At 39.8% G+C, this 144,179-nt stretch overlaps 6 protein-coding genes and 1 pseudogene across 6 annotated transcripts; 3 read left to right on the top strand and 4 right to left on the bottom strand.

The window, feature by feature from the left end:
- Nucleotides 1-3,326: 3,326 nt before the first annotated feature.
- On the bottom strand, nucleotides 3,327-19,193 carry LOC139741306 (thymidine kinase 2, mitochondrial-like). The gene is made up of 6 exons (XM_071651894.1): nucleotides 19,188-19,193; nucleotides 18,186-18,317; nucleotides 16,952-17,115; nucleotides 16,306-16,394; nucleotides 15,043-15,203; nucleotides 3,327-3,619 (listed from the first exon to the last, which is right to left on the bottom strand). Exons 1-6 carry the CDS (start codon nucleotides 19,191-19,193, stop codon nucleotides 3,521-3,523), a joined length of 651 nt encoding a protein of 216 aa, XP_071507995.1. The 3' UTR covers nucleotides 3,327-3,520.
- A 9,967-nt stretch (nucleotides 19,194-29,160) lies between these two features.
- Nucleotides 29,161-41,190, top strand: LOC139741305 (aqualysin-1-like). Its single transcript, XM_071651893.1, has 8 exons — nucleotides 29,161-29,268; nucleotides 29,952-30,089; nucleotides 34,996-35,137; nucleotides 35,843-35,952; nucleotides 36,399-36,540; nucleotides 38,476-38,660; nucleotides 40,080-40,251; nucleotides 41,057-41,190. Exons 1-8 carry the CDS (start codon nucleotides 29,161-29,163, stop codon nucleotides 41,188-41,190), a joined length of 1,131 nt encoding a protein of 376 aa, XP_071507994.1.
- A 4,379-nt stretch (nucleotides 41,191-45,569) lies between these two features.
- On the bottom strand, nucleotides 45,570-60,957 carry LOC139741304 (monomeric sarcosine oxidase-like; annotated as a pseudogene).
- A 4,810-nt stretch (nucleotides 60,958-65,767) lies between these two features.
- Nucleotides 65,768-76,988, bottom strand: LOC139741302 (monomeric sarcosine oxidase-like). The gene is made up of 8 exons (XM_071651891.1): nucleotides 76,892-76,988; nucleotides 75,104-75,173; nucleotides 73,945-74,136; nucleotides 71,633-71,843; nucleotides 70,218-70,384; nucleotides 67,710-67,899; nucleotides 67,299-67,432; nucleotides 65,768-65,936 (listed from the first exon to the last, which is right to left on the bottom strand). The coding sequence occupies exons 1-8, from the start codon at nucleotides 76,986-76,988 to the stop codon at nucleotides 65,768-65,770; spliced, it is 1,230 nt and encodes a 409-aa protein (XP_071507992.1).
- A 2,324-nt stretch (nucleotides 76,989-79,312) lies between these two features.
- On the top strand, nucleotides 79,313-101,312 carry LOC139741315 (monomeric sarcosine oxidase-like). Its single transcript, XM_071651902.1, has 8 exons — nucleotides 79,313-79,479; nucleotides 79,836-79,905; nucleotides 81,615-81,806; nucleotides 93,596-93,806; nucleotides 94,093-94,259; nucleotides 94,653-94,842; nucleotides 99,500-99,633; nucleotides 100,393-101,312. Exons 1-8 carry the CDS (start codon nucleotides 79,386-79,388, stop codon nucleotides 100,559-100,561), a joined length of 1,227 nt encoding a protein of 408 aa, XP_071508003.1. The 5' UTR covers nucleotides 79,313-79,385; the 3' UTR covers nucleotides 100,562-101,312.
- A 5,768-nt stretch (nucleotides 101,313-107,080) lies between these two features.
- On the top strand, nucleotides 107,081-115,647 carry LOC139741314 (monomeric sarcosine oxidase-like). Its single transcript, XM_071651901.1, has 8 exons — nucleotides 107,081-107,174; nucleotides 107,474-107,543; nucleotides 109,189-109,380; nucleotides 112,297-112,507; nucleotides 113,139-113,305; nucleotides 113,908-114,097; nucleotides 114,465-114,598; nucleotides 115,479-115,647. Exons 1-8 carry the CDS (start codon nucleotides 107,081-107,083, stop codon nucleotides 115,645-115,647), a joined length of 1,227 nt encoding a protein of 408 aa, XP_071508002.1.
- Nucleotides 115,648-121,405: 5,758 nt separating this feature from the next.
- Nucleotides 121,406-128,600, bottom strand: LOC139741313 (cytochrome P450 10-like). Its single transcript, XM_071651900.1, has 9 exons — nucleotides 128,412-128,600; nucleotides 127,754-127,979; nucleotides 127,031-127,224; nucleotides 125,905-126,109; nucleotides 125,018-125,192; nucleotides 123,903-124,069; nucleotides 123,204-123,282; nucleotides 122,221-122,424; nucleotides 121,406-121,588 (listed from the first exon to the last, which is right to left on the bottom strand). Exons 1-9 carry the CDS (start codon nucleotides 128,596-128,598, stop codon nucleotides 121,475-121,477), a joined length of 1,551 nt encoding a protein of 516 aa, XP_071508001.1. The 5' UTR covers nucleotides 128,599-128,600; the 3' UTR covers nucleotides 121,406-121,474.
- Nucleotides 128,601-144,179: the final 15,579 nt, after the last annotated feature.

Raw genomic sequence — 144,179 nt, 5'->3', positions numbered from 1 at the left:
ATGGAATCGAAATTGGGTTAGAAATGGCGAAGGAGTAGCATTTTGTAGCCAATGTACAATAAAGGTCAAAAATCAAGGTCAAAGGTCAAAGAAGACAAAGGTCAAAATTCTGTGTAGAAGTTTTGAAGCCCTCACCTAGTGCTATCACATAAAGCAAACGGAATCGAAATCGGGTTAGAAATGGCGAAGGAGTAGCATTTTGTAGCAAAATGCACAATATAGGTCAAAAATCAAGGTCAAAGGTCAAAGAAGTCAAAGGTCAAAATTCTGTGTAGAAGTTTTGAAGCCCTCACCAAGTGCCATCATATAAAGCAAACGGAATCGAAATCGGGTTAGAAATGGCGAAGGAGTAGCATTTTGTAGCAAAATGTACAATATAGGTCAAAGGTCAAGGTCAAAGGTCACAACTGAAATTCTGTGAACAAGTTTTAAAGCTCCCATGTAGTGCTATCATATAAAGCAAACAGAATCAAAATTGGCTCATAAATGACAGAGAAGTAGCAAATTTAACATTTTGATCACACACGGACGGACGCACGGACGCACGGACGCACGGACACACACACGTACGGAGCCCGTTTCATAGTCCCCTGCTCGAACTCGTTCAGCGGGGACAAAAATGAAATAAGTTTCCTTATTCTGAACATTTGTGGCGTTATACCAACGGTTTGTAATTCCGAAGGTTCGTAATTCCGAAATAGAAATAAGATTAATTATTCCGAAGGTTCGTTCATCCAAAAATGAAATAAGGTTCGTTTTCCAAAGATTCGTTAATCCGAAAATGAAATAAGGTTCGTTATTATGAAGTTTCGTTACTCCGAAAGAGAACTCAATGCTAATCTGAAAACATACGTGTTAACAAACATTCGTAATTATGAACTCTTTTTTACTTTCGGATTGACGAACCTTTTCAATTACAAAACTTGTTCCATTTAAGAATTAACGAACCTTCGGAATAAAGAAATGTAACCGACTTTTAACATGTTCTTGAATATGATTATCATTTTTTTATTTTTGCGTAACTTCTTTACGAGGTGGATCCAACATGTTTCGAAGAGACGATAAGTTTAAATGACCAATGTTCAAACAATCTGAGAAAAACTGAAAGGTGAACAAAATGGCATACCCACATACATACACAATAATCCACGCATTATGACACATGGTATCAAAGTAAATCAAAGTATCAACTTAGATTTAACAGACATCAAGCATTTATTTCACAGTTGTTTGAAGAACTTTATGCAAAATACAGTGGTCTTTACTGTTTTCTCTGCTTTATCTAAAATACTGGTACAAATAAGTGCTTTACGTTCACAAATTATAACTGCATAACAATTGCTACAGAAATTTATGCGCAAAATACCTAAACACGAACATCTACAAGCATGTTAAATGAAGATATGGTAGAAGTTTCACTGCATGCATATTGCGTAATAATGATGGGAATAAGTGAAACATCTTGTGCATACAAACATAATACAATAGAATACAACATGCATCAACATACACACTAACAAATTCAATATCTCTGATCACAGGAAAACAGACTACATTGCAAACGGCCTCTCTGAAGCTATACTCTGGCAACCTGACCTTTGCACCCTGACCTTCAACTCATCTGTCGCTTCGCAACTGAACACACACACACACACACACACACACAAACACACACATACACACACAATTTCAAGTGATTGTCCAAGTGATCAGTTAAAACTACAGCCTATTAAGCACGTGCTTCTGTTTTTGTTGTCCTTTGAAAATAGTGAAAACAGTCACTATTTTCTAATTCTCTTTCTCTGAGCCATATAAATCGCCTTTTCACTGAAAATCTAGCTGAAACATATAAAAATTCACTGTACATACTAAAACATGGGCATAAACAATGTTACAGTCTGACTGGCTGGATGACAACTTCACATCATGCTACTATTCTTCTTCAATGTAAGGTCACTGACTTCTTTCAGACGGTACCCTGGCTTTAAGAAAACAAAAACAACACGATAAGAAAATGAATGGAGAGCACTTGTGCATCACAATCAGCAGCCCATCTTTTTAACCTCTTGTGAAACAAAGAAAGCATGTCGAATCCATGCACTGGAATAAGACTGATAGGGACACTTTATGTCATAGCATGTCCTTATATTCTATTGCCCAGCATATTTTTGTGTCTTACTGAACTCCTGCCACGGACATTACTCCTGCCCATCACACAACATCGCAGCCGATGGTGTTATGCTTTGGACACACCACTTCATAATATCATCATTAAACACTATAATTTAAAGTTAAACAAAGTTCCAGGGTGTTGAATAAATTAGCACACGGATCATATCTTTGGTATACATTAAATCACAGAATAAAGCTTCTATGCACACAACTTTAGGAGCATCGACATTATTTGGACACATTATGCAGTAAGCTGGAAACGGGCAAATTTTCTTTCGGCCTCAACTGGCCTACTTGCTTCATGTTGACACTGTTGTGCTACATGTAACTGTTATTATTGTTGGCGATCCAGAAAAGACATCAGTTGCAACCTAAATAATTCATACGCCCAAATATGAAAAGTGCTTTGATGTTTTTAAATATCTTTGATGGTTCCTAATATCTACTGGACCGCAATGTTAGACTAAGTCTTGCCGAAAAGATATTACTGGAGTCAAGAAAGAACATTAGAGAACTATGCAAATCTCCAGAAAATGAAATACACTGTAACTCAAACCATAGTACAAAACCTGTAATGTGCATTTCTGCCTGCATTTCAAGTACATCTGGAACACTGCACATTGATAAATGTTACTTTTCGATGACTTGGCATTCTGGTCAAGGCTGCTGCCATGACTACATGACCTAACATGAGAGCAGTGCGATCAAATATCACTCCTGCATTTGGGTGATGGGTTAGCAAATCTTGGTATGTTTCAGCATGTTCCTCACATTGCACCAAGGCTTAAAAAGGGGAATGAAAGGTTCACTGTTTTACATAAAATTGCACTATAGAGAATGATTACAGAAGCTATATACATCACTCATTATTACTACATCATCTTGATCATGCCGCTTATCATCGTAAATCAGAACATTGTATAAAAACAAACAACAAAGGAAACATGCAAACTATGCAAACGAACAAATAACTTACTGTATCAATCAAATATAAACTGACAAAAATCAACATCTCTTTCCGTTAAAAAAAATCCCCTGAGAGATGTATCAAAAGATTCCGTGGGTTTGATTCATCATAGATGCATTCCTCCGAGGAATAGATGCGCGTGAGACTCAGTGATACTTGTATCATGAGAGCACACTTCTGTCCGTGCCTACTTCGCGACAGTACGAGCTGCAAATACCACTCATCTGACCAGATTAAAGAGTGGTAAATGCCGGCCAAGTCCTGCAAAACGTTATTGATGATTACGCGGCACCGGCCCTGCCAGTCGAGGGGAAGCACGCGCTGGATTTCTTCCAACCAACAAAGGTGCTATGACGCAATCCCTTGACTTTTAACCCAGGATCAGGTCTGGTGTATCTCCTTCCTTGGTATCAAGATGTCGTCAGAGTGCTCCTTGTAAAAGTTCATCATTTCCTCGATGGGTCGATCGGCATCAATAACCTTAAGAAGGAACAAAGAAATCAACAAAATATTTGTCCTCATTCCAAGCATTCGCTATCTATTTGTATTAATAGAGGGATATGCATATTGATAGACATCTACGATACAACTCTCATGTAGACTACCTGGTACATGAATACAGATTTCAAAATGCATTTGTATTCTGTATAAACCTAGATATTTTTACCATTATAAACTCTTCCTACTCTGCACAAATGCTCTGATATTACCCTATCTTCCATACTGTAAACAATTGTGGGCAAATGCAAACAGTCCAGATAAATGTAGAATTACTGAAATTGCAGAAGAAAGCAGTGTGCATATACACGTGTACAGGTAGTCACTATGTTGCTCACTCTCACTGAAATTTAATTCTAAAAAAAAAAATGCACTTTTGAATATCATGACACTCATACTTCATAGCTTGATATTTTCGGTTCTTTTTTCTTTCAGAATCTATCATCATCAAATTTGATACAATCGTAGGTGGCAAAATCCATAAAGAAAAAAACAATCCGAAATTTCGAGGCATTATCACAAATGTTTAGCAGAAATCACTAACGTTTAGCCTAAAAGGCAGTGTTCACCATCACAACATCAGCAAATATATTATGATGTTCATCTATTCACAAAAAAAAAATGCAGTTTATATTTTTTTTTTTAATGGAGTTCCATACTGAGTGAGACACGCTAAAAAAAAATAATACACTTATCAAATTCTCTTGCCTCAATATTGATTATCATAAATTATCTTATTAAAACCTCGAGATTTTTTTTTTCATGTATATGTTTGTGTGTGTATGTGTCGTTTGTGTGTTCTGTTTCTGAGTGCTATATCATAGGCCTAACTTGTTACTTGCGCCCACATCTTGCTATAATGTTCAACAGGACTTTTTCCCCGCATAGCCTCTAAGCCTCTTCTAAAATTCTCTGGTCTTTTCACAATGAATGCAAAGGACGATTTATTTTAAGATTGCTAGCAAAATGATGCCAAAGTATTGTGTATGTTTGCATTTACTGTACCTTTTTTAATGGAAATGAATGTACAAAGCGATATATATATATATATATATATATATATATATATATATATTATACACTCGATTTTATGTAAAATGGAAAGTATATATAATGTAAAATAGATCATAAATATCTCATATTATACCTGGAAACATAACGCATAATATTCATTATTTCTGATAAGCAACTGTAAATATTTCATTCTAGTCAAATATCTTCCACTCACTCCACTTGTAAGACACCACGGCAGTCACTTTTCATTTCAGATTTTATCTCATACCATTTATTGTAACCGTAATGCTTGTTAAAGGTAGGGAATCCCATTTGCATGCCTTAAATGAAGAGTTGTATAAATACAGTGGTATGTTGAAGAGAGTATTATTTTAGAAACTCCCATAAAGTATTGAAAGTAGAAGGTAACATTTAGTACATTTTTATTGACCGTTAGATTTTGAATTGAATTTTTTCGGGGCTCACCGTAAATTCCAGTACATTACTAGGCTACCTTTGCAGACCCATGCACTGCATGCGTGTCCATCATGTATATTTTGTGAAGAAAGTTCATCAAAACTTACAAACATTTATATATACATTGTTGCCACACACTCTATATGTTATTACATCAGCTCTTATACTTTTAGATTTGTGTTTATAGACAAAAAATACAGAAGACTGCAACAAAAAGGCTTAAGTGTGGCTGACACACAGAACTACTGAGAAGTTGAGTTTTGTGCATTATTCAAATTGTAGATAACTGTTGACTTCCAAATTTCTCAGCAGTGGCCTAAACAAGTCCCCTGAGGTTCATATTTAATGTTTTGCTGCATTTTGGGAGGTCTGTAAAAGGTATCCCCTACCTTTAAGGGAAATTTATTTCGAACACGTTATGTGGATTCTTTGAATGCAGACAAAGTAGTGAAAACAACAATCAGAAAGTTTGAGGACATCGGACGAACTGTTCAAAGATTATGAATTTTTAAAGGCTTGTCAAATTCATGTGCTTATCGCAGTGCAGGAAAGCTAAGAAAACGTGATGTCACAATAGTATACATTATTAACAGGGCTCGACACTAACGGTGGCCCGGTGGCCCGGGGCCACCAAAAAGGCACGTCGGGCCACCACAATTTCAGAAATGATGACTTTGGTGGCCTGATCGGGCCACCAAAAAAGGTCGGATATTTGCCTTTGGGCCACCAAAAATAAAAGTTAGTGTGGAGCCCTGCATTATACATCAACAACTTATTACCAAAGTGGAATTAATAATATACATTCATAAAAAAAAATTGTGATAGAGTGGACTATCGTTATAACGAAGTCCTCAGGACCGGCAATTTTCTTTCGTAATATCGAAATTTCGTTATAACCGAACAAATAAACAACAAAAACATAGAGCAAATGATGTTGTGGCCCAAATTTTTACTTCGTTGTAACCGGAATTTCGTTAGAACCGTGTTCCTTTTAACGGGAGGGCACTGCATACAATTATTGAGCCTTTCACACATTGACGCCCTTGATATCTGTTACATGCGTATAAAAAAAAAAATGACCTACTACTCTACATTATGGCAATGGAGGAAGTCCACAGACGATAACGAATAGCTTTCAACGGTAAGGTAATGATACTTCATCATTCTAATTATTATCATGCAATACTATGAATGAGTCTCTCCACGTAATAGTTAAATTGAACATACAGTGTAACGGAAAAGTTCATTAAAGATGCACTAGAAAAGAATGTTGTGTTACGTCATGTTTGACACGCGTTCAACGAAAGAATAAGGTCGGTAATACAGCATTTAGTATCAATGATTCACTAGGGAAATGAAGTGAACTGCTGACATTAATGACAGGCACATCTATACACTGGAGTAGTTGGCTCATTACTTTAACCACAGATACATTATCATTGTTATATCAGTACATATATACTCTATTTTTCTATATAGATCTTGTCACGTACCTGAAGACTTTATACATTGACATCGTAACATTGCCTATCCACCAGCCACAACCCAAAGGAAACTTCCTGTGTCCAGTGGAATGAAACAATATCCACGAGGATTAAACACACGCGGCAAAATCGAATTGTTTTTATTTTACTTTTTTTCTTTACATACAGACAACGTTGATGATGACAATCAAGTCGATATCAGTCAAGCAAACAATGTATCAGGCCAAAGCCCTGGGTCTCAGCAGATATACAAATCTTGTACAGATCATTAGTGTTAGCATAAAGATCGTGAGTCTTATTTGAAAGAACTTGCTACCCAATAAATCCTATCTTATCACCTATATTTTTACTTTCTTTTAGCGTCTACTTTTTCAGTGTTTAATAACGTTGGGGTACATGAACACGCGCGCAATAGTTTTGACAGTTCCAGTCTCCTACGTTTCATGTTGTTCGAGCAATTTCGCGACCTTCCTTGGACAATATGCCTACTCTTTCTCCTTTATACCAAAAATGTATGGAATGCTGCAAATCATACATATATAGTCATCTCATTGTTTGCCCTGTTCGGACACGTAGCTTGATGTCACGCGATAAGGTCTATAACATAGGTTACAATATCATGCAAGGTGAAGTATGGTTGGTCGCCTATAAACTTATCTAAATGGAGTCAATACTATTGGGTGCTCTCCACGATGTTCGAAGTAGGCATCAGCAACCTTATGCTGCATTTTCATCCAGGGTACAAAGAATTCTCTCAGATCCTTGACGAGTTGTTCCGGGACGGTCGGAATGGAGCGGTTCAAGAAAATGGGCTCTTGACACGACCCGACTTCATCTACATTAAAGCACAGTTTGCCGCTGGAAAGATCGAAGTCAAAGAAACTGCGATCAAAGAAGGGCTTCAGACCAAGAAACAGTTCTACTAATGTCATAGTGTTTACTGGGTTCCTGGCGAATGCCTCTGCGTCTAAGACCAAGAGGCGAAAACCAAGGAAAGAGAGGAGTCGAAGTCTTGAGCCGTATTTACTTCGTTCGATCAAAAATTGTGTAGGATTGACGTTGCCGTACTTATCGCTGATAGTATCCCTAAATGTACCTTTGAGATCTTGCTGTAACTTCCAAAGTTCGTCAGTGTCTGGCTGCTGGTCGTCAGCATTCCGCTTTTGTCTGCGATGCTTTTTGCGTCTCTTCGCCTTCGACTTCGCCTTATGCTTTCTTTTCTTGTGAGCGGAAGGTACGGCTCGTTTTCGTGCGCTCCGTTTTTCTCTGCCATCGTAAAGCCTATAGTTCATTTTTTTCAAGACGGTAATATCAGCTTCACGGAAAACGTCTGACTGATTGACCGTAATAATCACGCCTTCGTCGTAGTATTCTCTGGCAAAATTTGATGATAGCACCAAATATTCGGTCATTGCTCTGGCTACAGGATCTCTGATGAGAATGATCACTTTAGTGTCATGCCCTGGTAAGTTCTTTTTCAGAATTAAGCGAAACTTACTGCTATACATGTATTCTTGTGAAGAATCGACAGTTATTTGGTGTGGAAGCGAATACGGCATCGACAGGCGATAGTTACTGTCGTCCTCCTTGCTATTCACATTGAGTAGGGCAGGATCACTGCCTTCGCGAACGACAACGTCCGGATGAAAAGAGAGTGCACTCTTGAAAGTCGCCGTGCCGCAAAGTGCGCCCCCTGCGATCAAGACTGACGGGAGCCTCTGCCGACAGTCCCGTTCTGCCAAAAGCCGACGCGAATGCCGATGCTGAGCCATATCGGCCGTCAGCAGGTAGCATCCCTTGTCGAGTGCGTCGACGACGGGGATGTCGTGATCAGGAACAATCACTTCAGACACTCTCGGTTCACTTGCAGTCGAGGCGGATATAAAAGTCGTCCTGTGGTTGGCGAGGAGAATCGCTCCACATAACATTGTGAGCCCCAAGACCAGGAGGGACAGGCGTTGTTTCTTCGCCAGTTTGACCAGGTGATAAACAGTCATCTTCATGGTCCTCAATCGCCTCAATTTTGCGAAGTAAAAGGGGCTCCCAAGTTATCGGAACATCACGAGAAGGAGCATTCAAGTGCACAAAACCCTTTTTACTGAAAACAAACAAAAGCGAAATAAGAGAAATAAAAAGATATGACGAGATAACATCAAAAAGTAGATATGGATAACTGTGGCAAATGTTGATTCTTTTTAATCGTATTTCATTTTTATGAAATATTCTTATTTCAATTCTTGCAACTTTGACAGTTCGATTAGTATAATACGAAAATATAGAAAAGTTACAATCGCTCACATGATGATGATAAGCATTTGTTAAATAGGGACAAAATGTTACACAAAAAAAAAGTATTGGTTGCTTGCTTACAAGCATTGCTTTCTAAGCGGTCACGTAAATTTCAAAACATACACTGTAATTCAAATTTGAATAATTAAATTGATTGGTCCCCACTTTGGTCCCGCATCTATGCTGATCCCTAAAGCGACTTTCTGTCAAAGATAATTTTTTTAATAACTCGTACAGAATACGAATGATGATAAACAGTATAATGATGTCGATACCTGTAATGACAACAGTAATGATACCACTAATGAACTTCTCATAATGATCGATTGTAACAACGATGATACAATTAAGACTGCAGTCATAATGACACTTCTACATATTTTTAAATTTCTAAAAATGAACAAGCATACAGATATCAACTATATTCGCACTAGTCCATAACACTCTAAACTCATATTCAATAATACAGGTCTTTAAAAGAAACACTGCGTCTATCCAAGTTGCTGTGCTGAGACACAAAATATTGCACACGTTACAGTCAAGAAACTTGGGGTATCTCGATCTTAGTAGCTCAGTCTTAGCATGGAGGTGGGAATCAATCTCTCCTGTCTAGGTAACATGTGAGCAAAATTTGAAGAGCGTATGTATCATAGGAAAAGCACCGATTCTCTTGATTCTACTTACCTTTAGGAGCTTGCTTTTTGAATGCAAACTTGAGTGCAGGATACTCATTTGGAACCACCACGGCTGCGCGGTCTTCGCTCCTTTAACATACTGTAATATACTTGGACAGACAGGGGTAGAAGGTATTCTGGCCTTCTGCGGTTTAGTTCGTGGCTGGGCGGCTCTATCCTCTTAGCGCCAAGACGCTTAAACGACCCTTATAGAGGAGTGCTATTCAAGAGCTGGTACTGAGAAAGACTTCCTTCTTCAAGCTGATGCCTGATTAAATGATTAAATAACTCACGGGTAGCCGTGCATTGGGACAAATAGGATGCGTTGTCGAAAATTACGCTCTCTGGTGAGCCCAAAGTTTTGAGGAAGCCACTTTGCTTGTGTGCTTTTGTTTCCTCGGATGTGCACTCCTGAAACATTAGCAGTTGCTTGGCCTTGAGGATATGAAAGAAAATCCGAGCGCTGTTTCTTTCCTCTTTTTTTTTTTTGGAAAACTTATGTAATGTCTAGGAAACTGCGAAAGTGTGATCCTTTAAAAACAAGCATTAGCTTCTCTTTTAAGAATACGAGATATGCGATCAGAATAACGCCACCAGCCGCGGATTTAACTCGATGATTGCTTTCACGCAAGGATTAGGGTTAGTTTAACTTGCCGAGATTGAATGTGGTGTTCATAAAGCCTAGCTAAGAGTCTTTCCATAGGTTTATCCTTATTCTTATTCAAGAAAAGACAGCAGAGAGGGTGACTGGTTTAGAAGTGTGTGTGGGGGGGGGGGAGGGTGGGTGGTGGAGATTTATTGTGACACTCGATTGCCTTCGTCCTACCAACCCTCCATAGCGAATAATTTGCTCATCAATGTAGACATGTTGGAAGGATAGATCACGTTACGTCGAAATTGAGCTGTTTAGGCCTATACTGTTGTTGCAATTTGTCATGGCGACGTTCTATTTCACAATGCCAGGCCCTAACAATTATAATGCTCTTAATCCTTATAGCTCTTTTTTATTCTTCCGAAAGATGATTTCAAGAGGTTGAGTATGGGAATTAGTGATTAACCACACAATAGGTTTTTGGAGAGTAAGAATTATTTTCCCACAAAGGCAGAATCATAGCATTGTCTAGAATAATAAGGGAATTCTGAGATACTAAGTAGTCAGTCGGTGTAAAATTCCCACTTATTTGACAGACAGGTAATAGTAGTAGCAGTAATAATAATAATAATAACAACAATAATATTTGCATTTTTTTTTTGCACAGATTTGCAATATCGAATTACACTGATTGATTAATGTGCTGTGAGGATTTTGAACATGATAATCAAGTCAATTTGGAGTCAAATACATTTCCCGAGACTTTGGTGCACATGGAGCTCAGATAATCTATAAATTAATGTCATAAAAAGTAGAAATTACGCGGTGCGTAATGTATGTCCCCGCCGGAAGTAGCATTTAGTAGCAAAATGTACAATACAGGTAAAAAGATGAAGGTCAAAGGTCAAAGAAGTCAAAGGTCAAAATTCTATGTAGAAGTTTTGAAGCCCTCACCTAGTGCCATCACATAAAGCAAACGGAATCGAAATCAGGTTAGAAATGGCGAAGGAGTAGCATTTTGTAGCCAATGTACAATATAGGTAAAAAAATCAAGGTCAAAGGTCAAAGAAGTCAAAGGTCAAAATTCTGTGTAGAAGTTTTGAAGCCCTCACCTAGTGCCATCACATAAAGCAAACGGAATCGAAATCGGGTTAGAAATGGCGAAGGAGTAGCATTTGGTAGCAAAATGTACAATACAGGTCAAAAATCAAGGTCAAAGGTCAAAGAAGTCAAAGGTCAAAATTCTGTGTAGAAGTTTTGAAGCCCTCACCTAGTGCCATCACTTAAAGCAAACGGAATTGAAATCGGGTTACAAATGGCAAAGGAGTAGCATTTTGTAGCAAAATGTACAATATAGGTCAAAAATCAAGGTCAAAGGTCAAAGAAGTCAAAGGTCAAAATTCTGTGTAGAAGTTTTGAAGCCCTCACCTAGTGCCATCACATAAAGAAAACGGAATCAAAATCGGGTTAGAAATGGCAAAGGAGGAGCATTTTGTAGCCAATGTACAACATAGGTCAAAAATCAAGGTCAAAGGTCAAAGAAGTCAAGGGTCAAAATTCTGTGTAGAAGTTTTGAAGCCCTCACCTAGACTGTAGTGCCATCACATAAAGCAAATGGAAATGAAATTGGGTTAGAAATGGCAAAGGAATGTTTACTTAGCATTTTGTAGCAAAATGTACAATGCAGGTCAAAAATCAAGGTCAAAGGTCAAAGAAGTCAAAGGTCAAAATTCTGTGTAGAAGTTTTGAAGCCCTCACCTAGTGCCTTCACATGAAGCAAACGGAATCGAAATCGGGTTAGAAATGGCGAAGGAGTAGCATTTTGTAGCCAATGTACAATATAGGTAAAAAATCAAGGTCAAAGGTCAAAGAAGTCAAAGGTCAAAATTCTGTGTAGAAGTTTTGAAGCCCTCACCTAGTGCCATCACATAAAGCAAACGGAATCGAAATCGGGTTAGAAATGGCGAAGGAGTAGCATTTTGAAGCAAAATGTACAATATAGGTCAAAGGTCAAGGTCAAAGGTCACAACTGAAATTCTGTGTAGAAGTTTCAAAGCTCCCATGTAGTGCTATCATATAAAGCAAACAGAATCAAAATTGGCTCATAAATGACAGAGAAGTAGCAAATTGAACATTTTGATCACACACGGACGCACAGACAGACAGACAGACGGACGGACGGACAGACAGACACACGGACACACACACGTACGGAGCCCGTTTCATAGTCCCCTGCTCGAACTCGTTCGGCAGGGACAATAACTACCAAAGCTTTGTTGGGGAAAAAAAAGTTTCCTACACATAGTAACCTTTGTTTTGTTTTGTTTTGTTTTGTTTTTTTGAGGGAGGGGGCAATTTTAGGAACAATCTATTGCATGTAAACAACTGAGAAACTTTGTCTATTTCAGTGTTTCAAAGTTCTCATAGGAAGAAAATATATTATTTTCATCCACAGTATATACCGGTATGTAAAGATGTCATAAGATGCCGGCTGGTGGTAAAAGCTTTCAACCTTAAGTCTTCCTCACCTTTATTGTCGGCTAGGTAGATGTGTGTGTGTTGCTTGGGTTGTGTTGTGGCTGTATACAACATATGGTGTGCGCGTGTGTGTGTATATACAAAATGTACATGTAGAGCTCTACGGAATTACGAATTATATCATACAATTTGAAACAACAATGGATCCAAAACTGATCTATGGGCAGCATAAAGTAGATACATTATTGGATTTCCAGGATTTATATGATTTGAATAATACATACTGCTTGCTATTGTACTGGATAAATAATCAATACCCGTAATCCATTAAGGTTCTAAAGCATGAACACCATATCTTTTTTAAGTTATAAATCAAAATATATTGATGTATTGCATCAAATGCTTTTGAAAGATCCATAAACATTTCAAGAGTATTCTTTGAAAGCAAAAGATTATTAAGCAGAGGGGTGAAGCTGAGGAATGAGTTTTCTTCAATTTGTCTCCCTCTGTGCAAATGAAAATTTGTAAGATCACAACAGCTGTCACCATATTCAGTAAACATGTCTAAAAAGAAGAGAGAAGGAACCAGCAGGAATCAGCCTGTCATCTACTGCTTTCCCCCGTACATCATATCTCCATCCCTCTGCCCAATAATCTCTTGCTTTCATTTAATATGCATTTGACTACTTAGCATAACAATGTCAGAATTTCAGAGCTGGGGTATTTGTTCCATGTTCATTGTGTCACTGCTGGCAACCAGGGATAGCCTGGTGGTAGTGTTGTTGCCCAGAGAGCAGTAAATAACAAGTTTGATTGTTAATTATATGATGGGTTCCATGATGTTTGCTCCTGCGACAATTACCCCTATGAGATATCTGCACGCTAAGCCAAACATAAATTCTACCAACAAACATACCCCTAGTCCATACCCTGAAACTCATATTAAACTAAACCTAAGAAACCTAAGGGAGGCAGATCATGTTCTGATTGTACAGTGAACTGAACAGATACCACATTTAAAGGTGTCATATCATGCACAAAGAACTGACTATATTTATGATCCACCTTACAATTATGGGATGCTTAACAATGTAACAAAATGGAATGTAGCCTACATACATCAATAGATAGTAAGTCTGTTAATTCGACAGCATACCTCAACTATCAATAATTTCAGCTGTTTGTATACTAATGTTACTGTATAAGCTGTCATTTTTGCATTTTGATATTTTTCCGAATGGGGAAGTCACAGACATTTTTGTGAGATGTTGTTTTCGTGATTTGACACTGAGGCTTATCTTTAGTACACTACTTTAGCTTAGTGTATGCATGGCAACATTTTCACACATTAAATTTGCAGTCCAACACTGATTTGCAAAATTTCGTGAAAGTTAAATCCTCGTGAAAATAACAGCTTATACAGTGTCTTTCAGACAATTGTATTTCCATGTGAGCTTGTCTACTGTGTAATTTCATCACAGAATGAATGAAAAATATTATCATGACAAAAGTGTTGTGTGTACCAACCACAAATCATCAGCCTCATGAATATCATCATCATTACCATCGCTTTCATCACCATCATTGTCAGCACCATCAGGAGGTTGTTTCATCAATTTAGTCACCGCTGACAAGTTGTCAGTCTCTGTCAATTTCAGCAAAATCCTTGGTTTTGATTGGATGAGATGCTCTGGTCATTGACTGTTACTATGGTTATTGTCAGAGACTGACAACTTGTCAGGACTGACAACTTTCATGAAATGGTACCCTGAAGTACCATCACCATCAGTACTACCACTATCATCATCATTGCTATCATATCAATCACATCATTATGAAAATATGGCTTCATCAACATGGTCATAATCATCATCATCATCACCCTCAAATTAATGATTCTACCACTCATAATACAACTGGCAACATCATTATCAGTATCATCAATAGGCGTTTTCACATCAGCCCGATAAAAATCCAAGCTCGAGATATTTTCCAATTTCCCAAGTCAGAAAATAGCGCGCTATTTCAAAACATCGGGCTGATGTGAAAACTCCTATTGCTACTTCATACTTGATGAAATCTTTGAAGGCTTCTGTGGCGGAAGAACGTTTGGTGGTAGAAGGCTTAACGGTGCACCATGAATTCTTTCTAAGGTATGTGTTTGGCCCTGAAAAGGGGCTACCCAGTCCCGACGTTTCAGCAAGCATGTTCTCACTTTTAGATCTTGCCATTCTCATTCCCTTGAGAATGGTGAGAACATGCTTGCCGAAACGTTGTGACTGGGTAGGCCCTTTTCAGGGCCAAAAACATACCCCAGAAAGAATACATGCACCGTTAAGCCTTCTACCATCATACTTCATACTTACATTGTACATGTACAACTTTGTGAATTGTAACTAAAATCTTGAAGTATCCTACCATGACTGGAGCCGGGAGAGGGAAAGATGTCTTGTCGATGAGCCATTCCTCATGGAGACGATCAAGCTGCATCAGGAGATCAAGAGTTATACCCTTCTCCTCTACACGACTCCTCTCCTTCAGCCTCTGGAGGCAGCACTCGGGCGATGCTTTCAAGTAAACTATACATACGCGATAAGGGGGAAAATAACAGCAACAACAACTTGGTGTGCGCCCAGAACTCACCTTGACGGCAATAATTGTAGCAGTTTCACATTACAAGTAATTTCAGTTGACTTTTTCAGCTTGAAAAGAATGTAATTTTACTCAACAGATGGTGAACTTTGAGAGGAAAAGTTGTGTTTCAAGGGGTCCAGTTTAGGTCTTCCACATAAAATCAAACCGTCCTCAACGGGTTAAGTCACAGGAAGATAGCAAGAGACCAGGGGGCCTCATGCTCATCTAAGGATCACATGTTCACCTTCCACACACTCTTGCAGACTGTCAACCAAGAAGAACAAAGCAAACTGGGGGGGGGGGGGGGGGGTTAGGCACTCAGGGGCCTTGGTTCAAGGCTCAAGTGAGCTGAAAATCCAAGTAGATGAATTATGAGCTACACTGTTTTCCTGTTTTCCATAGAATTTTTTTGAACTATATCGAACATACTAAAATTAAACACACATTCTTCACTCTTGCATTACCTGGGTGACACGAATGAACAAGTATATTAAATTCAACTCATTGCATCATCCAGTTCCCATCACTAGGTACCTTAAACATACTCAGTTTGTTCCTGATAATGCACTTTTTTCACACCTCACAGATAAACCTGCCCTTGCCATTTTGTTGGGACACATTGTAATTACTAAGATTCAGAATTTGTGTAAACATAACAATGTTTGCTGCAGAGGGAAAAACATTTAGGAGATCTTATTCATGGGACAGAATTTTTCGGAAAGAAGCAATGAGACTAATGCAATACAATGAGAACTTGCACATATTCCTTAAAAGTAGGCACAGCGTAAACTCCACGGGTCCCTTTCATACAAGTCTTATGAGAGACTTTTTTCTTGTAAGACACACTTATGAAAGACTTCATGAAATTAATTTGAAAGTCTCTCATAGCTATGTATGAGTAACTTTGGCCATTCTAAGATTAATGTAGACTTTTATGTGATGACTTCATGAAAGGGACCCCAGGATGCCACAAGGTCATCATACGTCTGAAGTCCAATAATCTCTTTGACTACAATTTCCTTTTAAAATCCATTGTGATACACTTACTGATGTGGTCCACATTGACATAGGAGCGAGTCAAGAGCCAATTAAACCACTCAGTGAGGACAGCATACTCCGCTTTGGTCATCATGTTACTAGTAGGGGAGAGATGATACAAGAAAGCAGTTGGTGAGAGAGAATGAGAGACAGCAATAAATGGGAGGGTGGACAGACAGACAGACACTCAAAGACACAAAGAGAGAGAGAGGGATGGAGAAAGTGTGAGATTTTAAGAGGAGACTACCACACAATAGGGACATTCTTTTTTTAACTCTGAATATGGCAAACACAGCATTCTTAAATAAATTTTGAGTGATTAGACGCACAGCTTTCATATATAAATATTCGACTAGAAAACATAATTATGATAAGCTTGCATATCCCCATTTGCATTCTGCAATCTTGCATTTTCACAGAGACATCTGTAAGACAGGAGGGAGACTGGAAAAAAAAGTCTCCTAAAAAAGAAGTTTCTTTCTCTCACTACTCTCTGGAGACTAGGCTAGTCTCCAGGTGAGTTGATGTCATGGAGACATTGCCAGGATGTCTCTGCGACCAATTTATGAGACTAGAGTCGCCAGTAAGTTGCCACCTTGTCTCCTAGCCAATGAGATATCCACTCTAGATTTCTATTCTAAAACAGCTTATTTACTTTCTCAGGTGGTTTTCGATGAAGCAGTACTTGGCGCTGTAAATAGACCGTTCCATCATTTTCAAGGGACGAGTGTGAGGAGCTTGATGAGATCGTAACATTGTGAGTTGCACGTAGGACTGGAAGAGAAAGCTCCACCGGGCTGGGTCTTCATACATCAGACCCTAGAAAGAGCAAAACAACACACTTTTAACAATTACTTTTTCTCTTCTGGTAAGCAAGAGTGAAGCAGGTACTGTCACAATGTGTATTTACAATACATGTACTAATTTAGATAGCACTATTGAGCATCTATTGAGAAATTGGCATATTACAAGAAAAGCATTTCTCAAATAATCACCACTTCAGAGACCCTCCCCATTTTTTCTCGTTGAAAGCTTCTGCTTACCTTTTGGGTTTGCATGATTCTGGTTGAGCAGTGAATCGCATGTATGGAGACTAGTTTGTGGAAAGGTTTCCCCAAAGGACTGTAATCTTAACACTGAATTTATTTTTCAGCATATATCATGCCCATTCTATATGTACATATTGATCATTTCTTCTTTTTTTTTCAATGTTCGCACTGTCAATTGTTCATCAAATTTGCACTCATATATCCAAGGTTTTGCAATAAATAAAGAGAGTATCAAGATAGTCTTTGGCAAACCTATTCCTGTTCTGTTCTGGTATACTTTGTTATTCAAAGACAAGCAATGCAACACAGCTGTTCTGACAGGGCAGGAAAAAAAAAGACTTGTACAGGGGAATCTCGTTATCACGAGCTGCTTGGGGCTAACAAAATTTCCAGTTATATTGGGTATCTTGTAATATCAGGGATAAAAACAGAAGAATATTACTGGAATGGGACTCATACAATAACACCGTACCTCATTAAATCAGGTAGTTTAAAATATCTGAATACATTATAACAAGGTTCCACTGTATCTTAACACAATCCTTACACTTCACACACTAACAATAGAGAAATTTTGCTTGTGGATTCTTTCAAGCATCGTTCAAAATCAAAGGACCTCAAACTGGAAAGCTGCAACATCAATCTGCTACATGACATTGTTTACTTTAGAACACAGGGAAGAAGAGGGGTAATGTTTCTCATAAGAACTAATCTTTAAAAAAACCTACAATGTACATGTAGATGTGTTCATGATGATCCGGGAAATGATGTGGGAAGGGAATTCAAGGTCCAGGGAGTTTCACACATAGATAAGGTCTAATAGGAGGGAAGTGGACTCACAAAGACATTGTTGCCATCTACATTTCTCCACATGTTGACTGGTTCCGGAAGCACTTGCACGTTGTCTGTCTGAGAGGAGAAGTAGTCCAGCAACATTGTCTTCCCACTTCCAATGTTGCCTTCAACACAAATCTGTGGAGTGGTAAGGTAACAATACCAAACACATTGACAAGACATCAAAGGCTTCAACATGCTCACATGGAACACAAGTAAATCTTTGTACATCTTGTTTCCATTTTCACAATTGTATAACAGATAAAAGTATGCAATAAGTATTTTAACTATTCAAATACACACAATCTATTCATTCATTTTACAGTTTTCAGCAATGTCATGATCATCATCTCTGCTAATCATGTAATGGAATGTCTCATGCATAAATTTTGCATTTCTCCATTTTACAAGTGTTTTTTTTTTAATTCATGCTTGTTGTACAATTACATAACATCATGAAGAGGAATACTGATACTTCTGCAAAAGAAATCAGTATAATGTCGCTTGCATCACTTACAAGACTGGAAGAGCTACTCTTTTTCCACACAGGTATCTATGGTTTCTTTTGGGGTCTAGGGTAATTACCCCCTGGGCAATTACCCCAGACCCTTCCCCTGAGCCTAATCTTAATCCTAACCCTCACCCAAACTCTACAGTATGTATACCCTAAACCTAATGCTAACCCTTATCTCTACCCTAACCTTATTTCTAACCAGTATTTAGCCTGGGGGGGGGGGGGGGGGGGGGGGTAGTTGCCCTGATACGGTCTTTTTGTATCTATGGTCTTCGAGATCACAGGCTCCTTGGGTAAGAATCTTTTTCCTTTATCTCTCACTCCAATGCCTGCACACATATCAGATGTGGAGCATTCTCAAAACTCATGAAACAAAGTAACAGGAAATGTATCAACTCATGAGGATCATCTCCAAAAGGAATTAAACAACAAACACTTTCACAAGTGGGTACAGCTTTTATACTTTGATGTTTACAGATAATGAACAAACATACCGTCATCTTATCAGCACCATTAATTTGTGAGAGCTTCTTTGGGATTGATGATGTTGACATTCTCGCAGTATTCTCACAACGCCGGAAAGACTGCAGAGAGTGAAACATTGCTAGAGTGCACCATGACATTTGACACCATCTTGAGGGGTGACTGTTTTGCACCATCTTCAGTGCTGACTGGCGTAGGACCGACTGCAGCATGATGACAGGCTGATAGGAGGCTCTTTTCATTCAGTCAATGTCTGGAAGAGGTAAACAATGCTGGTTAGTACAATGAACAGGAAAAATGGATAAGTAAAACAATACTTTTTTTCTTGAGGGACGCAGCTCTCCCTTTATGCTGGCAAATTCCTTACTAGCATCAAAATCCTGCAGATAAAAAGTCTGAAATATGTACAGCTAGGGTCTGTGAAGAAATAAAGAAAAAAGAAAAAAGAAAACTTCGTCTGAAATTGAGACATTTTGATATATGTACGCAGGGAATTCTTTTCCAACTTGAATTTGATTAGCAATTTCAGCTGATGAATAATATTCCAAATGGTATCCTGTGCACTTCTATGGAAGAAAACTGCCACACAAAAGATATAATATAAAATGTGCATAGCAAATTATGATACAATATCAGGAAAATTATTGCCTGGTATGCAGGAAATTCATGGAATATACTCTGAATTGTTCACTTTTACTAAAATGCAAAAATTATGGATTAGACAAAGCTACTTATCTTGTCCTACTGACAACATGCAAACAAACAACAATATTCTCATTTAATTCCTTTTTATGTTTGGCAACTTGAACTGAAGCAGCAAATTAGCTTATTTTCTTGGAGGACATTCCAAGCAGATTTACTATTAAAGATATGGACAATCTCCTCAGGTGGACAGATATCATGGGATGGACAGTGATGGTGTAGAGTTCTAGTAGATCAAAGTGAAGTGCTAAGGTGTAATTTAGTATTCTTTTTAAATTACAGACAAGCCAGTCATGTCTAGTACTAGCTATGTACACCAGACGCCGTGTGAAGCACAGGATGCTGTGCAGTGAGCGACAACGCTGTGTATAGTTACCATTGCACTAACCAGTTACATCCATAGTTACTGGCTAAACCAGGAATGCTGCCTGGTCTGGACAGTGTCTGCAGACTGTAGTTCATCTTTCTGAATCTATTCAACAGTTCTACGTAAATCATCAAGATGCCTACTACTGAGCTGATCTACTGATTCATCAGAAATTTGGTCTCGATTCTCAGTGATCTCATGGGGCAAGCAAGGCAGTCACAGCAGGGAGGTGGAAGGAGCTTTCCACCTTCCTGGTCATAGTGTAGTAAACACTCACCATTCACAGCTGGGACCTTGGTGTAGTGGCCATTCCTGTTTTGAAACCTGCATTGAAAAACAAAAAGATGCTCAATGGGCGATACTTTGGCAGTTTGATAATGTGGCATACGATGACATTGTACCACATCATGAATTGAGAGTATCTTTCCGAGCCTTAATGAGACCTAACGTCTGTTTGTTTATTTTCTTGTTGTGTTTTGTTTTTTGTTTTGTTTTGTTTTATTTTATTTTTATTTCATTTTTTTAAGGAATCATGAAATTGGAACTTCAACTAAATGCAGCACAGAAGAAAAGAGTATTACTTTGGAAGATGCCAAAGCACCTTCTTACAAACACAACAAGGAAAGAGAGCCAAGTACTGGTGCAAACAATGATGCTCAAAGAACTGATGAAGGAGACACTCTTGATCAGGATTTAGAAAGACTGAATCAGTTAAATCAACCTGATTGATTTCATAGCACTTTTTCCATGACCCATAGCAGAGACTGTACATTGTAGGTAAAGTGGAGCTCAAATTAGAGGGATATGACTGCTTTATGACAAAACACGAAGGGAGAGGTGTATGTATCCATACAAGAAAGTCGCTGAGATTAACAGCAGTCAGATGATCTGACAGATAGGGTTCAGAGAAAAAGTCTGGTGTGGGATCCAACTGAAGGAAAATGATCGATACACTGTTGCATCTATCGTAGTCCCAGCTCATCACAGGGATATAAACGACCAGATGTTTGATCTCATTAAGGCAGCAAGTGGAAAGAAATGCTCTCAAATAATGCATTGATTATGGGAGGTATCAGTTTCCTTTAAAGTGGACTGGGACTCTTATACATCATCTCCATCATGCACATAGCATGGTGGCAGAAAATTGATTGACTGTTTACAAAACCAGAAAGTCAGGCATGTGCAGCACACAGAAAAGAGAGGTACAAATTCCAAGTCTACTTGATATCATCACTGTCAATGCAATGATGATCAGATGATTGAGGAAATATCAGAGCAGAGTCCCTGTGGAAAGAGTGATCACATTGTATTAGAATTTCAACTGAAATGCTACCAAGATAGAAATGATAGTCACATATCCAGGTTTACAAGGGAGATTATGATGAATTTTGAAGAGTAAATCTCCAAGAATTGGGCTGAGCAAAACTAGACAGTTAAGAGTGAATGTTTCATGGGGCTTTTTTTTTTTCAATGAAGTGAAGAAGAAAGTGTACGACAACACACCCCAAACCAAGTCTTTTGGCAATGGAGGAGCTCAGAAAAGAAGGAAGAAGTCACTGTGGATGTGTAAGAAGGTCCAAGTTGTCAAAGTAAAGAAGAAACAACATGCTTGGAGGAAATATATGATCATTAAGCAGCAAAGTGACCATTAAAGTTATGTTTCAGCCAGAAATGAAGCAACCACAGAAGTGAGGAAGAGAAGATACAATCACTGTATGTCAAATTTCCACAGTTAATGGAAGTTAACTGAAAATGGGAGGACATTCCTGGGGCACGACAAGCAAGACAGACAGGTCAGGGCAGGCGAACACAGGTGAATATGTTAACAAGCCAACAAATCTTTTAGTAGACGGGACTACACAATGCAACGCGGTTCAAGCGGTTTTTGCTTTTATTAACTGAAGAAAAAATAGAGCATAAAATTACAATTATCGTTTTCAGCGTGCTCCTGCAAAAAGTCTCACATACCTTTCAATGTGCTTCTCTCACGCTCTCGTTCCTGCTTCTTCTCAGACTGAGTTGAGGTCAATTAAAATCTAGCTCAATCTTTCCAACCTCCCAATACACGCGATGTTGTGCAATCAATCATTGTTATGAAACTGAAGTCTCCACCGATTTCGATACGCTAACTAACTACGACCGCGACACGCGTTGCACGTTAATACAGTAACTTGTCCCAACACGTTGGTGTGTGTACATGACACTGCACCTTGACTGCGACCGCACAACTGCCGAGCGAGGTCTCGACAACACTTTTTTTTTCTATTTATATGTTTTATTAAATCAAATCAAAATCACATTATTTGCTCACAATTGGCAACAATTTGAAAAAGACAAGAGAAGCATTTGGGATAATCATACACATAACTCTTAACCATGGAGACACCAGGATAACTACCTTCCATGGTGACTACATGACGCATAATAATTAAACTCATGATTTATGAACATGACATACACTGCAAGTAATACATTTTGAGTGCACTGATAGAGAGGTAGTATGCATCAAGGTACTGTCACTTATATAGCAGCATGAATCTTGATAAGTACACTGACCACCAATAGAGTTTATCTACATGTATCAAAAATCAAACCTCCATTTTTTTAAATGAATGGGGAGCTCCTTATTCCTTTTCTTAGCCAAATGGTATTTTATTTCTTTTTTTGTTTTTGAACGAATGATTTAAATGCATTTATATTTGGAATGTTGTTTCTAAATTTACAAATAAATGTAAAATGTTTTATACCACTAGGATTAAATACGTTACGAATTTGTCAGATAGGTCTAATACACCAAACAACTTATTGAAATGAGTAAAATTAAAATTAGAATCATGCTTTTGCACTAATATACCTCGTATAAGTTCCCAAATTGGAGTGACCTTCTCACATTCACAAAATGAATTGGTCATTATCTCTTCAAATTTGTTTCAAAAAGAACAATTTGGAGAATCTCTTCTTTTAATCTTATACAAAAATTCGTTTAGGGCTATTGTTTTATGAAATAGTATCAATAGTGCATGTAAAATTTGTAACATATACTTTTTCCCAATCCAGATTGACCGGTATACTAAAACCTTGTTATCCCAATATTCATAACGCTTAATTGTTGGGAACTTGTTTGGAGTTCAGCAAATTGTATGCAAGACTGGGTATTTTCTTTGAACTCTTCAACTTAACAATGAGAGCTTCATGTACATCAACATCTTGCATATTGGGTTTTTTCCAGCCAGTCGTTTGGAATATTCTTTATCAATAAAATATATACTTTCTTCTGTGTAACTGATTGAGGGATATCAAAATCAAGGACTAATTCTCAATTTATGGCCAGGAAAGGGAGGATTTAGCAAGTCAGAGATTACAGATACATTCTTTATATTCCACAACTCATAATAAAAATACTTCTCAGATTTTGAATGTATCAATCGATTAAACCACAATGACTGACATGCTGGTCTCGACAACACCTCACTTACGTACGTAGGCCTAGGATCTCTCTGACGACGATCGTGCAAATTGTCCATACAATATACGCTAGTTACGAGGCCTACACGTCCCCCCCCCCCTCCCCCGTAGCCCCAACTATATCTTAATACTGTATCTGACTCAATGTAATGCAAATGCAATTTACACGATCACTTTGAACAAACACTTTAACAAAACAGAACAATAAATATTGTGCATATATTTTGCGTGAGTTTGAGGATAATAAATAATTTTTAGAGCTGAAGCCAATATAGGTTATGACGTACTAGTAGGCCCCTATACCAGGTAGCTAAAATCAACCAAAGCGAACAAAAAGCTTTACGTAATCTTTGAAAAAGAACAAACGACAACAACTCTCCTTGACCACATGCACCCCAAGTCTAAATCCTACCCATTCCCAAACATCATAGGCCTATATAAAGCTTACAGGGCTCGACGTATTAAGCGGTGACCCGGTGACCCGGTGGCCGTTGAGGGGCCACTTAAACTTGGTGTCGGGCCACCAATATCTATTGGTGGTCCAATCGGACAACCAAGGTTCAATTGAATCGTTCATTTCGGGCCACTTCATACCTTTTTTTCCCCAGGTCACTAATAATCTATTAGCGTGAAGGGGCCACCAGACAAAGAGGACAATCGTGCCCTTACAGGCCCTACCTAAGGATAGGCCCTACCAAATAATAGGCCCTATGAATTAAAAGATCATAGGCCCTATATACCCCCCATAATAATATCATACAGGGTCATTAGCAAATAGGGGGTCTATAGAATCGCGGTATCTTTGGATAATTCAATTTTTTACTCCAAAAGAAAGTAGAAAAATGACCAAAATGGCCCTTTCTATCTTCTATCCAATATATAGGAAATAGAAAATACAAAATTGGACCCTTCTCCAATTTTGTATTTTCTATTTTTTACCATTAATTGGTAGTAGAACACGTCAAAAAAAGCAATTTTCCATCTTTGTATTAATAGAAAGAGCAAAATACAAAATTGAAGCCAATTTTCTATTTTTCGTTATTATACCTTCTCTAAAAACGGACTCAAGTGCTTTAAATTAACCGTAATTACCATGCCCTGGCCCTGCATATTATGAACGAATAGCATTTCCACAGTGCACAAAATAGGTTAAGTTGGACTATGTTGCCGGGTTTGCAACTAAAATACAAATACAAGTTTTGGGAATTCCTCTCTGAATACATGTAGTTTCTGTCTTCATTGCAGCTTAGAATCCAACTAACCATTGAAAAATCTTTCCCCAACGTCTTCTCGAACGATTCAGCTCTGTATACTCTTTGCGATGAATTTCAGTGTTGTTATACTAACAGGGCCGGCGCAGTGGTTTCAAAAGCTCATCTCTCCCCGTCCACTTCCGGGTTTCTTCAGCTAACAAGCAAAAAAAAAAAAAAAAAAAAAAAAAAAAAAAAAAAAAAAAAAAAAAATGGTCAGCTCATTCTCTCCCCTCCCATTTTAGTGCCACTTACTTACTTTCGGGTTGAAAAAAGTGTGGAGTCTAAAGTGATGACACCTTATGTATTCCTTTGTATGGTGCACAAAAAGTGTGGGGGCCCGAGCCCCCACGGCCCCCACGGCTACGCAGCCCCTGTACTACACTGACACCGTATTGGCATATAGACAATCGGTCATGTATACAATCTTCCCGGTAGGCACGTGCTTTTGAATGAATTTTCTATTTTGTATTTGAATAGAAAATAGAAGATGAGGGCGCTCTTCAATTTTCTATTTTGCATTCTGAATAGGAAAAAGAAAGTAGAGGATGAGGGCGCTCTTCCATTTTCTATTTTGCTTTCGATATGCAAAATGGAAAACAGAAAATTTGCATAAATTTTTGTATTTTGCTCTTTCTATTAAGACACAAAGATGGAAAATGTTTTTGGACACGTTCTACTACAAATTTGTGGTAAAATAGGAGGGAATTGTCCAATTTTGTATTTTGCATTTTCTATTTGGGATAGCAGATAGAAAGAGCAATTTTGATCAATTTTCTGTTTTCTATAGGAGTAAAAAGTTGAATTATCCAAAGTTACAGCGATTCTATAGGCCTAGGCATCTGCCATCTCTCCTAACCGCGGGCACGTATAGACTACTTCCCTAAACCCAGACATCCAACCCAACCCTAAAATTTTGTCAAGGCCCTCGTATCTCCCTGTATTATGCAGTTTGTTGAGGATAGCTTGCCAGGGGTCTGTTTGATGCAAGGAAGTCATATTCACTAGACTTTTCACTCATTTTACGATTATACACACTTATGAGAGACTGCATGAAATGGATTTTACTTCTCTTTGAAAGTCTCTCATCATGAGCCACTTTTGCCATTCTGAGATTTATGTACAGACTTTCATGTGATGACTTCATTAAACGGACCCCGCAAAGTTAGGGTATGTCTCGTTTGACCCATATCACATAGGGCCTATACTTTCAAATAAACTTTGGGAGGTTTTGTGATAAAGCAGACATGTTTATATCGCTAGTCTTTATAATGAACGTGAATTAAATGCATGGAGAGCTAATGAATCAACTTTTCATATTCATTCTAGCTAGCGTGAAACACATAACTTCGCAGTAGATTAATGTTGCCTGAGATTTTTTTTTTTATTCGTTTTGAAGTCAAAGGAAAATTCAGAAACGTTTTGATGGCATTTTTTTCGCACAGGCGCATATCAGAATCACGTACCGGTAAAAGCCACGAGTTGGCTTATTCACGTGGCATGACAGCACTCGCACCAGCACAAAACATTTCTCTCTTGTGTGAATTTCACCGCCTGGCGTCTGAATGCTTATCGGTACCTAGACGTTCATCATCGATATTTTGGGATGTTGATGTCTAACTTGAGCTGCCTGTTACCGTATTGGTTAAGAGTTGACTGAAGTGGTGATATTGCACCTATTATGAATAGACAACATCTTGTTGTCGCTGGCAAAATGCTGTTCAAATAGAAGTTGAAACTCAATGGAAGGGAGCGACGTCATGATTAAGTAGGTAGAATGAGTTATTTTCCTGACGACGAAGATTTTTCGAAAAGTCATAGTTTTCCAAGGGCCCGGAGAGTTCCATCAAAAAATCACACAAAACGTAATTTCATCGTGGGATATGAGGATCCTAGGCATACGAATGTTGTGTGTTAGGATATGTCATTTTCTGGACAGTAAACGTTGTGTCACAAAACAAGGAGCATTTAACTATCTCTCTCACCTTCACACAACACACACACACACACACACACACACACACACACACACACACACACACACACACACACACACACACACACAATGTGTGCAGCAGTAATAATGTTGGTATAACATCATTCGCATAAGGCATGCGTATCGAGCTTTCACTGCGCTTATTTTGTATAGGTTGGTTTATTAATCTTATTGTGATATTGTTTGAGGGGGGGTTAGTCAAGTTTATGTTAGATCGACATTTTACCTTCAATTTAATTCACAGGTAATAGACAATCCTCTAGTCACACAAGTTCATTATTCGTATAGGACATTACAGTTTTACTACTATAGATAAGTAGGTGAAAAGGCATCCTCAACTCAGGATGTTGTCTACAGCACTCCAACATGCATTATAACATAAACGGGACCAGTTAAAGGCGTGATTTGTGAAAATTGATAAAGATCTTCTCACATACTGCGATGGCAAGATTCAACAGAAACGAAGTACACCTATCTTGTACTTGAAGGTAAGTTCTTCACTGCATTTTACGCTTCATATCAAATATACCTCACTAAACTTATGACTTTTCATAATGAAATAGTCCTCAGTAGTCACCTCTTTTCAAATTCTTTTTGTGTCGTGTTCATGTGGTTTAAAGCTGTTTAACCGCGAAATCAGACTCAGAAAGTTCAACGGTCTACGACAATTTTACATTTGCTGAAATTGTTGTCCCCACTTCATGTATTATTCCTATTCTCCAAAATGTCTAGTAAAGTGTTTGGGATTTTTTTTTTTTTTTTTTTGGGGGGGGGGGGGCAGTGTTCCTATGTTTTATGATTGTAGGCCTACTGTAGTGCTTTGTGTACATGTTCGATAGATATAGAAATGATATAAATGAAATTGCATAGCTTCATTTCAAGATATTCCTATTCTACTCCACTACTAGCGTTCCAGATCTTCAGAAGTATATACGCTGTATTCATTCAGTGAACATTACGTGCCTTCATAAGCACCTTTTTAGAGTACAATAAGTTTAAACCTTTAGAGTTAAAGGTAAATTCCTGTAGAACAAACTTCTCATACTTTGTCTCAAGGTGAATCATTAATCGATGTTTCAATAGAACACGTCAGCAATCCAACAAAAAAGACCAGTAAAGAGACATGACCCCGTGTATATAAGGGCACTGCTTTATCTACGGTAGATGGTAGTACCAGCTCGTATAACTTATCAATTATCTCCATTTTTTCTTGCCGTGACATTAATGTTTAATTTAAGTCGAACAGGTGCTAACTTTCGCACTTGCTTCAACCATGCTTAACCTAGGGTATAAAATAATGAGTATCCAGCAGAAGACAGTCAACTATCAACTGTCTTCCTCCGGTTGTCACTCTATCTTTTGCTGGGACCAGCATTGCAAGAAAGGTAAGACTGGTTTGTGTATAGACTACCAAAGCCTTGGACGAGATTTTGTGTCCAATTCCAGACTAAATTCAATCATATATGGCAAAGATTTGTTTATGCCGCTGGTTAAGTTCAATTCAGTTCCGTTCAAATTCATTTCATTGTTTTTGCACATTAAAACAATATATAAACATAAATCTCACTCTCGATGTCAGCACGGTAAATCTGTATTTTCATGTTTGCTATGTTAGCTTTTCAATACGAATGTTCATTTAACAGTTTGAACATGTTATTGTAGATGGTATGGGCTGACATATTTTACCCATCCCATACTGCTTTTATTTTAATCGGTTTGAAAGCCCAGACACCAAAGGCAGATAATTCTTAAGGCGTTGCGACGCGTCGGTTTTCATCCATGCTTCTTACAGGTTTCTCAAAATGTCCGGGTGTTGTTTATTTTTAATTCAGTAACATTTTGAATCAACCATTCTATTCGGTTAACATAATAATCACACAAACAAGTATTGAACAGAAATGTATTCATACGTTTGCCTTATAAGAAAGTAAACTTACGAAATCACACTGTTGCAAACATCTTTGCATGATATCGATTTCTTTTCACATCATATAATGAAATTAGAATGTTAAATCATCTATGTAGGTTCATTTTATTGGGTCATTTCTTTTTATCTTCCTTGAAAATAAATTGCTACTTGAACGTTGGTAAGTTTCTGTGTGGACCCCTTGACAGGGGATTTGAACACTCAATTAGTGCCACAGAAACTGGATAAAGTAAGAGCTTTCAATTTGTCTTTCGACATAAACGGAAGCTTTTCTAAGATGAGGTGTCTATTTCTACTCGCCTTTGTGGCTGCTGCCACCGCCTTGGCTCCGTATCACATCCCGGCCAAGAACCGGATCCAAGGGCGCTACATCGTGGTGTTGGAGGTGATTTTGTGATACAGCTTTGTCTTTGGACTAACTTCCTAGAAAAAAAAAATCTATCGCAAATGAGTAACTTTGCCTTTCATGATTATGTGATTTACTCTATAACCTCCTAGCTAATAGTGTCGTTGTTTGATATTTAACTTAAAAGAGAACCTTTCAATTTTGGCCTTAATTTCGATAAACCATTCGTTTCTGTCAGAGTCTGTTAAAGGAAAGGAAAATAGGCATGCTAGCACTTCATTAATTTCTTTACTTCCTACATATTTTTTTTCGAATTACTTTGATATGAATCACAAGTGCTGTCCTTCACTGTAATAGTATCAACAGTACAGCATAACTCCATCTATATTATTCCCATGTAAAGCGGTTGGCTACTTTCTTTTGTGTTTTGAACAACTCTTCTATTCATCACTCTTCTGTGCTAAAGGTTGTTGGTGTTTTTAACGAATTTGATAAACACATAAACAATTATTTTTTCTTGCAGAACAATATCTTTACTTGAATATTATTAGTGTCCTTAAAAATTTAAGTCAAAGTTATTTCGTGTAAACATACTCAAACATTTACCAAGCTTATTTTCTAAACATGTAAGTACTCACAACCCTTGAATTATTAAATTGCTCAGTTCAGAATGTCCATGAAAAACAGTTAACAGAAAAAGATACAAACTTGTTCATGTGTAGGATGGTGTTGAAGTAGACTCCTTCATCAGTCGTTTCGAACGAGATGTATCAGTGGAGACCAGGATCACGAGCAAGTTCTCAAAGGTGTTGAACGGATTCGTTATCCAAGCAGATGTTGCTGGGGTAGCTCTTAATCTTGTGAGTATATAGGCAGAAAATAACTCTATTTTTTTGCATTGGATTTGTAGTCTTTCAACTTATTGGTAGCATACAAACTATTCAATACATATGAAGCAGAAACAATCAGTAACATGTCATTCTTTTAAAGTGCATTTCTAATCTAAGTCCAGAATAACTTTTAATGGACGGTAATAATTTTACTCTTCTTGACTTTAATATCAGTTTCAATATGTGCATTATTCATAATCAAATCAACGTGCATGCATGCAGATATTAGGCCTTCCAGTAATTCACGAGCGGCCTTACTAATAGAAAACAATATGTGACGTTAAAACCGGAAATTCAGTCCATATATAAGTGAGTCTAACAAATAAAAAAAAATCTTACGAGTTTAACGGTAAAAATTTGACTGAAATCGGATGAGAAATAAGGAAGTTATGACATTTTAAGGTTTTGTTAATTTCTGCAAAACAGTTCTTGTATAGTGGACATGAATATGCAAATGAGTGAGCTAATGTCGTACCCGCACATTTTCCATGTACAAAAAAAAAGAAAAGAAAAGGAAATGAAGAAAATTCAGTGTTTCTGTCATTAAAGTCTGAAACATGATGCTATTTCTGGTTGAATAACACCAGAATAGTGATCGGTTAGATATTACAGGATTTGAGCCTCGGGCATACATTGCGTTTGAAAGAAAAACGGAAAATTTCGAAATTTCATGTGCAGAGTATATGGCAAGTTGTGAGGGGATGGCATGCTCACTTTTCCATTTGCATATTCATATTGACCATTCAAGAACTGTTTCCTGAAAAATTAGCAATTTCAATCAAAATTTTACCCTTGAACTCGTAATATTTTGCTCTTTCTTTCCAGCTTGAATATATTTGGACTGGATTTCCCCTTTTAACAATATAAACTCTCAGATGTTAGATATAGATTGCGGTGTTCCACTATAGGCAATTTGCTTGGCCCACTACTCTTTATAATTTGTATTGATGATTTTTACAGATCTTTGAAACTATAATCGTTTATCCTGTTTGAAGATGATTCTAATCTCTCTCTTTTTTTTCCGCTCAGCCTGATCCTCATATTTTCCTCTACCCTGAACTCAGAATTGATAGAAGTTTCATATAAACATATAAATAAACTTTCCCTTAATATCGCTATATCTAACTTTATGATCTTCTGTAATTCAGTGCCTGGTGATATATATGTTGATAACATTTCTCTCGAGCAAGTAAATAGTATAGAATTCCCTAGGATTTGTGTGGATAACAAACTGACATGGAAAGATTATGTTAATATTATCTGTAAGATGATTTCACGAAGTATATGGTAAGTAACAGACTTTAATGTTTGTTGCCATCTTCCACATCAAGTATGCTTTATTGCAGTTTTATTTTACCGTATTTGAACAATGTAATTTTAGTGTGGGGCAACATGCATCAATTACTTTTAGAGAAAATGTTATTACTGCCAAAAAATAAAAATCATGAGGCGTAATCTTCAAATTAAATCCGCGTGCCCATACTGAGAATTTGTTTTGTGATAACATCATTAAGGGTAAATGATTTATATCTATTTCAGCTGGGTCAACTGTGACCCTGCACCTCAAAACAAACAAAAAGTCGCCTGACATGAATTTTTAGTTAGATCATATTCTGAAAGAGCAGACTTTAGCTTTAAAATGATGTATAACTCAAATCAAATGGACTCTCCTAACCTATCTAAACATTGGAAAGAAAGCACAAACTCAGGAAAAGTGTGAACTGAGAAAAGAGGCTCTGAAGTACAGTGTCTATTCAAGCGCTTAATCTTTACCAAACCGTGCTGGCTGTGCGATGAATGGGACAAAAAACAGAAAGTAAACCATCAGAGTAACAACAATGAAGGGATTATCAGATTAAACTGAAATTAAGCATGCCTCATTAACATATTCTGTCCATAATTAATTCTAACTTTCAAAGCAGTAGCACTATCCTTTTAAAAGTTATTAGAGTTGAAAGTAAAGAGTGTGGACAAGGTTTTTCAGAAATGAAAAAGGGATTCTAAAGACACACCTACTCACACTATTCTACCAAAAATGTTCGAGATAAACTGCTAAAAAACACACTTTCCTGCCCGTTTTATGATTCCAAATTTTAGCATAATGTAAAAGAAGACCCGCTCTTTCAGAAAATTTGAAAAAGTCAAGTTCGGCTAGTTTGACCCATTTCACTTATTTTCAGTCCTCACGCAAAATCAGTGTGTGCGACTTTATCTTCGTTTTGAGGTGCACGGTCACAACTTGTATTTAAATACAATGATAGAAAAATTACCACAAAAATTTGATCAAATTTTTCGTCGCTACAATGGGGTACGCAATTACCCCACTCGACGTTCCAGTGAATATCATTTACCGCTATTACGAACAATAGCCCAAAAACATTCGTTTTTTTACTGGCCCAAGGATCTGGAACAGCCTTGACAACACTTTAAAAGATGCTCTGACTTTTCCTTCCTTTAAATCAAAACTGAAAAAAAAATTCTTCCGTCATCCTAACAAAAACAAACAAATGAATAAAGAAATAATCATTTTCTTTCGTCATCAGAAAAATAAACAAATGAATGAATAAATGATAAGTATTTTTTAATATTCAGAGTTTGTGTTTCAGCATTTGGCAAATTTCATTGAATTTCAAGTTTCTACCTATGCCTTCGCGACCTTTCTTAATAACCTAATTACAGACTACTCGTTTTTGTTTCTCTTTCTTTCTTTGTTATGCCTATCTTTAGTTTGATTTGCTGCCTGTTCCGTCCCTGCTTTCGTTTTTATCCTCGTCATAGTCCTTCCTTTCTGTTTGTATCGCTGACGTCAAGATATCAAAATTTCAAAACATATATAGTGTCACATTGAAAATGCATTTCCAGGTTGTTTCATGTACAACACCTATCGGTCATTCAACTAGACAAACATGTTTACGGGTAGGGATAACGAGACAAAAAGTGCGAGTGAGTGAGCGAGAGAGAAAGCGAGAGTGAGAGAGAGAAAGTGCTAGGACAGGTGTGAATGTTTTACAAGTCGCGCCATCGATGACCGAGAGGAGTTCATTTATTTTTGCATGTCAATTAATGTAGAAAGAAAAGACAGGAAATAGCTCCAGTTCCGGGAGAGTGCTGTATAGGTGTTTTCGTTCAAGTCCTTTTAGTTGTATCAAATATTCCAAATGCCTCGAAAAGGAGTGTCGTAGTCGAGTAGCAATTTAACAGTAGAGTTGGATTTTTTCGTGGCAGACACCATTTTGATTTCACCGAGAGAACATTGAGTTAGCTCCGTGATGGCAGGAAACCAACCTGCCACACCCAGGCGCCAGTTGGCAAGATAATTTTGTGTCTAAGCCCAATTTCGTTTGCGGCCGGGAGCCGTCCGTCCACCTTACCGTCAGCCTGTATACTGGCTGATTTGAGTTCAGATTTTGTTTGCTGCCAGAAGGCGTATTCCTTTTGCAGCCTTTGCAGCCTCCCAGTAGACAAGAAGAAGAGGCATTTTGGTCATATTACACCGGTCATTGGTAAGTTAAATTGCGATTTTATTTCTGCTTTGTCGTGTGTAAGGATGTGAATGTGTTTCAGGGCACCACATATAGCCCCGGAGAACCCCGTGAATAAGTGATAAAGTATATTATAATGGTGTACAGTTTTTGAAAACGATACGGTGATGTTTGATAAGCTATGCACTGTTATATTTCCAATGTTTGAAACATTTCATTATGTGAATTTTGTATGTTAATTGGATAATAATGCAGTTCTCAAATTTTCACTGTGATGTCAGGATTTTAAGCTGATAATGTTTGTGTGTGTGGTTAGAACACACCCCATTGGTATATGTTGCATTTAAATAATTTTGTAGATGGCGCCGAGGCCGAGGTCGAATCTACTCCCAGGCCGACGCATTCGCAGCGGAGCGACTGTGCCCGCCCCTCGCTAGGGAGAACTTTTGACGCCAATGAATACGGAACGCGGGTCCCTCGCGAGACTTTGGAGCTGGAACAGCAACCTCGCATACAAGGACGCTCCACCCACGAATCAGTTATGTTCTGGAAGCGAATAGTTTGACAATTAAGGTGACTCTGTGGACAACGCAGGTGAGCGATGAACCTGGCGGGTGCATGACACCCTGTTGATATGATTGGTTATGACGAGGAAGTGTCGCCGAAGTAGAGAGGTGAAGGTCATGTTAAATTGGTAAAATGATGAATACGATGTGCACATAATTCGAATGTTGGTATTTATACACTCCATGATAGTTGCGGGTTAACACAGAACCCGGATGTAAACGGAAGCAGTGTAATTGAAGGCAAGTGTTATAACCGCGGTAAACCGTCGTGCGTGCAGGCTGGTCATCTCAGGATCAGCACTACGGTGGTGTGAACCATATAGTGTTGCGCTTGATAGCAGATAGTGTATTGTCAGGGATAACGAATTAATAGTGAAGCTGTTATAATTATTCTGAAGAAGTGTCAAGCCAAAAGTACAGGTGGAACCGGACCAAGACAGGGTCCCGTTCACATGGTTGTCGAATATAAGAGTATTGTAATTTAATTTATCTCACTCAGAATTTTGATTTTGCATTTTATGTTGGTCACAACTCCTTGATTTCAGTCTTGTAAATATTCTACAAATGGTTTATTAAATTGTACATTAAAGTGAATGGCACGAGTGTGATTGAGTATTATTTAAGTCCGCCCATGTGACATATAGAGTCCGCTGGTAAGCCCTAGGTCAAACGTTTAAGGCTGCGCAACTTTCTGACTTAAATAATTCTTGATTCAGCACACTTTGGGAGCTGTTCGCTATAATAATGTGGACGGTGGTTTGATTCTAGATAGATGCCTGCAAAGTACATCGTCACGGTCCTTATTTTTCCATTTTTGTCCGCATAAAGCTCCGATCTCTTCAAGGAGTGAAATATGTAGAAGAAGACGAGGTCATCTTTGCCTATGGAAGAAACGAAAGTCCTGGCTCATGGGGAATCGATCGAATCGATCAGAGGGAGATGACTCAGAACGGGGACATGGATCTCAGTGGTACAGTTACAGTACTGCTTTACGAAACACACTTTTTTTGAACCGTGCAAGATTTTTTTTTTTTTTTTTAACTAAGCAAGTCACAGAAACCACATATGTGTTGTTTACTTTTGCAGTTTTATAACAGTCTTTATATTTCATTGTCAGTGTTTTAAAGGGTAGAGTAAACTGTATATATACGAAATACAAATTCTGTATAAAAACAAAAACAATCATTACATTTTCAAGTCATAGTAATGTAAACATATTCATTGTGGGGGACCAATTAAAACCTTTCAGGCTTGTTGGGAATAGGCCCCAAAGTAAATACAAGACTTTCTAAGTTTGCGACAAATAATGTGAGTGGGTTATGATACGAACAGCTTTTCTTTTTGCAACAAATGAATACGTTTCACATTCTTTTTAGTTGAATGGACCCAGACGAGAGTACAATAACTCAAATGAGATGAAATAAATGACTGATCTAACAATGTCAACACATGTTTAGGTATAAAATATCAGTTTTCGCAATATACCAATATTTCTCGACAGTGTGTTGCAAAGCATATAAACGTGACTATTTCAAGAGTGAATTTATTTACGTTATTTGTTCTTTCTACTTGCTCATTTTTTAATTGAATTGCTGAGATGCTCTTGAAAAAATAATGTGAAATGCTATGAATTTACTAATCATACGTGTCTTTCCATGTCACTTATCGTCATCAGGATATGGAGCTGGACAATATATCTACGTGATCGACACTGGAATAAACAAAGATCATAACGACTTTGACAACAACCGTGCCGGAAGCGCAGCTGATATGCTTGGGGGAAATGTGAGATTATTTACAAGATATTTTACTGACTTTGAGTAACAAAACCGTGGTTTTGGTACCAGCTGTGAATCATATTTGTTTGATCTATCTGGCTACCATTCTTAGAAGACATATGGAAGAAGGCGTACGCACGAACAAACAAACAAACAAACAAACATGCATAGTGCAGACATGTTCGTTGCTACTCCTACGACACAGAAACATTCATAGAAACAGATTGGAGTTAATCTACGCACACCCTTATTTATCCTTCTGTTGCCCACAGTCATAAACAAAGCCTTAGAAAAAAATGTTGTCAATAGAAGTGTACTAGATGTAATATTGCGATGATCACACATGCGAACAGAGAATGAAGTCTGCTTTTAATAAAGACTTTAAGTTTTAAATTTGGTTTCGTTCTATGCTTCAAATTCAGCATTGCTGTTGTCTTTCTTGATTCTTTGCAGGGAGACGACTGCAACGGTCACGGAACACATTGTGCCGGGACTGCTGCCAGTAAATCCTACGGAGTTGCAAACGAGGCAAACGTTTTAGGAATACGTGTCTTGAATTGCTTCGGGTCCGGATATAAGAGCGACTCCATTAAAGGTTAGGGGTAAAAACTTTGAAAAGGAGTGAGAACAAAATTATTAATATCATTAACATGTGGTCCATATTTTGGATGGAGAATATGATGATAATGGCATGCGAAGTTGATGTAGGTTAATTGACCTAATCTGTCAGACAGTCTTTGAGAATATGAAATGTTATGAGGTAGTTAAGTACAAATTAGACACAAAGCCTAAAAACTAAACATCGTACTTAATCCTTCTTTGGCATGACAAGAGATATTCAATTTTCTAGCTGACTGTGGTATTCCAATGGTGAGGATAATTGATCACCTTCCTTCTGAACGTGTTTTCTATTCAGTTGACGCGTTTCTTCCTGCTGCTTCACCTCAACTCACCTATAAACGTCCTTTTTATTCATTAATTAATGTATTCTTGCTTCGAATTGTTGTTTTTTATCGATTCACGTATGTTTTAACTGACAAATTGCTCTACTTATCCTTATAAAAATAATGCTGCGGGTACTGCGCAGTTATATTGCAACTAACTGATAAAGTATTCTATTATCTTATCCCTATACAGTTTATAATATTGCATGCGGCGGGCACTGCGCATCTATACTTAAATCAATGAATTCTTGGGTCGAGTCGTTTTATGGAGTACAACAGCGCTAGCTGTCAGTGATCAGGCGATTGTAGGTTGAGATCCTGCCCTAGTATATGCGTTCCTATTTTTTTTTCTTTAAATCATGACAACAACCAAAGCGCTGCTTAAAGAGGAAATCCAGTCCAAATATAAGTCAGTATAATAAAAAAAGAGTAAAATTATACGAGTTCAACGGTAAACATTTGACTGATATTGGAAAAAAAATAATTAAGGAAGTTATGACGTTTTGAAGTTTCGCTAATTTCCTGCAAAACAGTTCTTGTACAGTGGATATGAATATGCAAATGAGTGAGCTAGCCATGTCATACCCTCACAATTTCCTATTGATCGTGTACAAAAAAAAAATGACAAAAATTCAATGTTTCTGTAATTGAAGTCCGAAACATGATGTTATTCCTGGTTGAATGACTTCAGAATAGTGATCAGTTAAATATACGAGGATTCGAGCCTCGGGCATTACTGCGTTTGAATGAAAAACTGAAAATTTCAGAATTTTATGTACAAACTATATATGGTAAGTTGTGAGGGAATGAATGACATGCTCACTTTGCCATTTGCATGTTAATATTGACTGTTCAAGAACTGTTTCCACCCGAAATAGTGAAACTTCCTTATTTTTCATCCGATTTGGATAAAAATGATACCGTTGAATTCGTACTAGTTTACTCTTTCTTATCAGACTAACTCATATTTGGACTGGATTTTCCCTTAAAGGGGCCCTGAAATCCAAGGGTGGTGTTCGTTATTCCGAAGGTTCGATATTCCGAAGGTTCGTTAATCCGAAACACACAAATTCCCTAAACCTAGAGGTCCAGATCCTTCCAAACCAATATTCTTGAGATGAACTCATCTGTCAATCATTGCTAAAGTACTAAAGTCCCTCGCCGTGTCTTTTGTTAGTCACATTAATATTACAGAAATATGCAAGTAATGTTGAGTCGAGGGGAAGGTGCATTCCAATGTCTTTTGTTAAACATTTCACTACTTTAGCAATGATTTTCAGATGACGTCATCTCAAGAATATTGGTTTGGAAGGATTTTTTGTGGGCGTTCCCAAGTAATCTGAAGAAAAATAGAAGGAAAAAATTGTTAAAAATATATGGAAAGTTACTAGATATTCATTTCACCGCAAAAGTGATGTTGAGGGTATCATAAATCAAAACAAATCAACATGCATTTGGATTTCAGGGCCCCTTTAAATACGGTGCATATCTAAGTCGATTGGCATATCGAAGTCGATGTAACTAAGGGAAGTCGTCAAGCGCTTGCAATGTTCTTACTATAATTGTTTATTTATTCTTGTGAACAGCACTGGATTGGATTGCAACCGATGGTGTCACGCCATCTGTAGCGTCCATGTCTCTGGGTGGAAGCCTCTCAGATAGTCAGAACGAGGCTGTGGCGAATGCACGAAATAACAACATCGTTGTCGTCGTAGCTGCTGGGAACGACAACGCGAACGCATGTAATTACTCACCCGCCTCAGCACCAGAGGTACTTTTGCCTTGGTCATTTAGTTCTGGTAATAAGTTCTTGTAATGTTTGATTAGAATCTGAGCATTATCTTTGAGTGAAAATTTACCTATCATTCCAGATTTCCAGCAGAGAACAGACTTTGTGATCTATTGTCTTTTTTTTTTTTTTTTTTTGCTCAGAAAAATGTTTGGGTTATGAGGTTTCTTGAGTTTGTCTCTCTCTCTCTCTCTGTACAAATGAAATTTATAAGATCGCAACTTCCAATAATTTATTAACATTTTTAACAAGCACGTCGAAAAATAAGGGCTAGCGGGAATTGAACCTGTCATCTACACGAAGGAAAGAAGAACATGACAGGTTTGATTCCCGGTGGAACCCCACTGCTGAATAATTTCATGCTTAGCGATTCAGATTCTTGGATGGGAAATTATGTAGATTACGATTTTTGTTAAATTTTCCATCGCCAATAACATGGTATCTACAGTATAAGGGTATCATATATTGAACTGTAGAGCTGATGCTTATTTTGAAGTATACCCTGAACCCTAATCATGAGTTGATATTTCGTCGTGTCAAACTTTAGAGATTATTTTTTCTTCGAAAAAGGCATCTTGAACCACGTTGTATGATAAGAGTATAGAGACATGTGGAAGTAACGGAGACTTTAAAAAACAAACAAACTAAAAACTCCTAAAGAAACAAATCAACATCAACTTGGACAAAGGACGAAGACGAATGTCTCTTTTTTTTATCACACCTCACAACCCGGTAGCATGGGGGAAAAAAGGTTGGCCTGACTGAGATGATCTTCATTCGCCACTGTTCGCTGTCCGTCGGGTTATTATTCGATAACCATGACTAGTACAGGCCTGCTAGAATAGAATTGTCCGTCAGCGAAAAATATGCATAAAACCGTATGTGACATACGGTCATCAGTCGCATTCGACTCCAGTAGAGATTCTTCGCCTGTAGTGTACCTTAACACTTAGAGATCAGTGATAAAGATGGAGTATCAAATAATATATCCGCATCGTGTAGACATTTATTGGTATACCAACGACGTAGGGTCTTTAACACGCACGTCGTACCAATATATTGATGTTATCACACTTTTAATATAATGACTGGTTTGTTTTTGGTTTGCTTGTTTGTTTGCTTGATTGATTGAATTAATGCGAGAGAGAGAGATTTTATCCAGCATCTATTTTTTTTTTTTACATTTCATGTAAAGTCTTCCATAAAGACATAGTGTGATCGTCAAGAACATGTATGTTAATTTCAAAATAATTTGAATTATGCGGAGTGAATAAATTACGGTTATTTCATTAATTCAAACAACGTTAAATAATTATAGATTTGCGATAATGTTCCATTGGTTTGTCTTTGCATTATGGTCATCCCTGTCACAACGAAAATTTCATCCTTTTTTTTCCTAAGGCCATAACCGTCGGAGCCACCGATGAAACCGACACTCGCTCATATTTCTCAAACTACGGAAGCTGCGTCGATTTGTTTGCCCCCGGTTCCGACATCGTTAGCCTAAGTGCCTTTGATGACGACGGTACCAGAACACTGAGCGGAACGAGCATGGCCTGTCCACATGTCTCCGGTACGTGCTTCACACAATAGCCTTGGCCCTATCCAGGGCTCTCCCTTCCCTATTACAGATCAATGCAAGTAAAGGCATCTGCAATGAAGCTTTGTACCTCCGCCAGGGAAGGTAGAGGTTAAGTGATCATCGGCACTGGTTTGTCTGTTTGCAAAATAACTCAAACAGTTGTGAATGGATTTAAACGAAACTTCCAGGAAAAATTAATTGATAATAACACAAGAAACAGATGATTCAATTTTGTTAGTGAACTAGGATTTGTATGGATTTTTTATCTTTTGGCAGATAGGGATAATGAACTTGGGAGTTAAGCTGCTTCTAAACTTTATTTGAGATTTGCATAGGCGCTCTAAAGCGCGTACTTAGTACTTAGGACGCCGCCTTTGGGGCGCCGCATAGCTGGAAGCTGAAGACGTAACGAAAGGCTTCCATCTTGAGACATTGGGCAACTTTCAGCATGCGTGTATAATGGGTGGAAATGAGCTGCTTGGCGGAGGTCTGCGCTCTAAATACGAGTGCTTTTCTACCTACTCCTTATAAGCTCTTTGTTTTCTAGTTATCCTTCGACACGGTTCTGTGGTGTTGGTTCATCGCAACCGAATTAACTGATTTTTTTTTCTTATGCTTTTCTACCTTGTTAATTATTTTTTATAGATTTTAATCAGTTTATTGATAGTTCATCGTCAAGTCAAACATCGATTGAGGAGATGAATTTAACTACTGATGTTATTTCAATTGCACTCGAGCAACATCGATTGAGGTAATAGATTTCATCAGTTTCGAATTTGACTCTGTCTCTATACAGGTATTGCTGCTGTCATGTTGGGGATGGGACTTAGTGCGGAAGAGGTTTATTCCAAGATCGTAGACGACGCAACTCCAGATTGTGTCAACGACGCCGGGAACTCCAGTCCGAACTTGATGGCGTACTGCGACTAAATAACACCAAGTGTGGAGGTGGACACTACAACGCATTGACAAACCCTTGAATATTAACCAGACATCTAGCGACTTACACCTGACTTAATGACCGATCTTCAAGATTATAAACAATTATTATTGTCGAATCAGGTTCTGTACTATCTAAGGTGCTGTGCAATAATCACTCTCCATTTTTCGCAGATCAAAGTGTCGTGACAGCAAAATTGTCCGACGCTAATAAGTAGGTGAAATGCGCAGACGTTTCACAGGCTCACTGGCCTAAGTCTGATTACACAGAGATTGAACAAAGTATAATTTTAAAATTTTATGCATACATTTTCCAGCAACACACTCATCTTCTCACATTTTGGGGAAGAATAGAATGTGACTACAATAAATTTTGCCTTTCTCTTACCTTTCTCTGTATGTTTTACCGCTGTTATTATTGCCTGTCATTTCCCTTTAAAATGTACTCAGAGAGCACTGTATTCCATATCTTTTCGGGCTAGAAGACCAGAGTATGAAATAAACAGCAATTTCTTTGCTCTGCCATTGTGAAAATTGGGTTCTTGATTGGCCATGTCCCCCTAATGGTCGCAAATATAATCATCTTTTTGATCTTTAGCAACTGCGTTGCGAAATTCTCACGTAGTAAAAGGAGGAATGTAATCAAGGTTAACAGACGCCCGGACAAGCTCGCGTGATCAGAGATTATCACAATACTAGTAGAAGTTAATATCTCAAGAGGGAAATTGTACGAAATTTAAAAAAAAAGGAAAAGGGAATCTAAGGTGACTTGTAAAGAAAATGACAACCCTTCAATTTCAGTGATATTATCAACGCGTTTGTTCATTCACTCTGCTTTTGCTGCAGCAATGCCAATAATTCAAATAAACCATTCATTGCAACTTCTGTGTATTGTGGAGGTGAATCGTTTGTTGTTGCTGTTGTTTGATTTCGATTCGTGTGCGGAATAGTGTGACGTACAGATCAATTTCGAAGACTATTGTGCATTTGCTTAAGGTGAATTTTATGATACTTTTTTTTTGGGGGGGGGGGATACCGTACATCTCAATTAAAACAGATGAAACATCTAAGCCTAAAATACATATTTCGAACAAGGTACAGGGCACAGGGCACAAAATCAGTCCTATGTTTTACCAACAATATACATTTTATAGTGCTTCATGACCGGTTAGAGACAGATATAGGTTTTCTTTCTATACAGAGGATTTGTTCGAGGATTACAGAGGATAGAGAGCATTTTTTCACACACCATCCGGTCACACTTTTGAAAACCAATTAACCACATCGTCATAAGACATCGATTCGAGCTCCGCACAGGTAATTATACTTACCCCATTTTTAACACTCTCGCGTTATTAAAATTATTAGTACACAATTACCTCTTTCCGCACGCCTATGCAAGCCAAGGATGCCATGAATAAATCATAAATACATTATCGACATAATTCATGTACATTTACACATGATTCAATTTGTATCATCGTTTATTGAAACATGTTCATTCATCCGTTTACTTACATAGAATGATAAGTAAATGAATATGAATATATGTATACATAATTATATAATTACAATTATCTTTATAATTTCTACCACATAATTGTGTAGTACTAATACTACTATATACTACCATTATAATTATTATTACGTTTCATATCATTTTTCTTGTATATAAATCATCAAGCGATATCCATATACAACGTATGGTGCTTGGTAAACTCTGAATGTTTGTTGTGTGGGTGTGTGTGTGTGTGTGTATGTGTGTGTGTGTGATGTGTGTGTGTGTGTGTGTGTGTGTGTGAGTGTGTTCGCTAACACATAGCGGATGATTTCAATAACCCCATGAGATGACAATTATTGTCGATATTATCAGTTTCATCATTATCATAATGACAAGCGCGGTGATAATTGTTAATATTGTTCTTGTTAGTTTCATTACTATCATGATGATAAGTGTGCTATGATAAATTTAATATTGCGGTATCATTATCGGCAGCTTCAATGTTTCGCGGATTTTGAAATGGCGCCGCGGCGCACACTGGGCTGGAGCGAAGGCAATTCCAAGTTCGCCGTTGGTAACCTATGTTCTGTAGAACAATCAAACCCCGAAGACCAAGGCATGGCAAATACTTTTCTTTCAAGTGAGATTAAAGTGTTCTATTTCGCTCTAAGATATATGTTGTACACTGTACTTCTGTCCAGACGAAAGACTTAGACTTGCGGGGGTAAATGCAAGGATTTTGTCAAATGCACAAAAATGAACTGCCCACGCTTTCGGATAAGATACAGGTCTGCATTAAAAAGATTCAAAGCTATTGCTTTCAACGTACCCACAGATGCAGATTGCCTTGAAATTCATGTTAACTTCATCATAGATAATTATCTATCAGCCTGCATCATAGATCATCATTTATAACAGTATCATTTATGACTGAGCCGATATTTCAGCCCCATGTTGCCATGCAATTCAATGTACGTTAATGTGCCGTGTGTGGACAGTAAAAAAAACAACAACAACGATAGGGCTAATGTCTCCGTGTAGTGAACTCATCCGTACCCGCCGTTCGTCGAAAATGCACAATAAAAAAATTCCGACTATTCAACTGAGAATTTAGATGTGCAATAATTCTAAATTGTTGTAAAACAAACCAAATGAAATAAAAAATAATTTCAGCAGTAGACAATAGCCTGTTTGAGACGAATTTTCGCTCACCACCGCAATCGTACCATATTACAGTAACGGTGTAAGTTGTCGAGCAAGACAAGCATGATTGCATATTTCTAAAATAACGTCTGGCATCACTTAGACTTCAATAAAATATTGATCTTTGTGGCCTCAAGACACTATCTTGATCAAATTGTTGATCTACATTATCTATAACTTACCCACAAATTAACAGGTTTTTTCCTTCTTAACACATGATTTGCAAGAACATAATTCGATATAATTTTTGTGTGACCCTTGGCAAGAAAGAAAGGTGATGTCGTAATTCCTGGGGGTGCACGCCAGGAGATCAATACCCAGGAATCATCGAGCTCACGAGTCATATGCAGCGCATGAGTCATACAGCCCACGAGTTATACAGCCGAGTCATACCGCCCATGACAGGTCCATGAGTCCGACACTAGGCAAAGAAGGCCCACGTCGTATAGTTCGATACATTAAAGTCGGACGATCGTCACCCCTAATGGTACGTTAGTGCGTAACTCCTCCGAACGAACGAAATTTGTGCATGCAATTGCGCAATGCCAGACTGCAGTGCTATCCATAAACGTGAGGGACAATGCTGCCACTGAGACACGTGTGTGTGTGTGTGTGTGTGTGTGTAAGCATCATACACAAACATTGTGACCGCGAGCTGCGGTGATTGGAGGGAAGACGCTTGGCTCTTTTGGTCTCTCTTCATGCGCATGCGCACTGTGAATGTGCGTCCATTCGGATCCCTTCGGAAGCTCGCGTGGCTCGGACAGCCATTTTGGATCAGGTGACTTTTTAGACCAGTGTGTGTTCGCTGACCCATTGAGCCAGCGCCATTCTCATTCGGTGTCACGACATTTGATACAGAATGGGGAGAGGCAGCGTGTTGCCTTCGTCTCCGTGCCGCACACACCACTCGCCACGATTGGAAGGCTTTAAGCCCCGTGCTGTAATGTCGAACTCATTGGTCGTTTTTACATAGTGTGGAACTTATGAGCCTCTTTTTCTTAGTGTCGAACTCTTGAGCCTTGTTTGCCTAGTGTCGAACTCGTGGGCCTTGTTAGCCTGGTGTCGGACTCATGATCGGTCTCAATCGCCTAGTACAAAACTCATGGGCTAGATATAATGACTTGTGGTTTGTACGACTCATGGACCTCTATGCAATGTCGAACTCGTGGGCCGTATGACTCGTGGATGTTGATCGTTCTCGTGGGATGACCCCATTCTAACCCACGAATCATACAGTCCATGAATCATACAACCTACGAGTCGTACAGCCGTCGAGCTATACAGCCCACAAGCCATACAACCCACGAGCTGGACACTAAGTGAACAAGACCGATGAACTCGACATCTAGTGAAATAGGTCCACGAGCTATAAGGGCCGACAGCTTGAGACTATATAAGCAAATAGATCCCACGAGATCGACGCTAGGAAAAAAAAGCCCACGAGATCAACATTACATCACCGGGCTTACTGTGGACGCAGTGTCGGACACGGGCTTTTTTGCCTAGTGTCGAGCTGGTGGGCAGTTTTTCCTAGTGGCAAGCTACTTGGCTGTATGACTCGTTGGCTGTGCATCTCGTCGGCTTGATAACTCCTGGGTGTCACTCAAGATCGTGGGATGACCCCATTCATGCTACAAGGCCATTAATGACGAACCAGTGGTGATCACAGTTTCGAAATCGCCTTGGTGGCCTGATCGGTCCCGAGTTGGAAGTGTGGCACGTAGTTGGGGTCTTTTATGGCAGGTCTGTCCATGTTGAACATCGATATGTCGTAGTCAGTTCGACCGTCAATCGCTAGCTGGCTCAAAATCTTTCCAAACCCCGCCGCAAACCTAGGAAGTTGAAACAAAACCATAGTGACGAAAAAAAACTGGAACAAAAAAGGCGGATATTTATTAAATTTTTCGAGATTAAAAAAAAAAACCACTTAGATGTTATGTTTGTTATATTTTATAATGCACTTTTCAAATGCTCGAACGCATTATAGCTCAAAAGTCTTTTACAGTGTTAGTGACAAAATTGTGTACAATGATTTATAACAATTCGGTATCAAATCTCCAATAACTCTATCATTTCCTGTGTATACATTACACGTCATATCCATGTTTAATATTCCTTTATCACATTATCCTAGGAAAACTGGAAGCCGCTTTCACAAAATTCAAACAAGAAGGAAGGAGATCAGTTTGGATCCTCCTTCAGTGCCTTTCTTGAAGCTAAAAGCCGCAATAGATATGAAAGTGGCTTCTCAAGACATTTTTCATTAACAATCAATGACAAGGTTTAAGCGTGAGATGATTACCGGACATTGCATTTCAGACATGCCAGTAATGTCCATCATTAAATGTTTGATTTGCTTCATTTTTATAGTAACGTCCTTCACCTCCTCTTTTAGATAGACAGACATTGGACAGAGTTCGTTTGTCCGACGGTTTGTTATTTCAAAGATTCATGATTCCGAAGGTTCATAATTACGAAAATTAGATAAGGTTCTTTATTTCGAAGCTTTGTTAATCCGAAAAATGAAACAAGTTTCGTTGTTCCGAAGGTTAGATGATCCGCAAATGGTAAAAAAGGTTCGTTACTCTGAACGTTCGTTAATCCGAAAACGAAATAAGGTTAGCAAATCTGAATTATTTTCATTTTCGGGCTAACGTACCATCGGAATAACGCAGTAAGTGTTCTGATGAACGAATCCTATTAAATTTTCGCATCAACGAACATTTAGGTATATGGAATTTGTGTGTTTCGAAAAACAAGCCTTCGCGGAATAGCGAACCTTATTTCATTTTCGGATGAACGAATCTTCGGAATAACGAACATCATCCAAGAAATCGTTGAGGACTTAAGTTAGTTCGATGTCGTGGGTTAACGCTCACTTGTATGCGTTGGCAGCCCCACAGCAGAAAATGACGTCAGGATAACCAGTCTTACGACAGTTGTCAATAACAAAATGCCTATCCGGGGTCAACGCGTAGAGACAAGTCTTCGTGAGCAAGATTGGTCCAAGAGCCTGCAGAATGTAAAAGGAGACACAGATGTAGTATGCAGAAGGAAACGTACAGACCTCTGTTGTTTTCATATTCTAAGTGATACCTGTATTTGGTAAATGACATTATGGACGTCAAATCCTATTGAGGATTGATTGCTGCAGTAACAAACATCCATGATTTTAAATCGATAATTCCAGTTACTAAGATTTTTTTAACGTCTTTTTTGTATAAAGAACTATAAAGATTTTTCTTCTTACTCTGGGGCACAGCTCTTTCAAGTAATCGCTGGTAAGTTTTTCTCTCTTGGGATCAGGGGTGTAGTTCCTAGTCCTAGCGGTGACAACAGGACCCCCAACGTCCAAGCCGATCTTAAATCCCGTGTTGCCATGGATTGGTAAGAGGTACGGTATGGAAATTGAACACTGGGCACCTATGTTGTGGAGGAAACGCAATCAATGGAAGAATCATAGCTACCAACCAATGAACATTCAAGATTCCATCGTATTACCTCACATATGGAAATACAAATACAACAAACATACACGAAGTTGAACTACTGATGTATATTGCAATCATTTTTTTGTCATTGATAAATATTTCAAAAATTGTTTTGAGAGAAAAAGGAAAACAAATGTATAGAGTGCCTGTAAAAGTTTTGGACGGCAATATGTCTTGGTGCCGTGACAGATTTGAATGATTCTTTTATAGCTGCAAACAAGAAGAAATGCCGAGGTCGTCTTTGTCGATAACTTATTGTGATGCATCAGTAATTCACTGTCAATTGCCACTATCAGTTTTGTTAATTCGCTTGCATCTTACCTGATAGTGTACTATAATACCAGTAGCAATGTCTGTTATTTTGTTGAGTTTGCAGTTTTATGAAGAGTTCAATCAAACACTGCTTTTAAACGGAAGTACATAAAATTAATAACCAGTACTGAGTACTTGACCGCAGTGCTGAATGCAGATGTAAGAATAAAACCATTCCTTTGTACAAGCCCTGCAAGCGGGCGAAAAGCCAAGGTAGATACATACGTGAACTCAAATTTCAACGTTTGTTGCACACTTCATTTTGACTGTGCAATGGCGTATTCCTGGACTTCACGGCAATACACAATTAAGATGATACCTGACGTTGTCTATGGTATGTTTGTTGGTAATGATGGGCTATACACTTTCACCACGTAGTGGTTTTCCTTTAATGAAATTACGGTAGAAGGAAAGGGGAACAAACGGGAGTGGGAGATTTCATTTCTCAGTTGGAGGATAGAATTGATGAGTAGTGTAACAGTTATACTCTATCACCCATCAACTGCATTACAAAGATGATGCCACCCACTTGTCCTTGGTGAATTCCTTCATGTGGGGCGTGGCGTAGTAGGTGACCTGCTCCTGGGTGACGGTGAGTGGTATCTTCACCCCAACAGACGACAAGACTTCGTTCATCCAGGCACCTGCTGTGATCACTACCTTCCTGCACAGGAAATCACCTCTGGCCGTGCAAACCTATAGCGCGGAAATATAGGCAATAACCATTCGTTAAAACTTGGCACGATGACTTTACGTGTTTTATTTATGTTTATGAAAACGACATGTAGATAATATACAGAGAGTTTCATTTCATTTTATTTATAGTTTCTGAATGGTACAAGTATTCAACTATGATCAATTCCGGAAATACACACGTGGTTCATCATTTAATTATCAGTGGCTGATTTTGCACATGAAAGGTAAGCAAATCATTGTGACAGAGAACGGGGATATATAATAACAGAAAACATTGAATGCTCAAAAAATATGAATAAACAGTCTTAACCAACTATCGACTTACTTTTCTACAACAAAAGCAAACTATTTCACACAACAAAACATACAGGTCATGTACACAGGTGATGCTAAGAAAGAAAAACAAAGAAGAAAGGGATGGCAGTAATAGAAGATGGTGAGTTAATATACATAACATCTAAATGTTGACATGTATCATCCGGTGCACGTCATGAGTCCGATACCCACGAATCTTACAGTCCACGAGTCATACAACCCACGAGCTATAGACACTAACAGTGAACAAGCCCCATCAAGTAAAATACTACGAGCTACATGTATAATAATTAAAGTCCATCATCTTGATACTATATAGGTTAAAAAAAAGAAAACAAAAGAAAAAACACGAGACTGACAGTACATCAAGGGGCCTAATGCACGCAGTGTCGGTCTCGTGGGCCTTTTTTTCGTCAAGTGTCAGACTCGTGGGCCTTGTTTGCTTAGTGTCGAACTCCTTGGCCTTTTTTCGTAGTGTCGAGTTTAAGGGCTGTATGACCCGTAGACTGTATGACTCATGGACCTTTTTTTTCAAAGTCGAGCTCGGGGACGGGCTGTATGACTCGTGGGTGTCGGGCTGTCATGGATGTCGTTGGATAACCCCGAAAATTCACGTAACACACACTGGAAGAGTTAATTAGTATGACTAAGCTTCTTTTTAGAAATTTTATCAACTTAGATCTACATAAAACAATATTAGATTGCCATCACTTTAAAGTGATGCTGTTAATGAGGCAGACGCGCTCTAACCATGCATAATCATTGGTCCCTTGTATAAGGAATACGAAGCTGACTATAAGCTCAACATACAGGAACAAGCAATCTTTTTTGTGAATGAGTTATGTCTTTAAAGATACGATAGTCAAGCATCCTCAATCTTCATTGGGACTGGAATTGTCAGGGAGCGAATTACAAATAACAATTTGCATCAATATTTGTTTAATATTTCTTAACTTACAGAGACAGACAAGGAGGGGGGGGGGGGGGAGAAGGAGCAGGTTGTGAAAAAAAGAAGAAGGACGTTCTCATTTCCGAAAACATTTTGGTCATTTGTTCCTCTTCAACCTTCCCAATATTTGCTTCCCTCCCTTCAGCAATACTCTCGCACCTTCGTCAGATTGCCTTGCTTGACAATGTCCATGACGCCCGCGTTTTCTAGGATGGTAGCCCCGTGCTTGCGGGCAAGCTGAATGTGAACTGCGTTGCCCATGGCTGCGTCCACCAGCCCGCCGTCTTTTTGGTAAAGAGTGATCCATTCGGGGGTAGGGTTCAGCTGCGGAAATTTACTCCGAATGCTCTCCCCTTCAAACCTCTCGAACCTGGTACGATTATACAGGGACATTTCAAAGTGACTACATCAAGCTACATAAACTAGCAATCTGTGACATTTTAAGTTTCAAGTATCGAATTTCTTTTTTCAGGAATACGAAAAAGTGAAAGATGGTCCTTTATATACTTATTAAGTGATGATATTCACATAACTTTATTTTGAGACTCTGACCTATTATTCAAGCAATGTTTTCCATGAGCAGATGGCAGAGGCCTCATAAATGTTTATTGTCTGACTTATAGCTACCATGCAATCTCGATATTAGCGGAGATTATGGTATGGTTTTAACGAAAGCAAACATTAAAGATATGGTTCCCTATACATGGCAGTCTATATAGGGTATAGACGTGGGGATAACAGTTCGTTATTCCTACGGTTCGTTAACCCGAGAAGGACATAAGGTTCGTCATTCCGAAGATTCGTTATTCCGAAGGTTTGTTTATCTGAAAATGGAATAAGGTTCGTTATTCCGAAGGTTCGTTAATCCGAAAATGAAATGAAGTTCGTTATTCCGAAGGTTCGTTCATCCCAAAATGAAATGAATTTCGTTTTTACGAACGTTCGTCAATCTGAAAACGAAATAAGGCGCGTAATTATTGGGGTTTGCTAGTTCGCACATTATTTCCATTTTCTTATTGATGAACCATATGAACAACGAACCTTATTTCATTTTCGATGTGACGAACCTTCGGTATAGCATACCTTTGAAATGACGCCACAAATGTTCAAAACAACGTTTCATTTGTGGATCAACGAGCCTTCGGAATAACGAAAAATACTCAGGCGCGTGTGTACTAAGGGGTGATTAGAAGTAGACAGGAATTTGGATAACAACGTGCCCTGCTATTATACGGTACAGTACTTTCAGAGTGATATTATTTTGGCAAAATGGGGACGCAATGATTGCTAACAACACTTCTCGTTTAACGTTCCAATATGCATCCATACTTATAGCTGATCTTGGGGTGAGCCTCCTTCTTCCTATCCTCCTTCGAATCTTCCTTTTAGTTCTTCAGTTACTCCTTTCTTTTTATATCTCCTCCATCATCGAATTCTTGCCCATTAACTTTGTTACTCCTTTTGTCCTCTTCCATATCGATTTTTGCTATTACTCTATCTTTTCGTGTTTCCACGTTACTTTCTCTTGTTTCTTCACTTCTTCTTCGACTTTAATCACTTAACCTTCACTTTTCCTCCTTGTTTTTTCTTTTATGTTTTATAATATTGGCAAAAAGATGCCTCTCTTATGTCTTATATGTCATTTAAATGCTGTATTTGAAATTGTCTTGTATTTTTTTTTTTGAAAAAGCATGTGAACAAAACAAATATCCATGATATGGACAATAAATTATTGAATTGAATTGAATTGAATTGAATTGAATTGAATTGCCTCTTTCTATGAAACCAACTTTTTGAAATTGTTCATAACCAACAACATATCACTCCAGTGTGCAGTGTACTTATTTGATCACATTCTTCACCGTTACTCCAGCGCATATTTAAGAGTTGAATGTGGTCTGTCATTTGTACACGCATCAAGATCTTTAGAAATTAACACAATTAAGGGTAGCGTTTCTTTTGTTCCCATCGCGCCGATCGATACATCGATTGTTTCCATCCCTTTAATGTACAATTATGTAGAATGAGAAGGGAGTGCAAAGGCAGGTCAAAGAGATGATACTACAGTAACTGCCAAGCACAGCGAAAAATTATTCTACTTGTCATTTTACGCTGCTCATGACCTGTCATACACTACATGCAAACATGAGTTGAAGTGATCTTCACTATCGCAAGGTACAAAGCTATATTTTATACACTGGGTAATGCCGTTGTCTGGTGAATAGCAAACTTGATGTTATCTCACCGATTGATCGGAGGGTTATAGCTTCTCTGTCAAGAAAGTAAGAAGAGGTGAGACATGTGGTTTTGGAACCACTTTATGTTACAAAAAATGAATTGAAATGTTCCCTTGAAGCAGCGTCTTTTGGCATTATATAATGACCTTCCAACCCACAAAACATGGAAATCTTTAAAGCTGTGCTCAAATTCTAGAGGTATTCTTTGGATTAATGAAATATAAACTTATCAAAATCGGGTGTTTCAAACTTATCAAATTAATGATAGAATTCAAAATGTAAGAGTGACACTTTTGGGGGAAATGGGATTTTAAGTAATGAGGATCTGATCTATCCAGGTTCTCTGAGTCTACCTCTATTACGTTCATATACCAAAAGATTAAATTTAGAACTGCATGATGTGGAGAGTTGAAGATATTTAAAACAAAACTAAAATTAGGTACGCTCATTACGAATGTTATATTCCTGATGATGCCAAAATAAAAAAAAAAAACACCGTCAAATGCTTTTAAAGTTTCTGTACGGTTTTTATTTACAATGGAAGAATTGAGCAAACGATATTGAGGCCAGAAGATGAAATTGAGGGGAGAAAAAAAGTGTTTAAAAATAAAAACGCTAATTATTAAATTATCAAAATCTATACATTTTCAATTTCGACAGCATGATGACATAATCAACATTCAGGTTCAAATTGTCAAATTTCAAGTTTGGAGGAATTTTAGCATAGTGATCACTGAAAAAATAAGAAAAATAACGACAGCGTATAATGCTCACGACTCACGTTACATTTTGCTCAGTCATAGCCTTGGCGAACTTTTCGATGACTTCTTGTCCTGGGGTATTCCTCTTGCAAATATCCAGGCCACCTGTTTTGAAGACTACCTGTATACCAGATTCCCGTTCCGCCTCGCCCCATGCTTCGTACGTGCCCCGGGCTAAGGGGATGTACGCAGGGTTGCTGTAGGCCAGACGTCTTTTCCGCAAAATCATCACGAAACAAAGAAGCAATGCATTGATTTGCGAATACATTTAAAACATAAGGGTGCTTCGTACCGAAGGTTGTCAACAGCGATCCATATGTTAACTAAGCCCGACATAAACCGAATTTTGAATACGTGTGATACAAAGCAAACTCATCAGTAGAAAACGAATTAGGTTATACAGACAGAATACCTTATTGCAGAGTCATGAACACCAGAAAATTAAACTTCCCTAATTAGCATGGAGCTGAAGGGGCCTGTGTCCTCTTCTCTGTGGATATCATGGACAAAGAATACGATGTTCTAATTTGCCTTCATGCTTAGTTCATGTTTGAGGAATGTTGGCATCATCAAAGAAAGAGAATCTAGCTATATTCGGCTGCGGGATGGGATCTCCCCCCCCCCCCCTCTCCTTTGACCTCTGGTACTGCATTTCATTCTCCTTCCTAGTCATTTCCAGGAGCATAATGTTCCACGGAGTACTTCGGCGTCACAATTACATCCGACCTGAACTGGAACAAGCATGTCGACAATATCTGCCATAAGGCTAAACAACACCTATCCTATAGCTTGGCCTCATAAGAAGAAATTTACGCCTCAACTCACCAAAACTATAAGCAACAGCATACAGAGCACTGGTCAGACCATAATTATACAGAATGGTAGAATATGCCTCGTCTATATGGGTTCCATCAGCAGCAAGGAATTTCAGCAAGATTAAGGCAAGGGCGAATGTCAGGGATACTTGGAATGCCAAGACCCGCCCGAAGCTACAGGTCGTATTGCCACAGTGTAGGAGAGAGTCACTCTTCATTTTGGCAGCCGAGAGTCAAGTTGCGTTCTGAGGAGCCAACAGGCTATGGCCCTCGAGGTTGTGTTTTGAGGAGCCAACAGGCTATGGCCCTCGAGTTCGAGTACTGTTAATTTTGGGAGGAGTTGTGAGCCCACAATGGTGGTGAGTTGAATAGTTTTTCTATCAGTTTTACAGTCAGCGCTTAAGCAAGTGACAGCATTATTTTGTACTTTGAGAATATTATCTGAATGTCGGAAAATCTGAGAAAGTTGAGATAGATGTGCGTTAGAAATTGAAGAATAACTGAATTTAATTTTAAATAATTATGGTTGTGATAGAATCCGAAGGAAGTCTATCAGTAAATGTTATTTTACAGAGATATTTGATATTTATGATATATGCATGTTGATGTGGAACGGATAATTGAAATAGGGATTCGTGTCAGGGTAAGTGATAACTTATCCAGTGGTAAATTGAATTAGTCATAGGTTAATTTATGGCAAATGTATATGAGATTTATGAGGCATAGATTGAAAATGTAGAGATATTATATATATGGAATTTAGGTACGATTTTCAGATAGTGGAAATTTGTTCCAATTTCTTAAGGGTTTTATCCTGAGTTCATACTCCTACCCCGAGTTCTTGTGCTGCACCTACTCCGAGCAGAGTTCGTGCTTCACTTCGAGTCGCACTACATATTGAGTTCGTACTCCACATCGCAGAGAAAGAGGGGTCAACTTGTTTCAATGCCATGGTGCCGTCAACGCAGCGTTGATAAGCCGAGCACCACAGTATCTACCCACACTGGGGATGCAGCATGCATACTGCCTCCTGAACGCCGGATGTTTCTTTTGGGCCGCCGTCAACGCACGAGCTGCCATCGCACGAGCCGTCATCGCACGAGCCGTCGTCGCACGAGCCGTCATCGCACGAGCCGTCATCGCCCGAGCCGTCATCGCACGAGTCGCCATCGCGGTTACGCCGCTTCAATGATGTCATAACGCAGTCAACTATAATCGCTGAATGGACCGGACTTCAGTCGTCGATTAATACAGGAAAGTGCACTTATATTCTTTGGAACTCATGAGACTATGTAATTTCCGGAAATTGATGTTAATGTGATAGTAATTTAGTTGGAATGGCAATCATTAAATTGTGATACATAATTTAGTCATAATAAATGTAATTTTGTGATAATTCAACTGGCGATGTCATAGCTCTCTTCCATTGGTCGTGACACTACTACAACAGCGACGTGAACATCTCCGAGATGCACGCCCAGCTTGTACCGTTCAACAGTGAGGCTTTCATCACCAAATCCACCAGACCATCCGGAGGTGTGAACAATCAAGGCTACCTCATCCCGCAATCCCGGACTCAACTACACCAAAACTCGTTCTTTCCTATAGAACTGCTAGGTCTTGGAATGCCCTCCCAGACAATGTTGCGACGGCCTCTTCAGTCAACGCCTTCCGTCTCCTGCTGACGAAAGGCTACAGCAGCTAGTTTCAAGACAGTTTTTACCAGCACCTTGTAAATTATTGGCACATACACCTTACTCCATATGACACACATTGGTACCAAGTTCTGCAAGAATCTTCAAGGTTGAAGGAAGCAGGCCACGGACAAGAAGAAAAAGACTGTAAATTGGGACGCCCCCTTTTTTGCATTAATGTATACGTTACCTGTAACCAAGATTTTTGCTTATTCTTAGCAACCGTCCTCTATGGAAACTGATCGTATCACTCGTAATTGTATTACAGATATACAGATGATGTTAAAACGTGTTGAAATTGTACAAAATAATCATAACATAAAGTACCGTACATTGAGGTAATGTTCGCTGAAATTGCTAAAAATTGATGGAAGAGAATACATGAATAAGGAGAATGAATGTTGAACACAGGGAGTAGAATTCTTGGTCACTTTGCTTACATGATCCTCGAGTGGTCCTGGGAACCACCATGCTCGTGGCCTAGGTTAAACTGCTCCAGACCGAGGACACCTGTATAAAGAGCAGCAACAATGCACTAGAATTCATTGATATCGGGGATTCCAATCATTGAAAAGACCATACATATTTTCAGGATGATGTCTACTGTTTATACGCCGAACTTGTTAACGTAAAGGCCCCGTCACATTACAGCGAATGCCCAACGAATGCCCAACGTATATCCAATGAATTTGAAAATTTGAAGATTATTATGTTAACATCCATTGGTAATACTAGAATAGTTCGTAACATGCTTGGCGTTCTTTGTATTCATTAGTTATTCGTCGGGATTCGCAGAGATACGCTGGAGCCGATTTTATCATTTAAACATGTCCAAAATCTCCAGCGTATCTGCGAATCCCTAGAATAGCTAATGAACTTAAAGAACGTCAGACATGCAAACTGTCTTCACATTTTCGAATTCGTTGGGCTTTCGCTTGGCATTCGTTGGGCATTCGCTGTAGTATGACGGGGCCTTGAATGATGATCACACAGGGTAGCAGACACAATGTAGACTTAACTTATACCACACATCAAACACCCAGCAATCAACACAAACCAGGTATAATCACCCAACGAACAGTTCCATGTCATCATTGATACAATAGAGTATCATATCAGGGACACAGAATAGCATCCTCATTGAAAGAGTGTCGTATCATCAGTAATACAGTATAACAAATTATATCCTCATTGATAGAGTGTAGTAATGTTGTACTATCGATGATGCAGAACTATTACTGTGATGTTCGATATTTCGAAGAGAAAAAAGGTGCGATGTTCAGAACACTTAGGGCGTCATTCCGAAGGTTTGCTATTTCGAAAATTCGTTTATCCGAAGGTCCGTTATTTCGAAGGTTCGTTAATCCGAAAATGAAGTGAAGTTAAGTACTAATAAACTTTCGTGATTGCGAACCTTATTTTGTTTTCGGATTAACGAACCTTCGGAATAAGGAAACTCTTTTCTTTGTCAGATTAAACAATCTTCCGATTAACGTACCTTCCGAATAACACACATTCCGAGCAAATAAACTGTAACTGGTGAAGTACGGTATCATCATCGCTGGCACCGTATTTCATTTCCTTTTAATTCATTTCATTAAGTTAGTTATTAGTGACAATTATATGTAATGTATCAATTATCATCTGTGATACGGTACGGTAACATCATTTGGCAGGGCCCTCTAATAGAGCAGTGGATACCATCTGGGAGGTGGTATGTTATCATTGTTATCATCAATGTATCATCAGTGACACGGTACGATATCATCATTTACACATTATGGTATAATCAGTGCCAGTGAAGGGGGGTGACAGTGTGAATCTATCATCACAATTCAGTTTACGATTCGACAAAATCTTCGTTTGTTTAAATTGTACAACTCAAAAGGATTCAATCAAAATCTTTCTGCCATAACTAAAACTGATCAGCTGCGGGATATATTGTTGAATCCATTCCAATCCAATCCACGCGCATCTGACTTGTTCGCAAACCTATAAATGCAACATTCCCCGTCATAGCATAGAACCTTACCACTTTTAAAATACCAGGTAAGAGCAAACCTGTATAAATCTAAGACATTAAGCAACGGCGTAGCCAGGATTTGATCTTAGGGGGGGCGGTTAGTCTGCGAGGGAGCGAAGCGACCGAGCCCGAGCGAGCGGAGCGAGCGAGGGGGGGGGGTGGGGGGGGGGGGGGGGAGGGTGTGGGAGGGGGGTGTCCCCCCTCCCACGGTAAGAACTTTTTGCATTTTTGATGTTGTACAAAGTAAATGGTGCAATTTGATGCATGTTTTTGCGCGTTTAATCGACGTGAAACAGTCCCACTTGTTTAAGGTAGCAGTATATTCTAGTGTAGATTATTATTGATAAATATGCCTATAAATGGTATAAATTAAATACACTTCATGTATTAATTCTTTTCACTGAATATCATGAACGCGACTGAACCCGAGCGAGCGGAGCGAGCGAGGGGGGGAGGGGAGGGTGTGGGAGGGGGGTGTCCCCCCTCCCACGGTAAGAACTTTTTGCATTTTGATGTTGCAAATGGCGCAATTTGATGCATGTTTTTGCTCGTTTATCGACGTGAAACAGTCCCACTTGTTTGGTAGCAGTATATTTTATTGTAGATTATTAATGAACAATTTGCCTATAAAATGGTATAATTTAAAACGCATTTCTTGTCTTAATTCTTTTCACTGAATATCATGAACGCGACTGAACCCGAGCGAGCGGAGCGAGCGAGGGGGGAGGGGAGGGTGTGGGAGGGGGGTGTCCCCCCTCCCACGGTAAGAACTTTTTGCATTTTGATGTTTTAAATGGTGCAATTTGACGCATGTTTTTGCGCGTTTTATCGACGTAAAACAGTCCCACTTGTTTAAGGTAGCAATATATTTTGATGTAGATTATTATTGAATAATTTGCCTATAAAATGGTATCATTTAAATACACTTCTTGTGTTAATTCTTTTCACTGAATATCATGAACGCGACTGAACCCGAGCGAGCGGAGCGAGCGAGGGGGGAGGGGAGGGTGGGGGAGGATGTGGAGGGGGGTGTCCCCCCTCCACGGTAAGAACTTTTTGCATTTTGATGTTTTAAATGGTGCAATTTGACGCATGTTTTTGCGCGTTTTATCGACGTAAAACAGTCCCACTTGTGTAAGGTAGCAATATATTTTGATGGACACTTCTTATGTTAATTCTTTTCACTGAATATCATGAACGCGACTGAACCCGAGGGAGCGGAGCGAGCGGAGCGAGCGAGGGGGGAGGGGAGGGTGGGGGGAGGGTGTGGGAGGGGGGTGTCCCCCCTCCACGGTAAGAACTTTTTGCATTTTGATGTTTTAAATGGTGCAATTTGATGCATGTTTTTGCGCGTTTTATCGACGTGAAACAGTCCCACTTGTTTAAGGTAGCAATATATTTTGATGTAGATTATTATTGAACAATTTGCCTATAAAATGGTATCATTTAAGTACACTTCTTGTGTTAATTCTTTCACTGAATATCATGAACGCGACTGAACCCAAGCGAGCGGAGCGAGCGAAGGGGGAGGGAGGGAGTGGGAGGGGTTGTCCCCCCTCCCACGGTGAGAACTTTTTGCATTTTGATGTTGCAAATGGTGCAATTTGATGCCTTTTTTTGGGCGTTTTAACGAGTTGAAACAGTACCACTTGTTTAAGGTTGCAGTATATTTTAGTGTAGATCATTATTGAACAATTTGCCTATAAAATGGTATCATTTAAATAATCTTCTTGAATTAATTCTTACACTGAATATCATGAACGCTGTCTGCAGTTCAGCAATCAAACAGAAAAAGCATGCACACGAGGGTGTAGATAGGGGCATATCCCCTCCCACACGAAGGTGATTTTGCGTTTTCAGACCTGAAATTCAGCGATCTGGTGCAAATTTCTGGTGCAATACTTTTTCATCGAAGTGTTAAAATCACGGAATTTAGCTCTTATTCCGAATGTGCACCATCTGTGTGTATGTATAAAGTCTAGTGAGGTAGAGCTTATAGGGTAAGGGGGATTTCCCCTCCCGCTCGCGGAGCTTTTGTGTTTTTAACATTGAAATAAAACGATCTGGGTATAGCCACAGTCTACTTCTATGCATGGTGGAAGGGGGGGGGGGGTGGGCGACCAGGGAGAAGGCGTGGGCGAGTGTTATCTCCACCCTTCCCTTCCGATGGAGCTTTTGCCTTTTTAAGGTTGAAATTGAGATATCTCGTATACGCATATTATGATGGAATCAACATTTTTTGGGAAATCACAAAAAAAAAAACTGATGGGGGGGGGGGGGCTGAGGGAGGAAAGGGTCGATTAAAAGGGGAATTCCCCTTATACATGAGGGAACCTTGATTTTTCGGAATATAAGTGATAAGTCTTTGTGCACTCAGAATTATTCGTATTTTTTTTTTGTAAATCTAAAAAGTGTACTAAGCTATGGAAAGAGCACAGAGGGGGGAGGGTTTGGGGAGGGGGATACCCCCTCCCAAGCACGAGAGATTTTGCATATTTTGAATTGAAATTCAACGATCTGGTGCACAATTTGAGTGAAATATTCAAAAAAATATCTTATCTGATGAAAGGTTGCAAAGGAGACCCGCTTCATGTGCATGCACACAGTAAACACGCATTTTTTTCCGCCTCCCAAATCCCCGGTCCAAATCTTAGGGGGGGGCGACCGCCCCCATCGCCCCCCCCCCCCCCCCCCCCCCTGGCTACGCAGTGATTCTAAGCTGGATATGCACTGCAAGGCAAACCTACAAGGAGAAAAACTCAAACCTGATAGTTTTCACGTTTGTTTAATGCTTAGAGTCACACACGGCGGGTCACAAAACGGATTTGATCCGGGTGAAAATAAGCCGGATTAGTCCGGAATGGAGCGCAATTTATGCTAGAGTCACACATAGCCGGATTTCGAACCAGGTCCATAAAGAATTAAAACCGTATCGTCTCTGTTTGAGCCGTAGATACCCGTATTGACCCGTATCGAACTGTATAAAATTCCGCTTAAAATCCTTAACTGAATCCTTTTCGACCCCCATCGACCCGTGTCAACCTGCTTCGGAACCCGTACCGACTCGGATGTAAACCTTGTCATCATCCGTTTCATGAAGGAATGTGGTATACGGCAAGGGTCCATACGGTATTATGCTGCGGTTGCAGCTGGTCGATGCGAGTCAATGATGTTCGAACCGGGTCAATTCGGATATCAATACGGAATTGAAATCCGTGAGAAATTTTAAACATGACCAAAAATTTTTCACCGCCGTATCGAACCCGGAATCCATCAGGAATTGACACGGGTTACGATGCGGGTCAATGCTGGTCTCTACGGCTCGAACCGGGTCGATACGGTTTTAATTCCTTATGAACCCGGTACGAAATCCTGCCGTGTGTGACTCTAGCATATATACAGGGGCGAATGGAATGCTCAGAAATTACACAGAAAGCAGGTCGGTAATAGCGAGACATTAACGAGGCTGTAAAATAAATATGGCGTCAGTGAGAGTCTTGTCGAACCCGTTTATTTCTACACAGGAATCTCATCATCTTGGACCGATTAAATATTAACAGAAAGTCAAAACCAGCCACGTTCCTAATTGTGTAACATACGCGGAATCATATTCTTTTTTTTTAAAATATATATACATAAACATTACTGTGGTATCACATACGTTTTCCACACCGCTTTGCCAGCCAGTAGACAGCGCCGCTGCCGACACCTCCGCACCCCACCACGATGTAGTCAAACTGAGGCGTTTGCTGATTCATTTTCAGTGCTAATTTTAACAGGTAAGCCTTGATCTCTAATGAGGTCTCTGCCTAACCAAGTCCAATCGAAGAACTACAAGAAGCAACCCGCTTTTGATCACTCAAGAATGGGGCAAGACTCTTAAAACTCACACACGCCAGTCAATTCTTTGCGAAATGCAATACGTGACGCTTGATTGAGTTAAGTTTGCAAAGCAGTATTACTCCCCCCCCCCCTCTCTCTCTCTCTCACCCTGTCTCTCTTTCGGCCTGTTGTAACGATTAACCTGTTGTAAGGTAAGGTCATAGCGATTGATATCATACCAGAACATACCATGTTGGGGAAAGGTGCAAAAGGAAGTATACAGTATATACAGGCTAGCTGATGGCTATTAGTTTGTCTGCGCATGCGGAAGAGCAAGCTTCCGCCATGCCGATGATTTGTATAAATGTTTCACATACAACAGATAATACACCCCTCCCCCTCCCATTAGGCCATAACCTCATATATGAAGAGTTTGTTCGCAAAAACAGATAAGTCCATATATTTGCCAAATGGAGATATTTGCGATGAATGGTCAAGGAAAATAAAAAGAACAATAAGAAAATTTTTACTTCTTTCATGTCTTTTGACCTAATTTCAAAAATGTACCTTTATATGTAGTGACCAATATATCATTTAAAAGGTATTATTTTGTACTTTATGACAGAGACCGTACTTCAAAATTTTCAAAAATGGACTTATCGGTTTTTGCGAACAAACTCTTCATATATATATATATATATATATATATATATATATATATATATACATATATAATTGAATCCTGATGGGAGGCATGGAGTACCTTTCGATTCCAAGAGATTCCAAGAAGCATGCAGCATTGATGAAGGGAAGGTGGAATCGGAAATAGGCGCTGTTATTCAAGTAAAGAAAAAAAGATGACGCCGTTATTAAAATAAATGTAATAATGAATAATAATAATAATAATAATAATAATAATAATAATAATAATGATAATGATAATAATAATAATAATAATATGATCTCCAAGAGATATCATGTGACGATAGAGACAATAAGAACAATAATGATAATAATGATAATAATAATGATAGCAATGATAATGATAATGATAATAAAAACAGAGACACGACTGGCTGTTTCATTTCTGCACATGATGACTGAGAGTGTTTGGATCAAAATCACTCGACTTGACTTACTTCACAATGATAAACAAAGATTAGAGGGGGATTATTGCCATTGGATCGTTAGCATTTTTTCTCTAATTTTGAATGGAAGGAGAATAGACTCGATAGATTATGTGGATTGAGTGAGTGCAGAAACATTTTTAGTACATGTATCGGTACACATCAATGAAGTTTGAGGCAAATCGCTCAATCCGTTAAGAAGTTATTAATCTTAAAAGTTTTGGTTTAACCCACTTGTCGCCATTGCTGGATAGGAAGACCACAAACCCATATTATATCAAAATAAAGAAAATGAATTGATAATTCAATATACAATTAAATATATATACATATATATATATATATATATATATATATATATATATATATATATATATATAATGATTAGTTTCTGCTCGGAGTCCTAAGAAAGTATAGATTCACAACAGTAAGTCAATATAAAAACTCCGTTAAAGACGCAAATTTGACGAATTTTCGCCAATAGGGCTTTGTCAAGTCAATACATTTGACACTTCAAAAAGAATAGAGTGTCCAAAAAATAGAAGTATCAAATACATTGACTTGACAAAGCCCTATGGGCGAAAATTCGTCAAATTTACGTCTCTAACGGAGTTTTTATATTGATCTACTGTTGTGAATATATATATACATATATAATATATCGAGCACTCTTTCACCATTTTCGATACTATATATATATATATATATTTCATTTCATTTCATTCATTTCATTTTTATTTCATTTCCGGCCAAAACATATAATATGACAATTTCATATAAACAAATTAAGTACAATGTAACTATTACATTTCCAAATGAAATTTAGATGCACGTCATTTGTTTACATGACTCAATAAACATACTAGCTGAAAAAATACATGGGCAAAATGTGACTGAATCATAAGAAAGAAGAGGTCGGAAATGGAGGGGACTGCTAAAAAGCCAAGCTTGTAGAATGCAGTCCCCTCGTGAGTCGTGAAAATTATAGTAATAATGTAACAAGACAATTTGACATAGTCCTCGGGAAAATATATATATATATATATATATATATACATATCGAACATGGTGAAAGAGTACTCGACTTTTAGAAGGCAAAGAGAGTGATACTATCCTTAATGATAAAGCAGTCAAAGAAAATACATAAATGTACAATTTCCGTGCAAAAAATGAACACACACATATACACATACATACTCACACACATGTCAGAGTACACACAAACACACACGATAAGATACATAGTAGGTAGGGTGGGGGCGGCAGGGACGAAAATCATGACTTAAAGGGTCAATGTCTACACTCTTCCCCTGTAATTACTTCCAGCGCACGAGATTCCTTACCTGGGACCTCCAACCTCAGCACACTCGCAGGTCAGTCAAAATGCATGCACTCAACTTTGTAGGAAACTACAAGGTGTTAAAAAAAGTGATAAGATGGCAGTGTTTATGACTGGATTGTGATATGTTCTTTGTACCTTCGTACTCGAAGGGACCTATCACTGTAAATGTTTGTTGACTTCTGCTAATTAATAATGCACTGAACATTACTTTAATAGTGGCCAAATGACTATCTAAAATACACGCCATATACGTGTAGTATATATGATTTATATTAATTTTCTATTTTTCTTCGGATTACTTGGATACGCCCACAAAAGAGAGAGAGAAAAACAAACACACACACACACACACACACACACACACACACACTTCCAAATCAGTATTCTCTCAATGATATCATCTTTCAAACATTGCTAAAATACTAATATGATTAACATAAGATAAGGGAATGGGCTTTCTAAGCCAACATACCCTGCAGCCCTGTCAAGCTATAGTATGAAAGTTTGAATTGCATTAATACATCAAGGTAAAAATCTGATGTAAAACAAAGAGACTTTTAACACCGTTTTCTTTATTCTCTTCCTTTTCCACATAAATTCTCCATGAAATTTTCATACACTTATCACATTGAACAATGCTTATTTGTACTTATGTACTTGAATTTGCTTGATTATGGCATATATAAGATCATCATCATTGATCATTGTTGTACAGTTGAGATATAGAAATCCTTGAAACCTTTTGTTCCCTTAAGATTTTCTTCGTACATGCGCCTTTAATGTATACCTGCACTCTAAAGAAATAATTGTAAGTGCATAGTATGTAAAATGTATAATGCAAAATGTGTATACCGCAGATGTATCTTGTTTATAATTCATGCGCACTGTCTCCAAGGGGAAAAAATAATGTGCATCAAAGCTTTGATGTATTCTGATTGGACGCAAAGAATGAGAACAATACTAACTGGTGATATAAACAGACAATACATAAATCAGACCGTGCTCCCGTTGTTCGCAGAGACATAGATAAAACATGGTTTGGTTATTTCAGTTGGGGTCACACACAATGAACAAATTCACACAAGCGACCAAAGTTACAATGACGTTTGTCGGGTAATTCAGCGTGGTGGCAATAGCAGAGAAAAGAACTGAGAACACACTTCTGTTAGACATTATCGTATCGACATGAGGTGTTAAGAATCTTACAATTCTATTCAAACGCAGACAGGATTAACAGACAGATAGATATATGAGATAGATAGATAGATAGATAGATAGATAGATAGATAGATAGATAGATAGAAAGATAGATAGATAGATAGATAGATAGATAGATAGATAGACAGATAGATAGACAGATAGATAGATAGACAGATAGACAGATAGATAGACAGATAGATAGATAGATAGATAGATAGATAGATGATAGATAGACAGCAAGATAGATAGATAGATAGATAGATAGGTAGGTAGGTAAATGGATGATAGATAGACAGCAAGATAGATAGATAGATTGATAAGTTTTGGTATTTTGATGTTCATTACTTGTAATTCAGGCTCTTTGGTCTTCTCATATTTATTCTTACAATAATAGTAACAAAATGCCAATTTTGAAATTAATATTATTAGAGGCTCGAATAAGCAAACATAGTATCACGTTCAATAGAAAGTTCGATTTGTGGAGCAAGCCTCTATGGATAGACTTTAGGACATGGTGCAAAAATGATTTCCGGAGAGTATCAAAGGATCATAATGAGAAAATTGGACACAGTTGACTTCAGGGATAGGTCTTTGTTACCTCTAGTCATTGCCAATGCTAAACACCATTAAACGCCACGACTCCATGATACATGCTGATGTTGTACGTTCTCAGTGGTTACACGCCATGCTACACTCATCGATAGTTGTATTGCTTACACGGAGGATTAACTATATTTCCGAAAATAATTTTCGTCAGCAGTAGATCATTACATACTTTTTTTTTTTGGGGGGGGGGGAGGGGCGTGGGAGGGAGGATACTTCATCCATTTCTATACCATACGTATCAAACATGAGTGCATATTTCAGAAATAAAGTCTATCATCACTTCGACTTTAATAAAATATTGATCTTCAAGACAATATCTACATACATGCATATTTTTCTCTTTCTCTCTGAACACATAATTTTCGAGAACACAATTCAGTATGTATGTGTGGCAATTGAGAAATGGGTAAGAACGAAAGGTCGTGCCGTAATTCATGTCGGAAGGCCAATGATGACTGCCATGTGTTTCGATCACAGTTTCGACGTCGCCTTGGTGGCCTGCTCGGTCCCGAGTTGGAAGTGGGACACGTAGTTGGGGTCTTTAATGGCAGGCCTGTCCATGTTGAACATCGATATGTCGTAGGCAGTTCGACCGTCAATTGCGAGCTGACTCAAAATCCTTCCAAGCACTGCCGCAAACCTAGAATGTTGAAACAGAATAAAACGATGCAAAACAAAACTGAAAATAAGCACAGACGAAAGAAGATTAATAGTATCATTTTCGTTTTAAAATTCAGCATAATTTTGGGGGAAATTTGGAGAGTTGGGTTAATGAAATTACTGTCGATGAACCTTGAACATAGTACCAGTAGTCAACTCTTATTTTTTTCCCTCTATTTCTTATCTCTTACATGTTTTTCATCTCAAACTTGTGGTATTTTCGCTTTCGTATCTTTAAACCTGTAGAACATGTAACTTGTGCCAATATGTTATTCCTGCGATATGCACACTCACCAAAACCTCGAGAAACTGAAAAAGTGAATCGCCATTACCTTACCGGTATAAACTATTGCTTACACCCCCCCCCCCAAAAAAAAAAAAATAAATAAATAAAAATAAAAACAAACAAACAAACAAACAAAACAAAACAAAACAAAACAAAAACACAGAAAAAAGAGGAGTCTTGCATAATAATGAAATAGCACTCATTTTTAGGTTTTCATAAGCTCTTGCATAGATGAAATAGGTCTTACAATGTTATGCAAAATTGCCTAGAAACACTAGTTTACGACGATTCAGCATTCTACGAAATTAAGGTTTAACTTTGCACCTTTACCAGTGCATGGGGTTGAGACCCACCACCCTGACCAGTGTCACACAGGGAACATCTTTAAAGGTGCTCACTTGTCCGAAAGGTGCGAAGTTGCACAAGTAACAGATCTTCTAGTGTAACACTGGTAAGGTGCAAAGTTGAACCTATTTTTCTTGGTCAGAGTGAGAATTAAATCCACAAAATCTTTCAAGGTAGAACTACAGCTCACAAGTCATATATATGCATGCACGAACTGATCAAAGAGATCCCTTTGACTGGCAGGTGCCCTATCGCCATTCAAACAAAAGGGAATGACATCAGTTTGGTTCTTCCTTCAGTACCTTTCTGACACCTCAGTTACATTACTGGGCGATGTTCGTTATTCCGAAGGTTCGTTGATCCAAAAATAAAATAAGGTTCGTCAGTTGGAAGGTTCGTTAATCCGAAAATGAAATAGATGTTCGTACTAACGAACTGTTGGAACTACAAACCTTTGGAATAACGAACCTTACTTCATTTTCGGAATAACGAACCTTCGGAATCATGAAACTCCGAAATAACGAACTGTAAAATGCGTTAACATTCGATGCCAAAGTTCAAGGGTTATACAGAATAACAGGACAGAGCATTTAAGGGATATTTAATCATTCACTATTAGATTTACTTCATGTACTTGCTAACGCTCTTCGACTCTTCTTACAGAGAGACAAATATCGTAGAGGATTAAAGATAGTTTGACTTGAAACTCACTTGTAGGCGTGGCCAGCCCCACAGCAGAAAATGACGTCAGGATAACCAGTCTTACGACAGTTGTCAATAACGAAATTCCTATCCGGGGTCAACGTGTAGAGACACGTCTTTGTGAACAAGATTGGTCCAAGACCCTGCAGAATGTAAAAGGAAACACATAAAATGGATGTATGTAAAAAGAAGAGTACAGATCATTAGATGTTTGTATATTAATTATTTGAAGTAAAACCGACAATTGGTAAATCACACTACAGACGTAAAATCACAATGGGGATTGCGCTAGTTATAAGCATCCATAGTTATGGGTTATGAATAGATAATTTCAGAGACCCTAACCCTTATGACGCAGTATCTTCATTTTTTTTTTTGTCTTTCGTGTTCAGAGAAATAAGGAAAATAATTTGTCCTCACTCTTGGACACAGCTCTTTGACGTAATCGCTGGCAAGCTTCTCTCTCTTGGGATCAGGGGTGTAGTCCCTTGTCCTAGCGGTCACAACAGGGCCCCCAACGTCCAAGCCGATCTTAAACCCCGTGTTGCCATGGATAGGTAGGAGATACGGCTCGGCTGCACGTGCCGTATGCAGAATGAACACCGGGCACCTAATGTTGCGGAAGAATGGCATTCAAATAAAGAGCCATTGTTATAGGGCAAGAAACATTAACATTCTCTCGTTACTATCTGACATTATATATGTAGGAAACACAATCAACAACAAACACACTCGACGGGAACTGACGTGACATTGCAGTCATTTTCTTATTCATAAAGCAGATTATCTTTAAGAGTTGTGCTTTCGAGAAAAGGGAACAAGCAATTTAAACCAAGTGACTTTAAAAGATTGGGTTGAACAACGATGCAGGTTTGCCTTTGTATTATTGAATTCATCTATGTATGTCCAACATTCCATGCATAAAAACAGTCTCCTGGCCAGGCGCGCCGGAAGCAGTTTTGGATTGGGGGGGGGGGGGGGCAAACATTGGAGGGGGCTCAAGATTAGACCATGCATATGTTACACAATATACACATACACACACACACACACACACACACATCTATTATATATATATATATATATATATATATATATATATATATATATATATATATATATATATATATAAAGTGGCGCACGGTTGGTCGAAACATGGGGGGGGGGGACCATAAAGTAATTTTGACGGTCTGTATGCTTGTGCGTGTGTGCGTGAGCAATAATGGGACTACAATACATTACGGAATGTGAAACATTCAACAACGCAGTCATAGATGAATATCGTAAGTTTTCCTTACATGGATTATGGAATGACGGTGTGAACCGATCGAAAATTATATACTGTCAGCAACATACGGTGAATGGCATAACAATAAAATGCGAGCGAGCGAAGCGAGCGAGCTTGAAAATTTTGATATTCTACAGTTCCAAACCTGGAGTTTTAATTGTAGCTACATATTTCGCTTTGAAATAAAATAATGGGGGCGCATCGGGCGCAACTGCTGGCAATTATTGGCAGCAACATTAGGAGAATGGCATAACGATTCAATGCGAGCGAGCGAAGCGAGCAGGCTTGAAAATTTTGACATTCTACAGTCCCCAAACTGGGGTTTGTAGCTTTATCTTTCACTTTGGAAATTAATGGGGCGGCGCATCGGGCGCAACTGCTGGCAATTACTGGCAGCAACGTTAGGAGAACGGCATAACGATTCAATGCGAGCGAGCAAAGCGAGCGAGCTTGAGAATTTCGACATTTTACAGTATAAAAAAACTCCCGTTTGTAGCTATATCTTTCGCTTGGGAAATTAAGGGGGGGGGGGCATCGGACGCAACTGCTGGCAATTACTGGCAGCAACATTAGGAGAGTGGCATAACGATTCAATGCGAGCGAGCGAAGCGAGCGAGCTTGAAAATTTTGACATTTTACAGTCCCAAAACTCCCGTTTGTAGCTATATTTATCTTTCGCTTTGGAAATTAAGGGGTGGGGGCATCGGGCGCAACTACTGGCAATTACTGTCAGCAACATTAGGAGAATGGCATAACGATTCAATGCGAGTGAGTGAAGCGAGCGAGCTTGAAAATTTTGACATTCTAGAGTCCAACAACTGCCGTCGTAGCTTTGTTTTTCGCTTTAGAAATTAAGGGGGAGGCGCACCGGCTCAACTGCTGGATGCGAGCGAGCGAAGCGAGCGAGCTTGAAAATTTTGACATTTTACACTCCAAAAGCTGCAGTTTGTAGCTATATTTTTTCCCTTTTATTCATATATATACATATTTATTTTATTTTCTTTGTTTATTTATTTATTTTTATTATCATTATTATTATTATTTATTTATTTATTTTTTTTTTTTTTGGGGGGGCTTTTTGGGGGGGCAAAAATGCGTTTTGCCCCCCCACTTTTTGGATTGGGGGGGGGGGGGGCGGCCGCCCCCCCTGCCCCCCCCCCCCCCCCCCACTTCCGGCGCCTATGCTCCTGGCGTCTTCCCACTTTTCGCCATACTGTCAAACATGAGAAAAGCTTTGGGTAAAAGTTAGGGCGCCATCTCGTGTAAATGCTGCTCTGGGAAATACTAGGTCCCACACCAGTAAAACAAGTGGGCCAGCCCGAGCGTAACTCATTTAAAGTAAACCAGGGGACATCAAGAAGCTCTTTCCATCATTCTACACAATTAAATTGTCACGAAAAGACATTTCATCTATCTATCTATCTATCTCTATCTATCTATCTATCTATCCATCCATCTATCTATCTCTATCTCATTCACTAAACCTAGTTCTGCGAGGAACTAATTTTAACAACAGATACCCTTTCTCCCCAACCTTCAATTCATCTAGCCCCCTTTACAAGGCTCCCATTTTGTTTTTTATGACTATCAAGGTTGAAACGTAAACTCATCAACGACTTTACAAAGAAGATGCGACCCACTTATCCTTGGTGAATTCCTTCATGTGGGGCGTGGCGTAGTAGGTGACCTGCTCCTGGGTGACGGTGAGTGGTATCTTCACCCCAACAGAAGACAAGACTTCGTTCATCCAGGCACCTGCTGTGATCACTACCTTCCTGCACAGGAAATCACCTTTGGCCGTGCAGACCTAATAGCAATTATTCGTTAAACTTGACAGTATATGTGCACATGCAAAAAGCTTAATACAATGTACACAGTTGAAGCTCCTTGTGTTCAAAACTTCTTGGTAAATGAACCATACGCTTTGTCCATACATACAGGACGATATTCACCTTATCTAGTCAATCACTGGTCCTTCTACCAAGGAAACAAGCTGACTAAGCTATTTTGCACCATTTAATCTCTGTGTGTATGGGAACTGTATAAAAATGATATAAATATCAAGCCACATTGACATTTTACAGGACTAGGAATGTCAGGTTTAGCGATTTACATTACAATTTGCAACCTACCCATTGACATTTCATGACCAACAGAGAGAGACAAGAGAGATAACGCGGAGATGAGATTTATTAGGAGAAATCACGCTAGTTTTGGGAAAAAAATGGATCAAAAGATGTCATAGAATTGGAACTTTCAGAACTAGAAAATTCCTAATTGGACTGTGTATTACGTGCACATCGCGGAAAACTTATCGTGTCTGACTTGTAAAAAGATGGGATGCTGGGTATCAAAATAATGAATTTTGAACAAATAATATGGTATCACTGTTCAAATTGACAATTCTTCCGTCGAGTTGACAAATTGCCTTTTATTGACGTAAATATACACCAGACCGATTATTCATTGTTTGAGTAGAAGCTATGACAAAAATCATTGGCATACTTAGGCTTACTCGGGTGGGATTCGAACCAAGTTCTCCTGATTTTATAGACAGTGGTCATATCCACGATACTTCTGAGCTTCCGCCCAGTAGATGAAGTGCAATTTGTCAATCAGCTACCGTGAAACATCTCGACGCAAGGACCATCAATCTGAATCAATATGCGGTACCCGCTGCCATAAGGGATCAGAGCCATCTGTCTCTGGCCATCGGGGGAAGCTTAAGGTCTGTAGTGGATATGACGTCTGTCTCGCAGTCAGGTCATGGGTCCGAATCCCATCCGAATGTGTATGCCCTTTTGTAGTTATTACTCACAAGACAGTAAATCGGTGTGGATTTACGTCGATGCCGGGCAATGCCAATCAGGGACAATGCCGGGTATCACTGGTTGTCAATTTAACTTAAGGTTTCTTTGAAGACAGCGAGGGCGAGGCTGTGAAAAAGAGAAAATGGTACATTCCTTTCTTCAAGCTGTTTGATCTTTGTCAGTGTTCTTCTAGTTTTTTGTCTTTTTAAACATTTAGTTCTTCCTCTTCAGAAATACTTGCGCACCTTCGTCAGATTGCCTTGCTTGACAATGTTCATGACGCCCGCATTTTCTATGATGGTGGCTCCGTGCTTGCGGGCAAGTTGAATGTGAACTGCGTTGCCCATGGCTGCGTCCACCAGCCCGCTGTCTTTTTGGTAAAGAGTGATCCATTCGGGGGTAGGGTTCATCTGGGGAAATTTACTCCGAATGCTCTCCCCTTCAAACCTCTCGAACCTGGTACGGGTACAGAAGGGCAATAAAGGGTGACGAAATAATTAAACATACATTGATAATCTCTGGCAGTTTTACTTAAACGCTTTATGAGTTGAATAGGTTGTTATATAATATGTAAAACCAAACGATTACCCTTGATATGGTTATATGATGAAAGACTAACCCTTTGATTTGAGATTCTGCCTCAAGCAATGTTGTCCATGTACAAATGACGGAGCCCTCATAAAATTTTAAATGTTTATTAGGCCCGATCCTGCAGCGACCATGAAACGTCGACAAGAACGGAGATAATTATGGTCTTATCGAAAACAAAATCACTAATGCACTTTATGGCAGTCTAACGGATAGGTGTGCGCATGATTAGGAGCCAAGTGACTGGAATTTAATTCATAATGAACGTTCGTAATTGATACCTACGTGCTCTGCTTCTTTCAGTAACATTATCATGACATCATTATCGACGGGGACGCCATGACCTGTTTTGACACTCCTCTTTAAGGAGGGCACTCCTCCTTCAGGATGCAGCCTGTGAGCTGTTGAAGTCAGACGTCTTCTTCCTCGTAACCCTTCAGTTACCCCTTCTTTTCCATCTCTTCTTCCTCATCCGTCGCCCAAGTCTTGCCCTTCTTTCACCCCTTTCTCTTGATCCACAATTCTTATAATTTTGCTCTTAATTCATCTTTTCCTGTTTTCATGTTTCGTCCACTATGTTTCCTACAGCTTTGCGTATTTAGCTTTCATTTATTTTCTTGTCTTCTACTTTGCAATCCTTTTGAACTTGTTCATAGGGAATAATCTATTGATCCAATGTGCAGTGTACTCATTTTGACCAGGTATTAATCATCTGAACTCCATTGTCTAGTTACAGTATACGTTACACTTCAGTTTGGTTCATATCATACTATGCAAACACGTCCTGAACTTTTGAAATCATAGCAAAGAATATGAACATTTTTTCTTCCTCTCATTGCATCAGTTGAGAGAATTTCGCGATTGACTACACCTTTTTGATGTGAAATTCTATGGTACCAGTCGCACGTGCAAAGGCATGTTGCAATCTTAAACATCAAGAGATGGCAATACTGCAGAATACAGCTAATAGTTTTACCACCCTGGTCATGACCTGTCATACACTGCAAACATAAGTTAACCTAACCCCCAAATTAGAGCGTTATCGCAAAGTACAAAGGTACAGACACTCATTAATTTTAGACCGGTAATGCCATTGTCTTGTGAAAAAAACAAGCGGGGCCTTATCTTACTGGAAGTTGAGCTATATAAGGTTTATTGCTTCTCTGTCAAGAAATTGATAAGGTGAGACTCGAGATTTTGAATACGTGTGAAATGAAAAGTATATAGAAACGTTTGTTTTAAGCAGATCAGCACATTACAGTACTCAACAATCGCTCAGTGTTTCTTGGTATTGCGAGGCCGTCCATTACCAAACCCACAACACATCGACAGCTATAAACTCAGTTCGAATTCTGAAGGAGATCATCAGATTTCAAATGATACCTAACTTATCAAAAGAGAGGGTTTCCAGCTCATCAAAGTAAAAGTAGAAATCAAAATGTGTATAAGAGTGACATTTCCGAGAAAATTAGCTATGGAGTAATGAGGATCGATCTAAGTGCACTATAAGTCCCGGCCTTTAGTACTATGTAGAATAAGATAGGAAAAAATCATGATACCCACTGTGAAGGGAAAAGGACATTGCTCAAAACTTGGTAAACCTCATTAGGAACATTGAATTCTAGTCCCGATAGCAAAAAGGCAATGCGTGAAAAACCAATGTCGACTGTTTCTGCTCAGTTTTCATGAACAGTTCACGAGCCAAAGTATTGAGTAAAACGAGAATGAGGTGAGACGAAAAAATGGTTGACAATGACAGTATAAGCGCTTTCTAGATTACATTTTAGATGTTTCCAAACGTGGAATTTCAACAGCGGGGAGATAAAAGGCATCACTACCTATCAAAATTCAAGTTCGAGATTTTGGATCTTGAATTGTCAGGATTGACATGAAATGATACGCTTGAACTTAAACAATATTACAGAAGGCATATAGCAAAAATTACAACAGCAGTAAGCTCATAACTCACGGTACGTTTTGTTCTGTCATAGCCGTCGCGAACTTCTCGAGGACGGCATGGCCTGGTGTATTCCTCTTGCAAATATCCAGGCCACCTGTCTTGAAGACTAGCTGTATACCTGATTCCCGTTCCGCCTCGCCCCATGCTTCGTACGTGCCCCGGGCCAAAGGAATGTAAGCTTTGTCGTTGTAGGACAGACGTCTGCTCATCAAATCATAAAGGAAAAGGAGGGGGATCGTCATCCCACGAGCCCGACAACCACGAGTCATACGGCCCACGAGCTCGACATTGAAAAGAGGTCCATGAGTAATACAGTCGAAGAGTCATACAGCCTAAGAGCTCGACAGTATGCAAACAAAAGGCCCACGAGTCCTACACTAGGTGGTAAAGGCCACGAGACCGACACCTCGTACGTGAAGCCTCGTGACGTAATGAGCGTCAGACTTGTGGGCCTTGTTGGCCTATGTCTGACTCATGGGCCTTATCTGCCTAGAGTGTCGAGCTCGTGGGCTGTATGACGAGTGGACTGTATTATTACTCGTAGGTGTCGAACTCGTGACATGCACACATATGAAATGTAAATCATTTGTCATGTTTTCAATACATCGGTTTGCTAATGTCTTTACATCAAGTAGGTGCTTCATGGTTGAGGTTGTCCGCAGAGACCACAAATTTAGCCCGATATAATCCGAACTTATTTACTATCCGATATATTCAATCAAAAGTTATACAGACAAATACCTTATCAAAAGGAGGTATGGAGGCCCACACTGTTACAATTCAAGTGCATAGTATAGGCCTATACATCAGAAAATTGGTTTATCAAGATGCAATAACTTATTGTGTAATAACTTTTCTTCTATGTGTTGCTTGAAAGTTTGCATTGTGATGAAAATAAGGAAGAGGGGTTTGCAGTGTCACCATTGTAGTCCTTGGAAGAAATGCTGTTTGGCGAAGGAAGAACTTAGAAAGGGAAGAGTTGAGGAGGGAAGCGACAGTGGGAGAGTGTTAGGACAGCAAATAGTGACATTCGAAGGACAGCCCTAGCTGAAAGTTGAGGTTGGACTATGGAGACGGAAGGAGAGGAGACAGATGTAGTTATAGAACATTACATTATAGAAACGGTCTTTTTAACACAGGGAGGAGAGTTCTTGGTCACTTTGCTTACATGATCCTGGAGAGGTCCTGAGAACCACCATGGTCGTGGCCGAGGTTAAACTGCTCCAGACCAAGGACACCTAAAATAAAGAACATTTATGATACGATTGCTAATGTAGAACGCTAGTGAGAATTTTTTTTTGCTACTTTGAAATACTGTGAGAGATTAATTTCATGACTCATTGCGTTTAAGATGGTAATTACAATGATTAGTGTTTTTATACTTGTACATATTTCTGACTTCTACAAATTGCTTGTAAAGCCCATAGAAATCACAATTATACTGTTCATTCTTCAATTCGGAACATTCCATCTAATGAATGCATGGATCACATTGCTTCATATAACTTGGTTTGTCTGACTGAGGTTTAAGTCGAGTATGATCGGGTGCACGTCAGGAGTCCGACGCACGCGAGTCATATAGCACATGAGTCATACATCCCACGATCCGAGTAACACAACCCACTACTTATAGAGCCTACGAGTCATACAGCCCATGAGCTAGACCAAAAAAAAAAAAAAAAAAAAAAAAAAGGCCCATGAATCCGACACTAGGCCATCAAGATCCATGATTCCAAAACTCATGTATCATAGGGGGACGCAGTGTCGGTCTCCTCCACCTTTTTCCCCTACTTTCGAACTCTTGGGCCTTATTTGAATTGCCTTGCGTCGAGCCCATGGGTAGTATGACTCGGGAATGTCGATCTCGCGGGATGCATGACCCCGGGAAAAGAAAACAGGAGGCTAAAATTATGCCAAAAAGGCCTACCATGCCTATGAGCTCGACACTAGGCAAATAAGGCGCATGACTCCGACAATAGGCAAAAAAAGGTCCACGAGACCGACTTTGCGTACTTTAAGCCCCGTGATATGTCGGTTTTTGAAGCTATGTTTACCCATTGTCGGACTCGTGGGCCTTGTCTGCCTGGTATCGGACTCAAGGAGACCTTAAATTTGCTTAGTGTCGAGCTGGTGAACCAATTTGATGTCTAGCTCTTGGACCTTGTTCACCAAGTCTAGCTCGTGGGCCGTGTAAATCATGAACTTATGACTCGTGAGTTGCATGACTCGTGAGCTGTAAGACTCGTGGATTTCTAACTCGTGACGTGCACAAGATGTGGTATGATTTTAATTTGTTTCCCTTTGTACAGATGAATCTTCACCCTCTGCTTAATAATCTCTTCTTTTTTTCCTTTTATTTTTTGGAGTTTTGGTATTACAACCACTGGATAAGGAGACTACTTGAATTTATGGCACATGTGTGGACAACAATATAAAGAAAATATGAAGAAAATTCAACATGCTTTCACTTTTCTAGCGTAATGAAAGAGCACTTGACTAACAGCTAGTTCATAAGACCTTGTCATAAGGACTTTGCCACATTTGAAACACGGGGTAAGAACGTGTAGTTGTATAAAGTTTAGACATAGAGAACACAAATGCTTAGATGACAAACGTTTATTGACAGAGGTTAATGGAATGCATGCCTATAGAAATTACAGAGAAACCAAGTCAATCGTGTCCTGATTAACGCTGCAACATTGTAAACAGCACTATAAATGAAAGTTTGCTCGAAGTCTTTTCGCATTATGGAAGTAGAAGCGAGTGTGGGTTGATTTTCTGAGTAGGAATCGCGCCTCCCTGGTACGAGCGATGTGAAGAACGTGCTACGCCGATATAAGCAGCCACCGTTCCTTACCACTTTGCGGCATGCATACATGAATATTGTATTACAACGTACTTTGTTGGAAAAATAAAAGATGTCAATACATGTGCATGATAATGTGATGCCACATACGTTTTCCACACCGCTTTGCCAGCCAGTAGACAGCGCTGCTGCCGACACCTCCGCACCCCACCACGATGTAGTCAAACTGAGGGGTTTGCTGATCCATTTTTCAGTTGTTCCAACAGGTAATCCGCGACCCCAAATGCAGTTGTTTCACCTGTAGCCCGATCAAAGAACCTTGTAATCCTACGCGATAGGAAGCGAGCTGCAGACTGTTTCGTGTATGTGGCTAATCAGCACTAGGCCCTATAGTTAATTGTGACGCCCGAGTTCAGTTTGAAACAGTATTCTCTCCCTCTCTCTCTCCCCCTCTCTCTCTTTCAGCTTTCTTCCTTTTGAAACGATTAGCATGGTAACGTGAGGTCACATCGACAACTACCTATTGCTGGGGAATCAAGGGGTGTGATCGTCAGTTAGTACACAGTCTCCAGTATACTGGAACAGCTGACAACACAGTGTAGTCTTTACGTACGGTTGATTTTTTTTTGCGTCGCTAATCTCTTGCGCATGCGGAAAAAACCCAATCATAATTCGTCTTGCCGATGATTTTTTTTTTTCAGAAATGCTCTCCATCAAGCAGATACCCACCCAACCCCCACCCCTCCCCGTCATCCCTACGTAAGCCACAGTTCTTCCTGGTTATAGGGGCCTGGAGGGCTTTCTGGGTCCCGTTGCTAGAAACTTTGCTTTTAAACACAACTCCACAAATCAAACGCAAGTCTTCCAATATCTTGCAACTTTGCGTTTAAACGCAAGTCTGTTGCTGTTGCTGTTTAAAGGCAAGTTGAGTTTCTAGCAACGGGGCCCTGATCTACTGTTGATCCACAACCAGGAGGTAAGCATACCTCCTAAAATTGATCCCACCTATGCAGTGAAAAGTGAATGTTTAATGGAATCAGTAGTGGACGCAGTCATCTGGAGCCAGAATTAAACTGGTTGTATCATTTAGTGTCTTGTGTCGACTTTGAGTTGACTCTAGGCCACAAATTAATTGACTTAGATTATTTCACAGTCATCGAGGACCAATCGCCATTTGAACGGCCAACCATTCTTTCTTAAAGGGGAACTTGACCCGAACTATATATATAATAGTGGATTGAAATGCAGATGCAGCAATGTTAGTCGTAGGCCCTATATACATCAGCGAAGCTTGAGGAAAATTAGACAAAATCTATATTCGTGTGTTGTTTTGAGTTATATAGATCCGCTAGTGTGCCGCCTTCGCTAGATCAAAAGAGCACAGGAATATGTGATGTCAAAATACAGGACCCAATGGAATAAAGAAAACATGAAAAGAATTCCACATTTTTCTATTTTTCTGTTGAAATGACAGAACGCTCAGCTTACCTTTTTTCAAAAAGCATGGGGAATATGATTTCAACTTATGATTATCTCATTATGTAACAAGTGGAAGCAATATACTTTTCTTTCTAAAAAGTGACTTGCACACAGACACAGACAGACGGACAGACAGACAGATACACACACACTTCCTGTATCATCATGCCTATACATACTTTTTGAGGAGATGCAAATCTAGCCATGAAGTTTACTAATATCTTCATGGCCTATATAGTAGAGAATATTCTGTTATTTATCACGTAATGACTTAACGATCTTTGAATTAATTATCTCACACGTTATACTTCTTTGTTTCTTCACATCGTTGCGCAAACTGCGCTTGTAAATTTGGATCATCAGATGAAACTAACTCTTTTTAATCATATACGTACGAATGATCTCATCAGAGGTAGACGAGTCTTGCTCATAACGTTTGTTAGCGCCGACCATAGAGCCACCCATACAAACTAGATGGCTCTGGCTTTTCATGGTGGCTTTGCTCCGTCCGCATCCTCTTCGCTGACATGGAGCTCCATGGTGTTATTTTCTTCTCTTCCAAGTTCGTACTACAGCGAGAGGGACTGTGATAAAGACTAGTCTGACAAAAGCGACTGAACGTGCGCATACACTGTATTGAACCATGGAGGTACAAAGTCGGGTCTTTGTACCGTCATGATTGAACCCACTGATTTATATAGGAAATATTTCCTACAGAGATCAGTGATTGAACCATGGAGATAAAAGTTCATGATTGAACCGGTTCTCACCGACCTGATTGAACATTATCGTACGTGCGTATTGTATATTAGCTCTTTGGTACAGATACACGGTGTATATAACGGAGAGAAACGCAAAGAGTAAGATTAAAGTCAGTACACCACACCGCAATACTTTTATTTTGTTTACACGTACGAGTAACAACGGCACAGAGTTCATATTGGGATTATTCGAATCTACGCACACCATTGCTCGCGGGTTTCTCCATACTAGTATATTTGAAGCTCGGTTTCAAAGCAGAAGCTCCTGGTCATCCTATTTCTGAATCTGACTGGTGAAAGAGGGCTGCTCAAGTGCATTCGCTGCACATTATTCACATCTGTCCAGTTCAGTTTGTGCCCTGTCACTTGCCCCTTTAAAGCAGGACAGACATATCGGCATTAATATGTCTACTCCAAAAGAGTTCGACTACATTGTTGTTGGTTGCGGAGGGATCGGCAGCGCCGCTGTCTACTGGCTTGCTAAAAGAGCTGGGAAAAGTGAGTATGCCGAGTTAATTGTGTAACCAGGGAGGTGGATCTCTCTTCCACCTCCCTGGTATAACTACCTCCGTGGTCTATCCCCATAGTACACTCAGTTATTTGGTACTGTTTACCTGCCAAGTTTTGAGCTAAAATAAAAGTTGTATTGGAGTGCATGAGTGGTCAGAAGTTGTCTCTATACTAGTAATAAATGGTCAGTACAATTATTTCGTTGGTTGGGCTAGAACTGATCGACCTCAGTACTATTGTCTTCACAAGGGGTCTACCACCATCTCTTGTGTTATTTTACTGTTCAGCTGCTATCATGATTATCTTATTGCAGTATTTATTTTCTTATGTGTTCTTTTTTTCAGGGGTTCTGGGCTTGGAGCAGTATGACCTTGGTCACCACAATGGGGGCTCACAGGATCACTCCAGGATTATGTAAGAATAACCCGGATATCACCTCACATGTATCTCAGCATGGACCTAGCTAGGTCCATGATCTCAGTGATGGTTGTTTTTGACGCGCAATCAAAAAATAATACATGTAATATGAATATAATCAAAATCATTGCCATTCCAGCAAGGGTTACTATCCTAGCATCTTTTATAAAATGGGGCCCTGGTGTATATGATTTTCCGAGAAGCGTTGCCCATAAACTGACGACATTGAAAACGAGAAGAAATATCACATGCTGTTTTTCATTCATTGGCAGAGAAGATGCGATTTTATACCATTTCAACTCCAACATTCTTCATTTTTAAATGAATGCAATCAAGCCCATTGTCGCTATCTGGTATCAGGGCCTACACATAGCGCATTATACCACAATGATAAAAAAAAAAATGCACCGTGTGGAACGTATAATATACTCGCGTAATATAGACCCCTTATAACATTTCCTCAACTGCAAAAACTATTTGTCTAGAATTGATTAATCAACAGTGCAATGCCCTCGGATTCACCGTCTTGGGGCATATAGAACTGATGTTCTGTCACCGAGGGCGAATACTTTTTAACAGTGACTCGAGAAGAGGCAGCCGATATTTGTTTTTGTATACCGCTTCTCAGTTAATTTGAGATAACATTTGTATGAGTTAGATTAAGGCACTGATATGAAATTATCGTGCTACTGGCCAGAGATATGAGGCCCGCATTAGATTATTTCCCATTGCGCAAATACGAGATATACTGTACATAATACACGCTTTTACCTGACTGCCGGGCAGTATAGCGAAAACTAGTGACTGCACTTTTGACCAATCAAAATCGAGGATTCATCAAATGAGGTACGTAATCGATTAGTCGCAATGAACCGGAGATTTATGGTGCTATACGTAGCTATTAGTTAACCACATGCCGCATTCCTAACACCTTTCTTTCCTCTGCGCAATGAGTGTTTTAACATTGCATCGTGCAGATAATGAGGAATTTCAAGCTTTTTCTCATCTAGCAGGAACACGTAAGAGCATCAGAACTTTATCCAACGTAAAGTACAGAAACTACAGTATACATGTATAAGCATTTATTCGCTGCGGTATGTCTGAGCAATTATGGAAATGCTCCATCTAGAGTCTGATAAAAAAAATTTACCTTATTTTACTTTACCAACATCTTAGTTGGAATATCTACTTATAGAACAATCTTACTCACTGTCATAGCTGTTAACTTGATTCTGCAAATATCATTGTCCTTCCTTTTTTTCAGCTAAACTTGCGCAGCCTGATTTTTTAGCTCGTTTCCCAACAAGATTAAAAAATGAATAAACGACGATAGGACGGCGTGAAATGTAGATGGAAAGATAAACCTTCTTCTCAGTGTGTATGTGTGTTTGTGCGTGTTCGCAAGTGTCGATATGTGTTGATTGTATTAGTTCTAAAGAAAAAACGAAGCCACTGGGTTTAACTTTCCTCGGAGTTATTAAAAAAAACTCATTGCCTTCTTATATAACCCCTTCACTTTGCATATTGTAACTTTGTTTTATCTGTCACATTGTCATAATATGTTTTATTCATATTGCTGTCATGTCATATTTTATTCATAATATCGTTGTCACATCTCTATGTATGCATGTTTTGCTACATTCAAGACTGAAATGAAAATGAAATATCTCTTTTCTCCTGTACATTTTCTTTGTTGTTTTCCGCAGCCGTCTCTCTTACAGCGGTCCGGAGTACGTAGAGCTTGCCAAAGGTACGTACAAGGCATGGGCCGAGGCGGAGAGAGAGTCCGGGCTACAGGTGGTCTACAAGACTGGTGGCTTGGACATCACCAAAAGGGGCACACTGGGCGAACAGGTGGTGGAGCAGTATGCCAAAGCCATGGATGCTGCGAATGTAAAGTAGGTCCCGGAAGCCAGGGAATGATGATAATGATAAGGTCTTCTTTATCCAGGGTAGCCTCTTCAGTGTTGCCACTATCCCTGTTAACAATGAAATTCTATAACGTTTCACGTGTGTAGGTGTTGGTAGGTGTTGTAGGGGTTGGTAGCATCAGTCACAATCAATGCAGCCATTCAGTGAGAGGTGAGGATGTCTAAGCTTTACAAGTCTCTTTCTGATGTGTGCTCATTCAAACCTTAATTTGCATACTTTTGTTCCTATCTGAATTTCTACAGACGACATGATAATTAAAAAAAAACTGGACTGGTAACATTAACTGGTAACAGTATAGGGCACTGCGGCATAGTGGATAAGACTTCCGACTCCTAATCGGAGGACCCAAGTTCGAATCCCACCCAGTGCTGACGTCCTTGGACAAGACGTTTTACTCACCATGTCCCTCTCGACCCAGGTATATAAATTGGTACCTGGCAACCCTAGAGTAATAATAATAATGGCAGGGCCCTCTGGTCGAGCAGTTGCAATACTGATGAGGCTACCCTGGGTAAATAAGACCTTGTTATTATTATTTTCATTAACATTATACGACATTGATAGCTTTTACCAGCTATTATTCAAAGCGTGATATCCTTCACGCAGCTACCATGACGGGCACTAGACAATGTCAAGTACTTTGAATAACATGTCGCCATTTTCACTTGATTCATCCCCTGCTACACCACAAGTATACACTGACAACACGTATAATGCAATTCTATATTCTATAATTCAATGCCCTGAAGCGAACTGTTTTCACTTCATTGTGTTTGCTTAAATGCAAAAGTATACAGAATCCGTCATCAATGTCGTTCCTTCAGCCGAATCGGAGAGCTTACAAGTCTGATTTCAGTACAAAGGAATGACAGAATTTCTAGTTCGCTGAACGAGAGGGATGCTGTCGCACTGATATAGTTTCTATCACTTAGGTCTACATCCTATAGAGTTCCTATATTAGGACTTGTTCCAAGTTCTGTGGAGATTTATTCAAAATCTCGTGGGAGTGAGTGAAATTGATACCTGGCAAAAATTCAAAAACACTCTTGAACTTTGGGAAGCTCATTTGTTTCTTTTTATTTGGCAGTTTTTTTTTTTTTTTACTGTTGAGATCCAGATAGGTTTTAGTTCGAGTCTGTTGACAACATATTGTCATGTTTTGTAAGAAGTCCCGCAAGTGAATAGGATCTATAACATTAGTGCAGAACCTGGGAAAGACTCGACATACTCGCAAAGTCCTCCCAAATCAGCTTATATACATGGCAGTGACCAAAGACAATAGTAGAGCAGTTAAGCCCTCAAAATCATGACAATTGTGCAAAATTTGACTAAAGCATGAAACTTTCTCCAGTGTTAGTACATACCATAAGATTCATCTTAAGATCGGGAGGTAAGTCTGATTTGACCTCTGATGACCTCCAGAGGTCAATGAACTTTAAATATCAGAATATTGATGTTTGGAGGCATTTGTGAATGATAAGCCTAGATCTTGGTTACGCTGCACTAAATAATGCATTTGTACTACAAATCTTCCGTTTCCACAGGGCATTGACAGGTTTCTACCTTTGACCTCTGATGACCTTTAGAGGTCAATGACCTCAAAATACCATAATATTGATCTGTTATGTTATTAGTTAATGATAAACATGGTTAAGATGTGCAAAACATGCATATCTGTTTTACAATGAAATTGTCTTCATATTCCAGAGAGCACAGACAGGGCTCTACCTTTGACCTCTGGTGATCTTTAGAGGATGTACAACACAAACATCTGTTTTACAACGTAGCCCAGATGGCTACTAGCACATAGAATAAAGAACAGAATAGAATAGAATATAATAGGATAGAGAGTAAAAGAAAACAGAACACTGCATTCGTTTTCCTAGTCACCCTGTGACGTCAATATGCTCAGTATTTTCTCCTTCTTGGAGTTTATGAAACCGTTTATCTTCCTTCCAGCTATTTTTTGTCGAAACCCCCTCTCCCAAGAAAAGTTTATGGTCATAGGAATTTATAAGTTAGACATTGGCTACTTTCCCCGCTACTGGTCAGTTCCAATGGCTCTTCATCCCCAAAGTCCCACACCAAATTACGGGGAATGACATGATGGCGTGTTCTTACCTTCTGATCCCCAAACATAAATGATCTTCTGAGCTGGAAGGTCGCCCTCCTGCCAGAATTTATCCCTCTAAAGGGTTTTTTACACTTGCAAATTTTTGCTTGGTCCCGTACCGACGGTGGGGCTAAGGGGAGGTGCCGGGGGGGGGGGGGGGGGGGGGTCTTAGCCCCACCAATAAAGAATTCATTTCTAGTGAACACCACACCACACCCCAGATTGAGCCCATGAAATGCTTTAGGGAAAGGAAGTTTGTTAGCAGATTACTTATAAAAAAAAACCAAACATGTTTGAGCCGAGAAATCAGTTAGAGTGGCAAGCTGTAAATGTGATGACAAATCCAGTATCTATGTATCTGTACAATAATATGGTCGCCGGCTCAGAGAAAGTCGTAAGGAGCTTTTGGGAACTTACACAATAATGACGTTGTCTTCATATATATATATATATATGTGTGTGTTCGCAAAAACCGATAAGTCCATGTTTGAATTTTTTGAAGTACGGTCTCTGTCATAAAGTACAAAATAATACCTTTTAAATGATATATTGGTCACTACATATGAAAGTATCTACATTTTTTAAGTTATGGTCAAAAGAAGCAAAAATTTTCTTATTGTTCTCTTTATTTTTCTTGACCTTTAATCGCAAATATCTCCACTTGGCAAATATGGACTTATCGGTTTTTGCGAACAAATTCTTCAATATGTGTGTATATATAAGAGAGAAATCGTTCAAGAGGAATGACTTTAATTTACGTTTGAAGACATTTCAAGAGATGTAGTCTTATTTGTTAAGGGGCAAATCATTCTACTGTTTGCAGTCTTGTAAACATACTTGTATCTTTAATAGCGAAAACTGTTCGAGTACGTGGACGGTGATAAGTAAGCCCCTTTAATCAAATTATGTATGAACCAAATGGTTTCTTTTGAACATGTATTGTGTTGAAAAGTTCTTGGCAAAATTCTAGGGAATATGTGTACGTGAAAATTCCGATGTTCAAGGCATGCGATGGGAAATGTAAACAGTACGTAAGAATGCTTCTATGCTTCCTGTTAAACTAAGTTGTTATTGGGCAAAAGAAAAGAAAGGTCTCGCTCTACCATGTCTACACCACAATGCCTACAGATATCTAAGCTGGAGGTGGGTTGGAATGTCTTGTTTAGAGCATCAACCTAGGTACAGATTAATTGGCACGCTATCTTTTGAAGAGAAACAATACTTTGTTTCACATTGTTAGTGGCGAAAAGAAAAGAAAAGAAAAGAAAGTCTCGCTTCACGAGAGATGTTCAGATCCCGCTCTACACCACAACGCCTACGGATGTCTAGACTGGAGGTGGGTTGGAATATAAAGCACCAACAGTAATTGCAGATTAAAGGGTGTGTACAGTTCTGGTCGAGGTGAAGATTTAGCTTTTAACGTTTTGTGAGATATTGTGAAACCACTCTATGAGATGTCAAAGAGCATGCGGTTCTAAGGGGTATCAAAAGTTTATTCGATGAAAATCAGTTTTGAAATGGCTGAGATATCCAAAAACAAGGTGAAACAAAGAGATACTAATAAAGTTGGGGCATGTCGCCTTTTATTATTAGCACTTTTTTGGATATCTCAGCCATTTGAAAACCAATTTTCATCAAATAAACGTTGAATCCTTCTGAAAATTACATGCTCTTTCATATTTCATAAGAGGCTTTTCATTATCTCACTTAGGAATGTTCAAAACATGAATCCCTACCTCAACCAGTACTGTACAGTCCCTTTAATTTTGAAGAGGAACAATACTTTGTTTCACACACGATGATAGCAGAAAGACAACTGATAATCATCCGCTCGTGTGAAATCAAGCAGTTTTTCAAAACATTTCAAGAGGCATCTTGGTGAGTTACAGTCTGTTAAACATGTCAATATAATGTGAAAAACAAATTGAAGGCCACCTGCAATAGGCCACCTGCAATACAGCCTCGCATTTTCCGACATCACAACTTCACGTGAAATAATCAACACGTTCCATATTATACTTGTGATGGAGAGGGAAAATAATAATCAACAACACTGCAAGATTGATGAAGACAACAGACGGGAACTGATTCCACGTAAAATACATAAATATGTACATATGTATTTTGATTTCTCCATGCATTTTCCCATATCCTTACACATAATCATTGCACACGTATATACTTGATATGGTGTTCAGCTCACTGTGTGCAGACTGAGCACGATCCGATAATTCAGAACCTTTGCCAGTGACAGGATTGTAGCCTATCCCGCGAGTCAAAAAGAAGCTTTCTTATCATCTCAAACATCCTGTACTCTATGCGCAATGCACCCATCATAGGGTGCGTTTATCAACTCCTTTTCTCGGCAGAAACAGGTTATCCAAACAGCTTTCAAGGAATTTTTACGAGTTGATAAACGCAAAGCTGTTTTGAAAGCCCTTTAGGAAAGCCTTTACGAAAGGGTGCGTTTATCAACTCTCCTTTCTCGGCAGAAACAGGTTATCCAAACAGCTTTCAAGGAATTTTTACGAGTTGATAAACGCAAAGCTGTTTTGAAAGCCCTTTAGGAAAGCCTTTTCGAAAGCCCCAAATTTGTGGCTATCCAAACAGGTTTCCTAAACAGGTTTTTAGAAACCTGTTTGTAAAAGCCTTTTGGAAGTTGATAAACGCAAAGCTGTTTTGAAACGGCTTTGTAGTCTTGTACTTCAGTACTTGTACTTCTCCTCGGGTCGAATAGCGCAATGCAGCTGTGCAGTGACAGGCCAGTTAAAAAATCGTGTTCGCGAAGAGAGTTGATAAACGCAACTATTTTGAAAGCCGTTTCTAAAGGGCTTTCCGATGGAAAGTGCTATAGAAAGCCGTTTAAACAGGGCAAAGTTAATAAACGCAGCCTCTATCGGAAGCCGTTTAAACAGGGGAAAGTTAATAAACGCAGCCTCTGACCAGGCTGCGTTTATTAACTTTCCCCTGTTTAAATGGCTTTCGATAGCCCTTAGTAGTATAGTAGTTCCACTCCTATTTGGAAGTGAGGTACCTAAAGATGTCATTAAAAAAAATGCCCCCAAGTTGCCTGACTTAATGACCTAAACTTAAGTGGATGACAATAGCAAGACACAGGATTACTAATGTGGAGCGCATGTTAGGCCTCACAGTATCTCTCCAAATGGTCCATGACGTCACTGTATGCTTCAGGACCATGAGTCATTCATCGGAACCATGCCCACGAGCTCGAAACTAGGTAGCATTGCCCATGAGCTTGACACTATAAGTTTAGGCAAACCAGGCCCATAAGAGTTCGACACATGGGGGGGGGGGGGGGGGGGGGGGGAGTCCACAAGACCTATACACTGATAGATTAAGCTATCTGAAATACATATATTAATCTCGTACCATGTGCCAAGTTTTCCTCGAGTGTCGAGCTCGCGGACCGCACAGCTTGTGGGCCTATCATATTTGGTGTCGAGCTCATGGACCTTGTTCATCTATAGTGTTTAGGTCACAGGATGTATGACTCGTGAGCTGCGTAACTCATGGGCTGTACGACTCCTGAGTTGTTTGACTTGTGACGTACACCTGATGAGGTGGGCCTGTTGTTTTCTGGTTAGTATCTTTCACCCTTTCATCCAGTTCAAGGGACTTTGCCATATGCCTGTTCACATACTATAAAGCATCAACCCAAAATATGGTACTCCTCTCCCCACTTTCCATGTTTAAGCGTACAAATTTTGTCCAGTGCAAATTTGATAATGTTGCACATAATTTCATGCAAGCTAGACTGCACAACTAACCCAAACATGAATATTATACAGTATGCCCCCCCCAAAAAAAAGAAAAAGAAAAGAAATACAATTAGATTTTCGCATTGATAACACACAATATGATTAAATTGTCTAAATGCTATAGCTCCAGGGTCTTAAAATATAAAATTTTAGCTCTATTTTGCAGTAAACCCCATTCAATTTGGTTAAGCGGTCACAGAGAAATGGGGATTGTTGTAAAGCATGTCATGAGTTTGATTCTTCCAAGTTTAGTATACTTCGATGATTCTGTGTGTGAATACAATAGACAGAACTTGGAGGGAAGAAATTCCTGACATCTTCTATAAAATTCCTCATTTCTCTTTGACCACTGAAGCAAATCGAATGGGGTTTCCTGTAAGATGTGGGCAATGAGGTACAGTTTTCATACCCTGAATTTGTATCTAGATTGATTCGATATTTTTAAAGATATCATTGCGGAGAGTCCCGTTGTAATTTTTTTTTTTTTTTGGGGGGGGGGGGGGGACATACGGTATTTGAGGTCACAGCCATCACTGAAGACACGTGAACTTCATTTCTGAAGTAATTGACCGCTCACATTTCTGAAACCTTTTACTATGAACCAGTACTCTGTGGAATATGCATACATGCTTTGATTATAACGTCAAGGCGTGATTTGTAAATGATTAAACTTTTAGGATTAAACCAAAGAAGCCAAACACAAATACTTGTAATCCTACACAAATTTTGATATTCTAAAAGTCTGACCTCACATTGTCCTTAGATGTCAAAGTTGGATATACACAGGGTAATGACCAATGTTCTGTGGAATGAGGAGACACTTCTATTGATTGCACACCAGGTATACAGTTAACCATTGAATATACGTCAAATATCAATATTGTAATATTTTGAGGTCATTGACCTGTCACAGTCTTCGGAGGTCAAAGGCAGAGACATGTAAATAATTTCCCTTGAACTGAGGAATAGGAAGGCGATTCAGTTGTAACACAACATTTTTAAGACATCGTTATCATTTTTATCTTCAACCAATTGCACCAAATATCAAAATTCTGATAATTTGAGGTCATTGACCTCTGGAGGTCATCAGAGGTCAAAGGTAGAAACCTGTCAAGGATCGGTGGAACATTGAGGCAATTCCACTGTAAAAAACAAACAAACAAACAAACAAACATGGTTTTAGTACATCATTGCCGTGTTTATCATTAATCAATGACAAAATATCAATATTCTGATATTTTGAGGTCATTGACCTCTGGAGGTCATTAGAGGACAAAGGTAGAAACCTGTCAGGGTTCTATGAAACATGAAGACAATTCCACTGTAACAAAAAATGAGTTTTTAGTACATCATTAGGACCTACCATTTTAACATTTATCAATGACGCAAAATATCTGTTTTTATCAAATTTTGAGGTCATCGACCTTTGGAGGTCATCAGAGGTCAATTCAGACTTACCTCCCGATCTTAAAATGAATCTTATAACATGTACTAACACTGGTGAAAGTTTCATGCTTTAGTCAAATTTTGCACAATTTTTCGGCTTATCTGCTCTACTACAAAGACAGATTGACGTGTAATATCTGAGATTTCTTTAAAGAGCCATACAGGTAAGGAGGTGTGTGTAATACAGGGCTATCTCTTCGCCACTCTGTCAAGAACAATTCGTCACAAAGACAAAGGTAAAAAAGGCTGTGACTTTGGTTGGTTACTCAGTATACTTGATAAGGTACGTGTGCTTTCCATTCCACAATGTATAAAAAGTTGCAGTGTCCTTGTTCAAGTGTTCCTTCAAGTTAGCAATATACTAAGGGAGTGAAGAGAAGGGGCAGTATCGTGCGTCACTCATTTCTGCGCGCGCAAAAACAGAGAGAAAACAAAAACTTTAGAAATTACTGTTCATCCTGAGGTGCTATCACAGATAGGATGTGAAATCTTGACGGAGGAAGCATGAGAGTCTATGTTCCGTATCTACTCCCTGGGTCACCGATATTCCGTTGTTGATTCGTCTAAAGGTCATTGTGGTCACTGAAAAGTGCGAACCAGCCACAGGGATACGACTGTGCAGTTGTTGTGTCCAGTCCTAATCTCGAACCCACATTGCAGAGCATAAACAACAGTGATGACCTCAGAACTATCATACCTACTTCTGAACTGATGGTGTGATTTGCTGAGTCAGCAGTAAACTATAGAAGGCTATGTGTCTATTCCTTTCACTGTAATCGAGGTACTATCTATAATGTCCATGGGGGCACGTAGGATTCAATAACTTTTAGTTAACAAGCACATATAGAAAATATGAAAGATAATATGAATGATACGACATGCACTAGATATGAATAAACGTAGACGACAATGCCTTAAAAGAACGGAGATAAAGACAACGCGAGGGATAAGGGGAAAAGAAAACATTATTCACTTGCTTTCATCGAGCAAGGGTCAAACTAAAGCACCCTTTTTACATCGCAAAAAGTGGATTCTATGGAGAAAAACACAAACTAAAATAATGATAAAGTAGGCATTCATTGACAAAGGTTAAATCATCATGCATTATATCATGCAGACGACACATTTTTAAACCAGTCAAATATTGAGCGTTTCATGTTTAGTACCAATCAATCCCCGCCCCCTCCGGGTAACGTGGTTCTATCGTTATCTTATCCACAGGTCATGTATAGATAAAAGAGTAACAGGAAGGATGGGACTATACCATTGTTTTTTTCTCTAGCCTTCAACCTAACCCGACATTGCAGATCGTAAACTGATATGGCGACGACCTTCGAACCATCAAACCTACGTTTTACCTGATGGCGTGATTTGCTGAGTCAGCAATAAACTGTAGAAAGCTGATGTATGTTCCTAGTTTTTACAATTCTAGAGTCATTGAGGTACTACCAATGTCGACAGGGACACGTAGGCTTCGGTACCTTGTGTATAAACACAACGGGTGGTTATGATGATTCCATTATCATATTTTGTCTGCCTTTGGAATGGTTCGTTCAGGATGATCAACATCAGCACATATCACGTTGACTATTTGACCGGAGTTTGTATGAATTGTCTCCATATGATCCATGTTTGCTTTTGTATAAATGTACATACAACATGTGTGCGTGAAAGAGGGAGTTTGTTTGTGTGTGCGTGCGTGTCTGTGTGTTTTATGCCCTTGTAACCCTAATCCCACCGGGGTTTTTTGAGGGACTTGGGGGGGGGGGGGGCTTTTTGGCCCCCCTTCAGATCTCGGTCATGGATCGCGCGATCCTCGCGAAAATTTGCACTAAGGGAGAGGCCAATGCAATCTACAAGACTGTATAGTTAGATTTTTCAAATTTTGATTTATGTATTTTATATTAATTAATTTATGCTAATTTATGCAAAATAATTTTTTGGACTATAAATCAAAAAATGAAGCTCCAAGACTTCTAATTTTAGGTGAACATATTCTTTTCAATATCCTCTACAATAATATTAAAACAAAAAATCGGCTTCATAATTATTTCTTACGTATTCTATTGTGTATTGAATTTCATATGTATTTCTGTTTTTTACTTTTTGTTTTTGTTTTTTTTTTTGTCGCAGAAACTTGTTAAAGCATAATCAGGCTAAAATAAATCATTATCAAAAAAAATATGTATTTTTATATCAATTAATTGCAAAAACACAATTTACATTGGATTTGCACACAAAATCATGTTTTTGAGCAATTTTTGGGTCGACGCATTTTTTTCAAAGGGGCGTGGCTTCAAACGGTATGCTCGGGAGCGACAAATTTGGTCTCAAAAGTTGCGCAATACTTGAAAGAAAAAAGTCATAAAATGTCGCGGCGAGATCATCACGCGTTGCGGAATAATCACGCGAAACGTCGGGGGGGGGGGAGGGGCAAAATGCCCCCCCCCCCCCCCGATGGGAATAGGGTTAAAAAGGCAAGAGAAATAAAGCCCTGAACAAACTTCTAGATTATGAAAAATTACAAATGAAGCTGTTTTCTGTATTCTAGCCTGTATTTTTGTTCCATAGAATTATTGTTTATAATATCAAAACTGGCCATAACTCATATAGACAATTTTTTTTTCCTTCCTTCGGTTACTTGTCCCTCACATGGTCTCCTTCGTCGTCCAGTTTTTAAATAGACATTATCGACCTTTAGATCTGCGACACGGATACTCAGACGACGCTGTTTAATGGCAAAAAAGAAAAAAAAAGTGGAGTTCTGCCCATGCGCGAGACAACTGTTTCCATTGTCCAGCCTAGGAGGACGCGCGTCGTGAATGTAAGGGGCGATCACACATCGCCGGTTTAGATGGCGGTTCACGGCGGTTCTCAAACCACCGTGAACCGTGTCCCACCAATGGCGGAATGCACTTAAACGCGATGTGACTACGTTCTCAACACGTTTTGAACACGGCGCTAACGCGGATTGGCGCGGTAGTAACACGGATCTCCCCAAAAGGTGGAGGAGGAGTCTATACCAAGCCTTTGTAGTCGGATGCAATCAGAGCCCTTTCACTCGTCTTCAATGGGTTACAACAAGGAGGTATTGCTTTGTTAGGTACAAAAAGAGAATTTCAAAAGAAAATGCGAAACGTTGTAACACCCTGTGTATTTACAGATTGACATAAGTGATGCAATAATCACTAGTCTTCAAGTTTCAACATGCCCTTTTTCTCTCTCTTTTAACTTTTAAAATATCTGTATTAACTGTTATCAAAAAGAAATACATGTCAAAGCAGATTCCAACATAGTTTACCAATTTCCTGTTCATTTGCAGGTTTATATATATCAAGTGACGTAGAAGTACTTGCTTGTTCTAACATCTCTTTTTTCCTTTCTTAATTAAGTTTTCACATATCTCTAACAACAGTCAATAAAAAGACATACATATCAACGAATATAATTATATCTACATAGTCTTCTGTTTATTTACGGGTTCACGTAACATAATACTGGTGTTTTTTTCAACATCGTTTTCCCTCTACTCTCTTAATTAAGTTTCATCATGTCTGTATCAACATGTACTCTTACAAAAAGGCATACATAATCACGAAAGCAGAACCCAACAAATTTACATTAGTCTTCTGTGTATAACTCACAGGTTCACGTAGCCGACCTTCTTTTAAACTATCAAGCTTTAACAAAATTATGCACACCCCTGTTAAAGTAACTGATGTACTATTCTTCAAACCTAAAACCTTTTTGAATATTAAATGTTCTGTTTTAATTTATGTGTTAAAATAAAAAAGTAATGAAACTTTAGCATTCAATACAATATTTACCCGATCTAGTAGCATGGGTTAATTTTTGCTTTTTCCCCATTTTTTTTTTATTGCTCCGCCATGAAGTGTCGCCGGAGGCATTATTCTCGTTTAATTTCAACATTTGTTTTTGCATGAAAAGTTATGGCGGTGTTAACACGGTATTATCACGGATCTTGCGGTGCAAACACGGAGGAGCCGTTTTGTACACGGTGGACGGCGGCGTTTTGAACACGGTCCATTTCAAACCGCCAAGACCGCCACGAAAAATTAAACATGTTTATTTTTTCTGGCGGTTCTCCGCTGTTCTCCACGGTTCTTGCGATTTATGGCGGATGAGTGACGGATGACCAGGGTTTGTGTACGGTGTGAACACGGTCTTTGGCGGAGCAACGCGATTTACCGAACCGCCATGAACCGCCATCTAAACCGGCGATGTGTGATCGCACCTATAGTTAGTGTCGCAGATCTGAAGCTCGCTTTGTCCTCTAGTTGTATTAGGGAAGTGAGATCACTTCCTTGGGTCGTAACAACAGCTTCTCCTTCATCTTTAAAGGTATTTGGTATCCATCGTAAAACAGTTCTGCATTTTAATTCAATCATTCGTACAGGTATGAGAGACTGGAAGGGGAACGTCTGCGCCACAAGTTTCCTCAGTTCAACCCAACACCAGAATGGGTGTGTCTCTACCAGCAAGAATCTGGTCTGGTAGACGCTGCCATGGGTAACGCTATCCATACCCAGCTGGCACGACTGCACGGTGCCACCATCGTCGAAAATGCTGCCGTTATGAAGTTGACGAAACAGGGTAACTTGACAAAGGTACATGCATCAAGGATTTCCTTCTTTCTATCTTCACAACCTGCTCTGTAGCATTGATGAAATTAGCATTATCCTCACGGAGGGAACTTCAATAAGATCAGTTCGAAATGTAGGTTCTGAACATTTGATTTCTGGAGATTATGTTGAACAAATTTATTAACAGGGTCCGTGGAAACGTGGGGGGGGGAGGCTGCCGCCTTCCGCACCTTTGGCAAAAAACACAGTACAAAAATATAAAACTCTAAGACAACTTACCCAGTTATTGTGGAAACATCTGCTTGATCAGGTCTGTACAACCAAAGGTGACTTCCTGTGCAGGAAGGTGGTGATCACAGCAGGTGCCTGGATGAATGAAGTCTTGTCGTCTGTTGGGGTGAAGATACCACTCACCGTCACCCAGGAGCAGGTCACCTACTACGCCACGCCCCACATGAAGGAATTCACCAAGGAGAGGTAGGCATAAAAGGGCCAGGGACACATTCAGGCTGCCCCGAAAATATTCATGTTACAAGGGTAATTCAAACAGTAACTTAAAATGTCTGTGCTCTGCTATGGTACACGGTGTCATCTGCAAGATTAAGATATAATTTTGAACATGACTGTAATATTGATTATTTACATGATTTAAAGAAGGGATAATGTTGTATCAGAGGGAAAATGAATGATTGTCATATCTTTATAGGCAGTGCCCATAACAGCAGAGATCCCCGAGGTATTAAAGAAAGGAGTTGTGAGACATCTACTGGATCAACTTGTTGAATATATCATCATGTGCGGATTGTCAGACATCTAAACGTTAAGCCATGGCATAACTGGGGACATGTGACATTTATTCACTTCCCAAAGGTGTCCCATCTTTATTTACCACCCTGGTCTTGGGCCGTCACCATACGCCTTGCCAATTCATGGTAATACCGGCTTTAAGATCGGACTAGATGCATCGGGCCCGCCCGTCACTGCTTCCACCCGCACGTATGTTCCAGATACTGAGAGGGTATCGAGGGCAAGTGGAGTTTTAGAGGAATTGTGCCCCAGGGTGAGTTGGACCCAAAACCCAAAGACGGAATTCAGAGAAAACATATCAGTGCAACAAGCCATACATAAACCATGCTCACTTACATTTACAGCAAGATGATATTGGTCACAATGTTTGCAATCACTTCATCTCATATTAACGCTAAGATGTCAGATTTTTTCTGCGTTATACTGGCTGCGTCATTAGGTGCGACAGTTGGCTGTGACTATGAAATAGGATGAAAATTGGGACATTTGGTTTAACCGACTTTGCGCGCACGTCATGGAAGCTTTAGACGATTTGAAAGCGATCGTCATCTCTTTATATGTTGTTGAAGAGACCCACTGATTTCGAATACCCTAACAAGTAGGAGGCCAACTAAAAAGGAATTCATGGTTTAAGCCATGGAGACAATTGAATGTTTGTCCAAGGCAGCGTTTCAAAATGATGCCTAATGAATTAAACCATGAAAAGAAAACTTGAGCTACCTAATTCAATAAACACGCTTGCCATTCAGTTATGGAAAATAAAACACGCATCTCTGGACGAAAGAACAGTTGATATCGTTTTTAGACCAACCCATGCAAATTGAATCTACGGAATCGTGAACCACGGAACTATCCAGCTCCTTGCCTGAAGTTTCAAAGGCACTCCAACTACAATTTAGTGTTCAGATCAACAAACTTGTTTGTATCTTAGTTTGGAACAGGGCCAGCGGCCTATCAGAAAAAGTTTTCGAGCTTACCCTATCTATAACTTTTACATCAGCAACATTATTCCCTCATCGGACCGCAAGCCTGCGGAAAAAGCTATTTCGGAGTAATCTCAGTCCCACCTGAATGTAATCACGAATTTGTCCTTGACTGAAAGATCTGTACAAATTGGCATCTCGCTTTATCATTTGGAATACACACGTTGAGTTACGGTAGAATTCGCTGGGTCCATTCATTCTCTTGGTCGTTGCTGCGTGAACTTGAAAAATTTTGTCGCTGCTTCACCAACGATCACGCAATGTTTTAACCATTAGATGTACGGGAAGGTTGTAGGGAAAGTTGCTTTATTGAAATCATAACCATACCATCCCTTTAAACTGACAGCTATTGTGGCTTAGTGGATAAGTTCGTCGACTTTCATGAGGGCCCTGGTTCGACTCTCCAGGCAGTCACTGTGCCAAAGGCATGACAGGCAGGCCACTTTGTCCTCAATGCCTATAGTCCTGGGAAGGGAACTTAAAGGTGTCAGTCCCGTGGTTGCTTGATTACAAGTAGCTAGGCCTATCAATGATTCCTTGGCAGTCACGTAAAATATTCGGTTTAATTCAAATCAGTTCATATCAATTCAATTCAAATCAACTCATTTTAATGCAAATCTATTCATTTCAATTCAATTCAATCAAAGCTTTATCAATATCTATCTTAACCAGCTCTCAAATCTCAATTCTCTTGCCCATTGACTTCAGAGGATATCGTTGTGACCGAGTATGCTGCAGCTGTCTTCGTGCACGCAGTTCTAACTTCAGCCCATTTTCATTGTTTTACATAGGTATTATTTGTCCATACTCAGATGGCATCCTTCCATGCTCTCTTTGGTCTGCCTTGCCTCTGTTTTCCTTCCACTATGCTTTCACATGAAGGAAATCTTTCGATGTGTCATGCCCGTCGCCATCGTATCGAGATTACTTCAGGGGACCTACACAGTTGTCTGTATAGCTTTAGCTGTGCAGGCGATGCGTCAGGTTTTCCCCATAGCGCCTCATTTGAGCGCCATGGAGTCAACTTCGTAGATCTCTAGTAGATATCCCAAGCTGAGAGGGAAACAAACACGAGCAGAAATCACGTCATGCGGCCTTCGGAGTGCAGATTATTGATTCATATGACAAGCAAAATATGAAGATTATGCCTTATAGTGAGCATTAGCTGGCGTTCTGGTAATCATTGCCAGAATCTTGGGTCGGGAGCTTTGGTCTAGAGCTGGACTAGATATTGGGCATTTTGGAAGGCGGTTTCTGCCTCCGACATTGTTGCTCCAAGTCATTCGTCGACGAAATGACTGATTTCGTAACGAAATAGTTCATGCGACACTTGGCGCTCCATACAAATTGTCCATGGTTTAAACCATAGTTTCAATTATACATTACCACCTTCGTTAATTCGGGCCTAGAAGTCTCAAGCATTGAGCTTGGAAGGTTTGTTTTTTTGTTTATTTGTCTTGTTTTGTTATCTAGCCTGGCAAGTTCTTGCACGTCCCTTCAAGTTGGACGTTGTCTTCTATAACCCACTGTTGTGTAGTACTAATACCTTCCACTTCAGGGCAAACTGAACCCGACGTTTCAACGATCGAGTTTATCATAATTAATTTATATAGTAGAGGAGGCACGTGACGAAGCTCCAATGACAATGCTATTCCTTTTGCTATACTCTGTAGGGTTGGAGTCATTTCCTGCAAAGACTTCACCTGACTACAACATCAGGAAACTCAGGCGCGGCAATCCGATTCGTGACACGACAATATTTATGGTAGCCTTGAAGGCAAAACAAAAAAATGGCTAGACATTTCAACGGTGTGTCCATATTACCGTTTGAAATGAAGAAATCTCATGTGTGGCACATTTCATGTCTGCTTCTCACATTTTTGTAGGTGCCCCACGTTTAGCTTCTATCACCCATATCACTCTTACTATGGTGTTCCCATCCACGGGAACACTGGGTTTAAGACTGGTATTGATGCGGCAGGCGAGGCGGTTAGTGTCAACACGAGAACATTCACGCCCGACCCAGTACGAGAAACGAAAATGACGAAATTTCTCGCCGAAAATGTGCCGAGGGTGAGTGATTAGTTTCCGACGATTTGGTGGTCACGTGCCATCAGAAAATTTAACTCCATACAATACAATTAAAGTTATCTTTTTTTGGGGGGGGGGGGTGGGGACTCATAAACTACTGCATTCTAGCCCTACTGAATTTCTTGAGTTACTTCACGGCTTTCTCTCTGTTAAATACTTTGACAATAAGACATGCATCATCATGGGTAACTTCAAATAGAAATCTTCTTAACAAAGCAAATTAAAGAGGTCCTGATGAAGGGCGGATCCCACCTTTTTATTATCACCTCCCCTTTCTACTCTGAAGGCTTCGAAGGCACGGTAACAGCTGGCATTGTTGTGCTCACTTCATTGCAACTGGCTGGTAGATTATTCTTGAATTGTTGGTATATGATTATTGTTTTCTCTCCTGAAGACTCCCCCGTCTCTTCTGGGAACCCACAATTCAGTTTTGTAATTTTCAAAATCGAACTGTTACACTACACTATACTGTCAACATTGCTATAATAACAACTGTTAATCCGTCTGCAGCATATGGTTTATTTGTTGTCTTCATCTGTATTTGAAAAGACTTTGCTATATCCCCGAGTAGTTTTGTCTTTTCTTTTTGTTTTCTATATTTTGGTCCTATCCCAGCTCTTTACACTTGGTTCAATACTAGGACCTACGCTTAACAAGCTGACCTTTAAGTAGGTTCCATCATACTTCTGTGTAGCATTTAAACATGATTATCATTATGCATTATACATTTAACATAATATGGACACAACGGAATGATAACTTTTTGATCATTTCTCCGGTTGCTCTATCATTTCTGCCCATGTATACAAGCAGTTACCATTCTCTGTCATCATCATGTTTTGTTCTTTTTTGTTTTTGTTTTTTGCTTCTTTCTTTGTTTCCTGTGCTTCACTTCTGTAACCACGAAAAGCATATTGTTCAACTGTGCTACCATTTTCACAACTGTCCCTACCCTTCTAGAGATATTGGAGATATTCTGGATTTCTTTTGTGTTTTCATATCGGTACCATTGTTTTGGAAATCCGCTATACACTTAGATGGAAGATTATACAGGTACATCTAGCGTCCATGATATGAAAGTACATAACATTCCATTGCACATATTATTTTGTCATCATTCACATTAATGACACAAAATAATATCTATTCCAAGAGCGAAGTAGTCAGTCTAAGCATAGCCTGATATTTGCCACTGTCATTCCATTTTGATACACCCACGCCATGTGAACTATTCGTAATTCAACACTGTTGTAAACGATGCATATGTTACATAATTTACCAATGATGCACGGGTCTAATTGTGTGCATATAAAAGGTAACTATATGAGACGTTTAACCCACGACGCGCCGCTAGTCCTGCTGACCCGCGGGTAATAATGCGCATCATATGTTTTACAGAACGGAAGACAATTTTTTTCCCTCAAGTCCCTCTTCTTTTTCAATCATGCGTCCAGTGATTAGCGACGCCTGGCAAATTTACTGGCTGCATGCTAGCCATCTACAAGACACAGTTATGATACAAGTCGCGCTACAAGTCATGCCACAAAAGCGCAATATCATGATTGTACTGTTCATCGTCAGTGAATGTAATAGTTATTTGTATCGAACTTGTTTCAAGTAAAAATCAACGCACAGCCATGGACCAATAAAGTTACAGAATATATTCTTTTTTCTGTAAAGACCGTTGCCGCATTAAAGACTCCTGCGTTAGACTTCGAATGCCTTGACTAGGAATGCTTTCAATAGACATGAATTGAAGTGACAAACAGACAGCCAGACATGTATAAAGGCCCAATGACAGAAAACTCAATCTGTATTCGCTCCCTGTACATCAAGGCTCTTGGACCAATACTGTACACAAAGACCTGTCTCTACGCCATGACGCCAGACAGACATTTTGTGATTGACAACTGCCGTAAGACTGGTTACCCTGACGTCATTTTCTGCTGTGGGGCTGGCCACGCCTACAAGTGAGTTTTACCACTGGGTGAAGTGTTGTTCTTTGTTTCCTCATTATTTTGCTGATTTTACTACACTTATTAGATTCTCGAACCATTCACAATTTATTCATTCCTTTAAGTATCAATTTTCCCTTTGTTCATGCGTAGTTAATGCAAATGGAAGAAAGTACCATACCAATAAATGTTGGCAGATCTGAATATTCATAGCAAATTTGTTTACATCAGGATATACTCTGTATAGTTTATAACTTTATAAAAAAACAACAACCAAAGATATGAGGTCGTAGGGAAGCGTTTCGCTAACGTTCCGTTTCACAGAGACACGGAACTACCACTTTGTTGCCTAGAGACAGCTACCTAGATTAAAGGGGATGGCTAGTAACCGATCAGTGGGAATCAGTGGGAATGCTGAGGGATGATTGTTCCAATCCTTGTGGGATTCATTTAAGAGTACATTATATATCTACTGTTGTGTGAAAATTATTTGCTTCAGAACGGTCTCATATTCAAGTAATGTGCAGATTAATGCCCCGTCACTGACCAGGCACGCTAACCTGGAAATATTAAACTGCACATTACTTGAATATGAGACCATTCTGAAGCAAATAATATTCACACAACAATAGATATGTAATGTACTCTTAAATGAATCCCACAAGGATTGGAACAATCATCCTCCAGCATTCCCACTGATTCCCACTGATCAGATAGTAGCCATCCCCTTTAAAGCCTGCAAATCATTACTTGCCATTGCTTCCTTGTTTTCAGATTTGCTGCGGTGTTAGGCAAGATCCTGAGCCAGCTGGCCATTGATGGGCGGACGGAGTTCGACATCAGCACCTTCAAGATGGAGAGGGAGGCCATCACGGACCCCTGCTTCGAGCCCTGCTTCCAACTTGGTATAAAAAAGGAGGAGCTCACCCAGTCGAAGCTGTAATTCCGCAATCCAAGGGCATGGCAACCACGCCATTGTCGTATATACGCGCTGTGTAATGTCGTCTGCAAGTGAATTTCAGTAGTTGTTCACGGGTGGCTCCCCCACCGCTCGTGTGCCGATCATTCGTGGTCTTGATGATTCGTCTGTCCGTTCCTTACTGCAGGCGTCACACTCTTCCCAAGATTGAACACAGATGGACGCACGATAAAGGAAATATTCTAATTTGACTCTGATCGTATAAAATTTGGGTCATTCGAGAGGGCAATCTTAGAACGTCACCGCATGACCGCCGTCGATGGAGTTTCCCAAGCTCCGGTAGCAACTTCGTGAAAGGTGACAAAATCTTTGGCATAGAAACAACAAAGCAAAGAAAATAAAACAAACAAATAAACAAACAAACAAACAAACAAACAAACAAACAAACAAACAAAAAACCTGCCGAAGACCTTGTGAAGGTTAATTTTCGTGTTGAATTCTTGTGTCCATTTTAACTTTACCCTTTACATAACGTCGTCTGTCCATAGCGTGGCCTTTGTGTGGTCTTCGGGTAAACTTATCAAAAAGGATTCACATCTTAGTGCAGCCTTCATGTGTGGTTCTGGTACCATCGTGTGATCTTTTGTAGGCATCGCACTTGTTTCGCCTATTGATTGGCTTTCGACCAAGCTCGGGGCTAACTTCGCGCGAACTCGAATATTCATATTCGTGTGGCCATCTTGTATCAATTTGGGGACAGCGTGACGACAGCATAAGCAAGTACCCCCGTAATAATGCGATTATGGCGTCAGGACTGCATGTACATTGACATTGGAAGGTAAGCTTTTGCCGTTCCTGTCATGTCGATGCTTCCAGAAGACGCGGTGACGTCACTGAGTCACGGAGGATGGCGCTCTTCTTCCAGGTCTTACGTATCTTCCCAAATTCTGCGTTTGATTTTACATTCAGTCCAAATGGCCAGTAATGAGTATACATACGTATCCTATTTCTTTTTTCGTATTTCTACGGTTTCTGCGGTATTTCTACAGTGGCGAATTTAAGGATGTCTGGTACTTATAGTGTTATGTGCATAATCATGATAATGCGGACAGCGTAAAAACACAATACAGTATGAATTGTGTTGTCAGTATGTTTGAGTATCGGTAAACGCTAAGGGCAACGTGACAATATGCATGTACATGATTTTAACAATATAGATGTGTAATTTGTTTTGTTCCAACAAATTGCCTCATAAACGCGAAGAAAGCCTTCCACCAGATGAACGTAATTTTTATGGAATTTGCTTTGTAGAGTAGATGCAGCTAAGCGTGTCAGGAAAATAAGAGTTTTTCATGTACCATAAGATTCGCGTCAGTGTCATGATATAAAAACTGAAATCTTTTGAACTTTGAACACTTCTTCTTTGTACATGCATCACACCACACGCTATTTACAGCACACACACACACACACACACACACACACACAAATGCCTCCATACATTTCCACTTACTTCCTTCTGCATATTTGCCTTTGTGACAATCTAAAAGTATTCGTTATTTCATCTGTAGTAAGTGTCATCACGTGCAAAGAATCCCATAAGTGATTTTAAGATGAACTGAAGCACCTAACTACTCAGTAATGTGCGCTTTTGCACATAAAATAGTTCTTTGTTTGTGTTTTTTTCCATTCGTTTGTTTCCTCGTAATGTTTACATATAAACATTGAAATGGGTGCATGTGCACAAAAATAGTTTCTTTGTATATCATGGTATTATATAATCGTATTTGGCATAATCTTATGTATATATATATATATATATACATACTGAATGTTATTATTGATCAAAATACTCTTGGCCTTTATGACTTGCCCTTGATTTTTATGATGTACTCGTAACACAACCATAAAGCTAAAAGACCGAGACCACTTAGCTGTTTATCAGGTTACTAAGTTATGGGTCAATGGCTGTATATTTTTGTCTTGTTGCCTTTTTAATGTGACCTTGTTAGAGAAATGCAATACATATATTTCCTATGTGGGCTAGATTGAATGCATAGTTTTCTCTGTATTTGATGTCAACAAGTTATTAAATTTCTTTTATATACCTTGACTGTCTTTCCGAGCTTCCTGCTCTCAGAGCTCGAATTTCAGACAATGTGTTTGTCTTCTCAAAGTACAGAATTGGAAAAACCCTAAAATCATTTGTTTGTTCAATTTTGTCCCAAGATCATACATCATTAAATGAATGGCATTAATAAATACGACTCTTGAATGAGTTGTTAAAGTTTGTACTTCTAGTGATTTCGATTGTGGTTTGAATTAGCAGAAAATTGCCTCCGATTGGACGAAAAAGTAGAACAGTGTTGTCTGAAAAAAAGGAATAATTAAGGTTTTCAGTTTAAGAAGAATGAGCAGATGTGGAGAATATCGGAAGTAAAGGGAATGGACTTGCTCGGTCATAATATGTAGATGAGATAGATAACGCAGATTAGGATTACGTATTTTGAAAAGAAAAATGACCACGAAAATAATAAGGTAATCGTGTTTCTTAATTAATCAATTCTTGGAAACTCTTGCACTGCTTTGAAACGTTGATTGAGTCATTTTTTTTTTAATTCATAAAATAGTCACATCTTTGTTTTCCGAGTCCACTGTAAATGCAAATGTATTATGTCAGAAATTATTGTATGCATGTAATTGTGTGTAGGATGCTTTGCGTATGTGATTTATATGTGTATGTATGTATGTATGTATATATATATATATATATATGTATGTATATATGTATATATGTATATATGGATATATATATATATATATATATATATATATATATATATGTACAGTATATATATACCGTATTACCAAAAAAAAAAAATTACGACGGTACCCTCCGCAACGATAACTTTAAAAATAGTGACTCAATCCAAACACATTTTCAGGGTATGAAAAAGTAACTCATTGCCCACATCTTACAGAAAATCCCATTCAATTTGCTTCAGAGGTCAAAGAGAAATGAGGATTTTTTTTTTGTACAGCATGCCAGGAATCCCTTCCCTCCAAGTTCTGTCTATTGTGTTTACACATTAATATGCAGTTCCAAGAGCTTCCAATTGCTGAACTGGGAAGAATCAGAGTCATGACATGCTTTACAAGTACAACAATCCACATTTTTCTGCGAAATAGAGCTAAGATGTCATATTTTAAGAACCTGCAGTAGCATTTAGGCGGTTTAATCATATTGGGTGTTCTGAATGTAAAAATCCGATCGTAATTTTTTGGGATATACTGTATATATATATATATATATATATATATATATATATATTTATATATATATGTGTGTGTGTGTGTGTGTGTGTGTGTGTGTGTGTGTGTGCTGTACACGGTAGTGACCCCTTCTCGCGCTCTCTCTCTCTCTCTTTTAGGTTTCCTTAATTTCGGGCCACCAAAATTTCAGATTTAAAGATTAAAGCGGTCCGAACGGGCCACCAGAGAAACACATTAGAGTCGAGTCCTGATATAAGTGTTTGTGTATATATGTGTGTGTGTGTGTGTGTGTGTGTCTGTGTGTGTGCGTGCGTGTGTGTGTAATGGGGCCCTGGTACAGTAAAACCCAGCACATGAGAAGGTTAGGGAGTGGCAACCGCTGGAATGGCGCTATATAGCACTTTCAATTACCCGTAATTGAAATGGTACAGAACATAGGCGCCGGAAGTGGGGGGGGGGGGGGGGGGGGGGCAGGGGGGGCGGCCGCCCCCCCAATCCAAAAAGTGGGGGGGGGGCAAAACGCATTTTTGCCCCCCCAAAAAGCCCCCCCCCCAAAAAAAAAATAATAATGATAATAATAATAATAATAAAAATAAATGAATAAACAAAGAAAATAAAGTAAATATGTATACATATGAATAAAAGGGAAAAAATATGGCTACAAACGGCAGCTTTTGGACTGTAAAAATAAAATGTCAAAAATTTCGAGCTCGCTCGCTTCGCTCGCTCGCATCCAGCAGTTGAGCCCGGTGCGCCTCCCCCTTAATTTCTAAAGCGAAAAACATAGCTACGACGGCAGTTGTTGGACTCTAGAATGCCAAAATTTTCAAGCTCGCTCGCTTTGCTCGCTCGCGTTGAATCGTTATGCCATTCTCCTAATGTTGCTGACAGTAATTGCCAGTAGTTGCGCCCGATGCCCCCACCCCTTAATTTCCAAAGCGAAAGATAAATATAGCTACAAACGGGAGTTTGGGGAGTGTAAAATGTCGAAATTTTCAAGCTCGCTGGCTTCGCTCGCTCGCATTGAATCGTTATGCCACTCTCCTAATGTTGCTGCCAGTAATTGCCAGCAGTTGCGCCCGATGCCCCCCCCCCCTTAATTTCCAAAGCGAAAGGTATAGTTACAAACGGGAGTTTTTGGACTGTAACATGTCAAAATTTTCAAGCACGCTCGCTTCGCTCGCTCGCATTGAATCGTTATGCCACTCTCCTAACGTTGCTGCCAGTAATTGCCAGCAGTTGCGCCCGATGCCCCCCCCCCTTAATTTCCAAAGCGAAAGATATAGCTACAAACGGGAGTTTTTGGACTGTAAAATGTCAAAATTCTCAAGCTCGCTAACTTTGCTCGCTCGCATTGAATCGTTATGCCATTCTCCTAATGTTGCTGCCAGCAATTGCCAGCAGTTGCGCCCGATGCGCCGCCCCATTAATTTCCAAAGTGAAAGATGTAGCTACAAACCCCAGTTTTGGGACTGTAGAATGTCAACATTTTCAAGCTTGCTCGCTTCGCTCGCTCTCATTGAATCGTTATGCCATTCTCCTAATGTTGCTGCCAATAATTGCCAGCAGTTGCGCCTGATGCGCCCCCATTTATTTCCAAAGCGAAATATATAGCTACAATTAAAACTCCAGTTTTGGAACTGTAGAATATCAAAATTTTCAAGCTCGCTCGCTCGCATTTTATTGTTATGCCATTCACCTTATGTTGCTGACAGTATACAATTTGTCGATCGTTTCACACCGTCATTCCATAATCCATGTAAGGAAAACTTACAATGTTCCTCAATGACTGCGTTGTTGAATGTATCACATTCCGTAATGTATTGTAGTCCCATTATTGCTCACGCACACACGCACAAGCATACAGAACGTCAAAATTACTTTATGGTTCCCCCCATGTTTCGACCCACCGTACGCCACTTTACATATATATATATATATATATATGTATATATATATATATATATATATATATATATATAATAGATGTGTGTGCGTGTGTGTGTGTGTGTGTGTGTGTGTGTGTGTGTATTGTTTAACATATGCATGGTCTAATCTTGAGCCCCCTCCAATGTTTGCCCCCCCAATCCAAAACTGCTTCCGGCGCGCCTGGTACAGAAGCTTGAACAGCGATGAGGGAATAACGACTTAAAAGTTTTATAACACGAGAAGACATCTGAGTAAAGTTGGCCAAGTGCTTTGATAAAGTCCCTCAGGTGCCGTGTTAATACCAAGTGATATAAGAAGGTAACTCGGTAATACTCCCCAAGGCACCCAGAAGACTTTAAACCAAGTCGCCTCCTCTTTTTCACGCTCGTTATGTTTCCGTAAAATTAGTTGCTCGGACCCCAAGAGGTGTTCTCAGATCTATAGCGGTCGCTCGCATCTGATCTTGGAAACAGCTTTGCTTTAAATAGAAAAGCTAACACATTTTGCTAAAATTTACTCACCTTTGGCCCTCTGACTAATCCATGCCGAAGGTGCTTGAAACAATGTTGCACCAACGTATACTGGTTTACAGCAAATTTTTTACTTTTGAGTGACGAGGGAAAAATACTAAAAATACTATTATCTTCTACATATGCATTTTGCATGAAGTCCAGATGTGCTGGTAAGAATAATGATAATAACAATAATAAATGAGAATAAAGCCTATCCAAGGTAGGCGATATGACGACCAAATCTTTGCGAAAATGTATAATTCTGATGTTTCTCCAACGCTTCTAACTCGAACTGAGCAGACAAAACAGAGTGTTAACTTTAAGCAGGTGGACTTAGGGGGAAGTAATTATATCACACACTTTGCACGCTTAATGCCACTTACAGAATTGTAAACATGTTTGCTCTGAACTTCAAATTGCTTCTTTATTATAGGACAATTATTTCTTAACAACTGCGAAGAGTGTAAAATACGTTACAGGCAAAAAAAAAAAAGTTCAAAGTTCGATATCATAACAATAAATAGGCGTATTCCGTGTTCTACATACGTAGCCGACTTTGTAATATAATCGTTCCGTATCGATCAATGAAATCGGAACTTAGTGTCACATGTTAGCACATTCACTGGATCATTTTACTGCTCGTTGCAGATATTAAATTCTCACTGGGCACAACCTACAGCACTGTTGCAGTAGCACTTTGGATGCCCGCTGAAGGTAGTTCTCACCCCCATCAGCTTGCTCTGCTGTGGAATACCTGTTAAAGGTATACTCGCTACCTACCTACCTTGATCTGCCAAAGACTTCATGCAAGACGGATTGCCTGTTTGCGATGTCTGCTCCAAAATATTACGACTACATTGTTGTGGGGTGCGGAGGGATTGGTAGCGCCACATTGTACTGGCTTGCCCGACGTGCCGGGAAAAGTGAGTCCCGAGGATAACCCTTATTCTCAGATGTCTTGTCTCACTATGTCCCTAAAATCTATATCAGTGACACGGTTCAGAATTATAACAGGCTCCCCATACGTGGTCAATATTTTGGTTTGGGCAAGAAGTAAGCCTATATAAATCTAATAGTGCGTTCACAAGGTTCCGCACTTCTTCTTATTTTATCTACCCTTATTGCGATCTCGATCTCTCTCTCGATCTCTCTCTCTCTCTCTCTCTCTCTCTCTCCGTGTCTTGAAACTGTATGATTGGATATTGATAATTTTGCTTTTCAGGGGTTCTTGGATTGGAGAAGTTTAACCTTGGACACGAAAAGGGAGGCTCACAGGATCACTCCAGGATTATGTAAGAGAGCAGAAATTATACCTACGGAGGTCATTAGTGTTGACTTAGGTTTTTGTTTTTGTTTTTATTTTTTAGCAAACATGCCAAAATTATTATGATTCTACACAGCTGCTATTCATGCAGGCTTATAATTCGTCATCATAATACAGTGAAAACAGTACTGACAGGAAAGGTAAGCCATATCCTTCACTCTGGTCGAGGCATACATATCCATTATACGAGAACTTTACGTCCACTTGCATATCGTAATTACTAGAACAATCGTTATTGTCCAAGTTTAGACGTGACGTCCTAAATCTGGCATATTGCTGCAATGACATTGTTATTTCTGTTGTGTTCCTTACGTATTTCAGTGTTTTCCTTTGATGTTGTTTGATACATTTCAATAAAGTGATGACGTACTACCATACGTTCAATAAAAAAAGATGCACCAAAGCAACGCTTGTAGATTGTATTTTTGGACGGTTATTTTAACATAGTACGAAAGATATTGAAACAGTTATTTGTAACATTTAAAAAATACATTAACATGTCAATCTGTTAAAGGTTGCCACTCCTCCGACCTTTGGCTTTGCACACCATTGCACATAAATTACAATGTTGAAATGGTATTTTGATAGAATACAAATTGTTTCAACATTTTTCAAATGTTAGATTTAACGGTTTCTTCTGTACCGAGCTTAAAATTTGATTGTAACATATTCCAAAATGTTAGCTTAACATTTCAAAGGTTGTTAAAAATGAAGATTACGCTTGGAATGGGTTTTGAAATTATAGAAATGTTAGTTCAACATTTTCCAAATGTTAAGTTTAACACTTTCTAAAGTTTTGAATTTGATGTGTAACATTCTCTAAAATGTTGTATCAACATCATGAACATGTACAAAGTTGTTACTCCGCCAACCTTTGGCTAATTGGAGATTACACTGGAAAAGGTATCTTAACATATTACAAATGATACTTAAACATTTGAAGTCTGACAGTTTTTAAGATGTTAAATCACCATTCATATGGATGTCTCTTCTCGCACTTTTGCTAAATATTAGATCTCACATTCAAAATGTTGGATTTACCATTTCGTAGTTTAGAGTGCACAGTACGTCGATGTACGTGGTTGTTTGCTGCTCGCCCTGACACACATGCAACAGCTGACATAGCAAAAGAAATTTCGGTTGTATATCTGTTTCTGGAAGAGTCGGATAAAATTGACAACCATGCCGCGGGAAGTTTTGAATGATGTGACCTCGAATTCTAATACAGTCGTGATCTGGGCGATTGATAGTTTTTATACATACGTTACTACCAATTCATGTATAGGCATTCTGATAAACGAAAGGAAAGCATGGATAGAAAAGTGGCAGTACACAGAAGTAAATTACAGGTCGAATATGAAGAAGAATTAGAATGATGGAATCAAAGTTCAGCTAATTTGGTGAAATTCCTCGGACAGAAATCACACAGACGAAAGAAGTAGAAACCTATAGATCGATCCATAAGTGCCAGTGAACAAAACTTAAAGAAGGAAACGTTGTTGACAGATTATGCTACCAATCCCAAATCCTGATTTTGACCCGTGAACACAGAATTTGGAACGCAGAGAAAGATTCCTGTCATGTTTAAAGTAAACTTTTTGTGTGTGCTTCAGCCGTCTTTCCTACAGCGACCCGGAGTACGTACAGCTGGCCAAAGGTGCCTACGAGGCATGGGCGGAGGCGGAGAGAGAGTCCGGGCTACAGGTGGTGTACAAGACTGGTGGCTTGGACATCACCAAGAGGGGTACACTGGGAGAAAAGATGGTGAAACATTATGCCGAAGCCATGGATGCTGCAAATGTAAGGTAAGTTTTAATGAGACAAATGATGGCGGGCAATGTAAGAAATTGGTTGATGTTCGTTATTCGGAAGGTTCGTTATTCCCAAGACGAAATAAAGTTCATTTTGTCGTAAAGTTCGTTCTTCCGAAACACAAAAAAATTCCTATACACCTAGATGTTCGTTACTCAGAAAATGAAAAAAGGGTTCGTCAATTAAAAAACATATTGTGGCATTATACATTTGGAACGTTCGTTGTTCCGAAGGTTCGTTGAACCGAGAATAACATAAGGTTTGTTCTTTCGAAAGTTCGTTACCCCGAAGATTTGTTAATCCGATAATGAAATAAGGTTTGTAATCGGTCCGAAGGTTTATTAATCCGAAAATGAAAAAAGGTACATTGTACAATGTAAGTGTACTAACGGACCTTCAGAACAACGAACCTTATTCGTTTTAGAATTATTATTGTCATCAATACCATGATTTATGTTCCCATTGTTTTTATGATAGTTATCCTTACTGTGATAATAATGTTCAATATTGTTAGTGTTGTTTTTATATCATTAATGTCCTGTATGATTATAATCGTTGAAATTGTAATTATTATGATTATAATTATAATTATTACTATCTTAACATTGTTATTTTCGAGAATCAGATGCATGTTATCAGTGATTCGTAGAGTAGAAAACTGTACATCATGATTCTGTCTGTCGGTAGATTAACCTTAAACGCAGGCACTAAAACCATATCTGTATACTACACTGTAAAAACATGGGTGTTAAATTTAACACCACGGGTGTTAAATCTATCACCGATCAAACTTCAATAAAGGACCACACCCACAGGTGTTAAAAATGCACTGTGATGGTGTTGAAAAGTGTTCACCTGACACTTCGTGGTGTTAATTTGACATTGTACCTGGTGTTATTTTGACACTGTATTGGTGTTAATTCAAAAATGACACCACATGGTGTTGATTTGATATTTGTTGGTGTTAATATCAATGGTTTAACACCCGTCCAGATTCAATAAGGGACCACACCAGCTGGTGTTACTTTGGTGTAAATTTATTTTCACATTTTTTCAAAAATCTAGTATTTTAATGTAAAATTCTTGATCGTCTTGTTTAAATTAAAAATCAACAAGAAGTGCAGTTACTAAGAAACTCTTCAAAAAACAGTTTAAAATGTGGAAATGACACCCGGGGGTGTTAATTTAACACCGTAAATGAGCACCGAAAATTTAACACCAGCTCGGTGTTCACTATTTAACACCGGACTTTTTGCAGTGTAGTAGTACATGTATTGAAACTTCACAGCATTGAGTCATCAGCTGTGATATCGTAGACAATTGAGTGCAAATTTTGTTTGTCTTGTCATGATAGATTCTGTTCCGACATTATTTAGAGGCGTGACCTGCATAAATGTTATATCAGATGGATCATCGAAATGCGGTCGACACGAAATTGACAGAATCCCCAGGGTATAAAGTGACAGCCTCGTGACTTGTAGCACATTTACACTGTTGGAAGTAGTAGCCCTAAAGCACATCATTAGCTCAGATTTTATGTTCTATTTGCCACGCCACATGAATATTATTACAAAGGTTTATGATTTTCCAATCTGATTCTCACTCTCCTATATCTTCCCCTTTCTTTACTCGTGTTATCCACATATACTAAAGATCTAGAACATTGTGCATTACGACCATGATGTTTACTCTGCAATCACCTATAGCGTCTATGATGGATGATTCTTGAACTTTATTTTGTAGCAGTGGTTTCAAGAGCGATGAGAAGGAGCAAATTTATATTTCCCTATCTGTTTCCAACAATTAGAATCCTTGATTCAGATTTTTCTCTCTACAGGTCGTGCATGAAAACATTGCTTGCACAAACTCTACTGTCATAATGTCTATTTATCGGGGTAATTTCTTTATTCTGTATGTCTTAAATGGTTGCTGGAAAAACTAATCTAGAATACTACTGAAATTTAAAAGAATACAGTACTTATGCCTTATTTTCATTTTTTCTTCCCTGCTCTTTTCGCGAGTGTGTGTGTGTGTGTGTGTGTGTGTGTGTTTGTTTTATTGTACTGTTGCAGTAGTTTTGTGTTGTGTGTTCCGGTTTTTTTTTTTTTTTTTGTCGGGTAATCAGTGTGTTTGTTTGTCTGTTTGTTTTTATTTTTTGCTTGACTCTTCTCTGTTGATTGTCCAATCCATGCTTCTCGTCCGTGATAAGACTCTGGTAATCTTTTGAAACATAGCCTGCAACTTCCATCACAATATCATAGAAAGTGCAAAGACATTCCAAAACTACTTTGTGGTTGTTCACTGCATACAACCAAGTATGGGGGGAAAACACGTCACTTAGGGATTTTTTCATTTCATGTTTTTACCCCATCTGTCAAGTACATTATGATAACGACTACTTATATTCCGGGTGACATACATGTATTTTCAAGGTAATAGTTCGTTATAAGGAAGGTTCTTAAATTAGAAAAAAAAATATAGTAAGATTCATTCCAAAGGTTCTTCAGTCAAAACAAAACAAAAAAAGAAGAAAAAAATGAACGTAGTTATTTCGAAGGCTCGTTAATCCGAACACGAAATACGGTTCCTAATTCCGAAGGTGCGTTAGCATGGACCTTTTTTTTTCTCTATAGCGAACCTCCGGAATTACGAACCTTATTTCATTTTAGGAATTACGAACCTTCGGAATGACGAACTGTCGGAACACTGTAACAATGTGCGGATTAAGGAACCCTATTTCATTTTCGGATTAACGAACATCTTGGTGAATGGAATTTGTGTGTTTCGGAAAACGAACCTTCAAAATGACGAACCTCATTTCATTTTCATTAGTAATCTTATTTTATTTTCTGATTAACGAACCTTCGGAATATGAACATAATCCATTTTCAATTCAAACTGGTGTCCAGGTATGAGAGACTGGAAGGGGAACGTCTGCGCCACAAGTTTCCTCAGTTCAACTCAACACCAGAATGGGTGTGTCTGTACCAGCAAGAATCTGGTCTGGTAGACGCTGCCATGGGTAACGCTATCCATACCCAGCTGGCACGACTGCACGGCGCCACCATCGTCGAAAATGCTGCCGTTATGAAGTTGACGAAGCAGGGTAACTTGACAAAGGTAGGAAGAATCGAACCTACACCTGTAAAATCATTGTAATCCGATAGGTATTGTCTTCGCTCCTCTGCTAGAAAAACACACACATACACATACACACACACACACACACACACACACACACATACATAATCATATGCATGCATACATAGCTTAGTTATATCTACAACCTGTACACAAAACACCATGCGAAATCTTGAAATTTCCATATTTTTATTTGACCTAAGCCTTAAATCCTAATTGTGTCTGACTGATGAGAATTTTTAAGCTTTTTAAGCCAGAAATATATATATATATATTTTACACCTTTATAGCAAAAACATTGAATTCTCACCAGTTTTTTTTTATTTTTTTTGTTTTTTTTTCAATGAGAAATTGTTCGCTGATGACATCATCAGCTCATAACTGTCATACTCTTTAGCATTTGGTAACTTTCTTATTGTTATTCCGATTCTGATAACATTTTCATTGTTGTGCTTGTAAATCCCTCCCTCTCTCCCCCCCCCCCCATTATATCACGCAATTTCTGGTCCAGAAATCGTCCTTTAATATCTCTGAATATAGATGTTACATAGGGGCTCCATTCCTAAATAAGAAAACTTAATTAGATTTTTGGGAATATCTTCTTAATCAGGTCTGTACAACCAAAGGGGACTATCTGTGCAAGAAGGTTGTGATCGCAGCAGGTGCCTGGATGAACGAAGTCTTGTCGTCTGTTGGGGTGAAGATACCACTCACCGTCACCCAGGAGCAGGTCACCTACTACGCCACGCCCCACATGAAGGAATTCACCAAGGAGAGGTATAGGCATTAAAGGGATCAGGATCTATCTGGCAGAGTGTTCTGTGCAGAATTTGCTTGAAGAGTCAAGGGAGTTATCAATTCCTCTTCCAACTCTGCGAGGATAACTGCTGTTAACGTCACGTTTAGAAGATTGGCTTGTACATTAATTAATTACACTTATTCAAGGTAAAATATTTCAATCTTTTACATTAATCTTGACAACATATGGATTAACCTTCTGGGTTGCTTGCCCCACATTTCTATCAGCTATGATTTCGTTTTCAAAGCAGAAGTCTTTGAGTACGTACAGTTCGAAAGGAGTTTATCTCAAAATTTCAAGAAAGTGCCGTGTTGCCAGACTCCTTACCCGTAGAATATTTCACATTCTATTCTTGACTCTAGTATCATTACTTGTGTGTATTTCACACTTAGTATGATTTATGATACGTTACTCAAACTTAGTCGAAGAAAGAAACCCGATGCAAGAACTCTACGGAATGATCTACATGTGCATATAAAATTACTTTGGTTCTGATTTAGAGGAAAACATCAATGTTGAGTATTGAATTACCTGTTCGCCCTGGAACCTTAGTCATTTTATATTCAACTATTCGTTACAGTTTTCCTGTATTCTGTTTTCGTCCTGGTCTTGAGCCGTCTGTCTACGCCCTGCCAATTCACGGCAATACCGGCTTTAAGGTTGGTCTCGATGCAGCAGGTCCACCCGTCACTGCCTCCACTCGCACGTTCGTTCCGGACCGAGAGAGGGAATTGAGGGCGGAGAGTGTCATAGCGGAATTGTGTCCGAGGGTGTGTATTAGAATTGCCACTGGAATCAAAATCTACACACAGAAAAGAACAAACACAAAAATATCAACAATGAAAACAGTTTCTGGTCTTCTATAAAAATCTGTATACCTTTGTCTATGTGAGGCACTTGTTCTTCCAGTGCTGAGTGCGGTAACGTTACCAAGCTTGGTACCTGATTTGAGTTCTGCTGAGGTTGATAAACATCTATGCGTTTATTTAAAAGTCCAGCCAGTCGACTCCCCTTGTTCGAAAAAAAAAATGAATACATCCAGAAATAAAACATACGCTGTGGGAGGGAGGTATTATTGATGATGATGGTGATGTAAATGGCAGAAAACTTACCTGTGTTCGCTCCCTGTACATTCAGGCTCTAGGACCAATCCTGTACACAAAGACCTGTCTCTACGCCATGACGCCAGACAGACACTTTGTGATTGACAACTGCCGCAAGACTGGTTACCCTGACGTCATTTTCTGCTGCGGTGCTGGTCACGCCTACAAGTGAGTGCTACCAAATAGAGAAGTTTTCATTCATCGAAAGTTGTTTACTTTAGTTTGATCCATTCTTTCTTACATTCTTGTCTACAAAGGTGATGTTGAGAACACTGCAGCTATTCAACGGAAAAGTGATGATTGGAGCTATTTTATATTTGTTTGTCTTTGTTTCTAATCATAATCATAATCTTTTGAAGGGTACCAATGAGATATACGTTGAAGAAACGGACAATTGCCAAAATGCAGCCGCATTGATAAAATTCAGTCCTCTGTTCTTCCTTCAAAAGCGTGCATGCGATGGTTCTGTTTTGATATTGGAATATTGTAGAGGAAAATTGACATGGCGAATTATTGAATGATACGTAAATCATGCAAAATATCGTCGAATAATGGGCTATTGAAAGGAAAATGTGTCTTAAGATGTTTCGTTAAGTTATGAATTATCAAAATCTAACAATATGAATGACTTTGCATATCCATACGTGTTATGGCACCATAAGATCAATACCATTGTTGAATGCGAAACATTTTGATCCATTGCACTATTGAAGATCAATCACACCTTGTTTCATGCAGCACCTTGACGTTGTTTAAATCGTGGTTCCAACACAATGAAAAGCTTTTTTTTTTTTTCAGACTGCAAGTTTGCTGAAAAGCTTATAAAAGCAATAATCACGGTTTATGGTGTTATCGCGTGCAATCAAAAATCTGCTCCACGGCATTGGCACGCGCGATAGCGAAAGCGTGTAAAGGTTCTTTTCAGGCGATGTCATGTGATGAGTGCTCGACCAATCGAGTAGCAAGAATCTTCTAAGACGGTCTAATCGTTATTATACAATTTATACAATACTTACAATTTCTTTAGTTTCTATGGTTACCAACCCAGATTTGCCGGAGTGCTGGGCAAGATTCTGAGCCAGCTTGCCGTTGATGGGCGGACCGACTTTGACATCAGCTTCTTTAACATGGACAGAGATGCCATCACGGATCCCTCCTACAAGCCCTGCTTCCGGCTCGGTATACGTGAGCAGGACCTCACATCATCGAAACTGTGAACCTGCTCATACAGATCATTATGCAGCTCTCCTGCACGCTGCCAACGGCTAAAAGCGATATATCATTTCGTGCCAAAGTTTACTACCTGATTGAATCAAGCAATAAATTAGATTGGTGTAAAATTTTCATTTAAATATGACATTATAATGATTTTTTTTTTTAATTTGAAGTTTATTCGTATTCATATGTCTACATAACAGGCCAATATAATTGTACTCTGAAGAATTAATATTTTCTAGCAGTCAGGCACAGAAAACAAAGTTGATGATAACAGAAGTGCAATAGCGCCATCTTTGACAGCCAATGCTCATTGCAAATAAATACATGTATGCGCTACTTTTTGACTGCGGAATAAATCTTACATCTGCTCATAGAATCACGATTAGAACCTTTGAAAAAAAAATCGCAATACAGGAAATTTTCAATATCATTAATACTTGTTTGTTGGTTGGTTTTACTCCCTGGAAACCTCTGTGTACGCGATCTACTGGTTTCATCTTATTCTGACAATTGCAGTGGGAGAGGGAGTGGCTGGCTCTGTTCTTACTCGGCTTTGAAGTCCTATAGGAGAAAAGCGAATTTGTGTGTGTACTATAAGTATTTTTATGAAAATCATGAAAAGAATACCTGTACGTATGATGAATCTACTATAGTTCCGTAAATAATGAAAGAGAACGTGTCAAGTTCACAGGCTTGATGGATTTGGCCAAAGAATTTTCTTAGTGGACATGATGGTATTCATTAATCATGGCTAGTTGGATCGTTCTTGTCATGCTGATATTCCTTGTTGTATTCTTACCTCTGTTCTTTCCCTGGTTTGTGACATCTGAAATCTAAGAATAATAATTGTTGTATAAGCATACCGTTGTGCCATATACGATTGAGCCACCCTTTGAATGACAGATTGCAATCATTGTTTCATTGTCTTGTTTTCCATGTATATCCCATGTTTTATCATGTAAAAAAAATGTGTGAATAAACTTGCCCTCGCTGCGATGTTGATAACATGAGGCACAGTACGTACGCGTACTAATCGTAAGATGACGAATGAACGTATTGGTTAGAAAGGTGGCTTAGTTGGTACAAGCCCTGAAAAAGGACTTCACAAGTGGGAAGTCTATAACGCGGAATGTGGAAACGTAATACTGGTAGTCTCCTACTCGAGCCGGTTGTAATATTCCTTTTTGGGAATGTGGTCTTCTTCTTCTTCTTCCGCTATGGAAATCATCAGGGCGAATCTCAGAAAGATTCTGAATGAGACCGGCGAGCACGTCTCCATCTCCAATAGTCTACGACTAGATCTGTCGTCATCGTTTCCATGACGTCACTCTCACTGCCATTCTTCATCACAACCTTTAAAGGGATGATCAAGTTTTGGTTGAGTTGGGGATTCAATTTTTTTTTTTTTGCGAGATGATTAGAAACCATTCATGAAATATGAAAGAGCACGCAATTCTAAGAGGAATTCAAAGTTTATTTGATGAAGATCGGTTTTGAAATGGCCGAGATATCCAAAGACAAAGTGAAGGAAAGTGGTCCTGATGACAGTTGGGTCCCACCTTTTATAGGACCTCTTTGCTTTTGGATAGCTCAGCCATTTCAATACCAATTCCTCTTAGAATTGCATGCTCTTTTATATTTCATAAAGGATTTCTTATTTTCTCACAAAAAAAGTCGAAAACCTGAAGCCCGTCTCAATCAAAGGTATATCACCCCTTAAACATCACATCATTCAAACTTCACATCATTCATTGGACAAAAAACAAGAAGTGCACGTGAGAAAAGATGGGATAATTATTCTCACTTCCCCACGTGATTGGTGCATATTTATTTTGATTTCTGTCTCATAATACCAGTGATATAGTGACAGCTACGAGGCGTAATAGAATACAATATCTAGCAGATTCTGCGCTACTTCTGCACAAGTCAGTCTGCTGTTTTTAACTGTGACCAGCAAATAAGTATGCCCGCACTGGGCTGTATAAACAATCTTATGTGTGAGAAAAAACATGTTAACACAATGCATTATTGTGTACGAATCGTAAGTACTACGTTTGTTAATTTTACTGGACATTTAAATAGACTTTATTTGTCTGTCCGTTTTAAGCACCGAGAAGATTGGTGTAAACTGAGTTGTTATCTTGTAGACCTATTATGCATCCTTCTTAATTACTTGGTAGGAAGCCTAATCAGTTTTCATGTTTAAACAAATATTTCATTCCCATAATCACAAATTGTTTCACCAACTTGAAAGCATCTGTCATTCAGAAAAAAAAAGTGTGGAGTTAATCATAATTATTCGTCGTTTAAGCCTTTTCTAAAAGAAGAAATCATTTAAAAAAAATTCAGGACATCTGTCAACTGTAATTAAAAGCATTTGAAATCTTTCAATGTTATGGATAAAAATATAACTTTCTCATTCGTCAATTACTTGGAAAAGCTCATCACAGGCTGATAAAAGAAATCAAATAATGGAAGTAACACTATCCATGTGTTCAGCTGTAAGACTAAAATATACAATTAATATGCTTGTCCTTTCGAAGACTTCCAGAGTTATCTTTTAATCGCTTTCACATCAGAGGGATAATGTCAACAATAAAACGTCAGAAATTAATATCATGCCCTAAAATTAGCATCTCGTGCGAGAAGTCAATTTGATGAGTTGTCGTTCGACACTTCAAAGAGCGTTAGTTTATTACTCGAATATGCGATTCTAGGATTCATTTTAAAAGTCAATCACAGCGTTTTAAGTGAAGTTTAACATTTTCCATTAGTAGCATAATATCACCACTACCCTTTCGGGACTCAACTATACCGTTACCATGGTTACAGCGCGTCTCTGTTTAGTCGAGAGTCAGATCAATAATGACACAAACGTTCCATCGTTTCGTGATTCAAGTAGAATACGGCAAGAAATGCGGCTAAAGTCAACTGTAATGATTTTTCCCCTGTTTCTGGCATGCCAGTCTACAACCAATGATAAATAGAACCAGTACATAAACAATACCCACCATGTGTAGCGGAATAAAACCTGCAGTTCGATAGAATAAATTACATCACATCCAGATCTTCATGCTAATGATCGCGGAGTATAAATGTGTTCTTACACGATTATGTGTTCAAGCGCTGTCAACAAATCTTGACGGACACTCTGAAGCAAATATTACTGAAGATAAGAACAACAAACATAAACCTGCCGACATACCGGAAGAGTTTTGCCAAGGTATTGTGACACGGCATGTCCGTAATCAAAAAACAATCTAGATACTGTGTCAAAACAACGGTACAATTGATATAACCAAAAAAAAAAAAAAAACCAGGAAGGAAACACACATTTTGTTTATAAAGGAAGTTGATGATGCAGATTAAATAATAAACATTAACATAAACTACTGACAGAGATGCATTATAGATTTCAATAAAGTCGGGCATATCGCTAAAATATCTACTCAAATGCAAGCAACGCAGCTGCAACAAGTGTATCCATAGCATCACAGTAAATCAGAATATTATGCACAGAATTTGGCGATTTGTTATACCAGTAGAATGTAAATAATATATCATTTTGTACAATTTCTATTAATGAGACGCAAACACTCATAAGTTTTTCTTTCAAAAAAATAACTGTTTGTTCAATATATAGTGATAATAATACGACTGACATACAGGTTTTGAAGCCCTTAAAATATAAACTCCGTTTTGAAAAATGTTATGTACATATATACACGTAAACCCCGTGGCACGCCCAAAATTGCCACAATATGTACACATTTACAATAATTTCCTTTACAGAGACCTCGGAAACGAGTATTAAAAACATCACACATAACCATATGACTATGATGAATGGCACATGAAACTCTATCTTATATAACACTACACACAATATGATAAAGTTACTGAATTTGGTAAAATTAAGTATGGAGAATACACACGATGCAAGACAAAGGGTAAGGAGGTGTAAAGCTTTAGACTTTCTTCTCTATCGCATTTCCGGTATTTGCAACATCTTTCTCCCCGACTGCGCATTTAGTTAATGAAAGCCAATTTCTTATCAGGGAAACTGAAGACGAAATGTTTCTTTTTTTTCAATGTTGAAAGTCAACTGCTTTGATCGATAGTCTTTCGTCAACATTGTTCATTACTAAATAGCTTGACGGTTTGCTCATTTGTAAATCAGCAAGGCCAGCAGCGTGCAAATCGCGTGCCTGCACGATTCTGTTGCTAATCCAATCCGAACACGACTGGGGAGGGCGCCACCTTTGACGGAGGTATGGAAAGGAAGAAAATGCGACAGCCTAAGAAACATGGCCACACAACCTAGTCGGATCTGTTAGGTTATCTGCGTCTTGCGTCCGCTGTTAGTCTAAATCTTTTCCAAACTAATTCGCTTCGTGTGCATAAGCCAGAAACTCTTCTCACTCAGTAGCGGCATATTTATTTCAACATTTTTGCACAAGCATCCTCAATTCTCTTCGACTTTTTTTTTTTGTTATAGAACCGAAATGACGTCAGGGTGACGTAAACGAGGAACGATCAGGGTTATCGTGTGTCGCTGCAGGCACTTGGGTAGGAATATCTTTACAAGTTCATGAATATCGCGTACAATCAGAATACAGCAAGAAAACGATCTATACAATAAGATACATACAATGCATGAATTCAGACCTCACAGCTCTCTATTAAAGTACTTCATTTAATATAGTGATCAACCGCCCAGAAGACAGTGTTTCCCACAATGTGAATTCAGCAATGCTGCTGTCGTCTCTTTTTTTTTTCCAGATATGTCATTTTGAAATTATGTTGATACACTTCTTGTTCCGTGCAAAATGAGACACACATTTCCGGGTTGTAGTTACATCTTACTGCGCATGAAGACTTTAAAGACACCCTATATCAAATCTAAATGTATACATGTGTACTATGAATGACGTCATCTTTCCGAGCAGGACGAATGTACGCCCCCTACGTCATCGGCAAGCAGCAACTCTGAACATACTTCTCAAACAGTTCAGTAACCAGTACAAGGACATCCACTGAGGGTATAGATAGCAAGTGTAAACCACTGCGACCGCAAGGAACTTGCTGGCGTCAGTTCGACAAGCCAAGTTAGCACCTGCACAGGGGCTAATTTGAAATCTGCTGTGCATTCTTGATTTTCAGCCAAGGGCGATTGGAATCCAACTGAAAGTTGAAGGCACTCTCAGACTGTGACGAATGTATGTATGTGCGTGTGTGATTAATGAGAAAATTAACATTATGTTTTAACGGCAATGCTGTGAAGATTTACGGAAATTGATGTTCAAATGTATTCATCGTAGTAAGCGTCCAATGTACCCTGCAAACGTGAGGTATAACTCTACTTCATTACGGGGCAAATATTGAGCAGAAATACAAAAACCACACAGAACCAACATAGGGACTGTCTTAAAGTATTTGAAATACGGAATACTTTAACATAAATGTTTGCAGAAAGCTGGTTCAGGCATGAAATTCGATCTCGTCCTGAATGTGTTGTTGCTAGATTTCCGACTGGCGCTCGATGTCAAAGTTGTATGTAATTACTGTTGAAGCAGGCTTTTTGTGCTGTATGATTTGACTCTCCACGTGCGGGAAAGCACGACATGATTCGTCACTTCGGCGGAAAGATCCAAAGTACACATTATCTGTCCGTCACAGATTCGATCGGAGCGGGCAACACAACAAGAACACGCACGCATTGAATGTACAGTCAATAACAACACACAACACAAGTGTCCGTCCCTGCGCTCATCTTTCCCGGTCTGGCGCGGACTATAAAGGAACGCGTTCATTGGCTGGATAATGTCACGTGCGTTCTACAAACTTGAACTGCGCAGGTCTGTCCGGCACATTGGTCAGTCTGAAGAGAAGTTCCATGTCTTCCTCGTGATGCCACTCGATCTTGAAATTCTTGATGAGCTGCAAACAGGAAGTGAGAAGTCATACGAACAATCAATCATCTGTGGAACCTTCTTGTAGTTAATAACCCATAGGCTGATAGGCATTGCTTGTAGTCCATCATCGTCACTATTGTCGATTACTGTTCATGTAAGCAACGACTCACTCCTCCCTACCTAAGAGATGATTCCTTATGATATATCGCACTCATGCAAATACATATCTAATCCATGATGTCATTCTGATAGTCTGACTGCAATATGTGGTATGTTACCCTATCTCCCTCACATATGCAAGAAACTTTGTGGCACAACAAACAAAACACACATAATGAAGAGTTTGAATACAAAAACAGATCAACGTCATTTTCAAAGTTATTTACAGGGCAAGCCCTCATCAGATGAAAAAAAAAACTAAATCTTTCCAATGATTCTGCGTACTCGTTACATAACATGAAATATTTTTGAAGATATCATTTACTTATCCCATATATTTGAATTATTTCCTGTTTTCAGAAGCTACAGTCTCAAATATCTGAAGTTGATACAAATGGATACATTTTTTTTTTGTTCTGTTTTGTTTTTTGTTTTGCATTTAATCCTTTCATTGCCAAGTCGTTAAAGACGCAGATGTTTTTATCATCCGGGACATACCTTGATGAGCATGATGTAGAGATCCTGCTCGGCCATCCGCCTTCCCGTACACATGCGGGAGCCGTGGCCGAAGGGGAGGATGAGGTACGGGTCGACGTTCTCGCACTCCTTGTCGCCGCGGAGCCATCTCTCCGGCTTGAACTTCTCCGGCGATGGGAAGTATTCCTCCATCAGGCCGGCTATGCAGTGAATTCTAACGATGGTCTGCAGTGGGAAGAATTATATGGCCGAGATGTTTAATTTCCCCCTACCAAGGGGCGGAGAGCTAATAAATGTAACAGCTTCATTCTTTGACTGACTGTTTATTCACGAGTGTCTTTATCATTGCTGCCATCTCCATCATCATCATCATCATCATCATCATCATCATATTTTTTAATGTTCTTGACACTTTATCTACCAAGGTTTATCGAGAGTGAAATGGAACAGACACAATGACACAGTAAACGGAATACTTTCTGTTGTGGTGGAGAAATTTAGGCAGCGAGTTGTAGGAAATATCAGTCTATCATATGGAGTGTTAGAACAGATGAGACAAGAAAGAGATTTCGGAATAGTCGTGAGTGTAGCCACAAGATATTTTAAACTACATAACGATATCATCTCGCACTTGGAACATAATAATGGTATGAGAAAACATATCAATCCGCAAGTCTTAGCTGTACTAGGTATTAATTGTTTCTTTCATCTGCATGTAGAGTGTAAACGAACGATTTCCCGAAATGAGGTATTGCAGCTTTAAAGAGAAAATCGTTCATCGGTCGCAAAATCGTCCGTGACGTGACGCTACGCTAAGCAATAAATCCTCCATTAAAAATATTGCCGTTCGTGATGAACACGACATAACGGTAAAGGCCATATAACAATTAGGCAGTGTGCGTTGCATTTGTCGCAACCTGCGTTGAAACTGGATTTGATCTCTGTCTAAATAGCTTACAAACCTCACTACTTTAGTGTACTTATAGCTGATCTAGGCTACTTACGTCTGGTGGGATTCTGTAACCAGCCAAAGCGATCTCCCTCGAAGGAATTCGGTTCGTTCCATCAACAGTTGGAAACAGCCTGTTGAAAATAAAATCAAAAGTAAACAAGGGTTCTTTCAGTTCTGTTCTTGACACATGAACACAGGCGCATTTGTTAAACATTGCTCTATACTGGCAGTTGGAAAACAACTATCGGAAGTTACTATAAATCACACAATCTATTATCACTTTTACCCATCACGTAACTGGTATTTACACGTTCCCCTCGTTTACGATATAGAGATCGTATACTGGTGTACTGTAAACGTTAACCTTTTGCAATGCACGTAGTAACTTCATCATGTCGTACTCCATTTAACGGAAGTGAACATGGTAATGAATGATCAAGTGAAACATCACAGTATCAACAAAGTTAGTGCACTGGCAAAAAAAAAAAATGCCTTTCACATTTCAGAAGACTTTTCAAAAGTACTTAGCACAAAAATTACTATGAATAGAGTACAGGAACACTTTAACACTCTCATGTTATAATTATCATAGTATTTTGAATTCTTAACATATTTAAAACCGGGAAGCGGGCGCTTCATGTACAAGCTTAACGCAGAATCAAAACATCCCGAAGGCAACAGATCATTATGACTATAGTGGGGGTGGATATGTGACTCTCACAACACCTCTAAATCTTGGAGGTTCGCTTACCTCACAGTCTCCTTGATGCATGCTTTGAGATAAGGGAGATTTTGCAATTTGTTTGGAGTGATGGGCATCCCATCCGGTATGGCCCTCTGGATCTCTTCGTACACTCTCTCCTGGACTTCAGGGTTCTTGGCCAAGCAGTACAGGTTAAACGCCAGTGTGCTCGCGGTCTGAAAGCATGCAAAAAAGAAAATCAGTTCAGTAATTCAGACAGAAACAACAGTATTTCAGATTGATTTGACAAGCTACAAAATCAGCTTCTGTAAGCAAATACATGTCCGTGCATGGAATTCAGTTTTAATACATTACGCTGTGAAGATGAGGTCTGAGCAAGCGTTTGCATGTCAGAAGCCATGTTTGTTATAAACGGATGTGGGTGTGCGATTGAAATGTGTCAATAAAACAGTTTATTGCAGGTGCCAAAGATCGAAATCATGGCAGCCTGGAATATCTTTTGAAGATATTGAACATGAAATTAAGTCACCCTGTTACTTGCAATGAGGATAATAATAACAATGATACATGTAGTTTTCAATCAAATAATCGGATAAATAATAAAACAAATATATAAATTTAAAGTCCATTATAAGCGGCCACCCTTAGAAATGATGCGAAGGCGCCCTCTCTCGTTAAAATGTCAAATCAACTTTCATGCTGCACAGCGCCGACTCGACGTGATGTGGCGACAAGGGATTCTACAAGCGCCGACAAGGGATTCTACAAGCGCCGAGCGGAGTTGACGCAATGACATGGGCAGACTGGTTGTACCATTTTTGTTTAACCGTGATGTACAAAGATATAGCTGCCTACATCACGCAAGGTCGTTAGTTAAAAAGTGTTGTGAGCTAGTTTTCACCTGACGTGTCATATCATAACATAAACTACTAATGATGTCACATTTATCATGCGACTCAAAATATTCTGAGATCACAAGGGCTAAACACTACTACAGTGAAGGAACAAAAAAAAAAATTGGGAATCCGAATAAAGTAATAACGGTATTCTTTTGTCGGATTTGCATCTGTTCGATCCAATTACGTCTGCAGACTAAGTTTAATGAGAATTTTGAAGCTCGGCTTACGATCCGCAGACTTCAAAGATGGAATGGCAGTCCTTACCGTTTCGATGGCAGCGATCATGAGGTCGTTCATGAGGTCGCAGAGGTTGTCGATGTCGAAGTCTTGCCGGGCCAGGAGGCACTCGAGAAACGTTCCTTCCATCGCGCTGTCCTTGCCCGTGCCAACTGTGGTTTTCATCCGGTCCAGCGCTATTAAGGCATACTTTTTGGAGGTTCTGTAAAGTATACAGAAAGATACATAGACAGATAGAGACAGACAGACAGGGGGATAGGAGGATACACAAAGAGGAAAAAGAGAGAGAGCACTGGTTGTTACTTCATGAGGTACCGAGCAGTCAAATTACGTCTGTTTTTTTCATTACATTTTGTTTGCAAAGATAATCCAGCACCAAGGTTGTACCGGATATTATGGAATCCTGTGGTAAATGGAATCCGGAATTGAAGAAATATCTTATGTATCATGATTACACTAAAGTATAGTGTTTAAAGCATTCTATACAGGCCTGTTACGGCGAAACGCCACGCTGAAACTGGTTCATTAGGCTCGGTGAAATTCGACACTGAGCCAACGCTGTTCTACTTATCTTGCTCAAGAAAGACGTCAACGAAAACTGACATCTATTTTGTCAACAAGGATTTGTGATGTTAAGTACTTCCCCCCGAAATGAATGTAGGCCCTGTCGCCTGCTGCTAGACTATTCTCAATCTATGTAACTGTTGATAACTTCTCTTCTGACCTAATTTAAAAGGGAGGCGAAAAATCCGAACCTCCCCCAAGCCTCCATCGTCTCTTAGGCCTGCTTCCTCCCAACATGTACCGTGGGATATCTCATTACACGCCAAATGCCGCTCTCTCAACGCGCGCCGGTTTCCCGCCCACCCGAAGACACCCCAAATTGTTGCCTCTCCTCGATTCTTGCTAATTACCTGAAGAAGTAATCCTGCGCTTTCGTGAACTTTTGCCAGGCTTTGGTGGCGATGCCAAACTTCCAGAGGGGAAAGCTGAAGGTGAGGTCCTTGAGACTGTCAAAAAAATTCTCGACTGACACAATCAGCTCGAGCGCTTCCGGGTTGTTGTCCAGGCCCGTGTTGAGACAGCCCATCCTGGAGTCAAACACAATAGCGCAGACCGCTGCAGGGGTGGACAATAAGAGTCGATGGGGGCGTGTGAGTAAGAGGTGTCGACAAAAGAAAACATTGCAGCTTGAATGTGATTGCAAAAGAAAGCCTTAACCGGGGCACAATGGCGGGTAAAGGGTCTCGCCGCGTAACTAGCAAATTGGCGGCATGTGTAGACAGACGTAGTTCTCAGTCTGTAAGTGTCTAGGGGTATTTGGCAAGTCGACTTCTCGAAATGTCTGCGTTTACTCACGACACACGAGGGAATAGGAGATAAAAATCACTCGAGTTCTTTGAACCTTACGTCATTAACTGCATCCGCCGTGATAATTGCATTGCGCGTGGGACCTGTTTTGCAGCACGATGTACCCACCATTTAAAATCACTGACGTTAAACCAGCGAATAAATACAACCAAAAAAAGGGGGATTTGGCGCAAATTCTCATAAAAGAACTCAATACATAGTATTCGTCGAAATAGAATATCACTGAGTGCCAACTGGAACATTTCGCCATCATGGTTTCGTGCATCCATGCATCATTATGACGTCATTATCTGAAAACAGGCAAACCCCCCCCCCAAAAAAAAAAAAAAAAAAAAAAAATCATGGATTTCACATCTATTGAGCATGCACAGCAACGAATGAAAAGAAAACCAGCGCAAGTTCATCAGTTCCCGCATCGTGACAATCATATTTATACTGACACTTTGAACACAACGCCTAAGAACTTTATTCCACAATACAAAAGATAAAAAATTTTAAAAAAATCCATAGATTCATCATTAACACATGTTCTTTTAGTGCGCACCTGTCACAATATGTTATCATTGCAACATCCTGAACGCTTCACTTTGGACACAGCGATATCGGACTGCGAACCTCACACCGAAACATCTCCGGTACAACTTCAGTCCCGTTCTATTAGGTACTCACACTCTAACGTCCATCGCTCGATCTTGTGGTTGAAGTCGGGCACCTCCTCGGTAGCTGAGTCTTTCGTCTCCTTGATGAGGGTCACGAAGTCGTCTGCGCACTCCTCCATGATGGGGATGTAGGCGTTGACGCTCTGTGGTTTCATGAGAAGATGCTGGACGGGCTTGCGAAGTTTTTGCCACTCTTCGCCCTCTCTGGATGGGAAAATAATTCAAAGGAAAAACAACTTTCACTCCAAAGGCCCTTCCCCTAATCGGACACTACCTTTAGCCTCATTTTGTCCCAATTACTCACAACATAATCTCAGTCTCCTTGCCCTTTATCAACCGTCCTCTGACTTCTTCAAGCACGATCCTGTTAGCAATTATCGAAACAGTTTGCAGCGGTTCTTTCTAACTCGTGGGGTATCGGTTAAGTCATATCAACACTGAACAGAAGTTGGGAAAACATTTTGACGTTATCAATACAAGAATTTCGATGCACAGGTCGGCTTACGCACAGCGTAAACAGTGTTCCCTCTATAGCTCATGCGGACTTTTACAGTTGATGTCGTCGTGCATGGGTATCAAAGGTTATGACGACATGATAACAAAAGCATGGTGAAATATGTGATTTTTCCTTTCCTGTTAAAGCCCTATTCCCCATCAGTAAAATATCTGCAATGTTGGACTTCGGTAAGTCAGGAATGTCGATCACGACTGTGTATGGACGTGACGGACTTACGTGTTGGCCATGCCAATGTGTCTTTGCCTCGTTCGTCTGTACTTGACCATGGCGTCGATCGGGGTCCGCTTCGGCCTCCTGCCTTCGTTGCGGAAGAGCTCCCGGACGTCGGTGGGGTCGATGATGTGAACGTGCGTGACACCAGCCAGAGTCTCTTTAAAGATTGGTCCAAAGGTCCGGAATCTGTCCACAGTTGCCTCGTGGAGCTTATCAATTCTGTAGGGACCTACGAAGGAAATGAACAATGATAAACATTCTACCATTACCTTACTTTCTCCAGCATGTGAATGCACATTGATCATCGAACCAAATAAGCCTTACATGACTGACACAGTGTGTACGATGTGACACATGCATCCGGTGAACATTTCTGGCACGAAATGTCTTATACGATCAAAATTAACAAGCTATCAATCAATGTAAAGCAAATCCATCGATATATTAGACTACAATAAAAATCGAGACGACAATGACTTAGTCTTTAGAACGTAATCAACGTATCAACATGATCAATACCAATTTACACGCTCTACACACTTTGACATCAAAACAACACCACACTACTCGCTAGATTTAGACAATGAGTATTTCCAACTAGATAGTGATAGTGATAGTGATAGGAGAACAACTACCGATGTCCAGACTTTGAAATACCTACCGAAGCCGGTGTAGTCCAAGAGCGAACCAAGAAGAGGTATCCCCTTCGGTCCAGGGATCTCTGAGAAAGGTTTGGCTTCTTTCAGCTGTTCAGCAGTCACCATCGTCCCGACGTGTCTCTGCACGATCTGCTGGGCGACGGACGCCACACGACAAGCCGACGTTCGGCCGACGCTTGCAGGCAACATGTTGTCGAGTTGTTATCTGAAAAGACAATTAACAAGAAAATACAAAACATTAATGAAAGTCCTGCTTGAGTCTCTCTGATTCTGCAGGAGGGTGGCTGATGAAAACTGAAAGATTTCGTCACGAATACGTTAGGCCTTCCGGATTCGGAATCAATTATCGCCTAATGAGCAGTATAAAAACTCGCAACTATCTCGCTGGAAGTCTCGTGGACCCGACTAATTTTGCTGATTGAATGTTGACCGTCCTGCACTCACTGTGGCAGGGTTTCTGGACATATGGTCCCTGACGAAGACGGTTCCCGTAAAATTCTGGAAACAATGTACATGACAACAAACAGTACAACGGACGAGTGAGAAGTGAGTTTGTGACAAATATCAGTGGCACGAGTGATTTTTTTTTCTCTCACAAAAAGTTTGGCTGAAATCGGCTTGCAAAATGTCTAGTTCGTCAGCTTAAGAAAAGACCGTCTACACTGAGATAGTAGAGCGACACAGGTTCGTTTCTGTACACGTATTTCGTCGACATGCGCACTGACTATTCCTGTGGTCATTAGAGAAACCTCGAATCAGGAACGAGAAGATAACTAAAACAACACGATGGTTAATATGGATTGCACTAACGACTTAATTTAAGAGAATGTCGTGCAAAGTCAGTCTCAAGACCAACCGGTTATTAATGACTGAAATGTTCAGACTTGTTTTGGGAAAGGGCCACAAAACGTTGAGGCGTATCGGGACGATTATTTCAAGGTACAGGAACATAATATATGTACATTTCCTGTCTCCTATTTCGTATTTTGTCTGCAGCGACAACCCAGTGCAAAACGACACGATACTCTCATGGTCTGGCCAAATGCTGCAAATCATAATCATTAATGTCAGTATGTTGATAAATCTTTTATAAGATTCATCATCGCCACTTGTAATTACGTCCGTCGTTTATATTTACGCTATTCTTTTATATGTTTCTACGTCGCTTTAAACAATGTTAAATTAATGTGAGAAAAAAAAAACCCAACAGCGGCTTTCTCTTTCCATCTCCCATCACGACGCTTGCCAGAGGAAAAAAAAAAATGACTACATGTATGCCATTTTACTTCAACAAACCTAATGTCGACTGAACTGCATCGAAAATGTGTTTCCACGATAGCAAAAATTCATGTATCCTACAGTCAATAGATCTTTAATAGATCTTGAATATACACACAGAAATATATCCTGTAAACAGTCAGTGCATTATACACTAAGGGAAGGTGTGAATTTGGTAATCAAGACTGGAACGAGACTAGTAGCGAAGGGGAAAAAATAAAAAGAGCTCGGATGAAGAGGTGACTGACTCGTCACAGCGACGAAAGTGAACGCAGCAATTTGTAAACACTTACGGAAGGCAGATACCGACACAGCGCTCGCTGACAGCTCGACAGACGACCTCCAGGCTTACTAGAGATACATGTATTTTGAACGCGCTCGGAAGTCGCGACCTGAAGTTCACGCTCGAACAGCGAAAATTGCCTGCCATGGAAAGGATACTCAGAGAGGGTAGGAAAAGGTGAATGGAATCCGCTTGTGAGCAGAGCAACAGGCGCGGCGCGGGTTGACATTCTCGTGAATAAACTTCGTCTACGCCTTATTTGATGCTAAGTCATATTGCAGACCCATTAGGTATATCTCTAACATGTTCACCCATCAGTACACTTTAAAAAGAAATTTGAATCTGAATCTCAAATTTGATTTGATATTTTAACACGATTCAATAAACACTAAGTGACGATATGTTTTCGTGTAGGTAGTGATGGTTTTCTTGTTTGATATTTCAGGACGGGTGGGTGAGAGCGAGTTGTGTGTAGGACCTTGCAGATTTTTCGACAAGGAAGTTCACCGGCGAAAGAGCTACCCCGCAGCCTGCCTGGCGTGATTCCACAGTGTTCCGAGTGTGACGACAGCGCTGCCCCAGTGCCAGCAGATGCCATTTTTCTCCCAGCGTCACCCACCGGGTGACAAAGGGTGTCGCTTTGAACATGCCTTTGAACGACTCTCTCACATCACTTCTCACCAGCAATCAGCCGTGAAAAGCCAAGCTCCGCCGAAATACTCCTGAATTATCCATCAAGGAAAAAAAAAAGTCGTCTCAGAATGGCAGGCAAAATACCTCGACCGAGAGGTTCTCTGTCTCTCTCTTTCTCTTTCTCTGACTTGATTGACTGCAACTCCCTGCTATTGATTTATTGACCCGCTGAATAGGAGGTTCAGCGACTCCGTCAGGGAAGGTAGCGGCAAAGACCAAACAAAAAGACAAAAACGGAGCCGAGGGGGAGAGAAGTTCGAGTTTGGATCGTGAGGGCATTCTACATACAAGTAAAAGCCAAGAAGGTCATCGAACTGCAAGTCTCTCGAGTTTGCTCACACTCCTTGTACCTCGGACTGCACAAACACATTTGTGTAGCACTTGCGAGTTCAAGAGTTTAACTGGGGGATTAGACGACAAACACGTTCATTTCTCTTTGATAAATGAGTCTGTTGCTATGCAGAATTCCGCACATTGTGGCTGCAAATTAAGCCGATAAATGGCAGAACGTGGCCCATTTTCTCTCCCGAAATTTAGGCAAATTTGAATAAACTCCACATTCCAGGAAAAAAGTTGTATTGTTACCTTTTCGCCTTCCATTTCAGCGACAAAGAAAAGATCTGCCAAGAACATTAGAATCGTCAACCTGTTAAGCGCTTTTCTACAAACCTTTGAGCCACTCTTCCAATACCAAGTTGTTGTTTTCTTTTTTTTAAATCCACATTATTCCCGTATCCCTTCAATCAGAACGAGTAGGTATTGATCGTTTGAATGATAACTCGATTGCTGTATATCAGCCCATCTGTTCTAAGGGGTGAGAATGGGGCGGCGCAACCGATTAGAGCTAACACAAACAGGCCTAGGACTCCAGTGAATAATGGTACCCGTCCAGGATCACAGAGAGAGCCGCTATCATAGCTAAGATTTTTTTTTTAAGGACTGGTGCGATAAGAGCGGCAAATATTGAAAGAAATTTATCGGACTGCGTCATACAAATTGTGAACGTAAATTTATCATGGGCGGATTTTGAGTGTGTGCGAAATTATACAAACAAACTAATACTAAAGACATAGCTATACACGGTCTCCGTGAGTCAGGGTATACGACTTGCAAGCCTCAACTTATGATCTCACATGATAAAACGGTTTGTAAGTCAATCCCCAGTTTGTGTCCTATATTTGCTATCTTCTGTAGATAGCGACTTGAACTCAATCAGGGGCGAACTCAAGTCATAAATACCTCATCTTCAATTGTATCCGAGGGAGAACTATGCCGACTAATTCGATATGGTGAACACAACCACTGTTAGTTAAACATGATACATGCGTTCATCATTATGTAAAGCATGTTCTAACATTCACTCTCTTTGCAAAAATATGAAACTTTCGAACTTCATCACCCTTTTAGTAGGGTTTCATTTCATGATATGTGTCAGTACTAGATATCATTGAACCGCCACGCTTGCTCGGAAAAACTAAGGGAATGTATGGCGTCAAGACAAAGTCCGTTGATGGAGAGGCATCAGGCGAGCGGAATTGGTAAGGGGAGCATCCGATATCGGAGCTGAATACTGATGCGCTAACAAGATGTAGGTCACACTTGTCATCGCCAGACAGAGCTTGGGCATGTGCAAGACAAATACTCGAGGGGCAAGACACTCGGCCGAGAACACGTGACAGCAACCCCAAAAGCTTGTATCAATAAAACTATGCTAAGCTCAGGTGCGAAGTGAATTCTCGCGACCCTGGAATACTGTATACTGCTGGCTATACACATCGCCTGCATGCCCGCCCGCCCGCCCTCCCGCGTGCTCTTTGACCGGTATAATCACGAAGCGGCAGGCCAAAGTCATGAATAAGTCATGTTGTCGAGAGTTGGTCATTTCCGGAGAATATTCGTGCGTGGCCTCTTCAAGAGCATGGTGCTACATACCAAGTAGCTCCGAGGGCAGGGTTTAGGCGCTCCAGGTAAGGAGGAACAATATCGGCAATTTGCTGCAAAAGGAAGATGCCGGTAAATAAAGATAGGCCTACAATCTGATGACATATTCAAGAAGACATCAATTTATTGTTATTGATAGTGAGGCAAAAAAGCTTCTTCATTTTTATCTAAAAATCAAAGAAAAGACATGACCGATCATGGTGCGGATGTACATGTGGGGAGCATTCTTTAGTCAGCTTCAACGACATGAAATGTCAATGTCACTTTGTGCGACAGTTATGCAATTTGGTGTCTGCTTTTCTCACTTTTGTAAGTCTTACCAATCGTTTGACATCTTTCGTCTTCGAGAGAAATCTCAGAGGTAAAGATTTGTCAGTGATAGAGACTTTGCAGGTGTCATAGTGCGGTGCTTCTGGGTGAAAGTTCATTAAAAAAAATATTACACCTGTATGACGTTCATGTCGAAGTACATTTACCCCGTGTCACTGCTTAACGATACGTCATTAGGCCGGAGAATCTATCAAAACAGATTTTCTTATCCTTACGTACTTGCAAAAGGCAGAACTGATTACACTGACATGCGAAATATGCATTAGGTGGTTTCAAGCAAAACCACACTTATGCCGACCGCCAAACTCCTTGCTCACAGTTCCAGCTAGCCCCGGTGTCTCGCTCTGTTTAAAAATCCCCCCTGACGTCTCACATACTTCGTGTTGACGGAGCACGCTCTATATATGGGGCAAATATGCTACTGTCTCCACAGCATACGGTGCCGCACAACTCTCCTGTAAGCCCCTAATTAGCAGGGACCTCAGTTCGAGGGGGTTCCTCGCATGAAGTTGTCATTGACACTTGGAATGTGACACGTTTCGAACATTGCCCCCTCTCCGCGTCCTGCCGCAACCGGATGGAGTATGATGGATCGACCCGGACGAAATGCTACGATCTTTCCTTTGAGGACACGAACTGCCATGCGTTCCACTCGCCGAAAAACCGACATGGATTAATCACCTTTTAATGCGACCGGGTGCGGAATGCCAGAAATTCGAATCCTATCGCCAACTGGCCCAGTTCGAGGGAACATGGGGTACCGATTCGTACATGTAAAATGGTACGCGGTTGCCAAACTCAATGCTCCTCAAGACTGCCTGCCTTGCCTGCTCGCAATATCGAATCCCGTGAGTTACTTAGGACGCCAACCCGTAACGAGCTACAACTCGACTGGCCACCCACCCGGCTGCGTCATACACCAATCGTCAGGCGTAGTGGAAAAAGAGCCTACCCGCTACAGGCGTCCGGTCTACAACCTCATCCCAAAACAATGTAACAAGCTCTGTTCCAAGTACATGTACATGAGTAAAGCACTGACTTTTGCCCACTTACCGACACATTAATCCCCTGTAGCGAGAAAAGCCTCAAACGAGCCCGGCATAGACAATGACCCGTTTGCTCCGTTACTTTTGGTTCATTGCACTTTCCTCTCTTTCGATGAGCAATATTTGAGTATGTAGATGAATTCTGTAACAAGGACTTCACGCGGGAGCCGAAGAGGTTGCTCACCCCTGTGTCTTACCATAACAATACAAACATTACTAATTAACACCAGTTGGATGAAGTGATATTCTTCCCACCCGTTTAATCACGTGATATAGGCCTACAATGTAGGCACGACACCCTAGTTATGGTTTCTGATTATAGGATTAATATCTATGGAAAGAGACTTACCTTATTAAAAGAATCAATAAAATGTGATACAATGTATCAACAATTTGCGTTAGACACAAAGAGTGAGTTCTAGTATGCCTGACTGTACTATTTTCTTCAAAAATTCAACGGAGAACTTAGTCACAAAAATTCTCCCACCAGACTTCGCAAAAGTGTATTCTCACCTTCAGGGGGAGGGGGACAAATGAACAAAGGCAATTTGAGAAAGTGCGGGTGGTGTCTTGAAAATGACAGAGGTTGACTGACGAGCAGGAGGAAAAGGAACAGGAGAGAATCCATGACTATCTTACACTAAATAAGATGAAAAATGCATGTTTTACCCTCAGTGTTATCTGTCAAATGTACACATAGAAATACAGCTTGTGATATTAAGTGGTGTTAGCAATTGACTCAGCGTAAGACGCCTGAAGCCACTCTGCTTGAGTTTCCTGTTCCAATATGTCAAAACGTCATAGAGAGAAGGGGGGGGGGGACGGGAAATGAAATAAATCTTTATTCGCCATTAGAAGAAAAAATATCTCACGATTCATTCGATCACTCTCTATAGCGCATCTTCTGCACCCTCCACCGGCTTTTAGGCTGCAATAATGACCGAGCAACATGTTCGTATTAAATGCAACATGGCTCGTAATAGTCCATCGTTTCATGCTTAGCTGGCGACTGAAACAAGTCAACGACCTGAAGAGGGAAGTAGATCAACGGAGGCACGGGCAAGGCACGTCGATTTGAATTAATCGCGTGCCCCTCTTGAATTCCGCTCCTTGGCTCTTCTTGTCCGCGGTTCAACTGGCAATTACATACATCTCTTAGCTGTCTCGCTACTGAGGATTCAACAAATGAAAGAGAGAGGGGAAAAAGAGAAAGTGAAGAAAAGAAAACCTGTAGATTTCTTCTCCCATCAGGTCAGACTTGTCACGGGAAGTTCAACCTCGACTGACGGCAAATTGCCTTTGACGGGTAGAAGTAAAAACGGTCTGTGTTCTCGGGAGAACGAATCTTGAATAATAGAAATAGATAGCCCTATATCTACGAAGTGACACACACGGACAAAATAAGATGCATACTACTATGCAGATGTAGGTACACTATTTGTCTCGGAGCCAGCTCTTTCCACAGTATTAATGGCTGGTTGATGAACTCTGCGACTTCCACTGCTATTGTCGTAAAAGCCACTTATCTTTGACATTACGAAGCAATTGGGGCGAAGCTTGTCGAGTTCATTGTCAGAACATCTGGCAAGATTGGCTATACAAAAACCAAAGTCAAGTTTTAGGGATTCAAGTGAGTTCTTGACTGATTGTGTGGTCGGGTGGCTTGTTACAAAGTACTGCAACTCGTTGAACGACACTAAAGCGGGCGACAGCGTCGATGTGATAATTCATTCCGGACCTTAGTGTTAATACAGCACTGGCATTCTTCACCGTTTCTGTACAGTGATGAGAAAAGTATGTGAGGCATAAAAAAGTGACGGCTGTTCAATCAAGACTGGAGGCCTGTGCCAGGTAATCGCCCGGTTGGAGAAGGGTGTGACAAAGCGAAGAGGTTTCCAAGTGTCCCGCTATTAATCATGATAGCTTTCAGGACTCTACGCAAACGTTTGCTGTCCTGACAACCAAACTACATCGCCGCCACAATAACTGAACAGCTGGACGGGCCTGGAAGCAGCGAAAGAGAAGGCATTGACCTTTCGGGGAAATCATTCGCCACGAGTCAATGACACTCGCCATTAAATGGAGCTCCCATCAGCGTCGAGAAATGTGAACACGTGTTTATAGATTGCTCCACAGTGTCGTGGGCTGTTCAAATTAACCCATTTGGTCTCATAATAACTGTTCGCACGCATACTTGGCAAAGCAGAGATGAGTATTCTGAGATGCAGTGGGTTCCTGGCGTTGAGTGCCGACGAGAGTTTTAGAACGTGCACGTGATGAAATAAAGATAATCATGGATTATTAAATGACAAATTGATGATCTTGAAGTGATGGGTCGTGAGGCTATTGATACAGGTGTGTCCCGTGCTGTTAGCGCTAGGTCACCGTGGTTACAAAAAAAGAGAGGAAAACAAAGCAAATAAAACACTCCCGCACTCGCCGTGCGAACTCCGTCAGCAGAACGCAAAATGGATTGATTAGCCTCATCAAGAAGTGCACGTACTGGTAGACTCGAATTTAGTTGTAATTCTGCCAAGACTGGATTTTGCACGATCAATCTTGTAGTCTGACTTGAGTGACACTGTTTAGGATATTAACCCCGACATGACATAAGAACGTGCTCCATTACAGGGGGTGTAATGGCCCGTCGAAGGACTATTATAGGACTATGATGCCGACAGGTGAGGCTCTGTGTTGGACTGTGAAGAGGAAAGAGGTCTGAATTTGCTCACACTATTCGCCTATATTGACCGTATGGACAAGGTGAATCGCCATTATTGATGGCTGTACGAAGATGTTCATTGACCTTTTCCACTGGAAGTGCTGTAACCTGCCGTTTCCAGGGGGAGCCTCTCAAACGCCTGCCCCAGAGCTCCGGCCTGCCCCCTCTTCACGGGCAATGTTTAGAATGCCTCGCATAGCTCGTCCCTTTTCTTCTGTAGGCACCAGTGGCTTGCCAGCTCCCTGGAAATGTATTCCTGGCACAAGGAGTCCGAAATTAGAAAGACGTTTTCCTTTGAAATCATCATTAGCGGTTGAATATGTAGGCCTAGGCCCTACATACATCATGTTTTCTGCATTCCTTTTCAAAACATTGCCATTGGTTTATTTGCTTCTGGCATCGAAACAGACTTTGTACAGGATGATTCAGGTTTTCCAAGTCAGGGTTTGATGTGCCAAATTACGTTACAACTCCACACTGACTTGCCACAGGTTACAGAAGACGCAGAACACACATTGTACATAATCACCCAAAAGTGATCACACAAACGCGCTGTCGATCATTGCACTCACCTTTTGCACGCGCGTATGTTGGTTGTACTTTTACAAAGTGCCCTTTGAAGGAGCTTGAAAGGGCGCCAAACGGACGATATCGTGGCATCCTTTCACCTCAATGGGCCCACGTGTTTATCATCGCGTCACCATCATGACGTCTCTTGCCGAGAAATCCACCGCGCTGGAATCTACCAGCTTTTATCCTGGTAATCTGGATTTTATTAAAGGCAATCTATTAGGAATACACTGAAGGGAAGAAATTCGCGCTTGACGGCACAGCCTCGTCACTCCCTTATTAGGGATAATCCGTCGAGGGGGCGCTGTGTAACTGTGAAGCATAGTTTGTAGTCGACTCCACATCAAATACAATTCAACAAATGTATGTGAGGACAACCCTAGTTTCGAAGTAGGATACAGCCAAGATTAGTACTCTATTGTAAACAATCCCCTGGCATGGTGTTTTACACTTCTTTTGGACACAAGCGATGAACTTCGCTTGACAAAATTTTAAACTGTATAGATATCACATCGTTCAGCGGAATGTCATTTCTTTCTGTACCTTCATGCAGAAAATGATGCTGGCTTTAGGGATGGTTCTGCTATTCTCTGCACGTGCAGTATGGACTGCAAAATTCTGGGTTCAATTCCGTGCCGCCCCCAGCAGGCGATAAGCCCAGGAAAACTCGAGTAGATCGATCAGAAAGATATGCGGTGTGCCTCCTAAGCCACCAGCTGCATAACTGAAAGGCAAAATTCAGGATGCATTTAGCATGTATGATTGGTTTATTTAGGAAGACGGAGCTACGGCAGACTTCCGCACACAGTCCCATAATCCAAAGACTGCTGCTTGGTGATGTAGGAGGAGATTGAGTGAGAGGGAACTAGAGTAAAGAGGGCGAAGCTGAAGAAGAGAATTTCAAATAGGGATAGAGAGAGAGAGAGAGAGAGAGAGGTGGGGGTAGCGTTGGGGGCTGGATGAGAGACCCAAGGGAGAGAAAAAGTGTCCGAAGACATCTATATATTAGGAAAAGGTCATATGAGGTGAACTGGTGACCTCAAATCGAGGGATTGCTTAACACGGTCAGCGCACTAATTGGAACGCAGCCTCGGGCCACCCAACGCAGTGTGAAATACTGTCCCCTCTGCCAAATTCTGACAGCGAGTGGAAGCAGAAATCTAAACGTCTTGTGATTAGACAAGACCGCCTGTCAGGTCCGAGCCGAAAACGCGGTGAACGAGCATGTTAGTATATTTAGCTGCATTTCCGATAACCTGGCGAAACACGGTTTAGACATGTCTGTTGCTAATTTGGTAAGAGGGAGGTTAGTCACGGGAAGGTTGTGAAATGAAGACGGTATTTTCTTTTCGCGTCACACGTTTTCATCTAGCTTCGGCGATATGCTGATAATGCTGCGTGGTATGGGTAAACTCCCCGGGGGTAAAGGAGACGTTGGAACCCACCATCATAGCCGTGGCCATCCACAATTCGGGATAGAAGCTCCCGTTTATTCGTCAGCTACTGAACATAATATCATTATCATTATGCTGCCCTTTTCTGCTAACACTCCAAGATCCTATCCAAGTTTTGTATTCTATTTTCTCAATCCATTTTTAATACAGCAGGTTATCAATGCCTGCGTTTGATCGGAGAGGTGGAATGTCTTCCACCTCCCTGGTTTGATAGCACGAAATCAATTCATCGTTCGTCCAAATCTCTGTACCCCTTCCCAAAAAGAAAACAAGCAGTTATCAAAAAACAAACAAACAAACAAAGGCTCGTAAGAAGTCATGTTAAATCAATGGAATATTGTGATATGCACATAACTATTCTCAATAATATAACACCACGCATGGTTCTCCGGCGCAGAATTTATATGGGCCTACTTTGCGCCTAATGAGGGGAAGTGTTAAAAGTCAGGATGTTTTATTATCAAATCCACTGACGACGGCCGATCATTAAGATTAACGGATAATTCAGATTTCATTGGCTTATGAATGTTAAGTATGTCTACTGTTTATCAAACGCAAAGAGTTGCAACGTTTTGTATGTCGGCTGTGTAAAACAGAAATGGTGAACATTAGTTCGTAAATAGACATCAAATCTTACCATGCCGGGTCAAGAAAGATATGCAAGATATTGCATGATGTTAGAATAAGTCAGTTTTAGAGGATGTGGTCTGTAAGCAATCGGAAAACATCAGACCGCTAACGGAAGAATAGCATAGGAGGCCATTGTAATAATGCAGGCAGGGTTGGGCTGAGGCCGTTTGTGAACTGTCCATGCTTGTCCATTTCCTGGAGCAGCGGCCATTTTAGTGTGAATTTATAATACGCGAAAGACGCTGGCATTGCTTGCAAACCGAAGCCCCCATTATTCAACACACATATCGGCCTCCCATCATCATGGATCGCGGAACAGGGAGGGTGGGAAGGTGGGGGGGGGGGGGGGAGGGGAGGAAGGAGCTGCAGACCCCCCCCCCCCCCCACACACACACACATTTATGGGTCTTTAAAATCGAAAATAAGAATTAAAAACATAAAACACAAACCCATGACAATTCGAGAGTTCCATCCAGAGATTAGTTCCTCCAAAGCGGGGGGGGGGGGATGTCCCCTCCCCCTCCCCCCCCCCCCGAAAAGAAGAGTTCCGCGGCCCCTACCCATGTCATTGGAATCTATCATCATTATATTTCCGTGACAGAAATCCTGCAGACCCGCACAGCCTGCGTTTAGTCAGAAAGGCAACCGGGGGCGTCCTCGGTCTGTTTAGGGTGTTTTTGTAGTTGATTTTTTCTCGTAACTTTTCCATAAAGATTTAAAAAGAATAGAAGCCTATTTAGACCCAGTTTCCTACTATTCATTCATTTATTCGTCATTAAGTCAACTGGTTTCCGTCGTTCCACAAGTTGAATACAGCTTTTGAGAGAGCGAATCCGCTTCCATGCACTTTACGCGGATTATAAAGTCGTGCCAAAAGCGGAGGTTAAACATTGTTCAGTAGGAAAGAGATCTGGATTAAATGCCTTCTTTATCGATCCGCGACTGAGAATACCAATCCTTCCAGTGGCCGTGGTTGACCTCGCCTTGCGGTTCATCAAGCCGATAAATTGCGTAATGTATTAGGTGTTCAGGCTCTCGAAATACATCTACATGTATATACCACTTAGTGCATTTCCATGGGGAAGACACCTTGATTACCATACTAATACAGAATCGTTATACAAATACGATGACGTAGTGTTACACTGCTTGGCATTACAAAAAAAAACAACAAAAAAAAAACACACACACACACTATTTCACCCACTGGTCAAAATAGGCATTTTGCCAAAGACCCATGCTATTAACACTAACAGGTAGATACCTGGTCTTTAATTCATTTGCCCGATGGTGGGTTTATAGTTGCCTTGGGTATGTGTGCATGCAGGCCCTTGGTTCTTAACACCTTGCCCTGGTTTCAAGTCCGTCGTCATATTAAAAAGTCTAACGTGCCCTACGCGCCCTGCCAAGCCATTGTCGACTGTTTTGGCACCGCGCTCTAAAACTGGGCTGCTACAAAATTATGAGCTCTTGGCAACCTGTTATAAGATTTGATTTTGTACTTTCCACCTTGGTATATGCGAACCCTTTACTCCAAAACGAAAGGTTGGCATCACAAAGATGAACTCGCGCTTTGAACAAATCAGACTTTCTGGCAGAAACGCAACTGAAAAAAGAAGAAGAATATAATCATGATGCCGTCTAGTTCTTGAGAGATGGTGGTTATTACCCTCTGCTCTTTTTTTCCCCCCTCCTCTAATCCATTTCAAGGGAGCCTATTTTCGTGCATGGATAACCTTGACTAACGAGTTCAGCACGTTTAAAAAGCTGACAAAAATCAATGTGCGGTGTGTTGGGCCAAGCTGCTTGGAGCGAGGTCATCGACAGGTCACATCCAACCAGCCACGGTACAAACTGAACGTGGTCTTCATCAAATCATAGAGGCAAATTATGAGAGGACTGGTCTGTGCTCCTCATGATTTCGAACCCCGCTCAATCAACTGTAAAACTGCATCCACAAAACACATCTCTTAACGAAAAAGCTACAACGTGTTACCCTAGTTTCCGTTCTCCACGCACTACGATGGTCCCCGCATATTTTATACCCACCAGGGATGGATACCAGGATGCCCAGCTTCAAGTCATCAGTAAAATCATAAGCAGTCTGCGATCACAGACTACGGCATCTCGTGCTGGCAATGAAAACACGGTGATTAATAGTCAAACATGTCATGGTACGATTATTCTCTAACGTTGTATGATTACCAATACGGAAGGGACGTCTCGGAGTGAACGAACTCGGTTGGTATCATGTTTGTGAGTGCGTGTATACAGTCATGTGGTTACTTTGGTAGTACTCACTAGTAGTAGTTGCCTTCCCTCTTAAAAACGTAATAAAAAAAAATGAAAATAGGCGGAGGCCTATCCCTGCGACATTAGGCTATATTATGTGAAGATATCCTGAAAAAAAATCGTCATCACGAGAGTAGTACCAATGTGTGTGCAGACCTGCCAGCGCCTCATGTTTGGTCTGTGATCAAAACCTTAGGGAATCAACATCGCTGAACTTTTAACCTTCTGTTTGTTGTTGGTTTTCCGTGCTTATTATACCCCGAGTTTCAATTCATCTAGAAATTAGTTTAAGTTTTTACCATTTTACTTATGTAAGCCTAATCTATCAGTTTATACAATTGATATAATCTAAAGAGACATGGAAATTAATGTAAGACATGTAAGAAGGCGAGATTAACGCCTTGCCAGGCCTATACCAAGTCATCATACCCGCCTTCAGTACCACGTGACTGATACGCCATTTTCACCTTTACAACAGGTCAATGTACTCGAGGATTTGCTGGCATACATGCACACTTCATCATGCTAGATGCTTATCTCATTCTTGAGTTTACTCAAAAAGTGTCCTATGGCTATACTGATTTTTAAGACATGCAGTTCCAGTTGTTATGGAGCCCGTCAATGGGGTCCTATCACTGTATGGATTCTGTTATACAGAACTAATCAAGTTTCTCTCTCTATTTCTATGCTTTCTATTCTACTAACATTTTATTTCAATGTGATATGTATGAACGGATGTGATAATACAACTTTAGTAAAAGCAGTCGTAGTGGTAGTTATGTCGGATTTTATTTCCTCTCAGAGTATCGTGTCACCGTAATTATCATTATTTTTCTTCAAGTTGTATGTTCGGGGCTCGAAGGAGACGTTATTGTTGCTCCGTGATGAGACGAAAATTTTTTCACTCTTTGTCAGAAATATGCCGAATGACAACATGCTCTTCGTGTGTCTCTGGCAAGCAAGTGTTAATGTTCTCCGCGCCAGTCCTTTAATCCGCGAAGAAATTATGGGGATTATGGGATTTGTCGAGCTTTCCGCCGCGGAAACCCCACTCTCCCTCGCGGTAACTAGGTCAGAATGTACAAAGTGGGGAGGGAGGGGGGGGGGAACCTTTCTCTGCCCGAGCATACTGCAGGTGGTATTCCTCACCATTGATGCAACGGGACGGGAGACTCGTGTATCTTTAATGAACGCTGTCGCTCCGAGCAACGTGACATTTTGGAGATCGACTCGAGTCATCCCCCAACGACAACCATCAGAGTCGATTTGGCTGGGGACTGGTGCGGTAACAAGAAGAAGCACTTCAACGTTTTCGAGGGGGGCCCCCCGATCCCATGCACGCCACTTTGTCACGCTGGACGGTATACTTCATTTTCGATTGATTTCCCCAGTGCGTTACATTCATCGCTGATTTTAAACCATTTCACGGAGGGGGAATTGTAGCAATGGGGTCATGCGGGCGTCGTAACCACTTTGTCAATCAAACCCGGTTGAACCCAGGAGGCAGGACCAAATATAACCGGTTTCACTACGTTGCGCACACAGTAAGTTCCAATTACTGCTGGTTGTGGTAGAAAGAAAAAGAAAAACAACTGAAAGAGAAAATGCAGAACATTATTTCATCCATGACATAAGAGACACAGATGAAATAGAACATGTATTATTTCATCTAAATATCAAGATATATTCATGGGTTCTCGGAATTCCTTCACTTGACTCCTCTGTCCATAGGAATTGCACACAAACATTAATTTTAGTACTCTTGCGTAGAGTGCGCTACCTCGCGACCACGCGACTGCGCATAGAGACTAGCTTCTCTCAGAGGTAATTGACCCATGAGACATAAACCGCGCCCTCACAGAGCCTACCATTGCATGATTGATCCAGTTTGTCTTCGTTAGAAAACACCGAGAGAAAAGAATCCGTGCCGAGGATCGGTGCAATGTTCGAGCCGGGGGATGCATGCGCTCGTATGTGCATGATGGTGCTAGGAAAAAGGCAGAATACAATCATGTCAACGCACTCTCATAATGAACCGCCTTCATTATCCAATGTGTCGCCCTGCGGCAATTTGAGCTCGCTCATTGGCCGCTGCTGGGTTCTGCGCGCAAACACAGACACACGAGAATGTTTGGAGAAAATGGGGTTTCCGAACAAAGCCGCTTGAAGCTGGCCCATTTTTTCCTCTCAATTTTTGTATACGGGATTGTTTAGGGGGCAGAATAACAATACATGTAAAGTGGTGGTTAGGGCTACGCGGTGTAATGCAACTTGTTCTCGCGTATTACACGTGATGGAGATACACGTGTGTGAGCCCAAAAAAGGTGTTCCATACCACATTATTGCCTATAACAGGGCACTGTGTTTATAGAAATATCCATTTTAACTTCAACCACCATGGCAACACCTTGTTGGCTGCTATCAATCAGCATTGGATCATTTGAAGGTATGTATGTTATGAATGTTGTCATCTGATATAAATCACCAGGAATGGTTTCGGGAAAAAACGAGCGTAGAATCATTCAGTGTAC

This window comes from Diadema antillarum, unplaced genomic scaffold (assembly GCF_040938485.1).
Source record: "Diadema antillarum isolate AM-2024a unplaced genomic scaffold, OU_Dant_1.0 seq00000919_RagTag, whole genome shotgun sequence".
NCBI lineage: Eukaryota > Metazoa > Echinodermata > Echinoidea > Diadematoida > Diadematidae > Diadema > Diadema antillarum.
Note: the sequence above shows the minus strand (reverse complement) of the source record. Positions and strands in the feature narration are given on the sequence as shown.

What these genes read in the sequence shown, in the direction of transcription:
- LOC139741314 (XM_071651901.1), top strand. Translation starts at nt 107,081, where the DNA reads ATGTCTGCTCCAAAATATTACGACTACATTGTTGTGGGGTGCGGAGGG. An exon ending in AGCAGGGTAACTTGACAAAG is followed by an intron (nt 112,508 to 113,138) that starts GTAGGAAGAATC and finishes CTTCTTAATCAG; the next exon opens with GTCTGTACAACCAAAGGGGA. An exon ending in GGTGCTGGTCACGCCTACAA is followed by an intron (nt 114,599 to 115,478) that starts GTGAGTGCTACC and finishes TTACCAACCCAG; the next exon opens with ATTTGCCGGAGTGCTGGGCA.
- LOC139741315 (XM_071651902.1), top strand. Translation starts at nt 79,386, where the DNA reads ATGTCTACTCCAAAAGAGTTCGACTACATTGTTGTTGGTTGCGGAGGG. An exon ending in ATGGATGCTGCGAATGTAAA is followed by an intron (nt 81,807 to 93,595) that starts GTAGGTCCCGGA and finishes TCATTCGTACAG; the next exon opens with GTATGAGAGACTGGAAGGGG. An exon ending in GGGGCTGGCCACGCCTACAA is followed by an intron (nt 99,634 to 100,392) that starts GTGAGTTTTACC and finishes CCTTGTTTTCAG; the next exon opens with ATTTGCTGCGGTGTTAGGCA.
- LOC139741306 (XM_071651894.1), bottom strand. An exon ending in TAGATGGCAACAATGTCTTT is followed by an intron (nt 17,116 to 18,185) that starts GTGAGTCCACTT and finishes TGCTCTTTCTAG; the next exon opens with GGTCTGATGTATGAAGACCC. An exon ending in ATCGAAAACCACCTGAGAAA is followed by an intron (nt 16,395 to 16,951) that starts GTAAATAAGCTG and finishes CTCCCCTACTAG; the next exon opens with TAACATGATGACCAAAGCGG.
- LOC139741302 (XM_071651891.1), bottom strand. Translation starts at nt 76,988, where the DNA reads ATGGATCAGCAAACCCCTCAGTTTGACTACATCGTGGTGGGGTGCGGA. An exon ending in AAGGAATTCACCAAGGATAA is followed by an intron (nt 67,900 to 70,217) that starts GTGGGTCGCATC and finishes CCGCAACATTAG; the next exon opens with GTGCCCGGTGTTCATTCTGC. An exon ending in GGGGCTGGCCACGCCTACAA is followed by an intron (nt 65,937 to 67,298) that starts GTGAGTTTCAAG and finishes TCAACATTCTAG; the next exon opens with GTTTGCGGCAGTGCTTGGAA.
- LOC139741305 (XM_071651893.1), top strand. Translation starts at nt 29,161, where the DNA reads ATGAGGTGTCTATTTCTACTCGCCTTTGTGGCTGCTGCCACCGCCTTG. An exon ending in GCTACATCGTGGTGTTGGAG is followed by an intron (nt 29,269 to 29,951) that starts GTGATTTTGTGA and finishes GTTCATGTGTAG; the next exon opens with GATGGTGTTGAAGTAGACTC. An exon ending in CGGGGACATGGATCTCAGTG is followed by an intron (nt 35,138 to 35,842) that starts GTACAGTTACAG and finishes TATCGTCATCAG; the next exon opens with GATATGGAGCTGGACAATAT.
- LOC139741313 (XM_071651900.1), bottom strand. Translation starts at nt 128,598, where the DNA reads ATGTTGCCTGCAAGCGTCGGCCGAACGTCGGCTTGTCGTGTGGCGTCC. An exon ending in CTTGGACTACACCGGCTTCG is followed by an intron (nt 127,980 to 128,411) that starts GTAGGTATTTCA and finishes TTTCCTTCGTAG; the next exon opens with GTCCCTACAGAATTGATAAG. An exon ending in TGATCGCTGCCATCGAAACG is followed by an intron (nt 124,070 to 125,017) that starts GTAAGGACTGCC and finishes GCATGCTTTCAG; the next exon opens with ACCGCGAGCACACTGGCGTT.